The sequence below is a fragment of the Hippopotamus amphibius genome, chromosome 12 (genome assembly GCF_030028045.1).
Source record: "Hippopotamus amphibius kiboko isolate mHipAmp2 chromosome 12, mHipAmp2.hap2, whole genome shotgun sequence".
Classification (NCBI taxonomy): domain Eukaryota; kingdom Metazoa; phylum Chordata; class Mammalia; order Artiodactyla; family Hippopotamidae; genus Hippopotamus; species Hippopotamus amphibius.
This window is the reverse complement of record NC_080197.1, coordinates 78,033,785-78,163,429: the sequence shown is the minus strand read 5'-3', so window position 1 is coordinate 78,163,429 and position 129,645 is coordinate 78,033,785. Positions and strand designations below refer to the sequence as shown.

The 129,645-nt window shown below is 50.5% G+C and overlaps 1 protein-coding gene across 1 annotated transcript; it reads right to left on the bottom strand.

Moving 5' to 3' along the window:
• Window positions 1–22,523: 22,523 nt before the first annotated feature.
• CRACR2A (calcium release activated channel regulator 2A) lies at window positions 22,524–95,833 on the bottom strand. The gene is made up of 17 exons (XM_057703185.1): window positions 95,618–95,833; window positions 86,705–86,816; window positions 85,465–85,648; window positions 79,333–79,479; window positions 65,251–65,341; window positions 61,754–61,849; window positions 59,006–59,193; window positions 54,136–54,207; window positions 50,266–50,311; window positions 48,166–48,272; window positions 44,921–45,239; window positions 40,580–40,712; window positions 35,595–35,676; window positions 35,381–35,495; window positions 26,582–26,683; window positions 24,106–24,182; window positions 22,524–22,691 (listed from the first exon to the last, which is right to left on the bottom strand). Exons 1-17 carry the CDS (start codon window positions 95,831–95,833, stop codon window positions 22,607–22,609), a joined length of 2,172 nt encoding a protein of 723 aa, XP_057559168.1. The 3' UTR covers window positions 22,524–22,606.
• Window positions 95,834–129,645: the final 33,812 nt, after the last annotated feature.

Below are 129,645 nucleotides of genomic sequence, written 5' to 3'. Positions count from 1 at the left end.
CAGGAAAGGCTGGGAGGGTCTGGAGGAAGCAGGAGAGGGTGGCTGAGCTCATGGTCCTGGGCTGCTGGGCTGAGCCCCTGGTGGGCAGGGGCTGAGGGCAAGGCCAGTGGAGGGACGGGCTGGGGTGTGGTGGCAGACAGTCTCCTTCCTGCTCCCTCACCCCATTGCTGGCTGACTGGGCCGGTGTCTGGCTTGGCCTGCACCCTCCCCATCAACAGGAACACACACATCTTGGGTGGGGCACCCACGGAGCCCATGGGAAAGAACTTGGGTCCTGGAGGTGGCACCCTAGGTTCTATGGAAGCTCCCTTACCCAGGGTGGTTGATAAATCTCCTCAACGATTTCTGCCTCGCCACCTCTACCCCTCTAGACTCTGGTCCCATTGTGGAGAGGGCAGAGCCAGATGGGGGTCTGCCAGGTCAGCAGAGGCCTGAGATTCTCTGAAGGCCCAGAATGTTCCCTTCCTGGGAGGGAGCAGAGGGTGTGAGCTACTACAGGGGCCTCAGGGAAGTGCCTGAGGATCCCTGATGTCCTCGCAGTCTGGAGAGAGCCCGGGGCAGGCAGAGCTGGTCCTCCCGTGGGGGCGCCTGACCCCAGGTCATGCGCTGTGATTGCTCTTGCTATCTGGCTCCGAGGGGCAGCTGTGCCCTGGACCGGGCAGGGCCTCTGGAGTTACCTGTCCCCATTTCCCACCTTGGGCTCCAGGGCTCAGACGCAGCAGGACTGAGATCTCTGTGGTCAGGGTGATCACGTGATGGAAAGATGGGGCCTTGCCTGTGCACAGGGACCCAGGCCTAGCTGCCGTGAGGATTCAGTTGCCAAGGAGTGTGAGGGCTGCCTCTTTGGTGTAGGAAGGAGCAGGCCAGGCTGGCCCGGGTGGTGGGGATCTAGGCCCAGCTCTGCCTCCAGTGCTCTGTGGCCTCAGATCACTGCTGATGGAGGCAGCTGGGCCCAGTGAAAGTTCTCCACACTGTGTGCCCGGAGCCCTGGGGCTTGTGGGCGGTTCCAGGGTCGGTGGGCAGAGTTCTCATCCCCCACCCCAGATGCAAAGAAAGAACAATTTTTTCCTTGTCTGTTTTTACATTTTGTTGGGGATGGGCAAAGGGTTCCACTACTACAAATAAAGATAAAGAAATGAAGAGGAACCAAGACCAAACCAAGCACCTTTGAAAACAGCTCATGTAGGCAACCCTCAGTCCTCCTGGCACTGAAGCCCTGAGGTCAGCCATCCCTCGGGGCCTCTCTCTGCTCTTCTCTGCCCACCAGCCCTGGGCAGTTTCACTTAAAGGACTTTCTTTTGCCCCAAAGCTGCCTTTGGGTCTCGGATGGATGCCCACCTCCTGGCCCAGAACGATATCTCCCCTTGGTTGCATCTTTCTCTCCTGCCCTCATCAGCTCTGGAATATTCTCCCAGGACCTGTCATCACTCTGAAAGGGGACAGGCTCTGTGGGCAGATATGAAGCCCTGGTCTGAATTTTAAAAGGGGGCTCCTAGCTCTGTGGATGCCCCGCCTGGCAGTCAAAATGGGTTTCAGTCCCCATTGGCCCTGTGGCTTCGTGCTTTTGTGCAGTGTACAGACTGCACAACGGTACTCAGGGGCCTGTGGGGAGCTGTGCGGGGCCTGAGGAGCCCTTGTTTGTTTCCCTTCAGCTGGTGTAAGGCTGTCCAGTGTTTCAGTTCTGAGCCAATCATGCTTCCCTTTAGAGAACTTCTAGGCTTGGTCAAAGTGTAGTAACAGAATCTCTGTAGGATGGAAACATGAAGTGTTTGGTTTGGTTGTCCTTTAGCTCCCAAAATAGGCAGTCTGACCTGTGTTGTGTTCCCTGGGAGAGACATTCCAGGTGCTGGGAAGACAAGGGGGATGTTTAGAGGCGGTGGGTGCAGCTGACAGGGCCCACGACAGGGAGAATGCAGAAGAGGCCTTGGCTTGCCTGTGGGTAGGGGTCCTGGGAATGGCAGTGCCTGGGAACAGGACAACTGACTCCAGGGGCAGCGGCTCCTGCCCTTTTGTTGCCCTCTGGCATCTGTGCACATGCTGGCTTCCCCAAAGCTGTGGGAGTTGGGCACAGAGGCCCTCCCCACATTGGTAGCTGAGCCTCTGGGCCCCTGGGGGAGGAGGAGTGGGGTCCTGGCGGAGCTGGGCCGCATCTCGACACCTGCTCACCTGGAGTGGTCAGCTGCATCTCCCACTGGGGAGGCCTCTCTTTGTAACCAGAGACAAATAGAGTACAGACCATGGAATGCTTTTGTCCACATATTTTGGACAAGAAAAATAGAGAAACAATCGGGGACAACAGTGAGTGTGTTAAAAGAAGGAAGTGTGTTGAGGAAAGAGAAGATGGGGGGGTCCCCCAGAGGGCACTCTAGGGGAACCCCTTAGTGGAAGTCAGGGAGTCCCTGGACTCTGCCTATCCTTGGGCAGGAAGCCTATCCAGCTTTGGAGAATTCCATCCATGGTCCATGGGACCAAATCCTACATGGCCACCAAGAGCCAGCAAAGATGATGAGCTCCTGGGAGCTCCAGGCATTTGGGGGGTGCAGCCGTCCCTGACATCCCTGGGGCCCGGGAGGGGAGGTGCAGGCTGAGCAAAGGCCCAGCAGTCTTTCTGACCTCTCCAGCCACCAGACGAAAAGCAGGCAACCCCTCAGCCTCCCCTGGGCCCCTGGGTCTTCAGCGCCTGCGGCACCGGCTCCTGGGCTGCAGGAGTGAAGCCTGGGTGGGGCGGGCCTGGAGGAGCACCTCCACCGCGGCCCCTCCCTCCTGCCCGTGGGAGCACTGCCGTGGGGTTGTCATCTCCCCTGACTCAGTGGGAAATAAGCAACGTCTGCTCTGAACATGTTCTGGACAGATGGGGTCTCAGCTCAACAGCAGGCTGTTGCAGAGACCACTTCACTTGTGAAACCTGTTTCTCCCTGACTGCCGCTCCCTCCCTCCCTCCCTTCCCCCCTGCTTCCCTCCCTCCCTCCCTCTTTCTTTCTTTCTCTTTCTTTCTTTCTTTCTTTCTTTCTTTCTTTCTTTCTTTCTTTCTTTCTTTCTTTCTTTCTTTCTTTCTTTCTTTCTTTCTTTCTCTCTCTCTCTCTTTCTCTCTCTCTCTCTTTCTTTCTTTCCTTCTTTCTTTTTCTTTCTTTCTTTCTTTCTTCCTTCCCTCCCTTCTTCCTCCCTTCCTTCTTCTTTTCCGTTCCTTCCTTTCTTCTTTCTTTTTCTTTCTTTGCCTTCCTTCCTTCCTTCCTTCCTTCCTTCCTTCCTTCCTTCCTTCCTTTCTTCTTTCTTCTTTCTTTCTTTTTTGCCCCCTCCCGCCCTCCGTCCTTCCCCTCTTCCCTCCCTCCCTCCCCTCCACCTTTTCCTTCCCTCCCTTCTTCTCTCTCTCCCTCCCTGCCTCCCTCCCTTCCTTCCTCTCTTCCTTGACTGTACAGGACTCTGTGTCCCTCTCCTCCCTCCCTGGGGAACTTCTCCCTTCCATTCTTGCCCCACTTCTCCCCAGGCCTGCAGCCGCGGTGCCCCTTTTGTGGTCTTATTTGTGCTGGTTTGTACATGGGCCCCTCTGTGCTTGCTCTGAGGTCCATTGCAGGCTGGACTTCACCCCTGGACCACAAGCTCCAAGGGCAGGGACGTGACTCCATCTGCCCGAATTCCACTGGACAGAGTGGGGTTACAGGTGGGAGGTGACAAGGCAACAGTAGACCAGAGAATGTGCCCTAGAGTGACTCGAGGGCAGGCTCCTGTCCCTTCAATCTGTGACCCTTGGGGGATGCCCATCTCCCCTTTGCCTGGTCCTGTCTCTGTAGCTTTCCTTTCCTCTGGGTACCACACCTGGCACTGCACCAATAGGCCCAGTCTGGCTCCGGACCTCAGTACCGAATGAAATTAAGCCAGACCCCTCAGCCTATCCCTGCCTCCAGGCGGTCACCTGGTCAGGAGTCTGTCCCTCGCCTACTGGCCAGGTCAGATCCTTGGGTTTCCTCCCTGCCTTAACTCCTATCTTTAAGTCCCAGGCCCCATATAGGATGGGAGCTCTGTCTTGTTCTCACAAACCCCACTCTTGGCTGCGTGGAGGGCCCCCAGCCTGGTTTCTGGATCCCTGCTCCCTGCATGCCTGGTTTCTGAGCACAGCCCCATCCATGAGGCATCCTACCTCACCTTGGACCCTTGGGTGTATTGGCCCCAGACCCTTGGCCTGTGGTCCTGTGACTGCTGGGATGAGCCTGGCTTCCTGAGGATGGGAGATCACCTTGCACCTGTCTGATCACAGTGGATGTGCCCGGCTCCATGTCCAGCGCCTCCCAGGCTGCTCTGCCCCTGTCCTGTTGGAAACAGCCCATACACAGCTGAGACTCAGACACAGCCTATTCAGGGATCAGAAATTCAGCCAACAAACATGCGTTGGAAACGGCCTGGGTCCCAGGCTCTGAGCCAGGCGCTGGCGACGGAGCAGAGTCAGCGGCCCCGTCCCCGCCCTTTGGGCTCCGGGTGCACACTGCCCGCTGGTCAGTCTCTGGGTGGGCGGGGCCTGCTCTTGCCTAAAAACTGAGAAATGGGGTCCCTCAGCCATCCTCCCCAACCGCCCCACCTCTCCCCCGTCCCCCGTAGTCTTGGCCCCACAGCAGGTGACACAACCTGTGTCTGGGTAGTGGTGAGGCGGGCTGCCACCTGGGCTGCTCTAGACAGAGATCCTGCTGAATTTCCCTGCTCTCTGTGAACTGCCCACGGGGGCCCAGCCTGTCACTTTCAGAGAAGGAGGCCTGGGGTCCTTCTTGTATCCTAGTGATAGCTCATCTCTCACCGCAGAAGTGAAAATCGTCTTTACCAACCTCTAGGTTACACCCCACAACTTGGCCTCAAGGGCAGGCAGAGCACACAGGGCAGAGGAAACCCCTAGGGTGCTGGGTCAAGGACCAGGCCCCTTCAGTCCCCACCTCCAAAGGCACGTGTCCATCCCTGGATGACTTTGCCACGAGACGGAGGTTTGGAGCCAAAGACCCCCAGCACTGGTGCTCACTAACCTCGAGTCTGGGCCAGGCCCTCCACCTCCGCAAGACTCAAAGGAGGTGACGCAGATGAAATGAGAGAACGAGGAAACGCGTTTGGAAACTGAAAGTACAATGGAATTTCCAGTTATGGTTGTTATAGTAATAACATTTCTGCCCGCATCCCAGCCCTGTCATGGAGAAGCACGGCTGGGTGTGGGCACCTGGGGCCTCTGGAGTTCCGGGGGGAGCAGCAGACACTGCCAGCCGCCGCCAGCAGCTGGCCAGGCCCCGGAGCTGCAGGCTCAGGCCCGGGGTTCGGGAACAGCACTGTAGGCGACGCACATGTGGGGTTTTGCCAAAAGCCCTGGGCAGCAGTGGCCTGCTCTGTGGCTCTGCTCATTAGTTCATTAAAGACTTCACACATGGCTCGCCAAGGTCTTGATGTTCATCTCCCAGCCCTCCAGCAGGCAGCGACCGCCTGCCACCAAGACCCGTGTGGCCTTGCGTTAGAACTGAACGCTCTTCAATTGTTGAGACGCCGCAGCCCCACCTGGGCGCTCTGGGCAGTGCCGCCCCTTGCGGCTCTCTCTACCTGCATTTCTAAGAACCTCCTGGTAACCTTGAGACCCAGCTGGCCTAGGGCCTGGCTTGCATCCATGGAGATGAGCAGTGGGAGTGTGCAGCGTTCACTTCACCTTGGAATTCAACACACGCTGCTTTTCCCAGGAAAAGTCATATTTGGTTTGGGTCAATAATATATTCAGGGACGTCCCTGGTGGTGCAGTGGTTAGGAATCCACCTGCCAATGCAAGGGACGCTGGTTCAATCCCTGGTCCGGGAAGATCCCACATGCAACTAAGCCTGTGTGCCACAACTACTGAACCCACGTGCCGCAGCTACTGAAGCCTGCGCACCTAGAGCCTGTGCTCTGCAACAAGAGAAGCCACCGCAATGAGAAGCCCAAGCACCGCAACAAAGAGTAGCCCCTGCTCTCCACAACTAGAAAAAGCCCGCGTGCAGCAACGAAGACCCAACACAGCCAAAAATGAATAAACAAACAAACAGGAAAAATAATATATTCCGTTTCTATAACGGGGACATCTATTCTCTTTGGTGGCCAGAGTGAGAGACTCAGAAGTACGCCGTGGAGACCAGCAAGAGAGAGGAGGCAGGGACCAGTAAGACGAGCCAAACCCATCTTAACGGCAGTAGCAGCCATAGCAATGCTCCAGAGCTGCCTGGCTACACTGAGCAGGAAATAACAGGCCAACCCTCCACGGTCATAAACCGTCATTAGTGTGACAGAGGCACATGCCACTGGGGCGTAGGGGGTCAGGAGAACAGAACAAGAGGGCCCTTCTCTGTGCTCAGGGCCAGGAGTGGGCTTCCCAGGAGAGCACCTGTGCGGGAAGGAAGGCGTGGTCTAGGACTCCTGTGTGATCGGCAAACGTGGAAGAACTACCTGGTTGGAGAGGGAGACACACTCCCATCTATTACCTGGACACCGGCCGTGGCTTCCAGATCAGGTGTGGGTGCCAGGCCATCCTCGAGACAGCGGCTCCAGTTCTGGCCCCAGTTGGACCCAGGAGAGCTACGTGAGGAGTTTCTCCCAACTTCCTCCTTCCATAAACTTGTCTTGGTCTCTCCTGGGTAGCAGACATTAAGCCAGGCACTAGGAATAAAGCAGAGAACAAAGAAGATGCGAGGAGCAGACCCATAACGAGATGATGATTATGAGGGAGCAGAGATTCTGAGGAGATCAAGAGAAGCTTTCTGAAGATGTGAGTTTAAACAGAAACTTTGAAAAGCAGAAGAGGAAGGGAGGGTAAGAGAGAGAGAGGTAGGGGATACGTAGGTAGAAATGGCAGGAGCTAATGTCCTGCCCAAAGGAGTCCTGCCCAAAGGAGTCCAGTTTGAAAAGAAGAGCAGAGAGAAGGCAAAGCCTGGGGCTGGGGGAGTGGGGAGGATGGAGGCCTGGGGCTCAGCTGCGGTCCGAGGTCGAGAGCCTGTGGCTGTGTCCAGGAGACTTTTCCCTTGGTCAGTGGGGCTTTAATCAGGAAAGTGACAGGACAAGGTTTGCAGGCCACACATGCTCTCAAGCTAATGAGCTCAATTTGGCAGTCGCTTGCCCTTAACTTATAGACTTAAATTATTGCCTATTTCAGAAAATCAGCCACAGAAAAGGTACATGCAAAGTACACCTGGCAGAACCCCTGGGAGCCCAGGGTGGAGGATGGAGAGGATGCCTCCCTGGATGCTGTTATGGAAAATGGCAGGACTTGAGATGGCTGCCTCATAGGGCTGCCTGCTTCCCCACAGGGGAGCGCAAAGGGGCAATCTGTGCAGCTCTGAGATCGTTTGCATCTTCCTTTCTGGTATCGGGTCGTACTGTTCTTCCCACAGGGATGGCTTGGAGGATGTAATTGTCTGGGAGGCGGGAGTGTGTGTACAGTCTGTGCCAGGCTGATGTGTGTGCCTGGACGGTTCTGCTGCCTGCAAGCCCAGGCGGCTGTTTCCAGGGGACTGTGATGCTTGCCATCACTTTCTACTCACAGAGCGTATTCTCGAAGCATCTTTCAGAGGCTCTGTGGGTCCTGATGGCTTTCTGATATTATGACGATTGCTTTCTGGCCACGGTTGGTTAGTTCGGTTGGATGGAGCTTAAAGCCAAAGACACAGGCTTCTCAGGCTCCCACTCAGCTTCATGGTCGTGGATGACAACTTGAACTCCAGCCAGCGTTGGAGTAAACAGACCTGGGGCTGCAGCCTGGCTCATCCAGCCAATGGCTGAGACCTGCAGCGAGTTACTGGAATTGCCTGTTCCTGTGTGAAAACTTCCTCCGTTAAATGGCACCAGGATCACACCTCTGTCCCAGGCTGTCATGAGGGTTAGATGAGATAGCACACGATGGCCGGAACGCATCCCATGCATTGAGAAGGTAGCTCCCTGTTCTCAGAACGGAGGGTCCCAGACAAGAATATGCAGAGGCCCCTGGGAGGGAGAAGCCCCTCCAGGAAGAAGCCCCTCCAGGCAGAGCCTCTGCCCACAGTGGGTCAGAGTGCTTGCTTTCTGGGGCCAAGGAGACGAGACACGTGATCCACTGTTGCCTGGAAGTGATTTTGAAGGTGGCTTGAAGATGCCTGTATTAGAGATGGGGTGGGAGGTCAGAGCAGGGCCATGGCTTGCGACACTTCAGCCAGTTAAATGGGACTCAGGACTTGGGCCACCTGCCGTGTAGTGCAGAGTTGGGGTGGCACTCATACCTGCCCGTGGTGGTGGGAGGCTCCTGTGGTGTCATCAGGGAAGACCTGCAGTCCCCTGAGATGGGAGGAGCCTGAGGCATAGTGGAGTGTGCACTCTGGGCTGGAGGACCACATTCAAAGCCCGATTCTCCCATAACCTCCTGCCTGTGTGACCTGCAGCCTCTCCACCGGTTTCCTCAACCCGCACACGGGTACACTGTCACCTTCCTCAGAGGATGGTGGTGGGCTAAGTGGGACCCGTGCCCGGGACGAGGCAAGCCGGCCTGGGTTTGCTGTCGTGACTGTGGCTGCAGCTGCGGCTCTGACCTGGATCCAGGGGAGCACCTCTGGGGGGCACACACGGCCCCGCTGAGCCCCACCTTCTCCCTGTGTCTCTGGGCGGATGTGTGCCCAGATGTGGTACCCTGCTGTATTGTCAGCGGCTGTTTTTGTGCCTCCCTTGATGGTGATCACTTGGAGGGCAGGTTGTGTATCTCGCTTGTGTTTGCGTTCAGTGTCGAGCAGAGACCACGCGCATCAGAGGTGTTGGGCCGCTGACAACGTGTGGCCGTGATGTTCCTGCTCTCGGAATCTACCTGCCTCGTGGCCTTGAGGTTAGCACTATCCCTGCTAGGCCTCTGTGTTTGTCCTCACCTATGAAATGAAGGTGCTCGCCTAGAACCATCTCAGGCCTCCACTCGGATGAAGAAACTGTGATTCCCTGATTCTGTGACTCCATGGCTCTTCTTTTGTGACCCTGGGCTCAGAGCTTTGCAAGGAGATCCTGCCCCGGGCTTTGTAGTGGGGAGACGAGAACGGCTGCTGGGCTGTCTGGGAGGTCAGGCGTCAGGGTGAGAAAGAAAGGCTCAAGGAGGAAAGACGTGCCCACCGGGACTGCAGCACGACATCACCATGACTTTAGCAAGGCGCAGCGGAGAGGGTGGGGGTGGCCTGGCTCCAGGCTCCTCCAGGCACTCGGCTCCGTTATTAGTCTGTGACTCTGCTGAGCTGGGACTGTCTCTTGGAATATCATTTTAATAACTGAGAGGAAGTGGAATGAAGGCTGCCGTCTGGCCAGGGCTGGGTGACGCTCATCCGGGGGGTGTTAATTCAGCCTTGCTAATATTGCCTATTGATTATTTCTGACTAGATTCCCTTCAAGCATCCCTCCCACAGTGTTTCTAATGAGTGCGACTTTGGAGAGGTGGGCTTCTGCGGAAGGTGACGGGAGTGGAGGTGGGGAGTAGGGCTGGGCAGGCGTCTGGGATTAGGGGAGGCCTGGGAGAGATGACCAGTAGATGTGATCACGTCTAAACAGTACTCTGGCCCCGGACTTAAGGTCCTGGGCTGGATGAGCCCCAGCCGTGCTCTGGAGAGGGCCCTCACGCTTCCACAGAGAGAAAATGGTCCACAGAGGGTGTCACGGAAGAGACCCGTGAACTCCAAAGTGCCAGGTGCTTGTGGGTTTCTGTTCTTCTCCTCCGGTCCACAGACCATAGCTAGGTCTGATGACTGATGATCGTGGAGGCCACGATGACTTGGACAATTCCCAGTAATGGATAATACAAAATTTAATTTTATGTGGCTTGAGGTTTGCAGTGTATAATCCCTAAGCCCCCATTTCATTCTGAAAAATCCCCTTTCCTAAGACTCTCTGCATTTAGTTGGAAAAAATTCATTGTTTGAGAACTATTGACTTCAAGTGCGGGGCGGGGATGTCCTGGGGAGCCCGGATGCACAGGGATGGTGGGAAGGCCAAGGCTGACAGCATGGCGGCTCATGGACACACGTAGGCCACACGAGAGTTGGGGTTGGTTGGTTACAAGGTTTCCCTTCCTCCCCCTTCTTCACCACACCTGGCCTCTCTCACTGTCATGTTTCGGGACCAGGGGCTAACGTGTCTCCCAGCCTCCAGTATTGCCCTCATCCTTCCGCTCCACCCTCTTCAAGCACAACTCCAAACATGACCATCATGCCCCTGTTAAAACCCTCCAATGGCTCCTTGTCACCTGTGGGATGACATTTAAACGCCTCTGGTCCAGGAAAGTTCTCAAGTTTTGGCCCTTTCTGCTTACATCCCCGACCCCAGAATCTCCTCCCTCGCTCTGCTCCAGCCCACGAGCCTTGCACCAGCCTTGCTGGACCACAAACGGCTTCCTCTTCTGCTTCCCTTCCCATCTTTGCCTGAGGGCTTCCCCTCATCCTTCAGTTCTCAGACCCTCATTAAATCCCGTGTTAAAACACGGCCGCCTCTACCCATCCTCCCCCTGCAAATTTAGGGGCAACTTCGCCCTGCTCACCTCTCCCCTCTGCCAGCCTCTGCACAGACTCCCTCACTGTCCAGCCCTCCCTTTGCTAGCAGCTCCTTCTCTGGCTCTGAGCCCCTTGAGGGCGTATTGCTTGGCAGGATGGCACTTACTCATAGTGCCATGGAAAGTATTTCAAGCCATCATCAACTGAAAAAAAAAGCACAACCTAAAAGTTGAGAATTATGTTTTATTCGGCAGACTTACTGAGGACCGAAGCCCAGGAGACAGCATCTCAGATAGCTCAGAGGGACTGCTCTGAAGAATTAAGGAAAAAGTCACGATGTGTAAGAGTTTTTGCAAAAACAAAACAAAACACCCTCTCCCCTCCCCACCCACCAAAAAAAAATCAGTTACTGGAATATCAAAAGTTTACTGCTAATTAAACAAAACAAAACAAGACACAATCAGACATTTCAAGTTAATGAATTTAGCACTTTTCTATGTATGGGAAGATGCAAGAGTCTGGGCTCATTGAAATCATTCCTTTGATATGTATGTTACCTATCTAGGACCAGTATCCCGTTTTTCTCCATCCCGAGATCCCCTCAGTTGGGCTGATGGTTTTACGGCTGCAACATCCTTTGTTCACTGAGATGGCGGGTGACATTCCTGGTCCACACCGTCGTGCTAGGATGATTGGGAAGGGAGTCAGGGGTGAAATCGGAATGGGTGGCGTGTGGGGATTCACGCACTTGTCCACTCAGGGATGTGCTATAGACCCACAGACGTAAGATGATGGGGTGCAGCTCCTGAGCCCCAGTTCTCCCCGGGAGTGTAGGGATCACCTACACTGATGGCTGTCCAGGCCTGGTCACTAGAGGGTCTGCCGTCCTGGGGAGGTCTCAGAACCCTGCTAGGCCATCTGCTTCGCTCATGACCTGCTGTGTGGACAGAGGCAAACCTTTGAAATGCTCTTAAGGGATCCAGACAGAGGGAAGAGCATGGGTAGGGACACAGAGGCACGAGAGAGCAGGGCTAAGGACAAGTTCACACACAGGTGGGTTTTTCACTTTCTATTACTTACACCATTGTTATTATTGCTAATAATGGTAATATTAAACAATTTTTAAAAGGTCTTTTAACTTCTAATTACATAAGAATTTCTTCTTATGTAAGGGGGGGTCCAATAATACAAGGATTGGTATTATTTTTTTTCTTAGTATTTACCAACCAAGTGTGTTGAAAGAAATAATCCACCAATGTATTGCAGGTAAAATAGCAAAATTAAAGGAACACTTTCAACACTGAACAGATACCAAACAATACCCACCTCCAAAAGAAGGACAACAGTGTTATTTTTTAAATTATTATATAAACATTATTTTAAAAATAAGATAAATAAAACAATTAAAAGGAGAATAAACAAAAATAAATAGGAAAAATTAAGAAAACCTCCCCAGGTGATTCAATGGGCATCCAAGGCTGAGAACCTCAAGTTGGCACAGTAGGTGGACCATTCCTGGGAAAGCATCTCTCCAGATTCAACCACTGCAGTCCTGGCTGCCTGCCTGCAAGTGGAGGATATGCTGCAGGGCCCGCCTATCAAGCCTCAAATAAATGACATATAGGGATGAGAGGGAATATGGCTTAAATCACAGCAGGAGAGAACTGGGTTAGATCCACCAAAGTGGGCCGAGGCCCCAAATATCTAGGGCCAGACCGGGACCCCTGCTGAGACAGCAGCCTGTGAGGTGCTCACAGGTGGTTTATTGGGAGCTGTGGGGCTCTGGAGGGGGCAAACGGCCTTCCTACAGAACCGAATGTGTAGATTTGGGAAGGCTGGCCGTGACCGCCAGGGCAGCAGGCCGCAGACCTCCTCCTCAGTGACAGGAGGAGGCTTGGCGAGCCCTGCTCTGGGGTCAGCCTGGCGCTGCGTTAGCGCCCAACAGCCAATGCAGGAGACCACCCCACCCCCACCCCCCAACCCCGGCCAACCCTGGTCACTAGAGGGTCTGCCGTCCTGGGGAGGTCTCAGAACCCTGTTAGGCCATCTACTTCGCTCATGACCTGCTGTGCCTGTGGGTCACTCCCGGGGACAGCTGGGGCTCGGGTGCTGCCCCACGTGCACGTGGGGTGGTCTCCCGTATCTCCTATGAGTTGAGGAGGGAACCCAGATCCCAGGAGCGCCCAGCCACTGCTCAGGCTGCAGACTTCCCTGCCACTGAGAGAAGAGGAGGGATGGGGAGAGGGGGGAGATGGGCCTCATGAATGAAAACTGCTCTGGGAGGGGGCAGGAGGGGGGGAGGAGGAAGCAGAGAGGATGGGGTGGGCACAGAGGAAGGGAAACGCAGCCTCATCTGCTTGTTTGTGTTTCTTGTATTCAAGATGCTGACTTCTAGCATATTTTTAAATCCATCAGACATGAAAGGCTGATTTAAATAGATCTGCAGTGTGGGGCTGGTAATTTCACTTGCCACCATGGAGGAGCTGGCAGGATGCTGGCGAGGATCCAGCGCTTCTCCCCACACCAGGGGAGCTGCAGGAGCACCATCTCTGTGGTGCTTTCAGGCAGGTGCCTTCCCCGCTGACTGGGGGAGGGGGACAGGGCTGGGGGCAGGGAGCGGGGAGGCGTGGCGGGATACTGAACTAGACAGGCAGACTGGCCCAACATTCTCCTTGTCCAGAGAAGCCTCCTGGTTTAACCCATCCTCACCCCCACCCATCACACCTTATACTACATACCTTCACGTCAATCTCAGCTCAAAAGAATCCTAGACTCTTGGGGTTAGTGGGCCAAAGGTGGGGGTCTGACAATTCATGGTATCTAGTTTCTCACCTGCATTCCTTAAAGCAGAACCTCAACATCTGCTTGAATGCCTCTAGCGTCGGAGAGCTCACTACCTTGTGAGGCAGCATCCCTGGGAAAAACTTCCCTGGGATAACCGGCAACCCCCATGCTCTGCGTTGACTGGTTCCAATCTGGCCCTCTTGGCATGATGCCAGAGTCAGCCTCTCACCCCCAAACACAATCCTCTCCAATCCAATCCTCCACAGTCCTCCCCAGTCCAATCCTTCTGTGCCAGTTCCTAGTCTCCTACCATCAACTGACCCCATAAATCTCTGCAAAACCAAAATATGTCTCGGTGCTCAATTACACATTTCCTGCTGTAGGAACACATATTTTCCGATGCAACAAAATTCCAGGAATGACAAAAGACTTTGTCATTCACTTTTGCTGTCATCCCACACGCTAGGCCCCTGCTCTGGGGCCAGGCTATTCCTACTGTTGGCATTCGGGTTACGGAGGTCCCCTTATCTCTAGGAGCTTGCCTCCAGGGGGAGGCGCCAAACTCCTAAAGAGAAGGGTGTGCTTTGCAGGGCCAGCAAGGCCAGCAGGCAGGCTAGGGCGGGGCTGGCTTGGGGCCCTGCAGGGAGCGGAGCCTGGGGTGGGCCTCACAGCATTTCTAGGTATTTCCTCCCCTCAGCGCCCGGAAGCTCAAGGGCCGTCAGCAAGCTTGTCTTCCTCTCCTGCCCCCACATCTCCTGACACAGCCTGAGACAAACATCAGGTGTTTTAGAGCCTCCGTGGCTGGCATTGAAGAGAATCAACCCTTCACTCATTCATGGAACGTAACCGTTTGTGGAAGGGGTTGTTCAAAAAATGTAACGTGGGAAAATAGACATCGCATATGTTTACAATTTAACCATTTTAAAATGTACAATTCAGAGGCATGAAGTCCATTCACAACGGTGTGTGCAGCCATCACTCACCGCCCTCCACGGCCAGAACTTGTGTCTCATCGCCAAGTGTAAGCGTGTTTGTAAACCATGCTTGTAAAGATGGTTCGATTAGGAGTGTAGTAGCTAAAGTCTTAGATCCTCCCATCCACTTGTCTGGCGTGTTACATGCCAGGCCCTAGTCAATACAAAAGGGAATGAGACCCAGACCCTGCCAGGGGGAGCCTGGAGCCTGGATGCTGCCCCCTCTCCCTGCCCCGTCCACCTTCAACGCAGAGGGGGAAGATACAGAGTGTATTTAGACCAAGTCTCTAGCTTGGAGGAATGCAGGTTTTCCTTGTTCTATTAGCCCAGGGAAATGGAAAATGCTCTTACCTGAGACCCCAGCTTCTCCTAGTTACCAAGACGCGCGGGATTTTCTCTTCCCTGTTGTGTTTTGCTCTGGTCTCTTCATGAGAGAAAGATGTGATACCTAACGTTTGTCTAGAACTTCCTGGTTGACTAAGCCCTGTCCCCAGAGTTCTCATTCTACCTGCACACACCAGGTGAGCGTAGTCAGGCAAGGAGAACTCCTTTAAAACCTGGAAGCTGGGGCTCAGAGCATCAAGCAGGTCCAGGTTCTGTCCAAGGCCACAAACCTGTGTGCAGGTTCTCACTCTGCACAGGTCTTTAGGGGCTAGAGTAAGCCTTTGGTAGAGGCACTGCTGGTGAAGATGGCTGGTTCCTCACCGGGAAAGAAGAGGACCAGGCAGGGAAGCATCTTTTAATGCTCAGAGGCAAGGAGCCCTAGTCAGATCGAGCTGTTGAGCAGCCTGCGGGTCACGGATGGCTGCCAGCGGGAGCTGGAGTGGCTGCAGGGTGATGAGATGGAGGCTTTGATGGGCCTCATGCTGTCTGAAAGGCAATCGAACCACAGCAGCTGGAACGCTCCTCAGCATTTTGTTTTAAAGCCGGAAGAAGCTCCTCATTGGAAACCCAATGGGTCTACGAGGCCACGAGGGTCCCAGTGACCAGTGGAGTGACCCACCAAGTGGTGGGTCTTGCTCTCGAGACACGATGCTCTGCTCTCAACTGGATCTTTAGGTTAACACTGCTGGCCAGACCCTGTGCCCAACACGAGATGACAGAGATGAATGTGCGTGCCCTCAAGGGATCAGTCCGTGGACGCTGCGTGTTAATAAGCACCACACGCTGACTTTGCTGAATGGCCTGGCAGCCCGTGGACCAGCCCCTGACCCTCTGCCCTTGACCTAGTGCTACATGTGCTCACTGAACCCCACTTCCATGGTCACATGACCCAAACTCATTCCAAGGCCTCCGTAAGCACCACATGTTTTAATGCTTCTTTTTGAGTCAAAAAAGATTTCATTCTCTCTAGCCATGTTCTTTGGGCATTCTCGATTAGCAGTGCAGTGTTTTTAATGTGTAGTATTTATTTTATAGGTCAGACGGATCCAGTCTTAATTCATTATGGTAGCACAGGCCTCACTGGTCCTAGGAGTTCTCATTTTGGGGGGAGTGGAGTCTCCTGGTGCTATCACAAGAGCCTGCAAGTACCACTTCTGAATCAGAGCCAAAGTCCCAAAAAAGCCCAACCCTTTGAGGGGGTCAATCCTTGGACCTGACTCAGTCCTGCCCAAGGATGATAAACGGCTCAGCCTCACCCAGGCTCCTCAGTTTCCACAACCCGCTCAGGTCCTCTGCCAAGCACCATATGGCTTCCCAACCCCCATCATTTCTAGCAGAGTTCTTCCTAAATAGGGCACTTTGATTAAATTGGCTCCACTGGATTGTGTGAAGCATAGAGTTATGATGTTCTTTGTTACTGCTACTGCTGATCATCCCCGTGTCTATCAATAGAAACATTAATAGTTAGGAACTGGGGAGGTTTAGAAAGCTCTTGTATCCTGCCAACCATCACCATCCCCACACCAGTGACACACATCCCAGGATAAGGAGGGAGGGAATAACTAATGACCGTGGATTATGACTGAATTGGTTGGAATTTGTACAGCCACTTTCTGTTCCCCAGAATAATAGGAGGAGAGATAGCAGGACACCTAGGGCCAGTCAGCAACAGGACAGCTAAATCTTGGTTTTTATATGCTTATCTACTGTGATTTCATTATTTTGCAGTAATTAAACTGCTTTTTTTAAAAAAATTATTTATTTATTTACTTATTTATTTTATTGACTGTTTTGGGTCTTTTTTGCTGTGCGCAAGCTTTCTTTTAGTTGCAGTGAGTGGGGGCTACTCTTCGTTGTGGTGCGTGGGCTCCTCATTGCCGTGGCTTCTCTTGTTGCAGAGCATGGGCTCTAGGTGTGTGGGCTTCAGTAGTTGCAGCACATGGACTCAATAGTTGCGGCTCATGGGCTCTAAAGCACAGGCTCAATAGTTGCGGCACATGGGCTTAGTTGCTCTGTGGCATGTGGGATCTTCTGGGAGAAGGGCTCGAACCTGTGTCTCCTGCATTGGCAGGAGGATTCTTAACCACTGCACCACCTAGGAAGCCCTAAACTGCTTTTAAAATAAGTTTCTGATTTGCAACCTTCCCACATCTATCCCTTGCGAGTGAAGCATTGTGGAATGTCTGGATTCCTGGCAGGAGGGTCAGCATTGCCTGAGGACTTCTGGGCTCCCTTCACTTCCTCAAGGAACTGGACACCTCCTTGAGCAGCTCATCTCCAGCAGGGCAGCCAGAAACTCAAGGTGGAGGGGAGGGTTTCTCAAATCTAAACAACTTCTGAGTTTAAAGTCCCTCCTCCAATCTAGAAGACAAGAAAGACTTTGGAGAGGAGGTTTGGGGTGGGGCTAAGGAATGAAACCAGAGTCTTGGCTGTGCTGTGTGAAGTGGGAGAAAGAAAGCTGGGATGGTGAGCAGACATGGATTTGTGCACAGGGCAGATGGCTACCAATGTGAGGTCTTTGAAACTTCAAATCAGCTGTTTAAAATATGTTCAAAGACCTAAAGGAAACCATGTCTAGATAACTAAAATAAAGTATGAGAATAATGTTTCACCAAATAGAAAATATCAATAAAGAGATATAAATTATAAAAAGAAAAACAGAAATTGTGGAGTTGATAAGTACAATAATAAAATTCACTAGAAGTACAATGAAAAATTCACTAGAGGATCCCCACAACATATCTAAGCAGGCAGAAGAAAGAATTAGTAAGCCTGAAGATAAGGCAATTGAGATTATCCAGTCTGAGGAACACACACACACACACACACACAAATAAATTAAAAAAAAAAACAAAAGAAAAATGAACAGAGCTTCAGAAACCTGTGGGACACCATCAAGCATGCCAGCATATGCGTAATAGGGTCCTATAAGGAAGGGAGAGGGAGAAAGGGAAAAAAAGAATATTTAAAGAAATGATAACCCCAAACTCCCCAAATTCGATGAAAGCCATTACTTTATACATCCAAGAAGCCCAGTGAACTGCAAACAGGATAAACTCAAAGGGATCTATTGCTAGACAAATAAAAATCAAACCACTGAAAGACAAAGACAAAGAACTTTGAAAGCAGCAAGAAAGAAGCAACTCATCACATAAAAAGGATCCTCAATAAGATGAACAGCTGATTTCTCATCAGAAGCCATGTAGGCCAGAAACAGGGGGATGGTAAAGTCGAAGTACTGATGGGGGAAGAAACCCTGTTAATCAAAAGTTCTATATCTGGCAAAACTATCTTTCAAAACTAAAGAATAAATTAAGACATTTCCAGATAAACAAAATTGAGAGAGTTTGTCTCTAGCAGACCTGCCCTACAAAAAATACTACTGAAATAAAAGGACAATAAATAGGAACTTCAATCAACATGAAAAAATAAAGAGCACTGGTAAAAGTAACTATGTAAATACAGATGATATAGATGTATTTTTGTTTGTGACTCCCTTTTTCTGACTTAAAAGACAACTGCATAAAGCAATAAATATAAATCCATGCTGATGGGCATAAAATGTATAAAGATGTAATTTATAATAATAACAACATAAGGGAGGGGGAATGGAAACTATGCAGGAATGAATTTTTCCACTATTGGAATTGTCATTATTAATCCATAATGTTATAAACTGAGACATGAATGGTGACCCTCAAGGCAACCACCAGGAAAACAAATAAATTATATATAGTAAATAAAATTACAAGAGAATTACAGTTGTACAATAGAAAATAACTAACACAAAGAAGACAGTAGTGGAGGAATAGAGCAACAAAAAGGACATATGAAATGTAGAAAAGAGAAAGCAAAATGGCTGACACAAATCATACTTTACCCATCACATTAAATGTAAACAGATTAAACTTTCCTATTGAAAAGCAGAGATTGGAAGAAAAGATTTGAAAACATGATCCAACTACATGCTGTCTACAAGAGACCCACTTTAGATTCAAAAGCAGAAATAGGTTGAAGGTAAAAGGATAGAGAAGATATATCATGTGGAAAATGTATCAACCAAAAGAGCTGTACTAACATCAGACAAAATAGACTTTTAGACAAAAATCGTGACTAAAGACAAAGAAGCACATTTTATGATGATAAAGGGTCAGTTCATCAAGAAGAGATAACAATTATAAACACACAGGTGAGTGAAGTAAGTCAGAGAAAGACAAATATCATATGCTATCACTTATATGCAGAATCTAAAAAAATGGTACAAATGAACTTATTTACAAAACTGAAATAGAGTCACAGATGTAGAAACAAACTTAAGGAGGGGAAGGATAAACTGGGAGATTGGGATTGACATATACACACTCATATATAAAATAGATAACTACTAAGGACCTACTGTATAGCACAGGGAACGCTACTCAATACTCTGTAAAGACCTATATGGGAAAATAATCTAAAAAGAGTGGATATATGTATATGTATAACTGATTCACTTTGCTGTACAGCAGAGACTAAGACGACATTTTAAATCAACTATACTCCAATAAAAATTAAAAAAAAAAAACATACAGGAACTTAGAAATAGAGCAGCTCTGTCCTAAATATTTGACCCCCATGACCCATTATGGTGCTTAATAGTCTAGCACTAGGGATTTATTCCTTTGAGTTAAAGTTTTGTCTCCTTTAGAGTTCTTCGTTAAAGTATAAATATGGCTCTGAACACCACTGGCATTAACACCTTAGCTGAAATTGGTTTGAGACCCTTTGGAGCAGTGACCGCTAGTGACAGAGACAAAGGGTTGAGCCATTTATGATGGAGGATACAGGTGTGGCCGGGAGTGGACCTGGGGGAGAGGAGTGGGGAGGGGAGTCCAAGACTGGGTGGAGTTATGAATACTGGGAAAGAGTACAGGGCTGGGAGAGGCGGGAGAAAGCCAGGGTATCACAGAGGAACAGAAAAGACCCCAGAGGGGCTATTGGAGGAGATAAGCGTGGGACAAGGAGCAAAGTGACAGGGGTGCTGGTTTGATGATGGAGCTTGTGGTGGCCACTCACGGTGGAGGCAGCAGCCAACCTGGGAGAAGCCCAAGGAGTTGGATTAGGGGAGCGAGCGTGGGGCCGGGGATGCCAACAAGCACAGGGCACCCCTGGGTGAGCAACAGGAACGGGCTGAGTCTCGGAGAACCATGGCAGGGAGGGAGAGTGGTGGGATGTGGGCCCGAGTGGAAAACCAGGAAACCCGCAGGACAGAGACAGCAGGGCCAAGCGGCAACACAGGACACAAGCTCCGAAGCCGGAGGAATGGGCTGGGCAAGCAGGCATGCAAACGAGGTGGTGCCTGTGTGGTGCCCAGTTATGGGAGGACACTTAGTGTTAGCTGGTGCTAAATCCGAAACTAAAGCGAGGCAAGTGGTCTGGGCAGAAACCCAACCTTGACAATCACAATAGCGCCTACTTGTTAGCACCTATGTGTTCTAGGCACTTCACGTGCATCGCCTCCCATGATTCCCAAAGCATCCGTACGAGGTCCATATGGAAACCTTCCATCTACAGATGGATAGGAAACCTGCTTAAGTGACTTGCTCAGGGCCATTCCAGCAGCAAGTGGAATGGAGCTAGAGGCGTTTCTGACACTGTGCTAGGCTCTGGGCAGGGCTGGTGGCCGCTGTGGTTGTTTCAAAGGAATAGGGAGGGAAGGGGCAGCTGAGAGCCGGGGACACAGAACTTAGAGTTTCTCTGAGGTCCCCATCCACCACATTTTCTCAGGTGGGGTTGGAGAAGGAAGCCACGGAGGCCTGACGACCCTTCCCACCCCTCCCTCTGCCTGGATCTTTGAGGGTTTGTGGGGATTTACCCCCCCACACTGGAAGGCTGGCACAAGGGTCATCCCACCCTGCTCAAAACACTGAATGCACTTTTCCTAAATGGAAACATGCAGGTCTAAGCCAGGGATGGGGTCTGGGGATAAAGGCACCTGTGGGCTTGGGGGGCCCCAGGTACAGCCTGCTGGGCCCATGGGTCCCACTGACGTCTCTGTTTTTTGTCAGAAGCAAGAGAGCTGGTTCACTTTCTCCGTGCTCTCCCCTACCTTCTATCTGCCCTCCATACACACACACACACACACACACACACACACACACTTCTGGGTGACCCACCCCACTAGTGAGACCACCAGCAGTGCCCTCTCCTAGGGAAAGGAGCATCCTGTGAGTCCCTTCACACCTGGGCTGGGGACCAGTGTAAGTTAATGAACACAAGCCCTCTGAACAGAAAGCCTGAGGCACCAAACAGCCCACCCTTATTTTACTGATGCAGTGGGGGCCCAGGAGGGAGTGGGCCTGCCCAAGATCCCGGGTACCTCCTGGTGCTCAGTGCTGGCTTTTGTCCCCCACCTCTGTGGGCTCCCAGGTGTCTACAAAGACTAGACGAGGGAGAAAGTCTGCACGTGGAGGCTGGCACCTGCCTGTGGCCCATGGGCTCTGACCTTTTGGCCGGTTTGGGCAGGAGGCCACAGGAACACCCTTGGGACCTCTGGCCAGTGGCTTCCTCCCTGTCTGGCTGGCTGTGTGCAGGTGTCTGGAATCATCTCCTTGGAGGCCTGTGGACACTTTCTGCCCCCTCCCTTCCTGCATGCCCCACGGCATGTGGACACCACCCACTTTCCTACAGGCGAGCCCGGGTCTAGCCCTACAAGGGTCATCACAGTGACGTTTATGATCTTTTCATCCAAGCTCCCAGGCAGTGAGAGAGCCCTCACCAGCCCTGGACACCAGCCAGTGATGCTGGAGCATTGCCAGGGGCTGGGACCTCACCACCCAGTGGACGGTCCCACACACAGGCCCAGATCAGTGTCCTCCATCCAAGTGCCCCGTGCCGAGGCCGTCACAGGGGTGCCGAAGCCAGCAGTTACCCCTTGTTCACTGCTCAAACCCCAGCCAAATGTCAACATCACAGCCACCTTTTTAAAAAAATAGAGCCTTCTAGAAAAAAGTAAAATAAAATGAAATCAGTAACTACGGACCTGGTGCTGGGCCTCCCTGCCTGCCTGTCAATCTCCCCTATTAATCATCATGTACAGATTTTGAAGAGCTATTTTGAGAAACATGTAGAAAATGGCTTTTACAGAGCTGTAGATACTTATTTATACCCTCAGACGTGGTCGCTCTGTTTAGCCGCAGATGGCTTTGTTGCCCTGGCTTTCTTTTCATCTCCTAGTCAGAGTTAGGCAGTTTGTAAGCCCACTCCCTGACCCCAGGTGTGCCTTTACCACCCGCCCTGCACCTTGGCATCAGGGGTGTGGGTGAGCGGCGGGGAGCAAAGCCTGTGGTGTTATAAGGCATCGTTCCAGAGGACCCAAGGGGACAAATACAGGAGGTGTGGTGGCTGCCGAGAGAGGAGGAGCCCAGAAGCTTGGGAAGGAGCAGGACCCCTGTGGGGAGAGGGTGGGACGGGAGGCAGGTGCCCCAGCATGCTTTTCGCAACACCCGTGGGCACCTCAAGGTCCACGAAGCACATGCCAAGGGTATCCCACTGGCATCCTGAGAACAGGTTTCAAGGCCAGACCAACCGCCCTGGCATTGCCCAGTGCTGTGTCTTTGGCCTGCAGGAAGCCGCAAGTCTGCCCTGCTCAGTTGCCATGGCAACCTCAGTGCCGAGGCTTCTAAGGGCAGTGGGGGAGATGGGAGGTGGAAAAGGCACGTGGTGGCTTTTCTGGTAAAGCCCATCTGTTCTTTCCCCCAGGAAACCAAGCTGGGGGGTGGGGGGAAAGAAAGGAATCGGCTCCAGGGTCTAGACAGAGAAGGGAGAGACCCCAAGATGCTCCAAGAGCAGCTTTCCTGATGGGATGTGTTTTCCTTCCTTTGGGGTGGAGGGCATGTCACTGACAAGGACAAAGGTCCGGGCAGGCCTTGGTGGGGGCATCTGTGCAGGAGCCTGCGTGAAGGGGGCAGGGTAGGCTCTGTGGCCTCAGACCCGGGCGGGAGGCCCAGGAGGCCTGTATCAGCTGCAGCAGGCTTTCTTCTTGGCAGAGCGGTCAATCTGAACGGTGTCCTCCCTCACTGTGTCTTCTTGCTCCTTGAGGATCCTGGAAGAGGGGAAGGTAGAGTGTCAGCAGCAGGGGAGCTGCTAGGCACCTCCGGTTACAGTCCGTCTGGGTCATGAGGAGGGACCTCGCCTCCCCAGAGGGTCAGAGAGAGTCCTCCAAGTCTCCCCCGGGGTGAGCACAGGTGCATAACTGTCATTTGTAAAGCCAGGGTATAGTCAATACGGGCCCTTCACACCACCTCCTCCAGGAAGCCTCCCCTGATGCTCTGGGTGATGTAAGTGCCCCTGAGAGCACTTGGATCCTTTCTCTGCTATAACCCCTTCACTGCATGCAATGCCCTGCTTCTGTGCCCGGCTCCCTCAGCAGAGGGTTAGCCGCTGATGGCAGAGACTGTATCTTTTGTCTCTGTGTCTCTGCAGCCTATCCTAGTACCTGGCACACAGTAGAGGCTCAAAAATTATATTTATTGGTTATTAACTTTATGAAGGGGCTTCTCGTGTGACCGTAGCTCCAGACTGACTATAAGAGGTGAACAATTAAAAATAGCATTAAGTATCTTATCCCTGCTTTATACTTTCCAAGAACTCTCACCTGAAGTATCTCAGAAGTATCTCTTCTGATTTTCACAACAACCCTTGAGTGGGCAGGGAAGTATAGTGGATGTTCCTTTGTTGGCAGCAAAGCTCAGAGAGGCAGGGTGACTTGCTTTGGGAATCAGTGGCAGAGAAAACCCTAGAATTGTCCCCATAACTCCCTAGGTCTTCCACAACTCCACAACCTCTCCAGTGCATTGAAGTTGTTCTGGGCTCTTAGTTACTTAAATAAAAATATTTTTTGGAATCCCCATTTTTCTTAGATGAATGCTGAGCACGAAATTAGTACTAGTCAGTATTTGCTGGCTGGCTGGCTGGATGGATGGGTGGATGAATTGACAGAGGGATGGAGGGACGGGTGGATGCCTAGACAGATGAATGAGTGAATGCCCAAGGATTGAGAGTGGGGCCAGTGTGGTCCTGTTTCCTTACTCTCAGTGTAGGCAGAGGCTTATGGGACCAGTCCTTTGAGCACTGTCCTCTTGGGTGCCTCTGTGTTCCCCAGCACAGCCCCTCTCTTTGGCTCCCCCTCTCCCTCCCCTAGGAGCCCATAGTATAACCCAGCTGGCTGCCAACTAATCCCTGCTAAAATATTAGCCAACATTGGGAGGCCTCTGATCTGACCTTTCCCAGGAGCATTTGCATTTAAAAAGAGGATCCCTGGGGAAAAGGCAGCCTTTAAGACTCAGAAGAAGATTGCAGTTGGAGGTGACAGGCCAGGAGGATTTCTTTTTGTCATTGTACTTCAGAGGACTGTCCCTGATCCCTGGGGTCCCACACAAAGGCCTAGGCTTCCAGCCCCCCTACCCAGACGGCTCAGACGGACAGCGGGACCGGCCGGCCGAGTGGTGTCTCTTTACCTGGCCAGATGGAGCACGGACTCTTCGGTGTTGTGACCGGAATAGGCACTGCACTCGTAGAAGATGAGGTTGTGTTCCTGGGACCAGAGAACACAGGACACGAATGAGAATATGAGGGGGACGGGCTGGAGGGAGCTGTCGGGGGCGGGGGCGAACGCCCGCCCGCCCGTTTGCCGCTACCACCCCTCACTTCCTCGCGCCGCCTCCCCACTCTGTACCAGGTTGATCCCTGTCCCTCGGGCTCCCTGACTGATGAAGGTTCTGGAATCACCTCCCAGGTGAGCTGTAACAACTGTGAAACAACAGAACCTACGTTGCTGCCTCACTGCTTTACACTTTCCGGAACTGCTGTCTGGGGTGTACGGGCTACTTTTCTTCTCACATCAGCCTGTGATGCAGGCAAAGACACAGAGGCCGGGGTGGCCGACATCCTTCCCACTTTACAGGCAGGGAAATGAGGGTCAAGAGGGTACAAACGGCAGGTGGGCTTGTTCTGGTCCCAGCAGGGCTCCCAGCAGCCTGCTTTCCCCAGGACACGGGCGTGGGTAATTGATACACCAGTTGACTGCTACTGGCTGCCCACGCTGTCAGCACTGGCACCACAGGACAACTGTCCATCACCTCACTAGGCAGAAGGTGGACTGTGAGAGTGGGGGGGGCGGGTGGTGACCTTGGCCAAGGCCCATCTTATTCCACTTATCCCTCCCACTAACGCGTTTCCTGCCTCGTTAATGACAACCTTAGTGGCATCCGGCATGAGCCCTGGAGGCTGATGCCCTGTGGGGAGGGGCAGCTTAGTGCAGACACTTCTGTGGCTGCAGATCAGGAAGCCCCACCAACGCTGGCCCAGCTCCATCCTCTGCCCTCACCCTGTCCGGTCCCTGCACACCTCTGCCCAGCCCTGATGCCCCTATGATGGGGGTGGGGGGAGCACACAGGACCTAGAAGTGGGAGACATAATTTGCCTTCCAGCTTCAAGTCCTGACTCCACCACTGGGGCTGGGTGATAATTTGAATAAATCACTTAACTTGTAGGAGTCACAGGATTTTTTTTCACTTACAAGAAAGAAAGAAAGAAAAGGAAAGAAAGAAAGGAAAAGGAAAGAGAAAGAAAGAAGAAAGAAAGAAAGAAAGAAAGAAAGAAAGAAAGAAAGAAAGAAAGAGAAAGAAAGGAAGGAAGGAAGGAAGGAAGGAAGGAAGGAAGAAAGAAAAAGAAAGAAAGAAAGAAAGAAAGAAAGAAAGAAAGAAAGAAAAAAGGAAAGGAAGAAAGAAAAAGAAAGAAAGGAAGAAAGGAAGGAGAGAGAGAGGGAGGGAGGAAGGAAAGGAGAGAGAGAGAGAGAAAGGAAAGAAGGAAGGAAGAAAGAAAAGAAAATGGGATGACAAAATAAAAACGCAGGTCTGAAGTTCCTTAATCAAAATCCTTGGATCCAGATGTATTTTGGAATCCAGAATTTTTGAGTTTCAGAAAGATAATAGTTGTCTCTAATATATATTATATAATAGCCTCATGGGTCTGGGATGGCACCCTATAACCAAATATATTAACATTTCTTCAGTGAAATATTTGAATATTCATTCAAAGTGAGGTGAACAGAAGCCATAAATAGTCTCATATTGGTTCTAGTCAGGTTTTTTCTGCCAAATGAGTAAAACACCTTTGCGCTCAGAGCTCTTCGGACTGGGAGTTGTGGGTGTGGCCCGTGGACACGCAGCTGCCTGGTGACCGGGGACTTTCTTCCTCCTTTTCCCTTGAATCTCACCGCCTGTGCCTGCCTTCCCAGCCTCTGAGCCCTGAGTCCCTGTCTGGAGCAAGCACACTGAGAATTATGGAATCCTGGGGCTGGGAAGCCCTATCTCCCCAGATACATGGTCCCCCGGAAACCTCTCTGAGGCAGTAGACGCAGCCTAGGAGCCAGCACGGCTTGTGTGTTTGCCTGATTTCCATCAAGCTGTGTTGCTTCCCTGCTTGGGGAAGAGGGCTGATGCTTGTTTTAATGGTCGGCTTTGCAGTGCCTGCCCTGAGTTTGTCTGGAGTTTGCACCTTGGAGGCTCCATCTTGGTAGGAAGGATGGATGCTCTAATACAGCTGTCCATGGAAAAGCACACTGTCCCGCAGGTAGGGAGCATTTCATCCGCAAAAGTGACCAAGTGGGGAAACACGATGCGATTCAAGCATCACCTGCGGAACTGAAATAAGCAACCTTTCCTATCTGAAGATTCAATTCTGAGTTCTAAGGAAGAGAATGTGGGGAATTCCCCACACCCAAGTCAAGTCCATCTTGCAACCCTGGTTCTCTGCGTAAAGTTCCACGTGCACAGCAGCTGGACTGGCCCCGCAATGCCAGGACACCATCCGGCCCGTCTGCTTCCTTTCCACGAGGATCCCAAAGAAGCTTCCCTCCCTGGCTCTTGGGCATGTGCCCAACTGCCCTCGGGGTCCCTCCCCAGCCAGAGAGATGGGATGCTCACCCCTCACCTTGGCCAGCTGCTCTCCCAGGCCCCGTGGCACTTCCCGCTCTTTCTCGTTGTCAACTTTGTTGCCCAGCAGAAGAACGGGAATACAGTCTCCCACAGCTTCCTGCGGAACAGATAATCCCCGAGCTGAGAGAAGCATCCTTAAGGAGAACCAGGTAGGGCAGGTGGAAACACTGGCTGGAAAGACACAAACAGGCTTGCGAACCCCCCACTGCCACACAGGCCGGGTGATAACAGAGTCACCCCAAAGCACACAGGGGACCACTGTCTCCCAGAGCCGCAGTTTGCTGGGCTTCTGAGAGATGCCCAAGGCTGCCTCTGGGTGCCTCCTAGCCCTCTCAGTGCAGGGATCCCCCTCACCCTACACCTCGGGGCCTGGCTGGAACACGCCGACTCCCCTGTGTCCTGGCAGTGGGAGCAGGATGAAGGCACAGTTGACACTGATAAGACGTGTCCCTACGGAGCCCCTGAGGACATTCCCAAGTGACCAGACTTGGTCTGCGTGACCAGAATGAACAAGGAGCCACTCGATGGGCTTTGGAGCTGGTCCAGGGGCTGCACGGTCAGCAGTGACACCTCCGGGGGCCTCAACCTGGGCACGTAGCTCCCTGAGGGTTGGGTCCAGATCTGACTCACGGTCCTGGGTCCACAGTGCCTGATACATGACTGTCATGTGTCTCCCTGGAGGGCACCACGCGGGGATCCCCGTCCTGGGTGCCCTGGCTCTGAAGGAGCCCTGAACTGAGGGCCAGAGCAGCTGCGTTTCGTGGGCCAGACGAACAGGTTTATTCCAAGGCTCAACCCTATTTACTCCTCCACCAGCTGTGGTGTATCAGCCAGGGGCCTGCATCCCAGGGTCTCGGCATCCCAAGATCCCTGCATCCCAGCATCTTTTCACCCTAGGGTCCCCACACTCCAGGATCCCTGCATCCCAGCATCTTTGCACCCTAGGGTCCCCGCACTCCAGGATCCCTGCATCCCAGCATCTTTGCACCCCAGGGTCCCCGCACTCCAGGATCTTTGCACCCCAGCATCTTTGCACCCCAGGGTCCCTGCACCCCAGGGTCTTTGTACCCCAAGGGCCCAGGACACACAGCCTCCGAGTGAGTCAATATGCTAATGTTCACTTTTACACAGGTTGTTATGTTTGCTTTGTGAGATATTTAATTAGGGGCTTTTAATCATAATTTGGTAACAAACAGTTATTCACTGCAGCTCTGTGTTTCACTAAGTAGGGAGGGCCGTGGGATACAAGAAGCCTGCTGGTGATTACAGTTTTGCCAACAGTTCAGCTGCTTTATCCTAGACCGAGTCAAATAAATGTCCACGTCCATCTGACAGGCCACCTGTTTTGAGTTTAAGTGGCATCTCATTCGAAATGAAGCCTCCATGGCTCCTCAATCTACACATTCGTTTGTAGTGAAAAACACTCTCATGTATTAAATGAGAATGTTGGGACTTCCGCCTGCCAATGCAGGGGACACAGGTTCGATCCCTGGTCCGGGAAGATCCCACATGCCACGGAGCAACTAAGCCCATGTGCCACAACTACCGAGCCTGCGCTCTAGAGTCCTCAAGCCGCAAGTATTGAGTCCTTGAGCCACAACTACTGAAGCTTGGGTGCTAGAGCCCGTGCTCCACAACAAGAGAAGCCACTGCAACGAGAAGCCCACTCACCGCAACGAAGAGTAGCCCCAGCTCTCCACAACTAGAGAAAGAAGCCCACACAGCAACAAAGACCCAATGCAATCAAATAAATAAATTTATAAAAAAAAATAAGTGAGAATGTTAAAGCTCACAGAATCCAAAAGAACATCCAACAAAGTCAGCATTATAAGGACCCACCCTTTAGTATATGGGGCCGCCGTTCTCTAACCCTTGGCCCTGAACTCTTATTTCCAATGAACTCTCTGCTATTTAGTGTCTCATTAACCAGAACTCTCTAAAGGCAATATTTCCACACATTCGTGGTGAGATGGTAATGAACATTCAGAACGATGACTCAGAGGCCCGACAAGATGTTGCCGTGTCTTCTGACTGGTGAGAAGCAGACTGACTTACGCACATGGTGGTGGACGTGTTGGGTGGACAGTGCCACATTCCAATTATCTGCAAGGAAGACACCCACTGATGGCTACGTGCGTGGACCATGAGGCTCCCTCTTAACTAGACTGTGGGTACCAGGAGATCCCGTTCCCTACTTGTGCTGTGCCACAGAAACACTTGTGCGAAGAGTTTTTCACAGAAAAGGAAGAAAAGAGTAAGAAGCAGGAAAATGGGCCAAAACACTTTCTGTTTGGAGCACATGAGAGAGAAAGGGAGAGAGATATTTGTAGATTGATGTGTGAGGAATGACTAAGGCTGGTGGGATTTCTTGACATAGAAACGCTCTGAAAATAAGAGCATCAGATTTGAAATCCCAGAGTGGGATTCTAGCCCGGAATCTGGTGTTACTTGTTATGGACGATGGCTTGTTTCCTCCCTCGCAAAGGGGATGCTGGGTCCTGAGGGACCAAATGGGATGAGGTGGGAACAGTCAGCCCAGCATTTGGGCCCTGCACCATGAGCAGCACAGCTGCCTCTTGGAAAAGGAGAGGCCGTCTTCCTTCTTAAAGCGATTCCTGGCTAATAATAATAATAATAATAATAATAATAATAATAATAAAGAGCTTAGAAGGAACAGGAAAAAAAGTCCAGGCCCCAGCTGGAGCAGTGGTTTCTGCCCTTTGCAATGTTCTCCTCCTCTGCAAACTCTCTGGACCTCTCGTTTCCCTTCCAGGGGCCCTGGCCTGCACTGTTGTAGGAGAATTTGCCTATTTCCAAAGATGTGGCAAAAATAAGTGAGAGCAAACATAAGGCCAAGGTGTATGCTTCCCATGTGGGCAGCCAGGCGTCCTCACCTCATGGTCCTCTCTGACTTGAACCTCAACTTGAGCTTTCTGCCTACACTTTATATCATTCACCTACCTAACGAGCCTCAGACAAAGAGGCTCATAATTTCCCACCAGATGAAGCAACACTGCCTTTTAAAAGTCCAAAGGGCACCTCCTTTGGTGACTAAGTCTGAGGCTACCCAATGTCTGCTGACATTCTGATAGATGTTGATAAAGTTGCATGGGCACACCAGGTCGGAGGGAAGGAATGGCAGCTCCCGGACTGGGCACAGTCTCTGTGCCGGAGGCCCGGGCTCTGTCCGGCTCGGCCGTGTCTCTCTGTGGGACCCGCCCATCCCTCCTCTCTTTCCTCTCTATCCCCTGAGCTGTGAGGTGGGCTCCAGAGCTGGCTTCTGTCCTCCCACTGACACAGAAGCCTCTCTCCACCTTCCACCACTTCAGCTGCCTTTCTCTAAACTTGAACTTCTTGGAAGACAGACTTGTTGAAATTCAAAAGATTCTCCATCTCTGACTTTAACTTACAAGTGCTGTCAACTCGGAGCAAATGCTGGCTTTCAGCTCACGACATGCAGCTGTTGCATTTGGTTGGTTGCAGTGTGTGTATGTGCGTGTGTGCGTGCGTGTGTGTTAATATCTATTTGCTGGGAGGCAAGAAAAAGCACTTAGCCAGGCGAGTGCTGCTATTTCTCCGGAGGCAGAACTAAAAAATTTCTCGGCACATTAAAGCATGCAGTTATGCTCAGAAAAAAAGACTGCAAAATTATATCTTGGGGGTTTCCATATTTATCCGCCCCCCCTGGATGATGAGTCAAAACAAGATTTATTTGTGTAGTTGGTTCTAAACTGCCAGCACTCGAGCTCAACTTGGAACGTGGGAAAAAAAATCAAACTGCTATTTTTTGCCATGTGCTCTACACTGTCACCAACGACAAAGATCACAGAGTGAGAGCCAGCCAGCCGTCCAGGAAGGGAGAGGAAAGTTGCACAACTGTTCTGCTTTGAGACGGACGCCAGAAGGGCTGAAAAGAGATGAACGTCTATTTTTCAGAAGCAGATGTAACCTGGGCTGTGTGATGAGGGGGGAACAGCGTGCAGTGGCAAAGTGCCAGATTCCAGCTCTGGCTGTGCCATCTGACCAGCTGCGGGTCCTCTGACAAGTTATTTCTCTCTGCATCTCAGGATTTCTCATCTACAAAACAATGGCTATATGAGATTAATCTCCACTTTCTTTCCCCGGCTCAGAGACACTGGTCTTGCTGGTTAATGACTCGGGTCAGATTGCACTTCCTTGATGTACAGGCCTAACAGGACAGTGCTCTTGGAATGACAGAAAGATCCAAATGAGAAGTTAACACACCAGGACTGCAAACACTGGGGACCAATTGTCTGGATTTGGGAGAAAGACCAGCCCATCAAGCTTGTACCAGATACTACTTTCTCTACCTGATACAGGCCCCAACGTCTCCAGATGTCCAGGGTGCCTCGTGGTCTAAACATGGGGCCCTTAGAGCCTGACCAGTTTCTCCTCTTGATTGGACTGGTTAAACTAGTCCAGTCTCATGCAGCGGAGATTTGGTGGTCAGCAGGGTCGGGGGTGCTGATTTGGCAGGAAGGTCTAATGGCTTTCATTTCCTGTAAGTGCACAGGAAAGGTAAAATGGCAGGAGAATTGGCACAGAGTGTGTCTGGGCTCAGTCTGGGCCTCTTCTGCAGGAAGCCTGTGGGTCAGGGAAAGATGCCGAGGTGGGAGAGGCTTCGGGGGTGGGGCAGGACACCTCCACAAAGCAGAGAAGCCACCCTTTCTCTTGTGCCCAAGGTGTCCATTTCCCTCTGGGCTGGAAGGACCCTCCAGCGTCCTCTCATCCACATATACACCTGCTGCATCCTGGCCCCCCAGAAAGTCAAATGCCAGCCCCTGTAAACATGGGGGCCAGGAGGAACCTTCCAGAGCGTCTGGTCCACTTCTTCGTGGAGTGATTGGCCCGTGTTTCACAGCCAGGCTGTGGCTGAGCTAAGATGGTGAGAACATCCTTTTCAGGGAACTCCACGCCTCCCCAGCAGCTGTTCCCACCCCACGCAACCTCCTCCAGGAGCCAGTCTTTGCCGTGCATAATCCGTGGCAATTTCAGCCCTTTCCCTGGGTGTAGCTTTTCAGGTTGAGGGGGGTAGGGGCACTGGGAACAGCTGGCCACCGTTCACTTAATAATAAGGCTTCCGAACCCGAAGCCTGTTATTAAAGCTCCCCCTCCACCCTCCCTTCTCCGGGCAAGGGGGCTGGCAAAGCGCTGGAAACACTAAGGAAATTCAAGGTGCGCCACAAGCATCAGGTGCTGATTTTCAGTTCCCTTCCGATCCAATCAGGTGTCAAGGTTTCATCTATCACCTGACGTGATGAATGGCTGGTTGCCAAGGCAGAATGACAGCTTTTCAAGAATCTTCAGAACGACTGCATGGGTAACGCCACCATTCCACATCCTCAACACCCCCCCACCACACACACTCACACCTGACACAGCCTCTGAGAACCCCAGGACCGCTGTACGGGGTCCGTCAACACCGAGTCCGTCAGAGCGACTGGTGCGTGATGGACACCTGGGTCATGCTCCGCAAATTCTTGTTGAGGGAGCACAAACATCTTTGAAGAGGATTTAGAATCTTGCTTCTCAAAGTGTGGTCCCTGGACCAGCAGCATCAGCTTGTTAGAACTTGTTAGAGATGCAGGATCTCAGGCCCCAGCTCACACCTGCTGACTCAGGATCGGTATTTTAACCAGGTCTCGAGGAGATTCTTCATGAGTACTAGAGTTTCAGAAGCACTTGTTTAGGCTGGAAACCACAGTGGCTGAGAATCAAAACCACCTGAGGGACTCTTGCTTTTTTTTTGGGAATTTTGTTGTTGTTGTTGTTCTTTAGATTTCCAGGCCCTGAGTCATTCTCTTTGGGAGAGAAGGCCCTAGTGTCTGTTTTGTTTGAAAGCTTCACAAGTGATCCTGATGTTCATCCAAGTTTGGAATCCTCATTTAAAATTTACCTGTACCTTCTGCTACGATTTTAAAGCAGGAAAAACGCAAACGACGGGTTACACAGAGAAGCCCCGTCCGCATACGGATAATTCTGAGTTAACCACGGATGGATCTGCCATCTCCGTTTAGCTTCTGTCGGCGGGGGTGGGGGTGGGGGGGCTCTGGCAGGGTGCATGCTGATGATGCTTCTCCGCCCTACGTACCCCAGGCAGGAACAGGCCAGCCGCGCCGCGCTCGGCCCAGCCCTCTGCAGAATGACCAAACTCATGCCTCAAGCTGTGATGATGGGCCTCTGACGTCTCTTCACCTCCACCACCTCCTCCAAATTCAACCTGACATTCCACTTCCTGGTTACATCCCAGGTTCTCTGCAAAGCAGGGGTCTTAGAAACGATAGCCCCTGCTAACGGCAGAGACCATAGTTCTGTGAGTTTCTCTCCATCTATCCCTACTAATCCCAGACTATTTACATCGCCTCTTCCCAGCTCTAGTGTACAGTCGTCCCTCCCTATCTGCAAGGGTTTGGTTCCAGGACCTATGCAGTGACCCAAATCCATGGATGCTCAAGTCCCTTATATAAAATGGCGTGGTACAGTCAGCCCCGCCCCGAATCCACGGGTTCTGCATCCTTGGGTTCAGTGTGTGTGGAAACCCCACTGTGTGTTTATCAAAATTGAGAAACGGGGAGCAATTAAAAATATCTGTGGCTAGGGAAAGAACAGGTGACCTTGAAGAGGTCATGGCCTCAATTTCTTCATTTGAGATCGAGATGGCTGTATCATGCCAGTGATTTTCAAAGGGAAACCCTCTCGTCGAACAAAATTGTAGCTAAACCTCCAATGCACAAAACTGAAAGATGCAGAGGAGCTCCTAGGTGGAGGGTAATGGGGGCCCAGACCTGCTTCCCTGCCTGTCTCTGGCTGTGGGACAAGTCAGCCTGATTCCAGGGCTCCAAGGAAGAAAGTTTGAAAACCATGGGGTTAGGTAATCCCTAAAGGGTCTCCTGCTGCTTAACTTCTGCGAGGTGCTGTCAAAAATCACATCATAAATTACAACGTTTAAAGAGGATTCACTTCCGGATCACCCCACCATCTGCCTCCACTGTCATCTCTGTGTAGAGCCACTTATTACATTTCAAAATGTACATTTTCTCTATTGTAAGTGTTTTAGGCACAATAATTTCGAAAAACAATTTGTATCAAGCAAGTTTCTGAGAAACCCTCGAATCTGGCTTCCATCCTTGTTCCTCATTTTTCTTGGTAATGACAAGGATGTGGATTAACAGGAGAGAAAGGAGAAGCCCGTCCAGTCCAAACTTCAAGAGAAACAGATTTGGGTGCCAGGAAGCATAGATCTCAGGGCTGAAACATAACGAAATGAACAACCCCAGGACCCTGCCTGCACAGAGACACAGCATCCAAACGTGCCTCCAGCATCTGTCGAGCCCTGCGGGGCCCGTGCCAAGCACCGGTCACAACGACAAAGACGCCTCGTGGGGAGCAGGGGTCCTGGCCAGCAGCTGCGTCCTGGACAGCAGTGTGACAGCCTGATGAGTAGGTAAGGGGCCGGGCAAGGCCTACAAGCTCGGGGAGAGGGTTGAACATAAGCTCCACGGGGAGAGGAACATGGTCTCTTTTATCTGCTCCTGGAATTTCCAGACCCCAGAGCAATGCCTGGCAGTGTTTAGAACAAATAAACGAACAAAGCATGGGTCCTGTTGGTGGAAGGAGCTGGGACAACTTATTTGACTGTGTGTGAAAGAATCGGGCGGGGGGGGGGGCTGTAAAAAATAATGTGTCTTGGCACATCACCCTTGGCCTTGAGATGTATGCATTGGAGTGGCAGAGGAGGGCATGCAGGTGGTCAGGAAGTAAAAAGCACTTACAAAGCAGCATGTTGCAAGGATAACATCAAGAAAGCAGAATCTTGGGCTTCCCTGGGGGCACGATGGTTAAGAATTCACCTGCCAATGTAGGGGGTGCGGGTTCGATCCCTGGGCCAGGAAGATCCCACATGCCTCGGAGCAACTAAGCCCGTGCGCCACAACCACTGAGCCTGTGCTCTAGAGCCCGAGAGCCACACCTACTGAGCCTGAGTGCCACAACTACTGAAGCCTGCTCGCCTAGAGCCTGTGCTCCGCAACAAGAGAAGCCACCACGAGAAACCTGCTCAGTGCAACGAAAAGTAGCCGCTCCTCCGCCCACCAGCCACAACGAGAGAAAGCCCGATGGTAGCAATGAAGACCCAATGCAGCCAAAAATAAAATAAATGAATAAAAGTAATAAAATAAATCAAAAAAAAAAAAAAGAAAGAAAGAAAGCAGAGTCTTACAGAGAATCCAGAATTCAAGGAAGAGCCCCGTGTCTCGAGGGCCCAGCCCGAGGTGAATCTGGGGTGAGCCTGGGACCCACACATTGCAGATCAGCCTCCCCTCGTGTGAAGGGTTGTGACTGAGGCCCCTAAACCCTGAGGAGGGCTGGTCCTGGGTTGGGCACAGCGGGACCCCTGCAGCTAGAAGAATGCAGGGGTGGGGAGAGGCCGTGGTGCCTCAGTTTAAACAGCTCAGGGAAGCTGTCCATCCCTGACACTTGACACGCCCTCCCCCAATCCTATCCCACTTTTCACAATTGTAATGACACCATTATTGGCTTAATCTGTCTTTTTCCTGTGTCCCTCCTCCATCTCCTCTCCCATGAGGGCAGGGATCGCACCTCTCGTGTTCACCTTTGGGTCCCCAGTAACCAGCCTGGTGCTGGGCACTTGGGTGGACGGACGCGTGGATGCCTGAACCTGTTTGTTTCCTGAGAAGGGGGGGGTTCTGAGTCAGGGGTCCGGAGAGGGCAGAGGGCCCAGGAGGAGGGGTCTCCCGGGAGGCCACCAGCTCACCTCCACGCTGCTCAGCCACTGCCGCACGGCCAGGAAGGACTGTCTGTCTGTGAGGTCGTACATGACGGCAACGCCATCGGCCTTTCGGAAGAACTGCTGGGTGATGCAGCGATACCTGCTCGAAAGGCGGGGTCAGGTGAGCGGTCCCCTCAGCCGCCAGACCCCGCGCCAACGGGGAGAGGGGAGGCGGGGTTACCCGGGGGTGGCTTCTCACCTCTCCTGTCCTGCCGTGTCCCACATCTGCAGGGCCACCCGTGAGTCGTCCACACGCACAGTCTTCACGCGGTAATCGATGCCTGTGGGTGGAGCCGAGCATCACGTCCAAGTCCGGAAACTACGCCCCCACCTGGAATCCCTTCAGCCCGAGGAGGTGGCCCTCCTCCTGACAGGTGATATGGGCGGAGACGGAGCACTGGACGGGGAGGCCCGGGACCTGGGTTCTGGTCCCATCCTGCCACTGACCAGCTGCAGGACCTTGATCCAACCACTGAACCTCCCTGAACCACAGGCTCCTCACTGTAGGGTAATCCACACCTTCTTTAGGGATCACATGAGATCACCTATAGAAAAGCAATCTACCAACGCGAAGAATTATTCATGAATTTACTCCCTCATTGGGAAGAAGAGGAGACAGAAAGACCATCCTCAAATTCCTTTCTTCCTTCCTTCCTTCCTCCCTCCTTCCCTCCCTCCCTCCCTTTTCTTCTTTCTCCCTAAAATCCTTTCCAAAGTTCCCATGGTAAAATTCAAGTATCCCTGCGGAGACGCATCACACTTTCAGACTCCCATCAGTGGTGATGCAAAGGTAAGTGGAGGAGGAGGAGGAGGGGAGGGCTTGGCAGGTGGAGGAGGGGACAGAAGAGAAGAAAAAGGGTGGGGGAGGGAATCAGGGGCAACACGCCCCCTAGAGATGGAATCAGCGCTCCTAATCGTAGCCATCGAGCCACTTGCAATCATTCCTCTGAGGCTGTGACCCTACCTGGAGTCGTGGACCCCAGAGAGAGGGTGCAGGGCAGGGAGATGCACTGTGGACCCCACAGCAGCCCTTGGACAGAGGATTTAAATGCAGGTGCTTTGATAACAAACATTCCTCCCTCCTACATCCTGTAAGAATGTTCACAGATGCTCAACCAGGTTTAAAACATTTTTTCCCCCTTAAGGCATCAGATCTTGGAACAAGAAGCCATCCCCTCCCACCTTCAAAAAGGCCCAGCCTTCGGTGTCCTTACTCTGGAGGGCTTAGGGAGGGATAGCAACCGCGGCCTGGCCAGACAGAGACAGACAGACAGACAACAAAGAGGCAGTCAATGGAAAAGGGCATCGCTGCCACTGTCTCCGGGCAAAGGCGAGTGTGTGAGGAGCCAGGCAGGGGAGGAGAGATGGGAGGGTCATCTGCTCCTAGAATGTCAGAAGGACCGCAGAGGCCCTGGGTTCACAGAGGAGAATCAGAGAGAGCATTTGCGTGGCTGGGTAAGGAAAAGAGTAACGTGTCCCATTGGTAGAATGCTCGAATACCAAGTGTCCATGCGCCATCTGTCTCTCCTCACGGTACTCCCCCGTGACATCCACATGCCGGCTGCTATCTGTACACACACGCACACACGTACCCACACACGCACATGCACACACGTGCACACCCCCTCTCTCCCCAAACCACTGAAGGATGGAGAAGCAGGAGCCCAGCCTTGCCCAAGCTGCTCAGCAGCCTCAGTGAGTTGCAAATCCAATCCTGAGGCTCATCCCTCTTTGCACAGCAGTACCCTGGGCACGGGGCCCCCGACAGCTTCATTTCACCTACAAAGTCCGGAGCTAAGTGCTCCATCAAGACATATGAGAACCACCCCCAAGGGTGTTTTCTTCTTAGCTAAAGCGGAAGGCCTTCCCCCATCTCTGCTCTAGGAGGCTGCGGTGCTGCCTCCTGCCTGATAACAACTCAGGAGAAGGTCAACACCTTTGGGGCCTGATGTGAAGCCCCCCGAGGATGGAAAGGCAGGGGGTGGAGAGTGGCTGGGTCCCTGCCTGACCTCACTGGTAATGTCTCTGCTGGAGGACTGGGAGCTTGTCTTCCAGGGAGCACGGTGGACCAGGAGATTGGAGAGTCCCCACTGGTCCACAAGGTAACCCCCTCTGTCCTCCCTGCAGCCTCAGACCCTCAGGCCAGGAAGCAGATGAACAAGCCCAAGGGGTGCGTGGGATGTGGGAGGACACGGAGAGTCAGCGTCCAGCAGCAGAGCAGAGGCTGCACAGAGTGACGTGAGACCGGAGGGTGCGACCACTGCACCCATTCCAATGCTCCAGGAGCCCAGACCCCATGTTCCTGCCTCAGTCCTGCCTCTGACCAGCTGTGTGACCTTGATGACATGACTTCACCCCATTTGGGGGGCTTCACTTTCCCCATCTGTAAACTGAGGTGTGACAGGGATGCTGGAGGGAAGTTGGGTGTCTGTGATCTTTACATCTGGCTGTAGCATTCAGCAAACACTCAGAGGTGACACCCAACTTGCAACCTAAGTGGTTCCTGAGTGAGGACTGGACCTCTGGGGCCGCATCACTGTGGAGCGTGCTGTGTGGTGGGATGTGTGGGATGGACCCCAGGAAGGGCAGCGTTCACCTTTCTGGACAGGACAGGTCCAAGTGGCCATTCCGAGCAGGAGGGCTTGGGAGTGGGGAGTGCCAGTGAGTGGTCATGGAGGAAAGCTTGCAAGATTTCTCTATGGAGACGAGGAGAGGGATGGAAACTGACTGGTGACCAGGAGAGGACAGAGGACCTCCTGCCAAGGAAAGCTTTCAGAAGAAACATCTTGCCAGGGCAGGAAGAGCCCTGGACTCGGAGTCCTGAGTTCCAGAGCCGTAATGTCTGACAGCCACTCTTTTCACTGACAAAAAGAGCTCCAGTGTTCTACAAGAACCATCGTCTGATGTCTCCAGGACACCCGCAGGGCCCACACACCTGCTTTTGAAAGAATCATCGGGTACTAAGGTAGGGGAGGCAGGGCACCCCAAGTCACACTGTTGCGTCATGGAATCCAGATCATCCACAAGCCGAAGGTCAAGGACAAGTCATGTGTTCATGAGGGGCTGGGTGATCAGGAAGTCCCTTCGGTGCTGGAGGAGCACTTTAAGGCACGGCCGCATCCCTGTTGGTGCTGTGCCGAGGGTCTGGGGCTGCTGTGCTTGATAGGGGTTGGCCCGGGAGCCCAGGACTCAGTGTCTCGCCTGTGTCTTTAAAGGGAGCATCTTCCAGGAGGCTGGCGTGACATCAGCATCCTGACACGTGTGCGGGGAGGCTAATTCCAGCTGCTGCTCCTGCTCGTTTTGTGCAGCGCGATGAAGGGTGTTCCGGATTTGGAAACTTTGATATTTTTCCCCCTCCTAAATTGTAGGTGTTTCCATAATTGGCCTCCTGGGAAGTGCAAATTAGTCTGATTTTCTCTTTTTCAGAGCTTTCCATCTTGGGGGCATCCGTTGGAGGTGTAAGCAGACCCCAATTCTCGGATTTTACTAACAGGAGAGGCACCACGTGCACGGCTGGAGGGCCGCCCCGGGGCTGCAGCATCCTCCCCCTGCTCCCACAGCCTATGCCCGAGCTGTGACCTCAGGGGTGGTTCTGTGGCTACCCCACGGAACGCTCCAAGGAGGGCCAGTCCAGCTCCGCAGCTGCTATTTCCTGTGTCACCGCGCTCGGCACACAGAGGTCACTCCCAGCTGTCCCTCTCCAGCCCCACGAGGCCAGGCTCTTCTAGGCTGTCTTTGCATCAGAGTTCCAGTTCTTCACCTTGGGATGCTCCTAGTCTCTGGGTAGAACAGGGCAGAAAGGGGGCAGGAGGGGATTCCGGATTTGGAAACTGCAAAGGCTTACCAGTAAGAACAAGGCACCTGCTGCCTGTGGGAAGAGACCCATCCATAGGAGGAAAGGTGGAAGGGAGGGCCCATTTAGGTTATCCTAAGGGAAGAGATCAGAATCTGCCCAGGAAGGCTCTGGGGCAGGAAAGTTTGTCTCAGATTGTCTTGGAGGGCCAGCTTATGAGATTGCTGGTCAAAGGTGGTCTGGACAGAGCCCTGGGCTTGGAAGCAGTCTCCGGTGGCCCAATTCAAACCTCTCATTTTTTCAGAGGAAACACCTCCTCCAGAGTCACGTGGCTGGTCAGCGGCAGAGCTGAGATGAAGGTCTAGGACTGCTGATGCCGCTTAGTTGGACCGTAGCAGCCTCCTCTGCCTATGCCAACCTCTGCCAGCCTCCTGCAGCAGAAATTGGGCCCTCAGCATGCACAGCTCAATACTGTTAGGGAGACAGTGGGAAGGAACAGCAGGGGTGCGTGTGGGGGGTGGGTGGGGGCCAGTATCAGCACCAACCAGCTGGTGGGAATGAGGACCTGCCTCTGGACCTCTCTGGGCCTCAGTTTCCTGGTCTGTTCATTGGGCTGAGAGCAATGCTTGCCTTTCAGGGTTGTTGGGAAGACAGACTTCCGGAAATGATAAATATCAAACCCTATGGTACATATTCAGGTCATATCGATGTACTTTTAATATAGTTGACTTATCAGCGAGGCTAAGTGGCACATAGAAAGCCCTCGGCAGGTTCATTTTTTTTTTTTTTTTTTTTTGCTTGAGTGATTCACCTTGGTAGAAGCTAAAAGGTCAATATGTCCTTGGTTCTTACCACATACCCCAATGCAAGGAGCACCTCTGGGTGAGGCGGCAAAGGCTCCTATCTAAATACAAAATTACCTGAGATGATGGAGGCACGTGAGGCCCTGATCAGCTATTAACAGCTGAGCTTAACAGGCTTCTACAGTGGACTCTAGCTGTTATCCAGCGGGCCCAGGATGCAGGATGGGGAAATTTGATGGACAGAAGCCCCCAGAGCACTATCCTGCGTCCTGTCTGTCTACACGAGTGTGCACACACACACACACACACACACACACACAGAAACTGGGGGAGGGATGATTTAATACAGATGGGCTGAGAGGGGACAAAGGATCCGAAGTCCATCTTTGCCATCTTCAGGTACCCTCAGGCTGGGCATAGGAAACATTTGTGGTCCCGTCCCCGCGGAGCACCGGGCAGAGGGGGCCTCACCCACCAGCCCAGGCCTCGGGCCCTCCCACAGGGCTCCAAGTCCCTCCCTGGGCCCCCTTCTCACAACTACCCCTGCCCAGAGGTGGGCTGGGGTCCAGTGCAGGGCCGAGAGCTCACCCACGGTGGCCGCCGAGCCCGAGAAGAACCTGCCGTCGCAGAACCGGCCCAGGAAGGACGTCTTCCCCACAGAGGAATTGCCCACAAACACGATCTTGAAGAGCCGGTCTGGGGTGGGCACAGAGCCTTCCTCCTGTGCAAGGCAGACAGTCAGGTCAAACGCTGGGACGTGCGCCTGCCACCCCCACCCCTTGCCTGTTCCTGTGGTGTCCAGGGAGGGACCCGCAACCAGCAGCAGGGAGGCTGCTGGGGCCTCGGATGCAGGAAGCCTCGGGCTCAGGGCACCGAGGCTCCTTCCAGCATCAGCAGCGGGAAGAGAGACATTCATTCCACCAACATCGTTGCCCGTGTGCTGTCCTATAGGCCCTGTGCTGGGCCAGGTTTGTGATGGAGGGAAGGAGGCCAGCGTGTACAGAGAGTCACAGCACGACATTCCAAATACCCTGGGAGCATCGATGAGGAGTCAAGGGTCCCAGGGTGCGGGGACTCTGGGCTGGGGCTTAAGGAGGAGGCAGAGATGCTCTACTGGGGGTGAGGGGGTGGGAAGGACAAGGTAGGGTGTTTGCAGGGGGAGGGGAGATAGGAAAAGAAGGCTGATCTATATCTCGGGGGCAGAGGCAACCCAGCCTGGGGTCAGGCCTTTTCTTTCTTTCTTTTTTTTTAAAATAAATTTATTTATTTATTTTATTTTATTTTATTTTATTTTATTTTTGGCTGTTTTGGTCTTCGTTGCTGTGCATGGGCTTTCTCTAGTTGTGGTAAGTGGGGGCTACTCTTTGTCATGGTGCATGGGCTTCTCATTGCGGTGACTTCTTTTCTACAGCACAGGCTCTAGGCATGCGGGCTTCAGTAGTTGCGGCACGTGAGCTCAGTAGTTGTGGCTCATGGGCTCTAGAGCACAGGCTCAGTACTTGTGATGCATGGGTTGTTGCTCTGCAGCATGTGGGATCTTTCTGGACCAGGGATTGAACCTGTGTCCCCTGCACTGGCAGGCAGATTCTTAACCACTGTGCCAGCAGGGAAGCCCAGGCCTTTTATTTCTGCCCCATCCCTGCAAGCCTGGACCGGATGGAGGACATGCTTGCCTCTCTGCACGCTGTCCTTCTGTCCCATCTCAGCTTCCATCTAGGGTCCCCGTCTGCCCTGGAAATAAGGCAAGACAGTCTCCACTCAGTAGCTTGGGAAATACCGTGACGCCAGGCTATGGGCAGATCTTTCCAGAACACAGTCATGCTGCTCCTTTTCCACCCAGCAGCGGGAGAGACTGGGAGCCAGCCTGCCCATTACTCTAGGATGCTACAGCCCAGCGGGAAATGGACTTGCTCCAGGATGCTGGGTGAGTGAGAGTCAGAGTGAGGACCAGCACCGGGTCCTTTCCCCAAATGGTCATTAAGTCCAGAGAACTGCGCGCTCCCCGAATCCGACTCCTGTCTTCAGGCCCAGCCCAGCACTGCCTGGCCAAATGAGGAGGCTCTTTAGAATCTATTTAGAAGTGGATTTGGGGGAATTAGCTCCTCTCATTGAGTAAATACTATAATGGAGTAGCGGCAGATATTAGCAGTACTTGAGTTTCAGAGAAAAGCCATTAACAGCCTTTTGGGGAGAAATCAATTCCATGCTGTACTTAGGGAATTCAAGGTCAATTACAGGAATTTAAACTCAACCTAAAAAAGAAACCCACACTCAGAAATGCTGCCCTGGCCCCAGTTTCTTTATTCCTGCAATGCACAAGCATCACTCTCTGCTAGCCGTGGGCCTCCACTTGTCATTTGTTTGAGAGTCCAGCTCAGTGCTGCCAGAGGTGCACCCCAGGCCAGGGACGGTGGGAGGGGGTGGTCCTGGCCCTGTGCTGTCCCTACCCCAGCCCCCGGCAGACAGGATACCATCAACACAGTGATGGCTCAGTTTGGGGCAGGACCCACCTGACAGGAGCAAAGAACCTACTCTAGTTAATAACTGGGGAACAATCTTCCTGCCCGCTAACGAACAACAATGAGACAACCAGGTTGTGGGGAGGGGGCTGGAGAAATGGTCCCTCCCCTGGCAAACCAGGGGATCTGTTTTCATCCTCCTTCCCACCACTCTCTCTTTTTTTTTTTTTTAAGTTTTAAAGACTAAAAGTAATACCTACTAGTAGAGAGGAAATTAACAATTACTCATAATCAACCCCCCTGAACCCTGAAATGGTCACTATTCCTATTTTGATGTATTTCTCCCAGACTTTTTTTTTTTTTTTTTGGTTGAAAATGTAGTCGTTCACTATTTTTGAATCTTGTTTTTTAATTGTTCTTTTTTTAAAATTTATTTTTATTGGCGTATAGTTGATCTACAATGCTGTGCTACAGGCCTTTTTAAAATTTTATTTATTTATTGGCTGCATTGGGTCTTCATTGCTGTGTGGGCTTTCTCTAGTTTCAGTGAGTGGGGGAGACTCTTCTTTGTGGTGCACAGGTTTCCCATTGCAGTGGCTTCTCTTGTTGCAGAGCACGGGCCCTAGGCACGCGGGCTTCAGTAGCTGTGATGTGTGGGCTCAGTAGTTGTGGTTCACGAGCTTAGTTGCTCCGCGGCATATGTGATCTTCCTGGATCAGGGATTGAACCTGTGTCCCCTGACTTGGCAGGCAGATTCTTAACAACTGCACCACCAGGGAAGCCCAGGCCTTTTTTAAATATAGATGAATCAATATTTTTGAGAGAGATTAGAGATACTATATATAACTTATTAATATTATTATATATAAATTTAAATTTATATATAATTTTACATTTGTTCATCTATTATTAAATTATGGCTATTTTTCTGAGTCACTAAAGTTTTTCAAAAATGTGATTTTTAACAGCGCTATAACATTCTATTAAATTAATATCATCTAATTTATGCCCTTATTATACACACATTCTTGAGTTAAATTTTTGTCTGATTTTGGTTATTTCCTTAAGAAAGGTTGCTAGAAGTAGAAGTGCTGGTTCAAAGGTGGTGGCTCTTCAAGGTTCTTGATTCCTATTCTCAAACTACTTTTCCCAAAGCTGGTACCCACTGATGATTCAGCGGCCTTGCAGGGGACCCTCTGTTGAGGTTGCTGTGTCACTTCCAGCAGACACACTTCCTCTCTGCTGCAGTTTCTGTCCCAGCTAAACAGCAGCGCCTCCTGGTGCAACCACTGGGGATGCAGAGTGGTGGGTGAGAAGGCTGGGCTCCCATCACTGAGGGCCAGGTGGGCTACTTGCTCTGGGCTCTACTTCCTCACCTGCCTAAGGGGGGAACAGACCTCTGACACCCCTCATCTGACAACTGTGAGGATCGGATGCCACGGCAGACACGGACGCCCAGCCTCTTCTTTCACCCCGTCTCCCGTGGACCTCTTAATACTTCTTGCACGTCTGGGGGGCTATCAGGGGTATTTAAAGCCCCATTGGTGCCCACTGCCAGCGAGTGTAGTCTGTGCACTTTTGGGGATGTGGAAGGAGGTGCAGGAGGGAGGGCCCCACCCACCAAGAGGCCCCACCTGCCAAGTTCTGCCCCCTCCCTTGGCCCAGGGCTCTTCAGAGGAGTGGTTTGTAGGCATGAATCTTAATCCAGGCCCAAGAATGATAACCAAGGCCAAGAAGTCCCTGTGCGGAGGCCGGACAGAGCTGGACGGCACACGTGTGAACACATCACTTGGACCACTCAGCTCTGAAGGCCACCACGGGGTGCAGGAGCGGTTCTAGGGGGTCCAGTGGCAGGTGGGGGGGGGAGGGGAGGAGCCGATTCCGAGGCCTGGGTCACAAACAAGGTGAGGAGCATCCTCAGTGATCCAGGGGAGGATGGTCCACGCAGCCTCCTCCCAGGAACTCAGCAGGAGGGCTGGTGGGGAGCGCAGGGATGGGGGGGGCAAGGCGGGGTGGGGGGGTCACACTGACGGGAGGGGCAGGAGGCGAGCCGATGAGGAACTGAGAGAACAGCGATGGTGCTCAGACTTCCCCAGCAGGGACTGGCCTGCGGGGTGTGGTTACAGAATGCACCAGAAGAGGTACCACTTTTAAAGTATGTGATATGTGGTGCTAATTGCCCAGCAGAGGCTCTATCCTGCTCCATAAATACAGTATCTGAATCAGAAAAAGATGCATAGGGTGGGGAGTGGGGCCAATAACAGTGGTGGTCAGGAGAGGGTCCCCGGACCCCCAAGTCTCTGTCATGATGCTCGGCAGAGCAGAGGAGAGTGGTACCTGAGGGACACAAATTCGGTGCATCGCCAGGCCTGCCGCGTCTGACTTCCCGAGCTGCCTTGGGGCTCTTGGGCTCACATTCGAGAGACAAGGCACAGGGTGATCTACAAGTCAGTGTGGGACATGCCCTTACCTGAGACAGGGCTTCTTTTCCGACGGGCTGCCCTCGGGGAGATGCAGGCGTGAGTCCCAGAGGTCGGGCAGATCCGATTTGTCTCTCCACCCCAGGGTCGGAGGCCTCCCCCTCTTCCAGGCATTTGCTCAGAGGCTGCTCAAGGCCACCCCCCAGCAGCTGGGGCAGCGGGTCCTCTTCAATGGAGATGATTCTGCGGAGCCGCCGAGGGAGCGGACCCCCGGTCCCCGGCTCCTCTTCTGTAGGGGGATACCCACTCAGGCCCAGGGAGCTCCTCCTCCTCGGAAAGCCAAACACATCTTCTTCCTCCTCTGACTGACTGTTTTGGAGGAGAGCAAAGAGTGGGGAGAATATTGTAAAATGTATCTGAATGGAAGCTGGGGGGCTGCCTGACAGCTTCTGTGACAAACAGATAGTCGAGGAGCACATGCTTTGGGGGCAGAGAGGAGGCAGGAAAGGGAAAACCAGACTTAGTGTTGTTTAGCTCATTCATTTGATGTCCTTACAATGAAGGAGAGATGCAGGTGAAGATGATGATGAGGGTGAACGTGGTGAAGGTGGAGGTAGTGAAGGTGAAGGTGATGGTGATGCTGGCTCCCAGGTATCGAGCTAATGACAGGGAGCAACAGCTGGACACAGCCGTTGTCCCCGTGGAGAGCTCGGCTTAGCAGGGCTAGAGCAATCATGACACGCTCACTATCCTGTTCCAGGTCGTGAGAAGTGCCACGAAGAAGAAGTATAGGTGTGAAGAAAGCAGCATAACAGATGTGAAACAAAGCATCCTGGGTTAATAGTCAGTGGCCTTTGCCCTGGTCCGACGCCAGCCCTTACCAGCCGTGTGTGCCCAGGTAAGACGCCAACACTGCAGGCCTGTTTTCTCGCCTGTCTGCCCTGCCTGCCTCCCCAATCATCCAGTGCACAAACCAGACCCATTAGGGAAGCAGCCCTCGGCAATGCGGGCGAGGGGGACCGCTGCTCCGGGCAGGGCCCCGGCACGGCAGGTGTCCACTGGCTCAGGGTGGGAAGGAAGCCAGGCAGGGCCCTCCATCCGCTTCTCCTTCCTCTCTCTTTAGGGTCAGGAGCAAATGGGCTCGGAGGCCTGAGTGCACGTTTGCTTCCAGAGGCACCTGAGCATCCAGAACAAGAAGCAGCAGCAGGAGGGGGAGGGCGCAGGCACCGGACGCGGGGCCCGTGCCCGGGCTGTGTCCCCGAGGTTTGGGAGCAAAGGCCCCAGGGACCCTCCTGGGGGGCTCCCGCTCAGGCCTTTGTGAACAAGTCAAGCTAAGGACTGTTTTCCAGGGAGAGATTTGAGTCCAAAATTGAAACACACACACACACTTGAGAATTAGGAGAGGAGGTGGACCAGGATGCAGGTGGTGGTGAGGCAAAAGTGGGCGAAGGACAGAGAGTATGCAGAACAGGGAAGCCCCTTCACTGTGTACCCCCCACCCCTGGCTTCTAGCATTTCTGACCCCTAAGGACCAACACAGGAAAAAAGAGAAAAAAATGCCTGTATCACTGTTCTGAACTCTGGGTGATTCTTGAAAGATAAATTAAGGCATAGTACCTGCTCACAAAAGTGCTGACTTAGAGTCCCTTGATATAAAATAAAGGATCTGCAGCAATTAAAGGACCCTTGCACTTATTTATAAAATCAGTTTTTCACAGAAGCTGACTGTCATCTTTCCAACAAACTTCTCCTACATTCTAATGAGCCTACTAAGTGCTCACCCACTTCAGCACACAGTGTTTCCATCCGCTTTTGTTCTGACAAACATGAGTGCACAGGTGTGAGCACAGGTGAGCAAGCGTGTGTGTACACACACGCGTGCGCACACACACACACGCAGAGCACAGCTTTCAAAGGTCTTGCAACTTGAAAATAAGTGGCCCCTGAAACGACCCTAAAAATGAAGCGTTTCTTGGCAAAAGCTTCTTATTTGGGAAATTCTCAAGCACTATTACATTCTGGGATACCTTCAGCTTAGCATGACTCAGTTCCTTTTTGGTTTTGCCACCAAAGGCTATGTGCCAGCAGCAGAGAGCAGTCCCTCTGCCAAAGTCTCTGTGGGAATTCAGGGTTCACAATTCATCGATTATTTATCAATTATTGTCTGTTTCTTCCACTCAACTGTAGGCTCCATGAAAGCAGAGATGGGGTCTATTTTGTTTGCCCCTCTATCCCCAGTACACGGCACTGAGTCTTGCACGCAGCAGATGCTCAGTAATGGATATTAAGGGCAGGACTCGTGTCTAATTGATCTTTGGAGGCTTCGCAGAACTCTGAGAACGTGTGGTACAGAGTGGGCACTCGGACAATGCTTGTTGAAGGCACAGATTCAATCCAAAGAACCAACAGGCAAACTATCACTGCCAGAATCTGGCTCCCATGTTGTGTCTCCTGGTTCAGCTATTTAGAAAAGGAATTCATGATGATCAAGTTCAAGGTCTTGACCCATCAGCGGACTGACATTCCCGGATCACCTCTGTTTGGCATATCTGTCTATTTCATGCTTGCAGTCCTCAGGATCTCCCAGATGAGCAAGTTCACATACTTCCTCCCGAGTCTGATACTTGGGGATCTGGTGGCCTCTGCCTCTCCGTGGCCATCCATGGGATGGAGCACATGCCCCAGAGAAGACAGGGCATGGGGCTGGCTGGCCTCCTTCTAGGAGCAATAGGCCACCCCTCTGGGGACTCAAACGCAATCGTGTGCTATGCAACAGCAACCAAGCATGTTTTCCCTAAGTTAATTAAATATGAATTATTAAAAGGAGTCTGTCAAGTACAGTCCCCATTCTCATCCGTAAAGGAGTTCAGCAATTGGAGATTCTGTATTATACTCTAATCACCCTTCAGACTCACGCAGTCCTGTCCCAGGAAAACCAAGAGCATCCTTTCTGCTCAACAGACAGCAGAGCCCTGCCCGGCACCCCCTCCCTCCCTCCTGACCCCTCCACCTCCCACCCTCTCTGTCCCTCCCCTGATCTGCAGCCCCTCTTCAGCACCCCCCCTGCAGGAACCTTGGGTGGCCTCAGGAGACAATGGCCTGTCCTAGGGGCTTGCCCCGCACCTAGATGTCAGAACAGGAAGGCATGCATCCTCCAAGATGCAAGGGGAGTGAGCGTGGCTGCCCCCAGGCTTCCCGCCAGGGCCAGTGTACACTCAGCACGGGAGCAGAGCCTGCTCCCAACCTTGCAAGACTGACTAAGGGATGACGAATGAGCAGAGCGGGGATGCCTTACCTTTTGAGCACCCCTCTGCTGTCCATGTATTTGCCGATCACAGAGCCAGATCGCTGCTTCCAGCTTGCCTTGGAAGCAGCTGTGTTTGCCTTGGCTGCCTTGTCTTTCTGTAGAAACACAGAATGCCCTCAGGTCCACACCTGCTGATTTGTCCCAATGTTTGAGCAGAAAAGGGCTCAATTTCCCCACCTCATAGGTCAGGCTTGAAATAAAACTCTAAAGGAAGCAAGCCATGGCCTGGGCTGCCTGCTAACCTTCGCCCACTCTTTCCTTTCGTGCTGTCATCTCTCACCAGAATGCCTCCATCTCCTGTCTAATAAGCTAATCAAATGAACTAGTGCAGTACACAGTTTAGAGCCTGGGGTCTGCCAGGTTACCATTCCCAGGAGTAGTGATAATTTGCAAGAGGACAAATAAAAAGAGCTAAATGTGGGGTGCATAGGAAAAATATTTATGGGCAGAAAAGACTCTGTGCATCTTTAAATCACACACACTCTTCTGTGGGGCTTCAATCCTCCTTTATTTCCAAAGCCCCAGGTAGGAGGATCAATTAGCCCAGTGCCCTGTCCACAGCTATGAAGCTAGGACGGGGTATTTCAGATCTGTTGTGAAAGTGGGCTGGGCGTGGATAAAATGCTCACATGTCAGCGATGGAGAGCCTGGGTGGAGTGGGGGCTTTCTTCCCGCCTCACCAGGGCTCCCCAAGAGACATCTTCCAGATGAAGGGGCGTTAGATCACAGGAAGAATCTCTCGTTAATCAGCCAGCCCATGCTTCCTAGGGATCCTTAATGAGGGAAGGAGGGGTTGCAAGTGCTCCCAGGGCCCCTGAAGGTACGGCTGTGATTCCAAATTAATCTTTAATTATGATTCGGCATGAACATGATTTTATCCCTCTTTCTTCTATTCCCCATGAGAGTTCTTAATTCCATCCCCTTCTCAAAACAGAATGAAGTGAAGGGAAGTGAGGTCAAGGGATTAGGGCGACATTTGGTAGGAAGTTTTAAAATAAATGCAGTGTTACTTCTAAAACAATTATAACCATTACCACCATCAAACAAACATGTGTAGGCTTAAGCCTTGCTCTGATAGTACACACAGGTGGGCGGCAGAGAGGCACTGCTGCCAGCCAGTGATAGAAAAGAGATGGTGATGTACAGGTCCCTAAGGGATTTGCACTTATAAACCAGGTGGCGCCACGTACAGGGCAAACTAGCTGCCGTGTGCTCACTGCATTTAGGGCACTGGACAGGTGAGGGTCCAGTGCAAGACCTCTCTTTCCAAGAGTTTTTCGCAAATAAAAAAAAAAATCCCTGCAAAATGGTAAAAGGGATAGAGATTCCTTTTCCTCAAGTGATAACTGGGGTCATGGTCGGTGGAGGCTAATTTATCCGAGGACACACGTGAAATTCACGATGCGATAAGCCTGATGACCAGAATGCCACCTCAATCCATCCCGCCTGTCTTTTTCTTCCCTTCAGAGCATCCACAGCTACTGTCTAAAGGGGGGGGGGTCATTAGGGGAATGTGAAATCCTAGATTCGGTTTAATGCAGCCGGAAGTGAAAACCTTTAAATAAATACAGGATTTTTGTGCTACTTGGGAAAGTAGGTAATTGTGGCACTCAGGTTCAGAGAGGTATGGGTCGCCACAGGGTAAAAAACTGTACATCCCATCAACTATGTAAATGGTAAAATAAACATTTTTAATTCATTTACGACACTGTAAAAATGCAAAATTTTCATCAAGAGGCCAAAATGTTAATAAAGGAAAAAAATGAGCATTTTGGCATAACAGCCATCACGCCATTTCAACTGTGCCGCCTCATGGATGGAAGGATCATTTCTACGTCCAAGAAATGTGAGACCCTCCCAAGTATTCCAGTCTCATGATGCCAAGAGGAAAATGGGTCGCTTCATGGAAAATTAACACACTGTGACCCTGTAAGTCACCCTGCATTTTCACTGTTTTCAAAAAATCTAACGCCACCATCCTGCCCACACAAAGGAGTGACCCGATCCCAAGCCTCAGGACCTCCTTGGGCCAGTCCCAAGAAGTCCCGGGCCCTGTCCTCCCCAGGGGAGGGGGCACTGGCCAGTTACCTGAAAACATATGTCCTGTTCATCCCGAAGATGCTTGTTCCTTTCCCTGTGGATGGAAACGGGGAATCTATTCACACACGGGGCTTTCAGTCAACAGATCCCATAGCACTGGTTTGACAGTCAGATGGGTACAGAGGAGGGCCGGGCATAGAAGGCCTGGGAAGAGCATGGAGCTGCTTTCCTTAGGGACTGTGGTTAAGGGCAGAGGGTAGTGGTGTATAAGTCAGGTGAGAGGCAGAGGGACAGACAGAATGGTCTTGTGACACCCAGGGCCCCTCAGGACCCAGCACTGGGCTGTCTGATCAGTAAGGGAGCCGCCCCCAGAGCTGACCAGGTGTTCCAGCTGCATCTTGAACTTGCTGTTGCTCACCTTCTCTACACCTTTCATCTACGAGTGTGTGCATGGCTTCATGCCACACCTGTCCCCCTGAGCCCCACGGTGTGCTGGGCACAGCTCCAGCCATCAGGGGTACACCAAGGAACAGAAGAAAAAGTTCCCACCCCCGGGGCATTCGTATCTTAGTACAGGGATCATCGCTACTGAGCAAAATAACTGCAGGCAAGAAGTGAAATAAAGACGACCAGAGATGCAGGGTGGTCAGGGAAGACCTCACTGAGGAGGTGGCGTCTGAGCAGAGGCTTAAAGGATGGGGGGGTGCGGAGCCCAGTGGGGATGGGAAAGAGCATCCCAGCCAGAGGGAAAGGCAAGGGCAAGGCCTGGGGTTGGAGACACGTAGTGTGCATCCAGGGGAACGGAAAGGAGGGAGCGGATGCTCAGAGGAGTGAGGCCAGAGGAAAGGCGGGGCGCAGGCATCTGCCATCCCTGGCCTGCGGGCCATGGTCACAACTGTGATTTTATCGCAGTGAGCTATGAAGCCGTGGGGGCGGGGGGTGGCCCAGGAGTGTCCTGACCTGACTCAAGGTTTAAAAGAAGCCCTAGATATGCTGTGCCAGGAATAATTTGCTGGGGACAAGGCTGGGGCCCTGAGCCCTGGCCCATGTTTTAAGCAACATGGAGGTCATGGGTTCCACTTTGGGTGGAAGGACGGGAGAAAAGGCCTGGTGGACGGTTGAGATCGTGAGGCCAGGAAACGGAGACGGTGAGTGTAAATGGAAACAACTCTCTGGAAAGTTCTGTCGAAAGTGATGAAAGAAATGGAAAGTGACTGGATGGGCTGGTGGGGACGAGAGATGTGAGATAAGAAATAGTCTAGCACGTCTGTCTGTCTCTCCCAAAGAGAGAAGACTGACAACAGGGGAGAGGGAGAGGAGAGGCAAGACCGCGCTGGGGCTGCCTTTGCTAACGGCGAAGGCAAATGTGGGCCCGGGTGCACAGGGGGCGGGTCTCAGGACGGTGCCGGCTGCCTCCGTGAGGGTGGCGAGGAGGTGTTAGAGCTTCCATGGGGGACTGAGTGGACGTGGGGACGCGGCGTGAATGAAGAATGCACTCGCGGGTGTGGTGGGAACTTTATCTGCCAAAGCGTGAGGTGGAGGGGATGGCCGGGTGACCTCGGGGTGCTTTCCAGTTTCGTGATCTCTGACTTTCCAACTCTCCTGCCCAGGGGCCTGTGAACCATCGGCACTTCTGAAGGGGAAGAGAGCCCACAGTGGTGGTCTGGCCCTTGTCATTGCAATGCCGCTGTGCACTGGCGCCTACTGTGTGCAGGCCCTTGGCTAAGCGTGCTGCATGCACCCTGCGGGTGTAGACTGGAGGCAGCTGGAGTCACCACCTAGGTCCCCCTGTCCTGCAGGAAACACCAGGAACGCGCGGGGTTGTTTTGGACCCGTTACACATCTGATGCGCAGGCAGGCACACAGCTGGGGCCTCAGGACAAGCTGGTGGGGGTGGGGGGGTGGCGGGGATGGGGAGGGTATCTTATAAACCTTGAGCAAAGGGAGCTTCTCATGCCACAAGGATCCTCCCTCTGCAGGCAGTGACATCAGCATCACCGGGGGAGGACCTGGGGAGCCCTGGGGAGCCACGCCTTCATCTCCTGCCTCGAGGAGCATCTCCACGCAGAAGCTCCGGCGTGCAAGCAGATGCTCTGCTCCGTAAGTGTGTCCTCTCGCTACGTCACTGCCCTGCACTTGTCACCCAAGGAGCCTGTGACACAGGCATATCCAGCAGGTTTTGGCAGTTGCCCAAGGTCACACAGGTGATGAGGGGCAGGGCTGGGTCTGGAAGCAGATCCAGCTCCAAACCACATGTTCCTACCGAGAGCCCCGAAATTGCTTCCACGTGCCCCATTTGCCTTAGGAGGGCAGCCCCTCCCCACCGAGTGACACTCCAGCCATTGTCCTGAGCCACCCCCGCCCCCATTCCCGCTGTCCTCCCACCCCACCCACTCCCAGCTCTCTCTCTCCCGGGTTCCGGATTCCCGTTTCCCCCGGCTCTCTGTCTACCCGGAGATCTCACTGTGGAGGAAGAGTCTTCCGTGGGCCTCGCCCCCGCCACCCTGCCCCACATCTGGGACCACCCCCAAATCAGGCTCCACCCCTCATACGGGCTCCCCCGCCCCATCCAGTCTCTAACCATCCCCACATCCAGCCCCTCCCCTTGCCCCGCCCCCAGGCTCTCCCCCGGCATCCGGGCTCCCCCCACATCGGGTCTCTACGCCCCCGCCCCCCGCCTGCACACACACATCTGGGCCTTCCCCAGCTCCAGGCTGGGCCTCTGCACAGACGCCGTTCTCCATTAAAAAGACCCACAGGTGTGGGCAGAGTGCTGCCCCGTCATCCTCTCCTGCGCATTCACACTGAATCCGCCCTCGTATTTTTTCTAAGTACAATAGATAAAAGGAAAAAAAACCCAATCAAACGCATTCCTGAACATCTTGTTCTCTGCCTTCACTAAAGCCTTCCTGAGAATCCAGACCGTCTCTCACAGGGATTAGAACTTGGCCACTAAGAACCACGTCCATCTCCCCGGCCTTTTGTATCACATCTCGTGTGAAACAACTCTGAAATACGTTCAGTCTGAAGAAGTTTTCAATTTGGTGGCATCAAAGATGCCGGACACAGTGACTTAACCTTGCTTTCAAGTTAAAAAAAAAACCAACAAAACAAAGCAAACACTAAAAACCTTCATAAGGTACCTGATTCAAACCCACTTGCACTTTAAAATTCAGAACCCACATTTCATCACCATTCCCCAAGAAGTATTTGGCAGGCAGTGGGTACAGTAACTTAGAAACCTCAGAGGCAAAATTGAAAATTCCAGCGTTCCCCACACCCATTTGGGTTTGGTTGTTTTTTTTGGGGGTGGGGGGGGTGGGGAGCAGGGTTGGAGGATAATCCAAACCAAACCAATGAGCTTTGAATTTACAGTGAGCTTAACAGGCTGAGGAAACCCCGTAACTCCCTTCTTGCTGCTCTGTTTGTGAGTCATTTAGTCATTCAACAAACATGAACAGAATATGGCAGAATAAAGAGCATCAGCCAGATACGGATTCGGTTCTGGCTCCAGCAGCGAGTGTCTGCGTCACTTTGGTAAATTACATCATTTCTCTGATATCAGCTTCCTCATCAGTTAAGTCCTGTATTAACAACTCTCCTACTTCCCACGTTTTATGGAAGATAAAGGAGGTACTACATCTGACATGGACTAGATGCTCCATAAATTCAGTTCTCCTCCTACCTGAGCAAATACATGCCATGTACCAAGCAGAAGGAGGCAGCGCCCACCCACAGAGGTACAAACTGGAGAGGGGGGTGGGCGCCTGTGTAAATGGACCAAACCTGGTGGACAGGTGTGCTCAACTGTCCGACGTTATGTTGGGGGCCAGGGCAATGAGGGTGCTCCCACATCAGCAGGCAGGGAAGATTCTGGGGATGCCCCTCCCCACCCGAGGCTTTGGGACGTGGACGCACCTCAGGAAATCCAGCTGTTTCAGGAGCCCGGACTTCTCCCTCTGCAGACTTTCTGTGACGCGGTACACTTCCCTGCGGGGGAGGCAATACAGAAGTGATGAGTGGCACTCGAGTGGGGGGGTGCCGCTACCAGGGTACAAGGCAGTGATGAAGTCAGACCCCGCAGGCGGTACCTCGGCTCAACTTCCACTGGAGAGTATGGCCTCTGCAGAACTTATAGCCAGGTCTCAGACACCCTATTTGGACGGTGAAATGATCCCTGTTTTACAGACACAGATAGCCAAATAGGTCTGATACCTTTCCCTGGACAACCTAGGACTGAGCCAGGGTCCTAATCCAGACCCCTGACTCCCTGTCCCAAGGATACAGCTTGTTGATGACTGCACTGCTTTCTCAGGCTCCTAATGGTCCTGTCCCCTGCCCCCCCGCCCCCAGAAGTCAGGGAATCAGAATCAGTACTCTTCTCCAGCCCAATCTCGGAGAGTGAGAGCAGAGCTGGTGCTCCCTCTCCCCTCTCTTCTCGGATGCTGGTTTAGTTCATTTGCAGGAGCTATTGAAGACCCATTTTTCCTTCCCCACCTTCCCCCAACAGTCTCCAATCTGTTCCCGGAGATCTGGAATTTCCAGCGTTGTGCATTCATTTCTTTGATTAAAATTTCTTACCTCTAGCTACAAAGCAGAGATTTAATGTATCAATCATAATCTGTCATTTACGTCACAGTGTGAATGTGTCAATTGTAGGAGTTTTGAGGAAGGGGAGAGAGAAGCTGAGACATACATGGGGTGGCTGGAGGGCAACTCTGGCTGTGAGGCAGGGGGCTGTGTGTGCTTTTTACATCTGTGCCTGGCTTTTTTACAACACAGTGCCTGGCTTGGTGCAGTCAACAAATAGCAGTGGGAAGAAAGAAAGGAGAGCAGGCAAAAGGAGAGGTGGGAGGGAAGATGGCAGAGATGGAGGGAGGAAGAGAGACAGAGGGGGGTGGGGACTGGCAGGAATCTGGCACCACTCAGAGAAGAAAGAAAAAAAAAAATAAAGCAGAATGGGTGACACTGGAAAATAAACCTTGCTTAACGGCACAATTCTGCTTGCATCGTTCCCTCTGCGCTCTGCACCAGAGTTCAGAGGTTTTAAATCTCCCCCAAGCTTACTGCAAAGGGTCCCATATTTCCAAGCCACAGTCTAGTTTTAGTGCAGCGCGCGTCGTACACACAGCACACGCGTCACTGCCATGGGCTGTCGGGGCTGCCTGGGCTGTGCACAGGCTGAGCGAGGCAAGGACAGTCCTCCGGCCACCCCGTCCATGTCACCGCTGAGCTTGCCGGGGCCGCAGGACTCGCCTGCCAGGCTCACAGTCGCCTGATTCCTTAAGTGGTATCTGCGGGGTTTTCCACTTTATAGAATAATTGTAAAGTCAATTCGTGACAGTAACAGACTGTCTCAAATGCTAAGTTCACCTCAGACAATCCTAGTTAAGCGACAGAACTTCTCTGGCTCCTGCAGAGCTGCAAACTCCCAACATTTTATTACCAATTATATTTAATTTCAACTTGAGGGAAAACAATGTCTTTTCTGTTATTCAGACTGGGTTCCTAAACCCCAGTCTGGGGCTCTGCTCTGATTGGCACCACGTGAGCACAGCTGCCTGTTCACTGCCTGGTGCCCTAGAGCCAAGGTTGCCTGCGCCCAGCTTTGGGGCTCTCCCACCCCCACCCCAGGTCCTGCTTCTTCCTGGGGGCAGCCGGGAGCAGATGGCTTTCCCTGCTGAGGACAGTCACTCACTGGAGACCTAAGGGCTGGGTTCTCACAGTGTTTGACGAGGGGCCAATTCCTGTGCAACAAAGCGGACTTCATTCCAGGCCTCCTCTGGCCCTGCTTACCCAGCAGTTGGGGACCTTGGCACCATACAAACACACACACACACACACACACACGTACATGGTGTGTATCAGTGCAAACCTACGTCTGTTTGTCTAGTAGACGCACGTCTATCTAAACACACACACATATATATTCAGATGGATTTTTCGTCTTAACAAAAAGAAAGCATTCCTGCAAAAAGCCACACTTGGATATTTGATGAAATGACCTTGAATGTCCTTCTAACCGAGACATTTCTACAAGTTTCTGTCCGGCTGACAGGTGAAGTGAAAGGAACAGAACTTGCCATTTCGTGGTGGTGACTGGTGAGAGGTTTATGGCTCTGGGAGGGCAGGGCTGTCGGCTGTGTTTTTATGAGAAAGAAAAATATGGCGCTTTCTCCAAAGGACCCGTCAAGTGAAAAACGCAGGCAAATGTAGAACGGTGTGCTGCCGCTTTGTAAGTGAAGTGTGTGAGAGTGTGTGTGCGTGTGTGTGTGTGCACGTGTATGGAACACTCTGGAAGGATCCACAAGAAGCCATGACTGGTGGCTGCCGGGTGACAGGAGGCTGGGAGTTGGGGGTGGGGGGCAAACCTCTTTCTGCCAAACTTTGTGTCTTGTCATAAACCACCAACCCCCCAAATACAAGTTAAGTAACAGAAGAGACAGAGGTGCTGCCTTCCAGCTGACCTTCATCTTTATACTATCTCCCCGGTTTGATTTTTCCTTCTTTACCTGATTTTAAAATCTAAGTCTCCTTCCATGGGCATCTTTGGAGAACAGGAAAATTCATTTTGCCCATTCAGAACTTTAGCTGACACTTGACGGGGTCTGTTCATCTAGAGGCCCCCTCTCCCCTCTCCCAGCCGCTCTCGAGCAGCCCCGGTGGCCACACATCATCGGGGAAGCGCAGGATAACAGGAGGACGAGGCTCTGCCCTTGTTTTCTGGCCCTAACTAGCTGTGTGGCTGCGGGTCGCTGACGACCCCTCTCTGAGCTTCAGTTCTTCGTTTGTGAAACGAAGAGGTGGGTTCCAGCACGAAGGTCCTATCAGTACTGCTGGTCTGAGATCCTGCTCTACGGAGGACAAGCTAAGCCTCTCCCTGCCCTTCTCTCCTGGCCTCCCTGGAGGAGACACGCTCTCCTGGGCTCCAGCAGGCTCTCTGATGCAGGCGCTGCTGCAAGCTTCTTATTAAAAACAAGGCGTGAAGGTCCTGGACTCATTTATCTCTCCCTGCTAACCCTCCTTCCCTCTTTTTCAATTCCTAACCTCCAGAGATTGTGTCTCTGGCTTGCTTAATTAAGATAAGACTTCAGAAAGATTTTAATCCTCTGCTGTGATTTGCTGCCCAGCCCTGGTGCTCATTTCCATTTGCCGTTCTCCTGCCTGTGCCTTCAGATGTTTGTTGCTTTTAGGACTTGATTGAATTTTAAGAGCCTGACTCCTTAATTCTGTTTATAAAGTTAAGCACCTGGTTGACTTGTTTTCAATGGGGAGGAACTGATTTTGCTTGTTTACAAGGAAATATATTGTCCCTTCAACCAGCATCTAAGCCTTGGAACGGGGTGGGGGCTGGGGTGGGGTGGTTTTGCTTTAAGTCAGCTGCTTGGGAAGACATGTATTTTTCAACTGGAGATGTCTTCCTAGGGTAAAACTACAAACGCATTTCCTCCCTCTCACCCTAGATTGTTCCCAAACAGTACCGGACACCACACATGAGCCCGACAGCAGAACGATTTGACTTAGGCTGATAGACCAACGTTTTGCCAGCGTCAGACAGGGTCAAGGCTTTTGAACAAAGAGAGTTAACACATGGGAAACATCAAGCATTGGTAAGGCTGCCCTTTATCTTGAAATCAGGTTTGACACACTACCTTGCACAGGACCAGGCACACAGGTTTTGCAGAATGAATACATGAGGGCTTGAACAAACAAGTGAGTGAAGAGTGGCCACTCCTAATCCTGGGTACAGATTTCCCATCTGACTCACTAGTCACTCGTGAGTCTAGGATGCGTGTACGAGAGCAACATGTATCTGGCGCTTAGCATTTTGGGACAGGTACTTAACACCTCTGAACCTCGGTTTCCTCATCTGTGAATTAGAGTTGATAACGATTGTACTTGGCACATCAGGATGCTGAGAAGGTCAAATGAGATCATGTCAGATTTTCAACATAAATGAGGTACGCTGAGTGCCTAAGACAGTGTGGAAAGCACTGAGTAGCTTTCAACAAACGGTGTCGTGAGTAAGCCAACGAATGCACCGATGCATGGATGAGCAGATAAGCAAGTGAGATTCCTCTCCTGGGCCTCGGAGAGCACCTGTTCTCAAAGCCTGGCACTCCTGAGACCGATTCCTCGGGGACTCCCTGGCTCAGGTGCAGACCCAGCCCGGCACTGTTCCCGGGGGCGCCTCTGTCCAGCAAGCTGAACCCAGTGATTGGACACTGAAAGTAGTTTGTCAGCAAACCAGGCCCCGAGAGACGTGGGGCTGCCTGCACAGGGCCCATACAGAGGAAGGCTGAACAAGGAAGGAAAAAGAAGAAGGAAAAAGATGGGCAGAGCTGGGGTGAAGCTCTGGCAGAGCTGTGACAGACCAGGGCATGCCACACACCCCATCGAAACATGCTGACCTTGGACGTCTTCCTGGCCCACCTTGGCCTCCCAGTTCTCTGAACCACGACAGTCAGTGTGTGGGCTTTCCACCCACTCAGGATTTCCTCCCAGACTGCTTTCTATGTGTTGGTTGGATAACATCTTTATAATTACATAATACATTTTCTGTGAACGAGGTTATACATTTCTTGTCAATCCCAGGTAATGCTTGGCACAGAGCTGATCTGCTTCATCGTCTCAGACTCCTAGGAGAAGGTTAGAAGAGGTCCTGGGGACCGTGAGCCCCATCCCCACGTTATGAGCAAGGAGAAGGGTCTGGGGGGCGGGGCTGACACGCTCACAGCCGGGGACGGGTCTGGAGGGCAGTGACGGGGTGCACAGGGGTGACACTCACATCTCCTTCTCCTGGTGGAGTTTGCGGGCCTCTTGCTGGAGGCTTTCCAGCTGGCGCTGGGTGTCCTGCAGCTCCCGGGACGTCCGCTCCAGCTCCTGGGCCAGCTCCTGGTTGGTGAGTTTCAGCTTGGTGTTTTCAGCCTTGGTTTCGTGCTTGTCGTTGTGCAGGGCCGTGCACTGGCCTTCCAGCTGGAAAGGAAGGGGGGAGGCATCGTGCAGAGGGGAATGATGAGCCACCCACCACGTCAGGCCGCCCTTTCCGGCTCTGCCTTGCTTCCTCCGCTTGGTGGACAGGAACACTTACCACTGCCCTCAAGCCTCAGTCAGCTTTGTCCTGCCCCTTAAGTCACACATACACGCTTCCAGAGGCAGGAAGAAACTTCCAGAGCACACCCATCTCTTCCCTGTCTCCAGGGGGCTACTGAACAGTCCAGGGAGGGAGCTGCACCATCCAGAGAGACCACTCGCAAAGGAGATGCCACATCATCTGTCTCTCATCCCAGGAATGACCATCACCGTCTCATCATTGGTCTCATCAGTGGTCTTAAGATCTCGCCTAAACCCCTCTTGTCCTTTACACCAATTCCTCTCCCTTGGTCCTCGATGGGCGTGGAGTGCCTTTCTTCACCAAACCACCCTTCCCAGTCATCAATACTGTCCATCAATCTGTTTATTCCCTTTTCTTCTCTCAGCTAAACAAGTCCCATTCCTCTCATCTAGAGAAGCTTGGTATGGTAGCCAAGAACCCTGGACATTCTTAGGAAATAGCTAAAAGAGGTCAAACCAAACAGATACCTTTTCCTGTGTCCCTAGAGCAACTAAAAGCCCTGTGTTTTCTAGAAGTTTCTTGGCTGGTGATTAGGCTGTGCAGAGCTTCTAACCCTCTCACAGAGAAAGACTCAAACCAAGGCAAATAGATCAGAATAAATTCAGTGTAATGAATGTGGCAAAGGAGAGGGAAGCAGCAGCAAGGAACCGTGTGCGATTCTCCAGAGGCCCCCGAGGAATCAGGCAAGCGCGCAGTAATTACGCCGCGTGGCGATCGTTCATTGGAGAGATAAATCTAATTGGTAAGAACTTAATGTATAATAGTGAGGAGGAGAGAGAGGAGGGGAAGCCAGGTATGACTGTGCAGGGGGGCGGGGAGGCAGCTGGCAGTGAGCGCATCTCGCTGCAGGAGAGAAACCACAATCTACGGGTCGGGCACTCACAGGAGTGGAACCGTCTCCAGCCTTAGCCTGGGGGTGTCTTCAAGCCTATTTTAACGTGCTGCTAAAAATATCCCTCTCTATTCAAATGGGAGCAATGTGTCTGGGTCTGTCCAGGGCTGGATGACTTCCAGCACCAGACAAAACAAAACAAGAGGCCAAGTGGCGTCTGGGCCTCTCTCCTACGAGCCCCTTGCTTTGGAGAGGAGGCTGCAAGTATGAAGTTTTTCTAGGGAATCCATCTCCCTGGGATCCTGAGCCAGGCATTTCCAGCCACAGCGGATGGATGGACACTGGGATGCTACCCAGCCTGTCTCTGGGGACTCAGGTGCGTCAGGGGTGCATCTGGCATCTGCATCCATCCTGCAGGCTGATGGGAGCAGTCCCAAAGGAGGCTGATGCAGCTTGTGCGGGCACATGGGAAGATAAGGGATGGACAAATTGACCTTTGAAGAGCCTCTGCCAACTGGAGGCATCCCTGGCCCTCCTGGATGGAAAACAGTGAAACAGAGCAGGACCCTGTAGTCCTTGCCCCCATGCCCTTAGCCTGCCTTTTGTCTGTGGAAAAACTTTAGTCCAAGAATAAGTTTAATCAGAGAAGTGAAAAAATGCAGAAACAAAAGAAAACAAAAGAGACCAAATGATAATAGTTTAGTCAGTAAGCAAAGTCAAGGACCTTTAGTTCCTCCTCAAGGGCTGTAGATAATATTCTGAGCCATGTCCTGTGAGCTGTCTTATAGATACTGAAACCCCCACTAGGTGGGAGAAGTTAACTATATGATGACCAGACAGTAGCCATGACATAAGCTGCCACAATTCTGAGAGTTGGCCTTAAAGAAATGGAAACAAACGGACCCTGGAACTGAAGACTAACTACCTAAAACAATCAAGAGGCCGCCGGTCAGACCACCTCATGATTAATTTCAAGATGACTGTCAGAGCTGCCTGTGCTGTTTCTGCATGTAGCCCCTCCCTCAGCCTATAAAAGCTCTTGCCCACTGGTTGTATGAGGGGGGACTCGGCCTTTGGACAGGCGTCTGCCCTCCACTCCCCCCGCCTCAACCCCCCGCCTCCCCCGGGTTGCTGACATCCAAAATAAAGCAAACTTTCCTTTCCACAAACCTGGCCTCTTTATTGGCTTTTGAGCAGAGAGCAGCTGGATCCCACTTTCAGTTACAATATCACAGTCTGTGGCCTCCCTCCAAGTATCAGCATCCCCCTCTTCTCTCACACAGGATGCAGAAGACAAAGTAACATTTCAGCATTCTGGTGGCTCCTGGACATAATTATACCAGGATGTCTGCGGTTACCTCGAGGGAGAATTCTTGGCAATTTTTCCAAGTTAAACATCAGGCATTGGAGAGTACAGGCTTTATCTGGAATCACCTATGATTTCAAACGTTCTCTTTTGTGCAGCTGAATGGTTCTTCTCAGATTAGAAAAAGGAAAAGTCCTTAAGTGAAAGGCAGGGAAAGCGGGCAAGAGCAGAGCAGAGGATGGGGTGAAGAGCGGGTGCTCTGAGGACACGGACGAGAGCATACCCGCTTCTGCTTCTGGACGAGCTGCTCCAGCTCCTGCTCCTTGGACAACAGCTTCTGTTCCAGCTCCTGACTGCGGGCCTGGAACCTCTCCGTGTCCTGCCAGGCCAGGAAGAGGGACACGTGAGGCCCAAATGTACCGGGATGGAGATCTTTTTCCCCTACCTTGAACCTGCTCAGTGGCAAGATCTGTCCATCCTTTGGACTTTGGAGTCTTCCCACAACATCCCAGGGCTTTGGTGCCCCTCCTGCCCTGGTGGATGGAGCATGTACACGATGCCAGCTCTCACCATGTATGACCATGTCGGATAACCGCCCCCCACGAGACAGGCAGCGTCGGTTAGTGGGCGGCTGGGTGGCTACCGAACGGGGAACAGAACAGGGGCTGAGCTGGAATCTTGGACTTTTGGCTCCTCGTCTGTACATCGGAGGATGGTATGTCCTTCCAGCTTGGATAGTCTGTCCTTGTGGGCACAGTCATTCGGTCCTTTAAACTGCCCTCCCCTGAAAACACTTCTTCCTCCTTTGGGTGAGTCTAGGCCATCACTGTATCCCCACCATGACGGAGGTCTCCCAAGCCTCAGGGGGTCTCTGCCCTGCGCTCCACAGCCTCTCCTTCCTGACCTAGGACCGGCCTTCCCCACTCAGGGATGGGGAGGTCCCAGGGATGCAGGTGGGAAGGGACCCGGTCGTGGGACAAAGAGGAAAGTGTGTGTTTGGCAGGATGCCTGACACTCTCACCAGAGCCCGATCTGGTGTAAGGGCCCTGAGCGGGTGGCGGGAGACTCGGGGTCCAGCCCCGGTCTTGCCCAGCTGCCTTGCCTCGTTCTTCTACGTCACTGTTTTTTTTAGAAACAAAAATACCTGTGCCACCTGCAGCTCTCCGCCTGCACAAGGCAGAGCCACAGTGCAGGACAGGCAAGAAGAGAAGAAAGCATCACAGCCTCCGTATAACTCACCACAGGAGCCCCGTGGGCTTCCATGACAGGGGGCCACCCCACCCCACCCCCTAAGGAGGACAGAGGTGGGATGCAGCCCTAAAGGGGCAGTCCTATCTGAGAGCAGCAGAGTCGGGAGGACATACCAACTCTCTGGGCCTTTGGACACCACCAACCCCCCGTCAGAGCCCAGGGTTCTTTCCTGGCTCTTCATCTGGGGATGCCACTTGGTTCCTCCGCCCATTTTGGACAGGTCAGCAGGGCTCGGGGAGAGCCTGTGCCTGTCCTCATGTCAACCACAGGTGACGGCTGAGGCAGGATGTGACCAGGCAGCTCCTGCTCCCGACATTTGCTGCAGGAAACATGCGCCATCCCACTTGGGTGGGGGTGGGGCGAGCAGCTCCAGGACCCCCAGCTGATGCTCACATCCCCACAAAGGCCAGACAGAGGGTCTCACTGCCCCCTGCCCAGTACAGAGCACTGAAGAGTCACAGCCAGTGAGATGGAGAGATCCAAGCCCTGGCCAGGGGGTCCAGCCTCTCAAACTGTCATGAACTGTGGACCCCCATCCTCATGCCGTGGCCGGGCCAAGCCTGCACGTCCAAATGCTTAACAGACGTGTTCACAGCTCCCACGCCTATGTAAACAGCGTACATTTCAGCACTGAGCCTGAAAGGCATTTGGGGTTCAGAGGCCTCGAGAAGGGATAAGCCAGAGCAGAGGGGAGAGGGGAGGGGTGCAGTAGCTGGGTCAGACCCCCCAACTGGTGCAGATTTGCCCTGGAATTTTCCCCTCCGACCTCTTCCCACTCCTAATCCCCAGGTCTTGACCTACCTTTTGCTTCTGGAAGCAGCTTCTTTCCTTAGCTACAACCTTGACTTGTAGTCACGGTTGGGGTGGAGAGGGCCGAACACCCCCTCCCCCCGGAGTTCAGCCCCCCCTGTGCAGAAAACCACTGTGGTAAAAGGAGTGGGTCTCCTACTGCAGGCGGCGGGGTGCGGGGAAGGCTGACATTCTCAGAAAACTCCTGCAGGGTCTGCTACGTGAGGAGCTGTGAGTGCTGTCTTCCGAGTCCTCCTTCACTGTGCTGGAGGCCTGGGGGAGGGGGCGCGGAGGGGTAGCCAGGACGCACTAGAGCTCTAAAACAGAAGTGAGGGATCTTGAATACTGCCCAGCCTCCAGTGGGCTCTGGGTGGAGAACACAACCGGCTTTTTCTGGAAAGCATTGACGCCCTCTCAGTTGGAAGGGCATCTGTGATAAGAAATGGGACTCTGGGCTGCACACTCGGTGGCAGCATAACGTGAAACACTAGTTTAAACGGACCTGCCTTAAGGATCAGGGAAGGGACGTGACAGCAGCTCAGTTTCGGTGCTGGGAAGCAGCGGGTGACGGGGTCTCTGTGTTCAAAATTCGTCCATTGAAACTTAACCCCAAGGTGATGGCCCCAAGGAGGTGGGCCCTTTGGGAGGCAATTCGGTCACGAGAGCAGAGCCCACCCACGTGGGATTAGTGCCCTTGTCCGAGACCCCAGAGAGCCTGCTTGCCCATGTGAGGACACAGAGAAGTGAATAGCCTGCAGCCCAGAAGCGGGCTCTCACTAGGACCTGCCCACACTGGCACCCTGATCCTGAACTTCCAGCCTCCAGACCTGTGAGAAATGAACGTTTGTTGTTTATAAGTCATCCAGGTCCTGATATTTTTGTAATAGCCCAAACTAAGACAGGAGACCACCATTCAAGATCCAAGACTTTTCTGCTAAGAATCCACCAAGTGCATAATCCAAAATGGATAATAGGGAGTTTCCTGTAGCTCAGTTTGATGGATATGTTCCCCTAAAGGACCTTGCTTGGCCTGGAACTGGAGGGGATTTCACCAGTCCTGAGCTCCCAACACAAACAGCAGGGCTTGGCAGGAGGCTGAGTGTCAGACTAGGAGCAGGGATGTGAGATTTACGTTTTCCCCCATAGAATTCGAGAAGAGTGGAACTTGAGCTGTCTTGGGAGTTAAAATTTCTAGGTGTCCAAGGGGAAAGGGTGGGAAGCATTATCTCTAATGAGGGTACCCTTAGGGGAGCTGCTGGGCAGGGAGTGAAACAGGCTGTCGCGCTCAGGCAGGCTTGCCGTGTAGGTCTCGGGACAGCCAATATCAAGTCTAGTCTTGAGGCTGCTTTAACTGGTAAATCCCCTTCATCCTTCTGTGCATTTATTCCTTGTTCATTTGTTGATTCAACAAATACTTGTTGAACGCCTGCTTACTCTGCTCCAAGCATGGCAGAGGTGCTGAGGGAACATCAGTCCGTTAAAGATAAAGATCCCGGCTCTTTGGGGCTCACGTCTTTGTAGGAGGAAACAGACCACAATCGATAAAAATAAACCAGTAAATTATATGCCGTATTTGAAGGTGACAACGGCCTTGAAAAAAATAAACAAAGCAGAGAAACAGGAAATCAATAGTGCCGTGGGGCACTGCAATCTTAGATCAGGGGCTGAGGGGTAGGGTGGTCAGAGCAGGTGATATTTCAGCCTGGCTCACAGAGCCAAGCCCCGGGAACGGACTCTCACCTTCAGGAGAAACTGCTCCTTCTCACTTTTGATTTGCTGTTCCATCTCCTCGTAGAGGTGCTGGATTTCTTCATCATAGGCAGCAATTTTCCTGCATAGGTGACAAAAGGAGCCTGGTGAGAAGCCCTTGAACCCCCAGTGGAGCTCTGGGTGGTGGAGTGACTGCATAGGTCAGGTCAGCCAAGGCTGCATGGTCAGGTCCTCAGGATCAGCTGACCACGGAGGCCCAGCGGGACCCTCTGCTCCTCCTGTCTCCCGGCCGCCCATCCCAGATGATCCACAAGCTCCCGGGGAAGCATCCCCGGCTCCGTCTTCCTGTCCTTGGTTTTATGCCAACGCCAACCCGTCCAGCCTCTGTGACACTCACCATCCCATTGCTCACGGGGCCCTATGCTCGTTGACAGCATAAAGGTGTGTGGTGTGGGCTGCTTTTCTGCTTGGTGTGTTGGTTTATCTTTCCCACTTTGGATGCTTTCTTTCCACCTGGCTCCATCAGCACTGTCTGAACCGTGCTCTCCTGGAAATTGTGTGCTGAACTTTGCTCGACCCTCATTTCTCACAGGATCTCAAAAGGCTCCACGGTGATGGCCACCCCCCCCACCATGACACCCCTACAAAGGGAGGGGGCACTTCTGTCCCAGGGCTCACCCATCTCAGCACAGGGCCATGGGAAGGGCGAGGCTGGTTAAATGCTGATGGCAAAAGTGACCTGTCTGCATCCCGGCTCTCAACATCCCCTCCTACTCCAAAGAGCCCCACAGGACAGGAAGCAAGTAGATGGGTGCTCTGCTCCTACACAAAGACAGATGTGGCTCTGGGGACAAGGTTTGTGGGTCACCTGGGGGTGGTTCCTCCTACCTTGCCAGTAATAATTGAGCACTTGAGTAATCCTCCTTCAAGTGCGCCCCCAAGTTCAAACAGGAAGGACCAGGTATTAGCATTTGAACCAAGACTGGAGGTGATCACACGTGACATTCCCAGGGGTTGCATCTTTACAACCTTTTCTCTGACCGGGCATGGAAGGTCCTCTGTGCCCCTCTCTCCCTGCCCTCTTTCCTGTTAAGGAGACTCCAGGCTCCAGGGAGCAGCTGATGTCATAGCTCTCCAGGTCTGTCTTGAACCTACAATATACACACCTACTGCCAATTTTGGCACTTGCCATTCTGAACTCGAATGCTGGCACCCCCTGTCCTTTATTCAATGAAGGAGGCTTTTATAATGGAGGAAACAGCCCTGGTTCTTGGTTCTAGAGATACCAGAGAGGTTTTGGAAGAAAATATCAAGGATGGGAAGGCACTCATCCCCCTGAGCCTTCTGTCATTCGAACCTGCACCTCTCTGTATCCCTAAGTCCCCCTGGACTCCAATCCAGCACCAGACCCCCCCCCCCCTCCGCCCGCCGACCACCGCTGTCCGAGGCTGCACCACAGCCCACAGGCTGCCCCTTCCTCATTTGCTGCCTGTTGGGGGAACCTGGTACCACATGCACAGGCTGCCATCTTGATAGGCATCCTTCCCGTTCTCTAGAAACCACACAACTGACCCAGACGAGGGCACTGGTGTGGGTCTGCACGGTCAAGGTCACTCACCTGTCTGAGTTCCCTTTTTTGGTTGTACCTCCAAGACCACAAACCTGACTTTGAGTGAGTATGGTATTGGCCCAGTGTGTGTTCAGCAATAGGGCACAGCTCTCCCAGACTCCTCCGAGCTGAGGCTCTGTGTTCACCGCTGGGCTTCCCATGCCGGCAGTAACAAATGTCTTCTTGGCGAAGAGTGAGAACTCTCTTCTTGGTAAATGACAATTGTTTGGATTGTTACTTTGGTTCTTAGCTACCCCTTAACAATTACAAGAAAATCTTGGCGAGAAATGGGGAGCCGAGGCACCTGCTGTGGCATAGGGACACCTCGGGGACAGAAATGACACAGTGCAAAGGAAATTTCAGGAAGAAAGACGGTCTTCCAGTGGTGCCTGGAATCATCTTCCTGAGCTGGAAGAAATTCAGATGCTACATGGCAAATGGTATCCAGGAAAACTTTAGAGACAGTGATTCCAACTGTATAAGTACCGCAGAACTAATAAAGCGAGATGAGAAAAAACTTAAAAATGGATTTGGTGCTGCTAAAGCAATACTAATTACAAGCATTCATATAAGCTCTGTACCATTTGGCCCTAATAACCATGCAGGGCATTAATTCTACACTATCATTAAATGTGTTATATTAACTTGAAGTTTTATTGGATTAAATTAATAAACTCTATGCTTTTCGTGCTCACATGTCAGTTTGTTAGTCGTGAAGTAAGCAATTTTGCAAATTGCTAAAAAAAATGGAGGAAAGAGAGATGCAGCCTCTGAATGGCACCTACTCCCAAGCCCTCATCACAAAGGATGCACTCACCACAAGGAAGCCCTGGAATGCAGGCGGGCATCAGCGATCCTGGGCCCACACAGGCTCAGACATGCAGCCCATGATCTGCAAACACTTTTGAACAAAACCGGCCTCCTGGGAGGCTGCCGAGGTCTGAATGACTACAGAGGATGAGCCCTGACCTGGGGCCGGACACAGAAATGCTGGGAATGAGAACATTAAGGTGCTGTGCACACCACTCCCATCACTAAACCAGCTCAAGGGGCAGAAGACAGGGGTTCTGATCCCAGAGCCAGCTCATTTCCTCCATATGACCTTGGGTGAATGCTCTGACTTCCTCTGATCCCAGGATAGCACCTGCATCCCACCCCCACCCTGGTTCCATCCAGCATTATCTCGATGACCAAACAAGAGAGCAGGTGTGCAAGGTATTTGGAACTGCGAAGTCCTAAACGGATGTAAGGGATTATTTATTATTGTAATTATTATCATGGGCCGTGGGGGGCAAGGGCCGGTGCTCCCCAAGGGGAGGAGCGTCTTCCTTTCAAGGATAAAAGTGCTGCCGGGTTTGGAAAGGGTCAGAAGCAGTCAGGAAGAGGAAGAATAGAAAGCTTAGTCAATAAAACCTCCTGTTGGAGCGATCCATTAGAGACGTAGGCTGTGTGTGAGCAGGGGCTACAGAGAAATTCTTTTTCTGGGAGAAATAATGGCGAGAGATGCTCTCAAAAGACCTGGGCATATGGCGTGTGGCGTCCCAGCTGCCCCAGCCTCACCATGTCCTGCCACCAGAGGAGAGAGGCAACTGATGATGTTTGCTTAGGATATATCCTTTGGTTGCCACAATTTCTAAAACCACTCAGATTGCCCAACGCACACAAGCACCGACTCTGAAGTCTCCTCCATGAGGATTTCCCCATCTGTTCCAGCTCACTGACCCCGTTTTCTGACCTCGGAGGGCACCATATGTCTTTATTTGAACATTTCAAAGTGCTGAACAACTCTTTCCTTTGGGTTTATGCTGTCTCCACTAGGTTATGGACACTCAGACGTTGATGTCACTCACAGGGCCTGTGCTCAAAATGTTTATGCTGAAAAGCTTTAAGAAATAAATGTAAGACTTTGGATACCAGACTCAGAAGTCCATGGGTGGACCATGTGGCAGGGAATACCAGATTCCAAGGGAATTGAAGGATTTGGGTTGGAAGTTTTGTCTGATCCAACCACCTATTTTCCAGTGTTAGAATCCTCGCCATGGTGTCTCCACCAAGTATCTACCCAAAGTGGGTTAGAACACCTCCCGTAAGAGGGAATGCTGGCTCTCTAAGCAGCTCTTTCATCTCCAGAATGTTCTGGCTCATAGAAATGTGTCCTTCTATGTCCTATCCCACCTCTGTGTGATAACCTTTCATGTATTTTAAAACAGCATTCAGACTTCAAGGAGTAGCCTTGGATTGAGGCCAAGCCTCTCCACTTCCTCTGACCATGTCTCACACGGAATTTTTTCTTTCAGTGAGTCCCTTTACCATCCCCTTTACTCTTCTCTGAATGGGCTCTGATTGAGCTGTCTCAAGCCATGGAGCCCCACACTGAATGCCCAGTGTATGAGGTCTGATTGGTGCAGATTAGATCTCTCTTGATCTAGTTGCTGCCAATCTATTCACGCAGCCTGAGAGCACATTCATTTTTCTTGGCAGTCACATCATAGTTGATGAATGCTGAACCCATGTTGTCAACTAAAACCTCTAAACCTCATGGCGGTGTGATTGTTTTTGTTTTGAAGATGGTGCTACTGAATCATCTCTCTCCCACCTTGTGTTTTTGCCATTGGTCTTTCGGATTTTGGCAAGATCTCAAATGTGATTCTGTTAGATTTTATGTTTGTTAGATTCAGGCCATCTTTCTCAACTGTCACTATTTTAATGGATCCCAACTGGTGGCTCAGTATATACCCAATGACTTTCCAAGTTTTGTAGATATTTTAAATTTTCAATCACAATGTAAGCTAAATAACCTATAATGTTGGTTTTGATATTTATCTGAGAGTTACTCTGAAGAGCATTTTAAAAAAATATATAAACTATTGGTTTCTAGTTTTATTATTTTTATTATTTTGTTTTTATTTTTATAGTAAGAGAATATATTGGTAAGGGATTTACTTTTTTAAATCTATTAGCCATTCCTTTGTATTATAACACTGAACATAAGGTCTATAACGAGAATTCATTCTACTGCAAGTGCACACAACTCTACATTCATCTCTTAAATCAAGCTTGCTGCTTGAAGGTTTCAAATATGTATATCTGATATGCTTTTTACTTGACTGATGTGTCAAATTTGAGATTAATTTGTTGAAGCTTCTGTAACTCTTCTAAAGACTTGTTTTTAATTAAATTTTCTTTGTTTTTTGAAGTTTCTGCTCTTTGTATTTTGCTATATTGTTTGGCGCCTACAGGTTTATATCTGTTTTATCTTCTTCATGGATGGACCTTTTTTTACTACTATAAAATATTCTTCCTTATCTCCCTTAATTCATGCCATTGGTAAAAAAAAATGTTGAACATGACAAGAACAGTCTGTAATAAAGCTCTCTACGTTATTAATTAATAACATGTGTGCATAAATATGCAGCCTATCTTCTATTAGCCATTCTCAAAACACTCTCCTCCTCCTCCAGGGCAGTATATAATGATTTCATTCTATGATATTTGTGCCTAGTTATTTTAAACAATACGGGGAGGAGGAGACAGAGAAGAGATAGATAAGAGAAGGGAGAGAAAGACACATGAGTTCTCAGGGGGACAGAGGGATATGTGTGAAGGAGCCAGGGAGAGTGAGTAAGAGTGATGAGCACTGATATTTATCCTCTCCTTTCTAAATCACTATGACGGCCGGGTAGCCCCTGTTGTGTGGCCCAGGGTAGTCTAGGTCATAACCCCCTGCTGACAGCTGTGGTTGGCTCAGAGTTCATCAGACCCAGAGCGGGAAGGCCTCAGTTCAAATCTTGCTTCTGACATTTATAAACTTTCTGGCCTTGGACAAGTCACATTACCTCAATGAGCCTGAGGTTTTTTGTATCTGGAAAATCAGATGGTAATACCTGCATTAGAAAGAAGTCGTGTGTAAAAAAAAAAGGTACAAATGAGCTTATCTAGAAAACAGAAATAGAGTTACAGATGTAGAAAACAAACTTATGGTTACCAGGGGGTAAGAGAGGGGGAGGGATAAATTGGGAGATTGGGATTGACATATACACACCACATATATAAAATAGATAACTAATAAGGACCTGCTGTATAGCTCAGGGAACTCTTCTCAATACTCTGTAATGGCCTACATAGGGAAAGAATCTACAAAAAGTGTAGATATATGTATATGCATAACTGATTCACTTTGCTGTACAGCAGAAACTAACCCAACATTTTAAATCAACTATACTCCAATAAAAGTTTAAAAAAAAGAAAGAAAGAAGTCACGTGGACTAAGTAAGACAATGCATGTGGACATGTCTAGCAGACCCATTATGTCACCGCCAGCATTAAAGAGTATTGATTAAATACTCCATAAAGCAACATTCTGGGTAACATCATTTAGACTTATGGAATGGTCTCTGCACACCAGGAATGTAGCATTTACGATCTCCATGTCCACATGTAAGTGATGTGGAGGAAAAGAGCAGGCAGTAGAGGCAGACCTCACCCCACAGTGCGTTCCTGAGCTCCAGCTGACATAATTCTGTGACTGCAGAGTCTTGGCTGAGTTCAGTGGAGGAAGCTGTCTGCTCCGGCGGTGGGGCAGGTGTAGAGTTCTCAGGGGGAAAGTTAAGAAAGGCTGAGTCCAGAAAAGGGAGATTTTCAACAGTGGGGGGAAGGAGGACAATTATATACTGAGGATGCTGCACGGGCAGTGATGGATCTGAAAAGGACGGACCTACTGCAAGCAAGGGTGAAAGGCCTAGGTCCAACCTCGAGGATGCAGTGCCACCCAGGGCATCTGACTGTGGTGGATGCCCCCTCTTGGAAGGATGACTCTGTGTGTGTGTGTGTGTGTGTGTGTGTGTGTGCGCGCGCGCGCGCGCGCGTGCGTGCGTGCGTGTGTGTGTGTGTGTGTGTGGTGTGCAGCTGCATGGTATCAGGGGTACTGGAGATCTAAGGATGGGACATGTGGGAAGCCAAAAGAGCTGGGAATAGTGATGCTTATGTCAATACAAGGCTGAGGTTCAGAGAGGCCTTCAGAGAGGATTTGCAGGGAGCAAGAACTTTCCCTGCCAGCCTCCCACACGCACCGCGGAAATTAATTGACCTTCACAAAGTACACTGCACACGGAGAGTCAAGGTACCAGCCTAGAGTAGAGCATTAATACTCAGTACCACCAGGGTTACAGCTAACGGCGCACAGACCAAGGCCTTCCTGCTATAGAATACTAATTGGTCAAGATATTTTTTCTTCCTGCTCCGTCTCTCCTTTGCCTTCACTTAGGAACAAAGGGTCTCAGAAAGTCATCTGGTTCCACTTCTAGGTTCTAGGCAGGGTGTGCTGAAATCATTCCAGGAATAAAAGGAACATCTTCCCTCTCTAAATGAAAGGAGGGTCTTGACCTTGGACAGAATAAATGACATTCTGCTACATTTTAGATAAATTTCAGAAGCTCGAACTCAAAGCAGAGCTTCAGAAATGGCCACTGGCCTTGGAGAGCAGTTGTTCTGATTTCATGTATTTCCATGTGGACGGGCAGTGGTCTGACCCACAGGACTCTGGTTTGCAAAGCCTGGTGAAAGGCAGATGCAGAGGGAAAGAGTCCCCCTCCCATCACAGGCAAGCGTCCTGTATCCCACGTGAAGGGAATGAGGGTCGGGGCAGTAAGGTGGCCAGTCTGTGGTCATGCAGGTCCCCCAGGCCAGAGTGGGGAGAGAACCCAGGCCTCAACTCCCGTCCCTTGTCCATCTCCAATACCACACTGTCCCCCCAGCATCTTGTTTTAAGATAAACATCATGTGATATCACTTAAATGTGGAATCTAAAAAAAATGGTACAAATGAACTTATTTACAAAACAGAAATAGAATCACAGATGTAGAAAATAAACTTATGGTTATGGGGGGAGGGGGGAATAAACTGGGAGATTGAAATTGACATATAGACACTACTATATATAAAATAGATAACCAACAAGGACCTATTGTATAGCACAGGGAGCTCTAGTCAGTATTCTGTAATAACCTGCATGGGAAAAGAACCTAAAAAAGTAGATATATGTATATGTATAACTGAATCACTTTGCTGTACAGCAGAAACTAACACAACACTGTAAATCAACTATACTCCAATAAAAATTTTAAAAAAAGAAAAAGAAGGAAAGAAAAGAAAAAAAAATCCTGACAACTCCAAACCTCTGCATTTAGAATTGTCAGCATCCGAATCCCATCTGGCATCTGTCAATTGTGGAGGGAGCACGTGCTAGGGCAAGGAATGGGGCCAAATGTCTGCAGGCTGCCTCTTCTCCCGAGTCTTCCCCATCCCTACCCCTCACTCTCTAATCACAGAGTGAAGACCCTGCGCCAGAAACGTCTCAACGAGTCTGCTATTTGCCAGAAAAGAAAATGGAAATGCTTTCAGCCTCCACCAGCTTTGTGGTTGGAATGAGAACGGTCATGAGGGAGGCAGACTCACCACTGCCCCCTGCCGCCTTCTCCATGCAACTGTGGTCTCCGACTGCAAAGGGAGGCCCTCACTAGAAAAACCCACTTAGGGTTCCCTTTGTTTCCCTGAAATCAGGCTTTCTCAGTCTCTCTAATGCCTCTCTGTCTCTGCCTGTCTGTCTGTCTGTCTGTCTCTCTCTCTCTCTCTCTCACACACACACACACACACACACACACACACACACACACACGATTAGGGTAGAGCTGAGTGAAGGGCAAAGAGAAGAGTTCTTAGAAAATTCTGCAAAGGTTGTAAAATTGCCAAATGGATTTTCAAGATGGATGGTTTCTCCCTAATTAGATTCTGCTGCCTTGTATTAACCAACTTTGCAGCTTTATTCCATCCTGTAAAGCAAAACCTTTTTCATTAGTCAGGTTTACAAATCATGCCCGTGGCACACACAGAGCCTGCATCGTCCTCACCTTCCCTCTGCTCTCGGGGCAGAGTGAACAACGTGCTTCTGCCTCCCCATAATAATATACCAATAAAACACGTGCGTGACTAAACCAAGGCCTCATGGCCTAGAGCCCTCCCCCAAAACTTCCCTCCACGCCTAGAACAGGAGTAGAATTATGGACTGGAGGGGCACCCAGGTGTGCCTTTTGCAGGCTGGTACCTTCTGGAAGAACAGGCTAGAGCAACATTTCTCAGTGAGGTCTGGGGTCTGCCTGCATCAGAACCCCTGGGGAAACGTGTGCTAAGATGCACATTGCTGGGCCCCTGACTCCTAAGACACACTGATTGAGACTGCTTGGAGGAGGCATCTGGGAATTTACTTTTTTTTTTTAAGCTCTTTATTGGAATATAATTGCTTTACACTGTTGTGCCAGTTTTTGCTGTACAACAAAGTGAATCAGCTGTATTTATACGTATATCCCCATATCCCCTCCCTCCCGTGACTCCCTCCCACCTTCCCTATCCCAGCCCACTAAGTCATCACCGATCATCAAGCTGATCTCCCTGTGTTATGCAGCAGCTTTCCACTAGCTATCTGTTTTACATTTGGTAGTGTATATATATCAGTGCTACTCTCTCACTTCATCCCATCTTCCCCTTCACGCCCCCCCCACCTCCGTGTCCTCAGGTCCGTTCTCTACATCTGCATCTTTATTCTTGCCCTGTCGCAAGGTTCATCAGAATTTACTTTTTAATCAAGATTCCCTGGTCACCCTGAAACAAGCTAACATTCAAGAACCAGGCAGCTAAGACTCATCACAAGTGGTACGTAAGAGCCACCTGCCATACATACAATGCTTTCATTGCTGCCTTACCTGGAGGCAAGGCCAAGGAAATGACCACCCCCCTCATCACGGAACACCGGTTCTTAGGTTTGTGTCAGGGACTGGGTATCACAGCTGGGCTGCCTGTCAGGTTGTGAGACACACTTCCTCCTGGTCTGGACACCCTCTCAGAGCTGAGGGAAATGGGTCTAGACAGAAAGCAGCAGGATAGTGGCCCGGTGGGAGTTGCAAGTGAGGTCCCCCCAGCAAAGACGCTCTCAAGAAACTGCCCGAAGCCTGAATCAGTTGGACAAGGAAAGACTGTGCAGATGAGGGACTGATGCCAATGGGGGTGTGGGAAGCATGGCTAAGCTTGTCAAGGCCAAGGGTGGTCCACCGAGGATGCAGAACAGGCTGCTGAGCTGCAGAGGACTGAGCCAGGGCTGCCTTTGATCTCAAAAGCTCTCTTCTTCAGAGAGCTCAAAGCACTCCCCAGACACAGACTAACCCATCCTTACCCCCATCCCCGGGGTTAGAGCTTGGTAAGGAACTCGACCAGGGCAACGCCTCCAGCAGATTCCAACTCTGGTGCAAAGTCAGAATCCCTCAGTGTATCTTATACCGTCAGACTTGGAGCCCCCACCCCAGACCAAGGCAACGAGGTCCTCCTGGAGTGCGGCCCCAGCATCCCCTACTGGTGAAAGGTCCAGATCTCCTGCTGTGCTCAGACAGCATCATTCTACACCTGGAGAGCTCAACTTTTTTTTTTTTTTTTTATCCCCAGATCAACATAATTGGGCAGGGTGCTTTCTATGACAAAGGAATTCGTAAATCCAATGGCCAGAAGTTCTTCCTCATGTCAAACCACGTCTCCCGTGGTCACATGTAAGGTTCGCCAAGCCTCTGCATGGCGCACACAGAGAAAAGTGGCTTGGTTGCACTCTGACCCCTCCTTCTCGGAGGGAGATGGAGGTGCAGAGGGAAAGCACCCCACTCTGGAGGTGCAGCAGAGGAGCTGGGTGTTAGCCCGAGGGCCCTGCATTCTACCTGCCCCCCCCCCCCACATCGCCCCACCAGGTCACGCTGCTTCCCAGTGGACATGCACCAGAGTCAAACACTGAACCCAGAGTCCAACTGAAATCTGAGTTTTTCTCAACCTCTGCCCCAAAGGACAAGAGGGTGGGAGGTTGATGGCCCCCAGACTTGCCTCTTCCCCCTGCTCCCGATATGCAGGGTCAGAAAATAAAATCCCCTGCAGGGAGGAAAAGCCCGGGTTGTTTCAGACACTGCCCCAGAGCCTGGGCCTCCAGACATCAGCTTCAGGATGTCAAAGCCAAGCATTGCACCCACTGCATCCTCCTCCCTCCCAGAGCCTGGAGGTGACCCTGGAGGATGCTGTGGAGGGGTCTTTCTTACTCACTGCAGCCAAACTGTAACCCCGAGGGGCACGGCCACCCTGGGGAACTGTGGACAGGACTCCCCCCAGGTCAGTTGCACGTCTCTGGGCCCCATGGGAGAGAGCAACGAGGTGTGTGGTTCGGAAAAGGGCGAGGAAGCCAAGGCCGCTGCTGCCAATGGCAACGTTGTCTAGTATTTCAATGGCACAGGGATTTTCTGGTTAGCTTTGTGGCAGAATTTTTACAGCTGTGCCTCATCGTGTGATCATAAAGCCCTCAAAGACGGGGACTCTGTGTTCCACTTGCTCAGCTCAGCTTGGCACAGAGTAAGTGCCCATTACATGCCAGCTACTAGTCACACGGGACCGTGCCCTGGTACCCTGCCCTGGGCAGTGCACAGCAGTCGAGCGTCATCACCCTCTCTGGGACAAGCGCTCATTCCCCAGGTGGAGTGAGTGTTAGCCCCTGGACTGAACAGCCAGCATGTGGGGAAGCCTGGGAGATGCTCTGACAGTGGTCAGGGTTCCCCTGGCTCCAGCCCAAATTAAACCATTCCCCACACCTTCCTCTCTCTCCGTTCACCAACCAGAGTGTGCCCCTCCCGCAAACAAGCCCTAACCCCCAAACTCGCCTCTTAGATGTCCCAGAATCACTTAGCCTCACTCTGAGCCATTTGTAAAGCCTCCTGTCTAACTATTCTGTACCCTTTTGGGGTTTCAGTTTCTTGTTTGACTTCTGAGCTCAGAAGGACCTCCAGGGATCACCTGGTCCAGGTAGAACCCGGAAGCAGGATGTGAACAACATTTTTTCTTTCTTTTACTGAAGGGAAGAGAATACAAGAGACTTTAAAAGAAAATCACAGAGCCCATCACATGTAATGAGGTAAGCACATTGTACGAAACTTATCACAATCCCATTCTCTAATGTTGCCAGTAAGGGTGCTCAGAGAGGTAAAGAACGTGGCCTGAGGTCACACAGCTAGTTGGTGGCAGTGCCTGGGCAGGAACTTGGGTTGCTCCTGTCTCCTGTTTCAGTGCTCTGCTCACTACAGTTCTCTAGGAAAGGGAATGCCAGAGAGCTCAGTGACCCCCAAGCCTACCGAGCCCCCTGGCCAGGAGTGGACCCCATCAGCTGACCTGGGGAAGGGGTAGCTGGCAGGGATATCGACACAGAGGGCTGGAACTCCTGGCTAAGCTAGTTGTGCCCACGCAGCCGAGACTGACCTTGACTTTCAGCTCAAGAACTTTTATACCATCATTAAATTGGGACAAAAGATGAATGGAGGCCACTTAGAGATGGATGTAAGGCCTAAGAGGCTCTGCAGTAAGTCTCTCCCTGCAGGGGTGCAGGCCAGCAGAGGGGCCCCCTGCAGGTAAGATTCAGGGCCCTAAGCTGGGTCACTGTGGCCATTCAGGCCCTGGCCTCCTTAGGGAACAAGAGAGCCGTCCCCCTGGGGGTGCCACCTGACTTTCACTGGGACTCCTCAGGGTGATCAATGCAGGAGTCGGGGGCGGGGATGAGGGGCAGAAAATAATCCAGCCCCCTCATTTTATAGGTGGGAAAACCGAGGCTCGAGAGGCCAAGAGATCAGAGCAAGGTCACAGAGCTAGCTGGCTGGAGACCACACAGGACCGAGACCCAGAGCTCCAGATTCCCTGGCCCAGCTTCTCACATCCACACAACAGGCACCTGGACATCTTGTTAAGATGCAGATTCAGCCGGGCAGGGGCAAGGCCTGAGACTCTGCTTTCCCGAGAAGCTTCCAGGTGATTTTGACGCTGCTGGTCCATAGACTAGACTTTGAGAACAAAGCTCTACATCGAGTTGTCTGGAAGGATGAAGGGATCCTTACACTTCACCTCAACCTCTCCACTTCAGCCAGGCAAATGCTCCAAGACTACTTACTTAAAATAGTAGTAAATGCTGTTATTTTAACATTCATTGAATACTTACTAAGTGCCAACGCTGTTCCCAAATGCTGACATGTAATCCTCGCAGGTCTGTGAGACGGATATTATTACCATCCCTACCTTACACATAAGGAAGCTGCAACTCAGAGAAGTTAAGTAACTTGCCCTAAGTCACACAGCCAGTAAGTAGCAGAACCAAAATGCAAATTTGGCTCTGTCTCACAGCTTATTCAGCTAACAGCCTATAGTGTATACCCCAACCCCTCTCTCTCTCGGCCTTGAGAGCCTCACCCTAGAATGTTCATAACACTCCTGTAGCCTGACCACGTTCCCTCCAGCACCTCTTGGCCATGATTTCTCATAATCCTGGGTCCTAAAGGTCCTTTTCCAGACCTGTGTATACCCAGTGGGCCTCAGCAAGTTATTTTAAAGCTGATGGTGGGAGGCATGAAATGAAAGCGAGCTCAGGGTGGTGTCTGGACAGCAGGGCCACACGCATGGTGATCTCTCTCTCAATTAGGGGCGTGCTTTCTCCAAGGCCATGTCTGGGGACTCTGCAGTACTGACCCCAGGAGGCTTTGCTGGGAAGCATCTACACGGAGGGGCATTTGGTCTGTGCTAGAATCGTCAAGGATGCCAACAGGCCATGAGCAGATCCCCAGGCGGCACAAGAGGCCCGGGGAGGACTCCGTCAGGGTGCTTCCAAGCTCAACTCACAGCCAGCCTGCATTTTGGCTGAGTCTTCAGAATAATAACCTGTCCTTAGTTACCCAGTGGGGCACAAACGCGAGCTCCTTGCTGTAATGCTCGTTGATGAGTGTGGACAAGCACAGTGCCCAGTGCCACACTTGTCCCCACAGGCCGATGGACACCCGCCCGGCTGGTCTGCACCTGCCGTGCCCGGGGCCTGACCGACTTGGGGTCAGCTCCCAAGCAGCCTCTTCGGGTTGGTGCTTACCTTGCCTGGTGCTGTGTCCTCCAGGCACAGGAGGAGTCCTAGAAATCACTCATTATCTGGAGAGACCCCGGGGCCAAGAGGGCAGAGGGAGAGACGTGAGGCCAGGATAGAGCGAGCAGGAGGGCCGGGGGCTGGTCCTGGCATGGGGTGGGGGTGGGGGGTAGGCCTTACTGCCCGGAGGCAGGTAGAGTGGTTTCCAATGGGTCTCGGGCACCAGACTCTCTCACTCTGAATCCCGGCTCTACCGCTTACAGCTGTGTGTTCTGGGGCGTGTCACTTACCCTTTCAGCGCCTCAACTTCCCCATCGGTAACGTGTGTCTAATGGTAAATACCAAATGGGTCGGGTAGACAAGGTATTTCTGAGAGTGTGTAGCACAGGGTGAGGGCCTCATAAATGTGAGTGAAGGCTTAGCAACGGACCTAGGGTGGCAGCCGCAGGCCCGGCCCCGCTCTGGCGGACGGTCGTAAGGCAGCATCACCAAATGTAAGACAGAAGAGGTATCTGTACAGAGGATAGCTGAGACTGGTACCCACTTTTTCAGGGCGCACTCCAGCTCGTTCTTCTCCTCGTGGGCTTCTAGGAGCTGTGAGAAGATTCTGGTCAGGAAATCCTCAAAGTTGGACAGTAAGTGAGGCTCATCCTTCTTCAGCTGCAGCCAGAGTTGCTTGACGTCACTTTCACTGCGAGAGAAAAAGGGGCATTAACACGGGAGTGTGGACACAAGGCTTCGCGGAACACACAGAGGCCCCGGGTGTGACACCGGCAGCCGGAACAGCGGCATCGTCACCGTCGGTCCAGTGACAGTGGTGGCTGGCATTATATTGAGTGCTGGCTGCACGCCGGCTGTTTCATGCACATTTGCTCATTTGGTCCTCCAGTGAGGCAGGGGCTGCGAACAGATGAGGGGACGGATGGAGAGGGGTGAGGTGAGTGGTCTCAGATCACTCAGCTGGGAAGTCACAGAGCCAGGAGCCAGGCTTGGGCCTGTCTGCTCCTGTGCTGGCCTCCTAACGGCCACACTCAGCTGCTTTGCTCTCCGTCTCCCGCGAAGGGCTGAGCACAGACAGACGCGGGCCGGGAGCATCTCCGAACGCGAGGAGGAAGCGGGAGGACAGGAGCCCAGTGCGTGTGAGGACAGATGCTGTGGAGCTGAAGGACAGGGCCCGTCGCCCCAGGAAGGACGGGCCACACAGCTGAGAGGGAAGGACCTGCCTTCTGATGGATGGCAGAAAGCAATTGCCACTGCAGGGAGCGGAAGGGAAGACGCCATGCCCCACGGGGCCTGGAGGCAGCGGACATGACTGACATGCGAGAACAAGCGAAGGAGCAAGCCTGACAGATGTGTGTGCGCACACGGAGAGACAGGTGGAGAGTCAGGAGGACGGAGGCCAGCAGAGAGACACCAACACAGAGTGACGTGCCCGGAACCGCCCCCCTCCCCTGGACAGGCACACTGGGCTCCTGTGTGGGTGCTCGGCAGCGGAGACACACAGGGTCACGGTGATCAGGGAGGGGAGGGACGGGAGGCAGCACACACCACGGACCCTGCTCTCCCTCTGGAGAAACTCAGCAATCTACAGCCAGTGATCCAACGGACAGCCAGAGAGTGCTCCGATTTGCACTCCATTAAACTCTAAAACCACTATGATGTGAAGGTAGCCACAACCAGAGGCCCTCAGGATAAAGAACAAAATCCCTGTGCTTGTGTGACAAGCACTACGTCTGAGAAATCTGACTCAAAGGTGATATGTGATGGTGTCATGTTAGCAATGTGCCTGGGGCACAGCCATTACTCTCTGCACCCAGCAGAGAAGAGGCCCACCAAGATGGGCCCACCGACTCTACCTCTGGTCAGTTATCTGATCATCTGCCCAATCATCCCTCTTTCCCTCCCTTGCTCCATTCCATCCAAACATCCACCAACTCATCTAGACCATCCATCCATCCATCCATCCATCCATCCTCTCATCCATCCATCCATCCATCCATCCATCCATCCACCCACCCACCCACCCAACAAGTTGCTATTATTTGTTGAAAACCTAGCACTGATCTGGATGACATGAGAGAGCTGGGAAATGAGAGAAGGGGAGGTAAGGAGCCTCCCCATTTCCCAGAATAATTCCCATTCCGACACCCCCTGCCCCAAACATGCTGTGGCTGTCTGCTCTATTGTGCTGTAGATACAATGGGGATTGCACAAAGGGTTCAGAGATAAACGGCCTCGGGAGAAACCACGATGACCCCCATCACCGTGGCAGGTTGTGACCGAGGCTATCTATTCCCATCCCCCAGGTTCCTGTTGGAGCTTAGCAGAGAGACATTTGCGCAAGAGCCTCCAGTGACATTTGCAGACCTACCTGATGCTCTTCCAAAGCTCTTTGAACCACCTAGTCAGGGCCACATCACCTCCCCTGAAATTTCTTTCTTTTTTTTTTAAGAACTTTTATTGAGATACAGTTAACAGACAATAAACAGCATGTATTTAGAGTGTACAATTTGGTATCCCAATCTCCCAATTCATTCCCCCCCAACCCTCCCCGCTTTCCCCACTTGGTGTCCATATGTTTGTTCTCTACATCTGTGTCTCTATTTCTGCCTTGCATTTCCTCTTTCCTAGTTGTTAGCATTTGCCTTATGTATTGAGGCGCTCCTATATTGGGGGCATATATATTTATAATTTTTATCTCCTATTCTTGGATGTATCCCTTGATCTTTATGTAATGTCCTTTCTTGTCTCTTGTAACATTTTTCATTTTAAAGTCTATTTTATCTGATATGAGTATTGCTACTCCAGCTTTCTTTTGATTTTCATTTGCATGGAATATCTTTTTCCATTGCTTTCAGTCTGTATGTGTCCCTAGGTCTAAAGTGGGTCTCTTGTGGACAGCATATATATGGGTCTTGTTTTTGTATCCATTCAGCCAGTCTATGTCTTCTGGCTGGTGCATTTAGTCCATTTACATTCAAGGTAATTATCGATATGTATGTTCCTATTACCATTTTCTTAATTGTTTTGTTGTTGTTTTTGTAGGTCCTTTTCTTCTCTTATGTTTCCCACTTAGAGAAGTTCCTTTAGCATTTGTTGTAGGGCTGGTTTGATGGTGCTGAATTCTCTTAGCTATTGCTTGTCTGTAAAGCTTTTGATTTCTCTGCTGAATCTGAATGAGATCCTTGCTGGGTAGAGTATTCTTGGTTGTAGGTTCTTCCCTTTCATCACTTTAAATATATCATGCCACTCCCTTCTGGCTTGCGGAGTTTCTGCCGAGAAATCAGCTATTAACCTTATGGGAGTTCCCTTGCATGTTATTTGTCATTTTTCTCTTGTTGCTTTTAATAACTTTTCTCTGTCTTTAATTTTTGTCAGTTTGACTACTGTATATCTTGGCGTGTTTCTCCTTGGGTTTATCCTGCCTGGGACTCTCTGCGCTTCCTGAACTTGGGTAGCTATTTCCTTTTCCATGATAGGGAAGTTTTCAACTATAATCTCTTCCAATATTGTCTCGGGTCCTCTCTCTCTCTCTCTCGTCTCCTTCTGGGACCCCTATAATGCGAATGTTGGTGCATTTAACATTGTCCCAGAGGTCTCTTTGGCTGTCTTCAGTTCTTTTCACTCTTTTTTCTTTATTCTTTTCCGCATCAGTGATGATCACCATTCTGTCTTCCAGGTCACTTATTTGCCCTTCTGCCTCAGTTATTCTGCTATTGGTTCCTTCTAGTGTATTTTTCATTTCAGTTATTGTGTTGCATATCTCTGTTTGCTTGCTCTTTAATTCTTCTAGGTCTTGGGTAAACTTTTCGATCTTTGCATCCAGTCTTTTTTCAAAGTCCTGGATCATCTTCACCATCATTATTCTGAATTCTTTTTCTGGAAGAGTGCCTATCTCCTCTTCATTTAGTTGTTTTTCTGGGGTTTTATCCTGTCCCTTCATCTGGTACAAAGTCCTCTGCTTTTTCATTTTCTCTCTCTTTCTGTGGCTGTGGTTTTCAGTTCCACAAGACAAAATACTGCTGATACTGCTTGATACTGCTGTCTGCCCTCTTGTGGAGGAAGCTATCTAGGAGGCTCATGGGTGCTTCCTGATGGGAGGGACTGATGGTGGGTAGGGCTGGGTGGGTGGAGCTCAGTAAGACTTTAATCTGCTTGCCTGCCAATGGATGGGGCTGTGTTCCCACCTTGTTGGTTGTTTTGCCTGAGGCTACCTAGCACTGGAGCTCGCAGGCTCTTTGGTGGGGCTAATGGCAGACTCTGAGAGGGCTCCCACCAATGAGCACTTCCCAGAACCCCTGCCGCCAGTGCCCCTGTCCCCTCAGTGAGCCACAGCTGCCCCCCACCTCTGCAGGCAACCCTCCAACACCAGCGGGTAGGTCTGGTTCAGTGTCCTATGGGGTCACTGCTCCTTCCCCCTGGTCCTGGTGAGCACACTTTTTTGTGTGCCCTCCAAGAGTGGAGTCTCTGTTTCCCCCAGTTCTATGGAGGTCCTGCCATCAAATCCCGCTGGCTTTTAAAGTCTTATTCTCTAGGGATTCCCCCTCCCATTGTTGGACTCCCAGGTTGGGAATCCTAATGTGAGGCTCAGAACCCTCACTTTAGTGAGTGAACTTCTGCAGCATAACTGTTCTCCAGTTTGTGAGTCACCCACCCAGCATTTATGGGATTTGATTTTAACACAACTGCACCCCTCCTACCGTCTCAATGCAGCTTCTCCTTCGTCTCTCGATGTGGGATATCTTTTTTTGGTGAGTTTCAGTGTCTTTCTGTCGATGATTGTCCAGCAGTTAGTTGTAACTCTGGTGCTCTTGCAAGAGGGAGTGAGCGTACTTCCTCCTACTCCGCCATCTTGATCCTATCTCTCCTCCCCTGAAATTTCTGAAGAAGGGATAAGTCTCTCAACTCTGGATGAAAAGTAAGCCAAAGTGGATCAGCTGCTAAATCACTCAGCCAGTCGAAGCACCGAGAAAATCTGGGAGTCCTGGTGTTCCATCTACCAAACCAGGCTAAGGCCACTCTCTTGGAAGGATTTTAGGGGTGCAGGGCGAGAAGGGTGGTCAGTCCATCCATCTCCCTGCTTCCAGAACAACACACAAACCACCTTGGTCAGTGAGATCTTTAAAGACCTCTGAAGTTTTCCAGCCTCCTCTATTTCCTCATCTGGGCTCCTGCGGTCCGGACCGTTCCCCTCACACTGCAGCAGAAGCCCACTTCCTTCATGTTTAACTTCAAGGAGGATGGCAAGGGCCGGGCACCATCTTCTGTGCGTCGGTTTTTTCAAGCTATCTTGGAACCTTCCCCGGAGCCTTCTCTTCTCCAGGAGCTCTCATGTTGGCTCGGCCCTGCATGGGCCTTTGACAGAGGTCCTCAGAGAAACCTCTGGTGAGCTCGGATTTGAGAGCCCTACCAGGAGGGTGGTGGCCCAGAAGAGACAGGTGGGTGGAGAGGTGCCTCTCTTTCGTGACAGTCCCTTGGCTCGCCCACACTGCCGTTCCCTGCCCCCTCCTCCAGGACGAGGCTTCACGGCGTCGCAGGCATGGTCACTGGGCTCTGGCCTCTCGTCCTTGGAGAAGCCAAGTCTGGTGGCCCCTCTGGCCCACCCAGCTTTCATCAGCCCGTCTCAACTCTGCCACAACCTAAAAGATGCTCAGAGCTACACATACATCCTCAGCTGGTGTGTTATGTGAAGGCCCCTCTCCCTCCCTTCCCCTCTCCCTCCCTTCCCCTCTCCCTCCCTTCCCCTCTCCCTCCCTTCCCCTCTGTCATTCTCCTCCACAGTCTTCCTCTTCCCAGTCTCTAGACCCATCAGCTCCAGCCATCGGGCCATTCCTGCCCCACCTGAAACACACATCTAACCCAAGAACTAGACACACCAACACGAAAAGGCAAAAGGCAATGGGAAAGAAGCAGAAGTTATTCCATGTTTTTCAGGCCACTGTCTAGTTTCTTGCTACAACATCATTTCACTTCATTTCATTTATGTCATTTCATTTCATTTCATTGTCAATGTCTGGGTTTACATCTGTCCCTTTATTACAAAACGCTTTTTGCAAAAAAGGGGGAAAATAGGGGTATTCTGTTTGGTTTGAAGTTGCAGCAGCCTAAAATTTTCATCTGAATTATTGATCACCCAAGTGATGAGCTAGTAAAAGCGAGTTCACCTCACACCTTGGCTACCAGAACAGGTTCGGTTTGGCTCGGGGATCCTACATGCAGACGCTTCCATGTAAGGTGCCTTTGGCAGGAGCATAGCATGGGGGACACACTGCAGCTCCAGGGATCCAGCGGGGGAGAAGATACAGGTGGGCTGATGGTGACAGGGGGCCTTAGGTGGGACTCCCTAAAACCCTCGAGGCCTGGTACAGCCCTCTGATGGGAGGGCAGCCCTCAGGGAGCCAGGCCAAGCCAAGGACTGTGCTGCTATGGACAGCAGTTGGGTGAGGAAAGAGTGGGAGATCTGGGATAGGAGTGTTTCCCCATGAAAATAATGTAAAAAGCAGAGGCAGAGCCCTAGACCCTGACACACAGACAGGTCATGGCCAAGGGCAGGCTGCATGGAGCCAGTGGCGTAGCTGGAAGCAGGGGCCCAGGGCTTGGCTGAGGGCTTAGTAAGCGTTACAGTTGAACAGGACAGATGGAGCGGTCTGTCCCCCAAATCACAGTCACCACTTACTCTTCCAAAACCTTTTGGGCTCCAAGTCTGTCCATCAGCAACTGGAACTGGGCTTCCTCATCTTCGTCCATGTCACCCAGATCCTCGTCCCCTCTGGTCTGATACACCTTCTCTTCCTGGAAATGGGCCAGCTGCTCATCTGCATCTTCCTGACTTGGCTTATTCTGGCTGAAGAAGAAGTGGCCTGGGGGATGCAAGGGCACAAGGATCTGGATTAGACAACACTCACCCATGAAGACTTTCGCTTTCTCAGTTGCCAGGAATCATTTGGGGTTCAGCCGAGAGAAGAAAAGGAGACCAGACTCCCTGTAGCAAAGATCCTTGGATGCCATGCTCTGGATTTTGTCTTTCCTACTTGGATGAGATCCTGCCAGAGATGCTAGAACCTGGGAAAGGCACAGTGCATGGCAAGCACTACAGCAGCCTTGTGGTTCTCAGTCTTTTGAAGGCTGGCTTAGAATCATCTCTTCATTGATTCCTTCTCTAAACAAGACCTCTCTCCCGTCACACTCCAGGAGCCTGTGCTCCGTGTTATCACCTAGTTATCCTGCCCTCAGCATCACTGTGCTTCACATTTATAATTCAGTTATAAATTCCTGAAGGTCAGGAAAGGCATCCAATACATCTAAGCAGATACATGGCACCTTGAGGGAGGCAGATGTATGGTGATTTATCTGACTTGTATTTGTTCTAAGCAATATCTGATCAGTATCGGATCTGATGGTGTATCTGGTTTTTCTTTTTTTTTCTCGCTCGTGGATCTCAGTTCTTTTTCCTCCTGGTCACCTTGAGAATCACTGCTCTGTTCAAACCCTTTACAAACTCCTCTGAAAGCTGGTGCCTTTCCACCTGGCAGACTCAGCCAGACTCAGGTTGAAACAAGCCATACAAGGCTCCCACTCCGTTGCCCACTGGTATCTCAGCAGAAACGGACAGGCTGGAAATCCCTGGAGCTCCCCCTCTTAAACTGAGCCTTCCGCCAGAGCCTCTCTGCTTGCCCCTTGCCATTTTCCAGTAGGAGGGGACCTGGCAGGGATGGCATGGTGGGCACTGAGGGGGCAGTGGTGTGAGCAGCAGAGGTGGACACACAAAAAGAGACCAAATGACCCACAGCCTGGAAACTGCAGGAGGCAGGAAAGCTTGTGCTGCACAGACCCTCAGAGCCGGCAGGGCAGGGCTCCCCCTTATATGGCTTTAAGCTGACCAATACCCTGGGGCCCCAGCATCCACCAGAACTTACTAAATCCAGTGGTGAACTCCTCTGGGGTCAGAAAGCCATTGCCGTCAGCATCCAGGGCATCGAACACATCCTCCAGGTCCTCCAGGCTGAGGGGCAGCTCCTTATGGAGCCTCTGAAAGCAATCCAGGCCAGATGGTTAACACCACTCATCACGGAGGCCTGCCCGGGGCGGCGGCGTCTTCCACCCCCGCCGACAACAGCCAGAAACCAGCTTCCTAAGCATCATCATCCTTCTCCTCCTCTGAACATTAGGACATCCACCAGCTCTTGGGTGCCTACTCACGTGCTAGGCACCTTGCTGGGTGATTTATAGGTAAATACGTATACATTTATTACTATGTTTATATTTAATTTACTATGTTTATATATAATGGTGTATATATATATATTTGCATTTAATTCTCATGACAGTTCTTTGAAGTGGATATTATTGTCCCCATTTTATAGAGCAAGTGTGAAGTTAAATGAGCTGTCCATGCCAGTAAGGGCCACGGCCAGGATCAAATCCAGGTCTCACTCCAAAGCTGGAGCTCTTCGCAGCTGTAAAGGGCCAGAACTGTATGGGACTGAATTCTGTTTAGGATGATACCTGCACAACCACGACGCAGTCAAGGTCAATGAGATAATGTAAAGAATACGGCACAGTGCCTGGCACCGAGGAAGCATTCAGTAAAAAGTATTAGGGAGGTAGAGGAAGAAATGGGGGAGGGGCAGGGCCACTGACCCACCAGGGCCACTCAGAGAGTGAATGGCTAAGCCAGGTTTCACACTGGCCTCACCTGCTCTGCCCAAGCCCCTCCCTCTGTCCCCCTGTTGCCATGCAGGTGTGGGTCACACCCTCAGAAGCCTTCCCTGATGGAGGCCACACATGTCCCAGGGCCCGCAGTTTCTATGGATGTACACTTTGGTCCTTTAGCTCTGAAGGGAAGCTGGACTAGCTCCTGGGTGACCGCACCCATCACACAAGCCTGTCTCCCACTCCTGCTCCCTGCTGGCTCTCAACTACTTCCTGAAAAGACGTAAACCACCACTGGCTTAAGGTATGGATAAGAGTATTTGTGTTGGACTTCCCTGGTGGGGCAGTGGTTAAGACTTCACCTTCCAATGCAGGGGATGTGAGGGTTTGATCCCTGGTCAGGGAGCTAAGATTCCACATGCCTCGCAGCCAAAAAACCAAAACATAAAACAGAAGCAGTACTGTAACGAATTCAATAGAGACTTTAAAAATGGTCCACTCCAAAAAAAAAAAAAAAAAAAAGACTATTTGCGTTGCAAAGCGGAACTGGCCAAGATGGGGTGTGAGCTCACTGGACGTGAGTCCTGGATTGCCCTGGACCACACGGGGAGAAAAGGGTAGACACTGATGGATGAGTTATATGTGCTGAGCTGTGGATGTGCGGTGGCCCCAGGCCAAGGCTAATTTGCATTCTTGAAGCAAGTACCCTCTTCTACCCTAATAATCAGAACCTCCCAATGAAGACTTCCCAAGGGAGTTCATTATAGCCCAGCTGACCCTCCCCTGTCCTCCTCGTTCCCCGAGGGACGACTGTGCAAAACTGCCACTGGGAAAGTGACTGACAGCTGAAGACAAGGAACACTGAGTGCAGGAAGGAAGGTACATGCCCATCTGAACAGTCAAAAAGAGCTGGCAGGTGTGAAAGCCCATAATGTAACTTGTGAGACACTCAGCTCGATCCTCTGGCAGCCTTTTAGCTGGTAAACCACGCAGGTTAATCTGGCAGGTATGTGCATTAAGAGAGATGCTGCTGCTTTACAACGTGGGGAGACGGGATGATGTGGAAGCCATTTAGACTCACTGAATTAAATATGAATGAGTCTTTTGAAAAGGCAGGCGAGTGAGAGTGTGTGCAGAGATTCCAGAAGTGCATCTGCTGAGCAAACAGCAGGATCTCTGGCTTATCAACAACCCATAAACCAGCTGTCTCAATGCCAAAGGCAGAGAATGCGGGCCGAGGATGGAGCCAGTTTTGCAAGCAGGAAGTTCATTAGCTCCATTTGAAGCTAAAGGCATCACACTGGAGGTAGGGTGAAAACCCAAGATTCCAGTCCTTTCCTTGGGATAATCCTGCCCCACCCTCAGCCTGAATGTGATCTCTACAACGTGGTCTCTCACACTGTGCTGGACCCAAAATGGGCTGGAAGGAATTACAGAGTCAGAGGGACCCTCAACCTGCCTCTTGCCCAAACCACCCACACATGGGTACCCTTGCTCTCGTTCGCATCACCCAGGAAAAGCTAGGTCACACCCCACCTCAGGCGCCACCCCTGAATCCAACAACACTTCTGAGCACAAGTCCTTCCCATGATCTAATCCCATTCCTTCTTGTCTCCGTCTCAAACCGCTTCCTCTTCCTGCGGTCACTGAAGCTGGGGAGGGCAAGATCACATCCTCCGAGTCATCCTCCCTCTTCACATGCTGGCAAATTAGTCCTGAGGGCTTCTCCAGCCTCCCCTGCAAACTGCACACGCCTGATGCCTTAACCTCTCTTTATTGGCCTTACTTAAAAAATCTTTTTGTCTTAATACCCATAATTACCTCTTATTTATCTTTCTTCTCCGGGCCTGCAGAGCCATGTAAAACTAACTTATTCTCCTCTTGTCCCCTGGGTACCTGGCGCTGTCTACATTTTTAACTAAAGGAGCCAAGCGTGGGGTTGGGGAGGGTGGGTGGAGAGGGATGCGATGATTCATTCCAAGGCGCTGAGAACCTGTGAAGCTCTGAGATTTGCCTAAAGTCACAGAGGAGGCCAGGCTGGGATAAAGCAGCGGTTTCCCTTTCAGGGCTTCTGCTGGCGGTTCTCCACGCGTCCACTCCTTAATTCCCTTCTCTCATTACTATCCCACCCCTGCCACCAAAAGTCTGCCCAGGCAGCACCACCTGTACTGGGCTTCCAGAATCCTGCCTCACGGGGGGATCCTGTCTCCCACTCCCACCTGGAAGGGCAGGCAGGGAAGGGAGGGAGACGGGGAGGAGGCAGGCTCTCCCCCCTCACTGTGCCCGCGGCCCAACCAGCTCTTCACAATTCCACGCTCTCTCCAACCCTGGCCTCCCTCCACTGCCTTCCGGTTCACTGTAAATTCCTGCTTCCTCTGAACTCTGAATCCCTGCCACCCTTCCTCGGGAAGCCTCTGCAGCCCCCAGCCTAGGCCAGTGACCCAGAACCACCCCCCCACCCCCAACTAAACACATTTCTCTCATTTACAAGTCTCACCTCAGTTTGTACTTCACATACTGACAGGTGCGATTAGCAGGTGAATGTCTGCTCCTTCAGGGACCTGGAAGCTCTGGGAAGAGGGACCTCGTCCATTTTCGTTCACTCTCGTGCCCCTAGGATCTGGCCCGATGCTGACAGCCAGGGAATATTTAGATACTTGTTGAATGAGTGAATAAATAAATGCGTGGCTACGGGTGGTGGCAGGTGGTCCTGAACTCCTATCCACAGAGCAGTGGTCTAGACCCCACCCACTCCAGAGCCCGAGCAGCTCCCCCGGGGATGCTCGGCAAGCGCTTATAGATGGGAAACAGTCCTGCAGCAGCTGTGCTGAGGGCACAGGCTCCAAGAGCCAGGGGAAGAAGCTGTCTCCCGCTGCACCCCAGCCGGACCCTCTATCCTCCAGGTCACCAGCCCTCAACACGACTCGTGTAGCTTAAAGCCAAGGGTCGTACAGCTTCAAACACATCTAAGGGAAATGCTCATTAAAAGGAAAACCAGAAGATCCACCTTTACAGCCAGATTAAACTCTCCCTCTTTCCAGGCTCCCAAAGCCTCCTGTTCAGACCATTGTCCTAGCACCCATCACTCTCTTCTCTGTGGTAGAGCCCAGATGCACCATACATCTTCAGGATGGGATTGTGAGGTCCAGAGATGAGATCTACCTTCCTGGTGCCTTGATGTGCTTGGTTCAAGCTGATGGCTAGGTGTAGACGGGTGTCTCAACCTCTGCACTATTGACATCTTGGGATGGAGAATTCCTTGTTGGAGAGGGCAGTGGGGGAGGAGATGTCCTATGCTTTATGGGATATTTAGCAGCATCCTGGGGCATCACTTAGTAGATGCCGGTAGCACCTCCTTCTCCATCATTCCAATGAAGAACATCCCTAGATATTGCCAAATGTCTGCTAAAAAGCAAAACCACCCTCACTCACACAGCCTGGACACAAATCAGAGCAGCACAGACTGAAGATGAATGGAAGGTACCCTTTCCAGCAGAAATGTCCCTTTTGATCTTCTGAAGCAGACAAATGACTCGCATTTGATCTCCAGTACAACAGTGCAGTTGCTGTGGAAGCAGTATGGGGGTTCCTCAAAATATTACAAATAGAATCACCATACGATCCAGCAATCCCACTTCCAGATATGTACCCCAAAGAACTAGCTGAAAGCAGAGATCTGGAGAGTATTTGTACATCTCTGTTCACAGCAGCGTGATTCACATCCAAGGGTATGAAGCAACCCAAGTGCCCATCGATGGCCAAATGGATAAGCAAAATATGGTAAATAGACACAGTGGAATGTTATCCAGTACTAAAAAGAGAGGAAATTCTGACACATACTACCACGTGGAATTTCGAAGACATTTTGTGAGGTGAAATAAGGCAGTCACAAAAGGACAGATACTGTATGATCCACTTATATGAGGTCCCCAGCAGAGCCATACCCCCGGAGACAGAAAGTAGGATGGTGGTCCTAGGGGCTGTGGGAGGGGGATGGAGAGCTTGTGTTTAATGGGGCCAGAGTTTCTATTTTGCAAAATAAGGAGAGTTCTGGAGCTGGCTGGTGGTGATGGTTACACAACAGTGTGAATGTATTGAAAAGCGCTGAAATATTCATTTAAAAATGGTTCAGATGGGGAATTTTGTTATATGTATTTTACCACAATTTAAAAAATCAGAGAGTGGAGGACACTAGGAATTGAGTTAAAACTCAGGGTATAAGTGTTGTGTCCCCCGCCCCCGGCACAACACACGCACACATGCACACACACGCACACAAATCTCTCTTATGGAGAGACTTCCAGGTCCCAGCTCGGGGCTAAGTGCTCTGAATGCACATGAGCACCTGATTCTCTTCTAATGCTGGGAGGTTCAGAGATGAGGCGCTACCGCTTAGAGAGGTTAAGAGTCTTACACAAATTCACATTGCCTGTAAGTGGCAGATTCAGGATTAAAACTCAGGTCAATGTACCACAAAATTCTTTAAGACTCTTCTTGTTAACCTAAATCAGCAGTCAACTAGCATCTTCCTGTAAGGGCCAGATGGTGCATATTTGAGGCTTTGCAGGCCTTTGTCACAGCTTCTCAAGTCCGCGTTGTAGCTTGGAAGCCGCCGTGGACAGGACGCCAAGGAAAGAGCCCGGCTGTGTTCCGATCACACGGCGCTCGCAGAAGCAGCGAGCGAGCCAGGTTTGCCTGGTTGGCCAACTCCTGGATGGTTCTTTACAGTTCGGCTAATCCAGGAATTCCAGGCAGTGTTGGGAGGTGGGTACTTGGCACTGGCAATAACCATTACACTCCTCTGAGAAAGTAGGGAAACGGGGTTTATGAGGCTGCTGGTGTCTTCAGAGATCTCCTGCCTCTCCTGTCTCCATCTCCCTCTCCCAGCTGGAGGGGTCCCTTCATGCCCTCTCCAGCCTGGCCTTCCCGTGTCTCTCTGACTCTTACTCGGGACCCTCTGGCCCACGACTCTGCTTCTCTAGGGGACCCCTCCCTGCAAAGCAATCTTCACCCCAGTTCTGCCTGGAGTGATCTCCAAGGGACACACAGAGGGGTTCCTTGTGGAGGAGGGAGTGAGGTCTGGGGGGGGCCACAGGTGGAGCTGAAGACCCTCAAACTTCTGCCTAAACTCGCGTACACAGGTCAAGGTCATCCATCTGCCATCTGGTAGCAGGATGTCTGCCTGCGCAGCCCAAGCTCAAGGCAGCTTGCATCCCGGCCTCAGGGCAGCCCAGCTGCTCCGGGGACCTGCTGCCTTCCATCCGTGGTCCTGCTCTGTCAGGGCATCTGTTTGCCCACTGCTGCGGCTCAGATCACCTCTCAGATGCCTGGATCTCGCCCCTCTCAATGGCTGGGAGCCCCTCTCACCCCCTGCAGGTGGATTTTCTTCCATTATTCAGGAGAAAGAAGAACGGGAGCACCAGAGAAGCAGCCTGCCCCCTCACTCCTTCCTCAAAAGATAGCAACTCTGTGCAGGGGGGGTTTTTCCCAGCTCCCCTCCCCCGCTGCCCTCTCCTGCCCAGGTTCCTCCCATTCTGCTCTGCCCCCCCCGCAACCTGGCTACTCTCCACCTTAACGGGCCTTTCCTGGCAGCGGGATCTGGGTGTGCGTGGATGCTGTGAGCTCTTGTCCTCCAGATCCTGACAGAGGCCGTGCTGGGAGCTGAAGGTGAGAAAGGAGGTGTGACTAGGTCCAAGGCGCCGGCCACTGGCCACAGCCGTACGTGTGGCGGTGACACCAGCAGGCAGATGTCCTCAGGTCCTGCCAGGACAACCAAGGGCGCGTGGGCCTCACAGGGAACCGAGGGTGGACGACAAGAGGACGACTTTCTTCCCAAATCTGCTTCCACCCCATCCTCCCCCAGACATGACCGTGAAAGCGGCAGACAGGCGGCCCTTTGATGATGCGTTTTGTTCTCTCCTATACCATTCTCTCAGCTTGAAGAGCCAAACTTTTCAAATGCTTCATTGTCCACAGGCACGCAGAAAGTTCAGGAAACTGCAGCCAGTAGAGATGAATGCCATGGACGGAGCAGATCTGCCGGTGGGATGCCCCGCCCTCCTCGTCCCACCTGGACCAGGCGTGAGGCTGGAGGGAGCACGGCTGATGTGGTGTCTCTGGGTTCTGATGCTTCTGACTTCGTTCCAAGCGCAACGCAAATGATTCCTTGAACAATTGATACTTTACAGTTTAAATTCACCACACCTTTCCCAGGCTTCATTAAAGACTGGGCTTCAGTGCAGGTTAACGGGGGTGTATTTAGCGAGAATGCTGAGCTGCACTGTGCGTGTGGCCCACGGCTGACACTCAATAAATGAGAATTCCCTTTTCTCTCTTTCTAGAAGGAGAATCACAAATGAAACTTGCCATTAAAACCACCCCTTCCAACCACCACGGCCACAGGCCTGCAAATGACAACCATGAAGTCCCAGGCTGGGGTTATCAAAGATTTCCTCTGAACACACCAAGGCCAGCCTTCCAGGTGAGCTGAGGCTTTGGGGATGAGTTTCAGTGGCAGAAATTCATCAGGTGTCTGTTACTAAAAGCTAGAGAGGCCCTGGGCTAGCTTGCGGGCTAAGGTACCACTGTCTGCAGGTCTTTTCCCTCCATTCCTGCAGCAACCACTGGACAGGGAAGAGGCTGGAGAAGCCAGAACATTCCACCCAGCAGGGCCAGGGAGAGAAAGGCCTGTGGTCCTCCTTCCAGGTCACGAGGCCTCCAGGCCGCGAGGCTCACACAGCGAGTGGAGGTGGGACAGATCCTAAGGAGGGTCTGAATTGCACTGCGCAACATCAGCGTACTCTGAAAAGCCAGCCTTAAAAACGAAAACCTACCCATCGCGGGTCTTCTGCCCCTTAGCGCAGCTGTGTGTCCCTCTCCAAAATGCCCTTGACAGATGAGTGATGGGAGCAGGGCTGGGCGGGGAGTGGGGAGTGATGCTGTCAGAGCTCCAGTGCAGCCCACGCTTCCTTTACTCTCAGGGTGAAATCAGGACTGCAAGAGAGACTAAGGGAAGACACTGGGAGGCACCAGACCAGGGGTGGGCAAACCGTGCCCGCACCCTGTAAATCAGACCCAGCACCTGTTTTTGTAAGACTGGTGAGCTAAGAATGGCTTTTACATATATAATGGTTGAAAACAATATCAAAAGAAGAATCATATTTGGTGACACATGAAAGTGACATACAATGTGCATTTCAGTGTTGGTAAATAAAGTTGTTTGGGAACAGGCCACACTCTGCTGTTTCCACACTGCTGTAACCGAGCAGGACCTTACGGGGCTGTCCTGGGGCAGACCCCTCCCCAGCATTCTCTGCTGTAGCTCCTCTCTGAAGTCCCTAGATAAGAATATCTGATGCACATTTCCGGAGTTGTTTTATAGATGCTAAAACCACCACCAAGAGAAGACATTAACTACTTGGTGACCATGAGCACGTAGACCCCAGGCCTCTAGGAGCCTAAGGATTGATCACGTGAACCCCTGTGACACCACCCTGGTACCATCATCAACCAGAGAATTGTGCATGAGCTGATCACGTACCCTGGGACACCCCTCCCTCACCTGGCCTTTAAAAATAATTTGCTAAAACCCATTGAGGAGTTTGGATGTTTTGAGCACTAGCTGGCCCGGATTCCTTGCTTGGTGCCTGCAGTAAAACGCTGGCCTTTCCTTTCCCACAACTCAGGGTTAATAGGTCACATTTACCGCTGGTGCACAAGCAGATCCAAGTTTGGTTCAGTAACACTGCGACAGAGCTGAGAGTCATAGTACCTCGTGGCGGGGTGGGGGGGTGTGGTGGAGGGGTGGCTTGGGCACAGCTTGGAGCTGTGCTGTAAAGCAACAAGTCAGTGCCTTTCCACCTTTGTCCCTGAAGGTTCTTCTTCGTGTCTCACTTAAGTTTCTTATATTGCTGTGCACCATTTTCCACAATCCTGGGGAGTTACTGACCCAGAGAAAATAGCTCCCGAGTCTGACACCAAGTAAAGGCCAGAAAAAAACAAACCCAGGAGATCTGGCTCCAAGGAGAGTTTGGACCAATGCCTCCTTCCAGGACAGAGTTGACAGCATCTTTTCTGTTAAAGACGTCACCTCTCATGGGAAAGGCCCAACCCAAGAGAGGGAGACCCAGGCCCTCTGGCACTCCAGGTGGGCAGGTGCAACCCGGGGCCCCTCTTACCTGCATATCCCTCCTGGCGATGAAGCCCTTGCCCTCGGCATCGCAGGTCTGGAAGAACTCCTGGGCCTTCCTCAGCATGGCCACCTGTGCCGGTGCCAGCTCCTGGGTCCCCTCACATGGCAGGTCATCCAGGGAGCCCAGGCAGGCCCCGCTCCCCTGGCGCCCCCAGCCAGGGCCCCAGGGTCTGGAGACCACTCTCCTGTCGGGGGTGGCCATCCGGATCTGTCAATTTCTTCGAGTCCTTTCAGAACCTGAAGGTGGAAGATGAGAGAGAGGAGTGGGTGTGGTGGGGGTGGAGGGAGGCTGGAAAAGGATGAGAGGGGATGGAGGGAAGCAGAGGACACCTCACCAGTGTGCCTGCTTCTCTCTTCATTAGCAAGAGCTCAGAACAAGGGGAAATGTGCCGCGATCCTTAATAGATCAGCCGGCCCATCCAGGAGAGCAGAGAGGGAGGTGGAAAGAAAACAGACATTTCCAGGTTGAAAGCAGGTGGCCAGAGAATTTCTCCTGATTTAAATCAACAACAAGGACACAGACCCTGATAGATCAGCTACCATTTCTGGACTGTTTACTTGGAGGCAGGCACCGCACCTCGGTCTCTACATACATTTTCCCATTTCCCCGCCCTCTGATGGTGGGGTTTCAGTCATGGTGACCGGTAATGGAAGAAGGTATTTGAGGTTGGGTTCCTCCTCTACAGCCCTCAAAATAGACTGCATAGCAATCGACTACTACTGACCAGCTGTGTGAGCTTAAGTGAGCCCCGAAGCCACTCTGGGCCTGGGATTAGTAAACCTGATCTCTCTGTTCTAGGTCTGACTCTCTCTGGCTCCCAGCTTCCCTGGCCTATGTCACAGGTGATGCATGGCACAAAAGAGGCAGTCTCATAGTTCTAAAGAAGCCGGCTATGAGCACTAGAAGACAGGTACCATCTCTTATTTGATTTTAACGCCAGGTATCAGCCCAAAGATGGTATAAAGTAAGTGCTCACTCCGTTGAATGAAGGAAGACCAATCTTTCACAAATTCTTTGCAGGGAGGCCTGAAAACATTTGTATTTCAGCTAGGAAGCTCTCTATATGGGATTTTCATCTCATAAAGAATAAGTCCAGACTTCTGTTTCCAGAAAAGATGGAATAACAGGGGCTGGATTTACCCTCCTAGTTGAAATAACCAAAAATCCAGATTACTTATACATATGTATATTACATATAAATGGTTTTCTGGACACTGGATATCAGGCAACAAAAGATAGTGATCCTTCAGCAAGGCCAGGACTAGGGTGAGTGGAGGGAGGCTCCTGAAGTATCAGATTAAAGAGGTGTTGCCTTTCAGGTCCTAACCCTGTACTCCCACAACTCTGACAGTGTCTTCTTAAGGTTCCACTCTCAAAGCTGTGTATTCTGAGAGTGACTACTTTTTAAATTTTGCACCATAGGACCCATACTTGCCTCCCTCCAGTCCAAGCCCTGTTCCTGAGAGGTGGGAAACAAACAAAATAAGCCCCATTTTGCCAAAAGAGTTTTCAGTTCATGGCACAGGAAGGGGAAACCCAGGTGGACCCTGGCAGACCCCCTAAATTGAGAAAACTAAACTATATGCTGCCTAAAGGAAATGTATTTTAACATAAAGACATAAATAGGTTAAAAGTAAAAGCCTGAAAAAATATATACTATGTTAACACTAGTCAAGGGAAAGCTGTATATTAATATCAGGCAAAGTAGATTCTACAGAGCAAAGATATTAATGGAGATAAAGAAAGTCAATGCATAATGATAAACAGGGCAATTCACCAATAGGATAAAACAATCTAAACACATATGCACCTAATAACAGGTGCAAAAAGCAAATGCATAAAGCAAAAACTGATAGAACTTCAAGGAGACCTAGACAGATCCACCAAAACATTCAAATTTCAATATCCCTCTATCAATAATTAATAAAACAAGAAGACAGAAATCAGTAAAGATATAGAAAACTTGAACAAAACTGTCAACTGTTTTGACCTAATTGACATTTATAGAACAATCCACCCAACAAAACCTGAACACACTTTCAAGTGCACATGGAACATTTACCAAGACAGTCCATACTCTGGTCCACAAAACAAGTTGCAATAAATTTAGAAGGATTCAGTCATACAAAGTATGTACTCTGACCACAATGGAATTATGTTAGAACCAATAACAGAAAGACCTCTGGAAAATCTCCAAATATGTGGAAACTACATAACATGCTTCTAAAAACCCATGGCTTAAAGGAGAAAAGAAAAGGGAATTGAAGAAGTATTTTGAACTAAATGAAAATAAAAGCCCAATATATCAAATTTTGTAGGATATTGCTAAAGCAGTGCTCAGGAAAAAATTTGTAGCACTAAGCACATAGAAAAGAGAAAGGTCTCAAGCCACTGGCCTCATCTTCTATCTCTAGAAACTAGAAAAAGAAGAGCAAATTGAACCCAAAGTTAGGAGAAGAAATAATAACATTCAGAGCAGAAATCAATGAAATAGAAAACAATAGAGAAAAACAGTGGAGAATCAACAAAACTAAAAGCTAGTCGTTAAGAAGATCAATAAATAGAGAAGACATATTACAGTATCAGGAATTTGAGGCGACACCTTTACAAATTCTGCAGGCATTAAAAGGATAAAAAGGTAATATTATAAACAACTTTATGCCAGTACATTTGACAATTTAGGCGAGACAGACAAATTCCTTGAAATATCACACTAAATATCAAAGCTCACTCAAGAAGAAATAGATAACACGAATAACACTGTATCTATTTTAAAAATTGAACTGACAGCTAAAAATCTTCCTGTAAGAAAACTCTAGGCCCAGGTGGTTACATTGATGAATTCAACCAAATATTGAAAGAAAAACTAATACCAGCTCTAGTCAAACTCTTCCAGAAAATTGAAGAATATAAAATACTCTTTAACATATTCCATGAGGCCAGGATCACCCTGATACCCAAACTAGACAAAAGCATTACAAGGAAAGAAAAACACAGGTCAAAATCCTTCATGAACATAGATGCAGGAATTATTTAGGAAATTTTAGCTGATCAAATCCAATACCATATATAAAAAGAATGATACATCCTGACCAAGTGGGGTTTTATCCCAAGAATACAAGAATGGTTTAACATTTGAAAAGCAATACCATAATTCACCATATTAACAAATTTTATTTTTTTTAATTTTTTTTACATTTTTTAAACTCTTTATTGGAATATAATTGCTTTACACTCTTGTGCCAGTTTTTGAGGTACATCAAAGTGAATCACCTGTATTTATACATATATACCCATATCCTCTCCTTCTCCAGACTTCCTCCCACCCTCCCTATCTTCGCCCTCTAAGTCATCACGCATCTTCAAATTTATCTCCCTATGTTATGCAGCAACTTCCGGCTAGCTAGCTATCTGACATTTGGTAGTGTATATATGTCAATGCTACTCTCTCACGTTGTCCCAGCTTCTCCTTCCCCCACTCCCAACCCCATGTCCTCAAGTCCATTCTCTACATCTGCATCTTTATTCTTTAAAAGACACACCTTATGATCTTCTCAACAGATATAGAAAAAGCATTTGATAAAATCCAACATCAACTTCTGGCAAAAACGCTCAGGAAACTAGAAATATGAAGGAGTTTACCAACCTGAAAAAGTGCATCTACAAAAAAAATGGGGGGGGGGGACAGCCAATATCATATTTGGTGTAAAACCAAATACTTTTGCCCTATGATCAAGAAAAATATAAGAATGTCGGCTCTTAGTACTTCTAACCAACATTGTGTTGGAGATTCTAGCCAGTTTGAGGAGGGAAGAAAAGAAATAAAAAGCATCCAGTTTGGAAAGGAAGAAGTAAAATTGTCTTTATTCCCAGACAACATGATTGTCTATATAGAAAATCTGATGAAGTTCACAAAAAGCTGCTAGAACTAACATGAGACTTTGACAAGGTTAAAGGATACACACTCTCTATAGGAAAATCTATTCTATTTCTGTATGTCAGCAACAAAAAGTTGAAATTGAAATAAGAATAAAAAATATGAAATACTTAGGGATATATCTGAGAAAAAATGTGTAATAGTCATACACTGAGAGCTACAAAACACTGATGAGAGAAATTAAGGAAGATCAAAATAAACAGGGAGAGATGTGTGTTCACGGATTGGAGCACTCAGTCTTGTTAAGATGCCATTTCTCCCTAAATTCATCTATAGATTCATCTCAATCCCAATCAAAATCCCAGCAGGTTTGGTAGAAACTGACAAGCTGATCTAAAATTCACATGAAAATGCAAAGGACTTAGAAATAGCCAAAACAACTTTGAAAAGGAAAAACAAGATTGGAAGAAGAACACTACCCCATCTCAAGACATTACGAGTCCACAGTAATCAAGACAGTGTGGTATTGGCATAAAGACAGAAAAACAGATGAATGAAACAATAGGGAACAGAGGATCCAGAAATAGACCAGCATATAGAACTGATTTTTGACAAAGTTGCAAAGGCAATCCAGCAGAGGAAGGGTAATCCTTTCAGCAAATGGTGCTGGGATAATTGGATATCCATTTGCAAAAAGGAATTTCAGTTCATACCTTATACCACAGACAAAAATTTACTCAAAATGGATCATAGACCTAAAGGGAAAATCTAAAAATATGAACTTCAAGAAAAAAACATCTTTGTTTGGCTTAGTCTAATATTTCTTAGATACAAAAGCAACAGCATAATTCATTTTTTAAAAAACCTGGTAAATTGGACTTTATCAAAATTTAAAATTTCTCCTCTTTGAAAGACACCATTTAAGCTACAGAGAAAAAAAACATGTGCAAATCATATATCTGTTTAAGGATTTTGATCCAGAATATATAACGAACTCTCAAAACTCATTAATGAGAAAATAAACAACCCGATTGTTTTTAAATGGACAAACATTTGAACAGGGGCTTCACCAAATAAGACATATGGATATCAACTATGTGAAAATGTTCAACATTCTTAGTCGTAAGGGAGACGAAATTTAAAACCAAAATGAAATGCCACTACACACTTGTTAGAGAAAGTCTGAAATGAAAAAGATTAACCAAGTCCTGACAAGGATGGGGGGGTGATCCAATGGAACACTCATGTGGTGCTGGCGGGAATGTACACAAACGTACGGCCCCTTCAGAAAACACCTTGTGGTTTCCTAAAAACATCCAACAAACTTCTACCATCTGATCCAGCCATGCCAGTCCTCAGTATTTACCTAAAAGAATAAAAGCATATGTCCATACAAAGACTTGTCCATGAAGGTTCACAGAAACTTTATTTGTAGTAGCCAAAAACAGCCCACACTTTCATCAGCCCGTGAACGGATAAGACTGTGGTATAAACACGCAAGGGATGCTACTCAGCTCTGAAAGGAAGTGGCTATTTATCCAAGTAACAAACTGTATGAATCTCAAAGTAATCATGAGAGTGAAAGATGCTGGACAAAAACAGTGCATCCTATTTGATTCCATTTATAGAAAATTATAAAAAATGAAGAGTGACAAGAAAGAGCTAAGGAAAGGTGGGGGAGGGTGAAAAGGAGGCATGACAAGTGAGCAAGAGGAAACTTTTGGGGGTGTGGGTGTGTTTGAAATCTTAATTGTGGGGATGGTTTCATGGAGATATACACATACAGACACACACACACATACATGTGTGTACAAATATATATCAAAACATCAAATTATACATTTTAAATGTGTGGTTTATTGTACGTCAATAGTTCAATAGATCTATTTAAAAAAAAAAAAAGAATAGGTCAGGATTTCCTAGGTGGTGCAGTGGGTAAGAATCCGCCTGCCAATGCAGGGGACACGGGTTCAATCCCTGCCCCAGGAAGATACCACATGCCGCGGAGCCACTAAGCCCATGTGCTACAACAATTGAGCCTGAGCTCTAGAGCCTGTGAGCCACAACTACTGAGCCCATGTGCCACAACTACTGAAGCCCACATGCCTAGAGCCTGTGCTCTACAACAAGAGAAGCCACCACAATGAGAAGCTTGCGCACCACAATGAAGAGTTGACCCCTCTCGCTGCAACTAGAGAAAGTCCGTGTGCAGCAATGAAGACCCAACACAGCCAATAAAATAAATAAATAAAATAAATAAATTAAAGAAAAAAAAAAGAATAGGGCAACCAGACCCTTCTCATATTCCCCGGGGCTTGCAAACCTAGCTCTGCCTACTGTGTTTATTCCTGGGATTCTGGTTCTTCTTTTTATTTTTTATTTTTTTAAGCTGTTTATTGGAATATAATTGCTTTACACTGTTGTGCCAGTGATTCTTCCTTTTACCTTCAACTCTGGAAAGCTGGAAATGGCTGAAAATTAAGTCATTTCCCTGTGAAAACCCTCAGTCCTTTAGTGTAGGGAGCTAAATGAACTTGGAAAGTAAGGGAGCAAGGCAGAGCCCCTCCTACAGACGGTTGCCCTCTATGAGTTCGACTTCTTTCTCCTCTGGCTTGACCTGTGATCTTCCCACAGCATCTGTGGGGTTTCCCAGGGGAATGGAAGAGAAAACAACAGAAGTGCTTCTGCTTTCCTTTCAAAATAAAATGGAAGCCCTGTGATGGCCTTGGTCGGACACAGCTTTCCGTCTCCAAGAGTTTTTAGGCCACGAGACAGTACACCCATAAGAGGGAAAATGGTGGGATACCTGCCAAATGCAAAGGGCAAAGGCCGTCACCACCACAAAGGGAAAAAAGAGAGTCCACTTTTATCTGTCCGCCTCTATCAGAGCCGGCAGACCGCCATTCCCCCTCCAGAATAGTTCCGCAAAAGCCTTCATACACAGATGGAAATTATTCAGCCCTCAAATATTTCCAGGAACGTTTCCCAGACTTCCAAAGTCATTCACAGCTTAGTAACTGCTGCAATCAGAACGTTCATGGACCAGGCCTACCTCCCTTCTGAAGGCGCTAAGCTCCCTTCCCCTACTCTGGGCTCCGTGGAGCTGGAGAATGGCTGGTATCCTGCTCTACACCACACCCGAGGCAGATTTGAAAGTCACCCTGATCTCCCCAACATCTCTCCTGCAGCAGACAGCTAGGAAATCAAGAGCCCCAAAGCATCTTCAGGATCCATTCAAATCCCATTAATCACCCAGGCTCCAGTGGAGAAATATTCTGTATGCGGCTGTACCCCACGTGTCCACCACGAACTCCACGTGGGCCGAGGTGGGTGCAAGACGGTTGCTGAGCAAAGGGTTTGACAGGCAGCTGCACCAGGAAAGGATATGAGATGATTACAGGGACTGGTTCTTACCGGGCCCCTGGGAGGGAGGGAGTTAAGGAAGAATCAAGGCCTCAGACGGGAGGTGTGTTAGTGTTCCAGGGCTGCTGCAACAGAGGACCAAAAACTGGGTGGCGTAAACAACAGAAACTTCTTCCCTTACAGTTCTGAGGCTAGAAGTCCAAAATCCAGAGTGGGCGATGCTCCCTGTAGCACCCTGGGTAGGACCTTCCTTGCCTCTTCCCAGCCTCTGGAGGTGGAGGCCACCCTGGAGTCCTTGGCTTTTGACTGCATGTCTCCTCTGAGCTCTGCCTCATCACCACACAGCCTCTCCCCTCCCGTGTCTGCTCCCATCCCCTTCCCATCTTATCGCCGGTCGTAGTGATTAAAGGTCCACCCTAACAACCTCATTTCAACTGGACTAATTACATTCACAATCACCCTACTTCCAAATCAGGTCACAATACAAGGTCCTGGGGGTTAAGGCTTCAACATATCTTTTAGGGACACAATTCAGCTTCTAACATGTGGTGTGTTAGAAGACCCTGAGACAGGGATTTGGGTGAAAATGTTAAGGGAAACACTGACTGAAACCACCCGCCCTGGCTAAGCACCACAGTAACCATCTGCATGAGTTATTTTATGACAGGAGGTCCTGGTAAGGAACACGGAACAAACAAGCCACCACCAACCGGAAGAATTTAGGAAAGGTCAAAGGAGACTCCAGTCCACATGTCCTACTAACTTCCCAGCATCCTCACTGGAATCCATCTTGGCTGAGAGATGTAAGCACCACCACGAAGGACCCTGAGTCAGAGTGATTGGCCAGAGACAACCCAGAGACTAACCCCATCACCATAAAACCCAAGACTGTGAGCCACACGGCAGAGCAGTCCTCCTGGGTTCCCTTACCCTCCTGCTCTCCACCTGGGTGCTCCCTTGCCGGTAAAATCTCTTGCTTTGTCAGCACATGTGTCTCCTTGGACAATTCATTTCCGAGTGTCAGACAAGAGCCCCTTCTCAGGCCGTGGAAGAGGTGCCCCTTCCGGCAACAAACGTGGCTTGTTTTGTTGGGAAACACTGTCCGGGAAGTGGGAAGGGAAGCAGCCCGTGAGAGGCGCCGTCTCCAGCCAACCATGAGGGAACAGCCGAGGGCTGCTGGGGCTCAGGGCCTCCCAGGAACTTGGGGTAGATCACAGGTCTCCGTGACCCAAACCCGGGGGAAAGGAACGGGCTGCTTGTATGTCAACCCCTCTCAGTCATGGTGGAGGCCACCCCAAGAGTGTGAATCCCCAGGAAGCTCCCAGGCAAAGGGGCAGCTGGAAGTGGCCAGAGGATTGGAAATGGTCTGCAGCAACCCACTCTGTTGTGGGCAGGGCACCAACAGCACCTGGAACATAGGACTCGGGGGAAGGGGAGGCTCTGGGTCACCCACATGCCAACCAGACAGACCCTGACCCTCAGTTTCCCCATCTGTAAAGTGGAGGTGACAGTACCTACTTCCTGGGAGGATCAGGCAACGTAAAAACACATAAAACGCTTGGAAATGACACCTGGCACACAGTAAGCGGTTGGTAAGTGTGAGCTCTTACAATAATTTCTAGGCCATTTTCAGTATTATTCTTTTTTAGTTCGAAATTCTGATAGTGAGATGACTCCTTGGGAGGTGATAAAATAATGAAAGACATATAAACTCATAATGATGCTAATTATACTTCGTAGTTTAAAAAGAACTTTCACTTCCATCATCCAATTTCCATAGTGATCCTGTGGAGCTGTCAGGACTGGCTGTCTTTTTCCTCTTTTATTAATAAGCATCTCAGGCTCCAAGAGGTTGCACGACCCATCCAGGGTCATCAAGCAGAGCTGGGACTCAAACTTACCACCCCTGAGAGTAAGAGAGAAGACCAGAGGTGTACTGGGGCTGTGTTTATTTTCTAGGATGCTAGGAAAGGCAGTTTTCAATTTGTTCTCCCTCCTGTAAGAACAGTCTGCTCCAACTCTCCGCATTGTACATGCCTTCAGGGCCCAGCTCCAAGTCAGCCTCCTCTGAGACGTCTTCCCTGACCACCTGGTCTGGACCGTCTTGGCCTCTGTCCCTCTGACTACTTACTCTTTCATGCTTTATCAATTAGAACACACTGCTTGGTCCAGCTGGCTAGATTTTCAAGTGCATATATCTTATTTCTTCTGTGAAAGCAGAAGCCCTATCAATAAATCTTAGTAAGTGTGAAATTGACATTTGATCATTTAAATGAACAAATTCCCAGCCTGGTACTTTGCATAGAACAGGTGCTCAATAAGTGTGTGCTGGCTTCCTAACTGGCCCTAGAGAGTGAGGGCTAAGAAGGGTAAGTATTGGTGGTACTAGGGAAAGATATCTATCTGATCTTCATGCCTGGTTCCTGCTAAAACCCTCAGAATTTCCTGAGTGAAAGAAGGGTCATTGTTATCTGTAATGACCCCCTTTCAACCACACCTGAGTTCCAGCTAAGGTGTGACTCTGGGTGAGTTTCAGGATGGGGGCTTGGTGCCCAGAGGAGCCAACCGTGTGATTAGAAGTGTCAACTGAAAAAATGCACAGCCTAAAAGTTGAGAATTCTGTTTTGTTTGAGGATACTCCTGAGGACTCTAGCATGTGAAGGCAGCCTCTCGGGTTGCTCTGTTCCAAAGAGGCAAGGGAGAAGCCAGGAAACATAGAAGTTTTGGCTAAAAAATAAAACCTGTAGTCAAAGATCAAAAGATTACTGCTAATCACAAAAAAAAGACATCTTGAGTTAATGATTTTAAGGCTTTTCTATGTATGGGAAGATGCAAGTCTCTGGGCTCATTGAAATCATTCCTTTGATGTGCATCTTAACTATGTAGGGCCAGTATCCTGTCTCTCTCCATCTTGAATCCCCTCAGGGTGCACCGTCGTGGGCAGCTGCCGTGGCTGATGGCTTGATGGTCACAACATTGTTGTTTACTTAAACGGCAGGTGACATTATTTGCCCACAGTGGATTGGAACTTTCAGCGTTACCCCCAACCTCCAGGAAGGAGAGAGAGGCTGGAGCTTGAGTTAGTCACACGTGGCCAACGACTTAATCAATTCTGTCTACGTAAGAAGCCCCAAAGGATGGGGTTGGTGAACCCGTGGAGGATCTGGGGGGTCCTGCACGCATGCCACACCCTGCCTTCCCTTGCCCTGGGCATCATATTCCTTCCGGCTGGTCCCCAGTTGTATCCTTTACAACACACGGTAATAGGAAGTAAGGCACCTTTCTGTGTTCTGTGTGCTAGTCTAGAGCGTTTTTGAACCTGAGGAGGGGGTTGTGGGAAACTCAGAATTTACAGCTGGTCAGTCGGACATGTGGGGGTACATAATGAGGCCCCCTCAAGGTGGCTGCCCTCTTGCTCTCTGTACATCCCTGCTCGACCAGTCCCCGCTGCACCCACAACTACTCATGTAACGGACCTTCCCTCTTAATCACAGGGCCTAATCAATAACTGGCTGGCACTTGCCCCCAGCCCCAGCCAGCGACTATTCTCATCTTTAGATCAGAACGTCTCCACTATGACAGTTGATCAAGGGGGCGGTGAGCGGTCAGTCCCTCTGCTGGTTTTCCTGGTAACCGATGAGCCAAACTAGGTCAGTTCCCTCTGTAACTGGTAACCTCCCGCTTCCCCTGGGAGTGAACACGGCTCTCAGGCCCTGCCCGCAGTCTGCTGTGCCTGGCCGGGTGCCGCTCCAGGACCTTTCGCTTCAGACATGTAAGATCCCCTATTCAATAAACCGCTGATGTCTTTGTCGCTGTCTCTGGGCTCTTTCTTCTGCCTTGAGGCTGGGCGCGTACAGGGCTTGCAGGTCTGTGGGGTGGAGCCCCACAGGGTGACAGCCTGGGACATGCAGCTGGCATCCGAATGGAGACAGTCTTGTGGGGACTGAGCCCTTACCTGTGGGGTATGTTAGTGTCAGAATTAAACTGAATCCTAGGACACACATTTGGTGTCAGAAATGGTGTTAGAATAAAAGACACTGCAATATTTAACAACCAGTCCTCCAGGGTGGGTGGGGAAGAGCCTCGATTTGCAGCTTCTGCCTGTTTCTGTGGTGTCAATAGTCCCACCGCGGTCAGTGTCAAGCTACGGACTGACAGCTCTCATCACGAAAGAAACGTGAGCCTCATGTTTCTGCCCAGGGTCTCCCCAGAGGGTGATCTCTGAATCCCCAGCACTGTCTGCACAGGTGAAGATGCTTCTTTAGACTGTATCCCACACCCTAGACTTATAGGGTGGGGCCCATTTTAAATCCATCGTAGTATCTGGGAAAATGTGCTTTTCCCAAGCTTCAGGGTCTCACGGGTAGCCTGCCTGACATTCATGGCTGGGCCCCCTCCACACACCACAGCCCCGGGCAGACCTGCTGGTGGGACCAGGACAGTGAGACAGAGGAACAAAGGTGCTGCTTCTTCACCACCCGCTGCTCAAGAGTAAAGCACTTAGCAGAGGAGCCGGGCCAGTCTGGAAAGGAGACTATCCCTGCTCTGTATCAGATTACTCTGTACTTCTTCAACACACAGTATGGGGAACTTGGGACAGGTCCCACCCCTTTTCCAATAGGCCCCTTACCATGGTGGGTAAGAACACCAGGTCCAAGTCCAGAGCCCCCAAACCCCTGGCTGTGTGGCCACAGTTTACTCAACCTCTCTGAGCCCCACTCTCCTCACCTGTACAATGAAGGCAAGGGTATGACCTTACGCGTGTTAGCTACTATTATTATTATTATTATCATTATAAGTCAAACTGGCTTCCTCCACCCCTGATACAATTCTAACAAGACAAACTCATAAACAAAAAAGCAACACAACAGCAACAACAAAAAGGCACGACATGAAGAGATACAATATAGCATAGACGGTCCAGCGGATGGGACCTCGTGGTGTGATGTTACCCGCCCCAGGCCACCGGGAAGGTCAAATGCCCCACCAGCCCATTTAAAGGCTCAGGTGTACGGAAGCACCTTTGAGAGGGCAACTCACCACTCTGCCTGCCGTGGCTTATGCCACTGCGATGTCCTGCCTCCTTTTTCCTTGAATTAGGTCCAATTTCCTTGTCTGGCCTCAAGGGAGACAGGGAACAGCTGCCTCTACTGCTATAAAATAACTCTTCCAAGTCTGGACAACTAATATTCAATGGCCCCATTCACACTTCTCTTGCTCTATTATAAGATACATTAAAGGCCTTGATAATGGTTTGGGGTCTCGGTGACATGGTTGCTGTTCACCCTAATTCCTCTCATAATTGGTGGTTGTAAACCACTTTGAAGATAAAAGGCGTTTTATAAGAGCTAACTCCTATTATGATTAGCTTTCCAATACTTCCTTGCTGATGCACACATCAAAGCCAAACACAGGCTCGGCATGAGATCTGGTGGTTAATTAGATGTATTTCAGGGCGGCTGGTATATATTAAAGACACTGCTGCAAAATTTATCAACATTAAAAAAGTGCCTGCTTTTTCCCAACAGAACAAGCTCTTTCCAAAGGCTGTCAGTGCTGATGCCTGCCAGACGGGCGAAGACCAAGAGCTAATATATCCTCTGGGCCTGGAAGAGAATGATTCAATAATGACACCTGGCTTTGCATAATGTCTCTATTGTTGTCAGCATGGTTCTGGGCCCCTTGTCTCATTTTATTTTGTTTTCATGGTCATTCTGTGATATGGGCAAGGAAAGTTAACATGATCCCCATTTGGCAGATGAGGAAGCTGCAAAGTGGTTTTAGAGGCAGAGACATCAGTGTGGTACAGCTGGACACAGTTATGGATGCAGTTACCAAGTCAACACTATGGATGCCCCACCTGCATCCCCTCTAATATTTGTGCGCTACCCACCCACTCCGCCGCCTCCGCCTTTGCTGTAGCTCCTTGCACCTGAGACTCTTAGAAGGCCCATCCTTGATCTTTCTGGTCACCTCTCAACAGTGCTTAGCCAATGCCTACCTAGTGCAGAAGCTGGGAAGCCCATTCCCTGGTCTCCAGCGGGGATGACTCTGAGTTGGGATCCGCACATTTGTGGGGCCAGGCTGAGGCTGGAACTCCACCCCACATCACACTCTGGCTCCTCCCCTCTCCTGTCCTGCATCTCACTTCCTTACTAGGTCTTCCCAGAGCACTTCCTTAATAAACCACGTGCCTGGGCAGCCTTCTCTTGGGGTCTCATTCCGGGGAACCCAACCTAAGACAGCACTCTCAACTCAGCACGAATGAGAACGTTTTGTGTGTTTTCTATTAAACACATGTCCCATTTCCCCTTAGTTCCAAACCTTCCCTGCCAAGTTGCCAAAGCAGATGCAACGTTACCATCAAAGGGAAAACAGGGGCTTTGAGAGTAAAGAGCTAAGAGCTGGGGGCATCGGGGTGGACACAGAACTCATTATTTCTCACCTGTCCCATGGGAGGAGGGTCAGAGGGAACACAGAATAGGAAGGTGAACGGTGATGCTGTACACAGATGCAGACATATCCTCAGCATTGCTGTGGGGGAGGGTGAAGAGCAGAGGAAGGAGGGCAGAGAGATGGCCATGCTCCACGGGGAATCGACTCCTACGAGAAACCAGTGCCTGGAGCAGCTCCTTATGGGGAGGGGCCAGCAAAGGCTCCAGGCTCTTCTGCCCACATGTAAGTGCAGGGCCGAAAGTTCTAGGAAAAGTGACAAGCTTTCTTTTCCAGAGGCCTCCCTTAAACAAACTTAAGCGATATCCACTTGTTTCACCACCTTCCCCAATAGGGCGGACTCTGTCATCTGGTATTTAAGCAACTGTGTCCTCATGTCCCTGATGAACACAGGTGCAAAAATTCTCAGCAAAATACTAGCAAACCAAATTCAACAGCACCATTGAATGGATCACACACTGTGATCCAGTGGGATTCATGCCTGGCTTATAAGGATGGTTCAACATATACAAATCAATCAATGTGATAGACCACATCAATAGAATGAAAGATACAAATCATATGATCATCTCAAGAGATGCAGAAAAAGCACTTAAAGAAATTCAACATCCATTCATGATAAAAACTCTCAACAAATGGGGTATGGAAGGAACATACCTCAATGTAAGGAAGGCCACATATGACAAGCCCACAGTTAGCAGCATACTCAATGATTAGAGATTGAAAGCATTTCCTCTAAGATCGAGAACAAAACAAGGGTGACCACTCTCACCACTCCTACTCAACATAGTACTAGAAGTCCTAGCCAGAACAATCAGGCAAGAAAAAGAAATAAGGGACTTCCATGGTGGTGCAGTGGTTAAGAATCCACCTGCCAATAGAGGGGACACGAGTTCGATCCCTGGTCCAGGAAGATCCCACAGGCAGCAAAGGAACTAAGCCCATGCGCCACAATTACTGAGCCTGTGTGCTGCAACTATTGAAGCCCATGTGCCTAGAGCCGGTGCTTAGCAACAAAAGAAGCCACCGCAATGAGAAGCCCGAACACTGCAACGAAGAGTAGCCCCCCGCTCACCACAACTAGAGAAAAAGCCTGCATGCAGCAGTGAAGACCCAACTCAGCCAAAAAGAAAAAAAAAAAAAAGGAAATAAAAGGCAGGCAAATCAGAAAGAAAGAAGTAAACCTGTCTGTGTGCTGATGGCATAATTTTATATATAGAAAATCCTAAAGGTTTCACCAAAAACCCGTTAGATCTAATCAATAAATTCAGCAAAGTTGTAGGATTCAAAATCAACATACAAAAATCAGTGGTTGTTGTATAACAAAGGGAGTCCAGCTCGAGGATGGAAGATGCCTTAGAGGACTGGGATGGGGAGGGTGGGGGGGACTCAAGGGAGGGTGGGGGGGGGAGTCAAGGGAGGGAGGGAATACGGGGATATGTGTATAAAAACAGATGATTGAACTTGGTGTACTCCCCAAAAAATAATAAATACATAAATAAAATTTTAAAAAAATTTAAAAAAAATCAGTGGCATTTCTATATACTAACAGTGAATTATCTGAAAAAGAAATAAACAATCTCAATTACAATAGCATCAAAAACAATAAACTACTTAGGAATAAATTCAACCAAGGAGATGAAACATCTGTACACTGAAAACTATAAAATAATGATGAAAGATATTAAGAAGACACAAATAAATGGAAAGATATCTCATGTTCATGGATCAAAAGAGGAGGAGTAGCAGTGGGCAGTCTGCTTAGCCACCCAAGTCTGGAGACTGTGTCCAGCCCAGTGGGGGCAGATCCTCGTGCGTGAGAAGGGGGTGGCCTCAGTGCTAACTGGACACGCCCTCCGGAAGCCCCAGCTCTCAACAGCGCTCCAGAAGCTCTCTGCATCCAACCCACAAGTGCTGTCTGCATCACTGGAGCTCACCCTTGAAGACAGAGACGCAGAATTGTGACCAGAATCTCTGCCCTACCTAAGTAAGACGTGCAGAGCACTTGTCAGAAGAGCCTACGGGCCCCAGGAGGAGAGGCAGCTGAGGATGCTGGGGGAGGACTAGGCTTCGGGACAGGGAAAGGATGGGGCTCCTGGCCTGGGGCAACTTGGGGATGCTAAGACCGTGAACCTGGAGAGGGACTTGGCAGAATGCCTTGGCCACGTGGTAAGTTGCGGGGTCTGCCCACACACTTGGAATGATTGGGAGGAAGCACTGGTGATTGTGAAGGGGGCTAGGATGACCCGTCACACCCCGGCCAAAGCTCCAGGCACAGCCGGATCTGCAGACCAGATGCGTACTCCCAAAGACTGTGGCCTCTGCTCAGCTCATAAGATGCACAACTCATCCAAAGCAAAGGCTTCCTATTCTATACAGAGCTTGGGCGCTCATTCGTTCATTCAGTGACTATTTCCTATGTGCAGGCACCGTTATAGGTGCCAAAAAGACAGCAACAGGCAAGTCCAGCAAGCTCTGGACCTAGTGGAGCGTATATTCCACTTCAGAGAGGCAAACAGTAAATCTATAAACCCAGTCAGTGTTTTCAGATGGTGGAAAGTGCTGGAGGAAGATAAGCCTCTCCCTAGGGCAACTCTCTACACCCCTCACTGGCACTGCTGCCAGCTCTGCTCCCCCAAGGATGCCGGGAGCAAGCAGAGTGGGGAGGCTCCTCCCTCTAGTGGTTTCCCAGGCAGAACCATCAGCAAAGCCTGGGCACCAGGAGGACACGGAGGAGTGTCGCCCTGTCTGCCCCCAGCTGCTGACACCTGGGAAACTTGGGTCACACGTATTGAGAAAAAAAGCCATTTAGGCTACACATAAGATGTTAATAGTGTTAGTTCTAGATGCTAATCTTAAGAGATGATTTACTTTGATTTTCTTCTGAATTTTCTTTTTTTTTTCATTGAAGTATAGTTGAATTACAATGTTGTATTAGTTTCAGGTATACAGCAAATTGATTCCGTTATGTATACATATATATATATATATATACACTCACACACATTCTTTTTCATATTCTTTTCCATTATGGTTTAGCACAGGATATTGAATATAGTTCCCTGTGCTATACAACAGGACCTTGTTGATTATCTATTTTATTTTATATTTAAAATTTTTATTGGAGTATAGTTGCTTTACAATGTTAGTTTCTACTATACAGCAAAGCGAATCAGCTATACATATACATATATCCCCTCTTTTTTGGATTTCCTTCCCATTTAGGTCACCACAGAGAACTGAGTAAAGTTCTCTGTGCTATATAGTAGGTTCTCATTTGTTATCTGTTTTAAACATAGTAGTGTATGTATGCCAATCCCAATCTCCCAATTCATCCCACTCTCCCTTCCCCCCTTGGTATCCATAAGTTTATTCTCTACGTCTGTGTCTATTTTTGCTTTGCAAATAAGGTTATCTATACCATTTTTCTAGATTCCATATGAGTGATATTGTACTATATTTGTTTTTCTCTTTCTGGCTTACTTTACTCTGTATGACAGTTTCTAGGTTAAATATAGTAGTTTATATCTACTAATCCCAAACTCCTAATTTATCTCTCCCTGTCCCTTTCCCCTTTGGTAATCATAAGTTTGTTTTCTATGTCTGTGAGTCTGTTTCTGTTTCTTGTGGATAAGTTCATTTCGGTCATATGTTAGATTCCACATACAAGTGATATCATATGGTATTTGTCTTTCTCTGTCTGACTTACTTCACTTAATATGATAACCTCTAGGTCCATCCATGTTGCTGCAAATGGCATTATTTCATTCTTTCTTTATGGCTGAGTAGTAGTGCATTGTATATATGTGCCACATCTTTATCCTTTCACCTGTCGATGGACATTGAGGTTGCTTCCATGTCTTGGCTATTCTGAATAGTGCTGCAATGAACATTGGGGTGCATGTATCTTTTCAAATTATAGTTTTCTCTGAATATATGCCCAGGAGTGGGATTGCAGGATCATATGGCAACACGGTTTTCAGTTTTTTGAGGAACCTCCATACTGTTTTCTACAGTGGCTTCACCAATTTACATTCCCACCAACAGTATAGGAAGGTTCCCTTTTCTCCACATCCTCTCCAGGAGTTGCTATTTGTAGACTTTTTGATCATGGTCATTCTAACTGCTGTGAGGTGGTACCTCAATGAATTTTCTAATATTCGTATTATTACAGTGTGTGATTTTTGCAATAAAGGAGAAAACAGTTTTCTTAAAAAAAAAAAAAAAGAAAGAAAAGAAAGAGGATTAGCCTAGCTTAATCAAATGAATAAGAAATCTAGATCTCTGGGTGATGCCTAACATCTTACCAGGGCCCTTTATGGTTTACAGAGCAACGTCACAACAAATATCTCCTCTGACCCTCTCAAGACTTTCTCAAGGTTGCACAGAAAATAAACTTCAGTACAGGAAACCACCTGACCCTCGGGGCCCTAGCTTGAAGGGCAATGTGTTTTCCGTTATTCCAGCTGCCGGTCTGTAGCTGACCGCGCATCTCTGTGCAGCTGAAGCCCCCCAAAGGCCGCTGAGCACCTCAGGTCCTGCCCCTCGCCCCCCACCACCTGTGCCTCTCCAGCAGCAACCCAACTGATCGGCTCATCTGTGCACTTCATAAACTGCAGTCTTTCTCAAGCCCCTACCAGGTTCTAGGCGTTGTATTGAACTGGGTCTCAGGATGCAGTGCAGAGCAGAAAAGGTTTCCTGTGCAGGAGAGAGGTTTTACCAAATTAGTGAATATATAGTACAAATCATGGTCATTGCCGTGAAATAAAAGGCAAGGGTATTGGGACTTCCCTCGCAGTCCAGTGGTGAAGACGTCACCTTCCCATGCAGGGGTTGCGCGTTCGATCCCTGGTTAGGGAGCTAAGATCCCACATGCCTCTCGGCCAAAAACACAAAACATAAAACAAAAGCAATATTGTGACAACTTCAATAAAGACTTTTAAAAGCGGTTCACATCAAGAAAATCTTTTTAAAAAAAGTAAAGGCTGTTACGCAAATGACTAGCCTCCGAGGGCACTGTGGGGACCGGGGCACTAGCCCTTCCCCCCTACAGAGCAGTACCTTGTCACTGAGCCCCAAGGTAAGCCAGGCAGACAACCTAGTCGGAGGCTAAGGTCACAAGACCCCAGGTCTCAAAGGATGTGCATTCTGGATGGAGGGGCAGCGCACAAAGCTAGGTGAAAACTTAACTCCGGGCAGCATGAGGGACCTCCCTGGCCGTCCAGTGGCTGAGACGTCAAGCTTCCGCTGCAGGGGGTGCGGGTTCGATCCCTGGTGGGGAACTAAGGTCCCCCATGCCGCGTGGTGTGGCCAAAAAGTAAAAAGAAAAGTGTGCGTGTTGGGGGGCGGGCGGGGGCCAGCACGAGCATTCACAGAGATGAAACAGCCCTTGGAACCCTTTCTGGGGCAAAGCAGAGGTTACCAACCAGATCACCGGAGATGTCCCAAGTCAGTTCACGATTGTCACTGGGAGAAGCCACAGGAAGACGGGGAAGGCAAGGCCATACAGAAAGCATGTAGCTAACACTGCAAGATCTGAGAGAGGGCCCTCATCACCACAGGACACTAGAAGTGGAACAGGACGGGAGGGCGCTGACACGGAAGAACGGCTTCGGGGGAGGAGGGGACATTTGAAGTGGGGCTCGGAGAGTGGATGGGATCTGGGTGCTGCTCAAGGTTATCCCGTTCAGCGAGACCACGAGGATGCCGGGAAACCCCACAGCACAGCCTGGGAGCCCTTTCTCCTCCAGACACTGGTGGCTGGCTTCCAGACCCATCATGTCAGAGGGTTTCTAAGTGTCTCTCCTGCTCTGTTCTAAAGGGCCAGGTGTGCTGCTGGCCGCCCCAGGCTGAACATAAAGATGTCATCCCAGGATGAGCTGGCAAATGCTGAGAACACCTGGCTAATTAGGTCACCTGCACAGTGGGTTCTACTGCGATATATCCATGAGCGAAGTGCCAACCTGCCAGGTGCCGGGACCCACGGGGACGGACAGCTTAAGCTGTGCTAGTTGCCATTTGACATTACAGGCACTGCTGCGGTGATCCGGGGTACAGTGAGCGCCCGGTCACACCATTGACTCAACCCTAACAAGGTGATAACCAGACAACAACGACAGCAAGCTTTCACACGCTGCTTTAGAGTCAACAAAGATGTTTGTCCTCTAAGCTTATGAGCTAACATCACATCTGTAACACAGACATGACTACATGGTGTCCAAAGCTCGTGCTGTCTTATTTGTCATAAGAACATGCCAGCAGTTACGGCTTCTGGACAATGGCTGGTGGAGGGCCAGATACGGGGTGTCGGACATCTCCCATGGACCTCTCCATGGGATGCGGAGTCCCCCGCGGGGACACCTTCATCTCCAAAGCAGTGTGACCAGTGAGCAGAGGAAGAGAACCTTCACTGGAGGCTCGGAGAAGCTGGGTCATCTGGCATCTCATTCTGCACTCTCTCTCTGTTAAGAGCATCAGACTTTGGCTTTAGGAAGCCCTGGGTTCATGCCCCAGGCCTGTCACTTACTACTGTGTGACCTTCAACAAGCTCCTAACTTCTCTGAGCCACTTTCCTCTGCTAAGCATGGATAATATGAGCATCTCTCTCATAAAGTTGTCGTGAAGATAATAAGATACAGTGCTTAGCCCGGGGCCTGGCCTGTGCTTAGTGCTCATTAAGTACTAGTTATATTATTACTATTATTATTATTATTATTATTATTATTACAGAGAGGAGAGCTCAGTGTCATTTAGTCACCTGAACCCACAGACTAGGGCAGCACCCTGGGGCGCAGGCATGTCCATCTCTCTGGATGAAATCAGCAGGTGGGGGATGGGCTGAGAGACCTGGGAGGGGCCACCCTTTCCAAGCCAGCAGCATCCTCCCGCGGGCAGCAGGACCTGCAGTGAAGCACTGCCCTCTGTTTTCACAGCTGGTGCGGATGGCGGACTCTCATGCCTGAGGCCCAGAACCACACTGTCTGACACAGTCGCCACAAGCCACACCAGGCCGTCCAGCACTGGAAACGTGGCTAATCCAAAACAAGATATGCTGTTGGAATAACCTAGTTCTCAAAACAAGGAATGTGCAATGTCTAATTAATAAAGTTTTAGGCTGACTGCATGCTGAGATGATAACCTTGGGGTATATTAGGTTAAAAAAAATGTTAATACAGTTAATTTCGCCGGCTTCCTTTCCTTCTTTTCTGCGGTGGCAGCTAGAATAGTGGAAAGCTCCTGTGCTCACACATTCTTCAGCCGCACCGTCCTGATCAGGAACACGAGCTCCATGAAGCCGAGGCTTTGTCACTCTGGCTCACGCTGAGTCCCCAGCCCCCCGGGACAGGCCCTGAACGCATATCCTCCCTCACACACAGGGTGGCGTGAGGATTGGAGCAGAGCTTTCAGAGCTGGAGGTCACACTTGAGGAGGGGGGGCCATTTGGAAGTTGTACACAATAGTAAACCGAGTCTGGGGAAAATATAAAAATTTATCCCCAAACAGCAAGAGTCAAACCAAGGGCATCCCAAATCTATGTTCTCTCTACTAAATCCCTTTACCTCCCACAGCAATGCAGAGTTGAGAGAGAAAACTAGATTTGGGATTTTCTTAAAAAGCACATTCCCCTCCATCACCGCTAAAGTCCTGGCTTTGGGCCTCCTTGGGCCTCAGGCTCCTGAGTTCCGCTTCTGCACCATGTAAAGCAGCAGAGCCCACCAAGTTCAGGTTTGATCCTGGCGTACAGAGAGAGCCTGAGCCTTAAATATTTCCACGCTCTCTTCTCCATGCTTTGGCCCCCAAAGAACCTCTCTGGCTGAGATGTCCTCCCCTTACCCACATCTATAATGTGTTCGCTTAAGGTTCCCTTTGATTTTCCTTGGTTTTAGATGCTTTTCATCAGAAGCCAAAACCTTGCAGACTTTCTCCTTGATCTTGTCACGAAATTCCCTCAGAGGTATTTAATTCTAGAAATAGCTTCCACTCTGCCACATATCCTTTAAAGAAAAAAGACATCGACATAACAAGCCTCCTGCCATATTCAAATACAAATCTCAGAAAGCACATGGGCTTGTCTTCCTTATAGCTGCTCTCACTGTTTGGTTGCCATTTTTGCCGACATTTTATTCCCTAAAAGGAAGGTGCCGAATACACCTCCAGCCTCCCGTGTTCTCCACATGTGCCTTGAAGGCTCCTGATGTTCCGTGAACATTGTCTGCTGCCTTTATTCCCATGAAAGCTTCTCATGTGCTCCGCTCTGCTGTCCACTGTGGGCCCCTCCTCACGGGGCACCACCCCCACCCCAACCCCCACCCCCACCCAAAACCACGCTTTTTGGAAAAGAGTCTGTCATTTCCACTTCCAACCCCAGCTCAAGAACCTCTTGAATTTTAATCTGAGGAAGGGTATTTTTTAAAAAGAGAGACCGTATTTTAGAGCCAAAACTGATTTCTCAGAGAAGAAAAATCTCACGCCACCCTCCTCCCGGGTGAAACATCAACACTATTTTTGACCAGAAAGAATAAAGATTGGCCAGAATCAACTGTATCATTCTAACACAAGAAAAGGGCCTCCATCAAACAGCAGGGGTAGAGTTGCTTTCCACTTCACCCGACATGGGATGTAGACTGCACTTAATCACCCACCCGTGTCCCAGCCACGGGCTGAATCATTCTGGATTTTTATCCCCTGCCCCAGCCACCCAGCAGAGCGCTTGACCGGCCTTGACCGGCCAGCAGTGGCTGGTGCTTGAGAAACACACGTGAGTTTTAAACAACCGGTAAGCTCCAAGATAGCACATCTGCCTCCTCAAAATAATGATGCATCAGAGGCCAGACGAGTTCACCCAGCGGTTCTCGTGGGCTAACATTAACAGAGGCCCCTAGTGCAAGATACTGGGTTAAGGAACAGAGATAGAAAGTGAGTGACCCGTCACCCAGGTCCCCAGAGAGCTCACCATTGCATAGAGACAGAGGCATGTGACAATCTAAGATGTAAGGTAGAACGGGGAAAGGTAATATGTGTGTGCTTTTGAGTGTGTGTGTGAGTGTGTACTGAAAAAAAAAGCTGGGAAGGAAATATACTGCAATGTTACCCGTGATTATCTCTGTTTATCGGGTTTATGGGTGATTTGTTTCTCTTCTTTACTGTTTGCTACATTCTCAGATCTTTCTTCTTAGGTTAAACATTTATTGCTTACACTATAAAATATGTTTTTCAATAAAAATTCAACATGTGGTAAAGGACAATGATTTGGGTGAGAATTTACGACATTGCGGAGGGTGGGGTATGTACGTGGGCCCTGCAGGATAGGGAAAATTGGGCAGGGAGGACACGGGGGGAGGAGTTTCCAGGCAAAGGGGGCAGCATGAAATGGCCCCCCCAGGCTGTAGCAGGGGGAGGCTGATTTGGGGTAACGGGAGCAAGAGGACAGCGTGCCCGGGCGCTCACATCACAGGAAGTAGGGCTGGGGGCCTGGGAGGCCAGGCCCAGTGGCCTCAGCTGCTTGTTCTGTGTTCCTATGGCCCTTGGTGTTTGCTGCTAATACATCACTCATCACTCGGCGTTACATCGGGTTCTGTTCGAGTCTACCCCCTACTACATATTTTGCTCCTGGAGGCCAGCGATCCTGGCTCACTCATTCTATAACCATAGCACTAGCACAACACCAGCACAGAACAGGAGTCCACAGAAGCTTGTCTCATGAATTGAATTGTAAGGGGGTTTTCCTTTATTTTGTCGGTGACAAGGACTCATCATGGGTTCCAGAACCTTATGTGCTTAAGGCAGCTAATACATGTCCGGCGCTACACTGGGTGCAAAGCACATTGTCCTAATTGTCCTAATCCCACCTACAACCCTCGTTTATACACGAGGCTCAGAGAGGGCAAGTCACATGCCTGAAGTCATACAGCCAGGGGTCAGAGAACCAGGACAGTTTGAAGGCAATATGGAGGATGGAGTCAAACAGAAACCTCACAGCAATGAGGAGACTAGAGCAGCGAGGGGCTGTGGGGACCTAGGCTGGCCCAGCAGCTCAGAGAGGGGAGAAGAGGGGAGGGAAATGCCTGGAGGGCAGCCTGGAGGCGGCGCCGAAGGCTGCTTCCCAAGCATGCTTGTTTTTTCTGATGTCAACTCAGGGCAAACAGCTCCACAGCGACTCTGGAAGAGCTCTCACCTCTCAGAAGTAGGGCCTGTGGAAAGAGACCCTCGCCAGCCCGGGCTGTGGACACCCCCGCCACTCCCCGAGCCAGCGCAGGGCTTTACAACTTCTTGGACCTGGACATTGTCCTGAAAACATAGGTCAAACTGATCACAGAGGATATCAACTGCTCCGGCCAAGATGGAAACAGAATTGGGAGCCAGATGTGGCGTCTGGTCCATCTCCATCACTGACTAACGAGGTCATCTTTACCGCCTTCCTCCTCCTCCCTGGGGCTCAATTTCCTCATCTGTAAATGGGGTGGGACCATTACAAGATGCCCTTTAAGACCCTCAGACTAGGTTCACTTCTGTAGGTTTTCAGGGACCGCCACCCCTCCCTAGTGTCTATGCCCATTGTAACGAGTGACAACGTGTAGCATCAGTTAAACCCTCTCTCTCCTGCTGGAGCTGAGCTCCCCAATGGCAGCCTGGCCTGTTCCCCTTTCCTGAGTGCTGAGCAAGAGGCCACACCCCTGTCTGTCCATTGAATGGGCCGGTGGCTGGTCTTGGGGCCACCCCTTCTCTGGGTTGTCCCCATGTGTGGGAAGGCAGCCAGCCCTAGACGTCCCATCATGGCAGGGCTCACTCTCTGGGGTCCAGTTTCTCCCCACAGTTCAGGGGGCCAGTCAGATGTATCCACCCCCTCACCTACCCCAGGAAATTCCCTTTGGTTTTCTTGCAAATAGGATGATATCTGAGGTGGAGGTTTTAAAGTTATGTGTATGCCTGTGTTCAGAATACTCTGCTGCTTGATTGGAAACATCTTCACTGGTGTCCTGCCTTACGGTCAGAATGAGATGAAGTCTCTGGAGGGGGCGGCTCAGTGCCTGGGGAGGCTTAGGGGGGCAGTAGTCCTCCATCCTTGGTCTCAGCCTCCTGGCTCACTTGAAGAGGCCCTTCGCTTTCACAACCCATAATGGGCAGGGAAGGGTGTGGGGCTTCCTGGAGGCAGAAGGATGCCCAGAATGACCTCTACCAGGGCATCCTATCCAGGGGACCCCAACATGGCTCCTCGAGGTCAGCAGCTGCTCTCTGACCTGCACCCAGCATTCTGCAGTGTCGCCCTCAACGTTGAAACAGAAGCCACTGACCTCACAGTGTCAAAGGGGGGTGCCCATGAAGTGACCTGCTTTCCTTACAGACATTCATTTCCAGAAAATGAAACAAAGGCGTTCCTGTGCCCTTCCTTCATCTCTGGGATGCTGGATGACGTTAAATCCCCAACCCAGCTGACGGGTGAAGACTAAGAGCAACTGTGGGTCAGCTGCTCCCCTGTTTCCCCTTCTCTCTGCATCCCATTCGGGCCCCCTCGCCCACCCCCAGCTCAGGGCACTGCAGGCCCTAGATGGCTCCCGCCAGGCAGCATTTAATTGCTTCTCCACCCCTTAGGCAATCATCCTCAGGGTGACCTCTCTGCTCCCACACTACTGGTCACTCCTGAGTTTGCTGTTCAAAACAAGGCCTGGGAAACGCACACACGAGATCCAGTCACATGATCAGTGAGTTCAAGTACAAACACTCTCACCCATCAGCTCCCACTGCGCTGGCCAGAAAAGTCAGGGAGGACTCTGGTTTCCCGGGCTCCGTAAAAAATGTTTCCCTTGCTTGCATGGGCAGAAAGTAGGGTTTGGGTCTGTGCTTCAACGCAGTGCCCGCAAGATGCCTCCAAAAGATAACTGGCTGGTGATTAACTACGTACAGTAGCATCGTGCATACTTCGAGGCTGGCTGCTCTCATTCCAATGCAGTGGGTCAAGGATGGTCCCTCAGGGGCTCATCAGAAGTGATGGAATTTTATTTAGGGGTCTGCAGAAGGGATCAGCTTCTAGATGTCAGCAGACCGACCCACTGATGCTGGCGAAGTCACCCAGACCCCCCAGCCTAGGAGACAAATGCTTCGCTCAGACTCATGGAGCCACCAAGGAAAGGTGGGTTCTGAGCCCGCTCTGCCTTGTCTGGGGAGAATCAGAGAGCAGAAGGGACCCAGTGCTGAGACGTGCAACCCCAGGCCAGGCAGGGGACCTCCAGACTTCACCACATCTCTCCCTCCTCAGCATCTCAGGGGTGCCCATGCTTGTGGAATGAACTTCAAGCTCGCTTCCCGGGTTCGTGGGCCTTTTGTGCTCTAAGGATGTATGGCAAATGCAATTCCCCAAAATACGGCCGGACAGGGGGCAAGGAACGTCACTGTCCACTCCCAGGGTGCTGGTGGGGGGCTGGAGGGGCTCGGCTCTGTACAGAAGTTCCCACTCCTCTTAGAAGCCACATGCTAGTCTAGCCATCCTGCTGCCCATTCTACCTCAGCCACATCTTCTCGCTTTCATTTATTTTGCTTCCATTTCAGAAAAACTCCTATATTCCAAACATCTCACCAAATTTTATCCACCCCATAGGTAGAGCATTAGTTTCCTAGGGCTGCCAAAACAAAATTATCAAAAACTAGGTGTCTTAAAACAACAGAGAGGTATTCTCTCACAGTTCTTGAGGCCAGAGTCCTAAATCAAGGTGTCCACAGGGCGGTGCTCCCTCTGACGGCTCCAGGGGAGGGCCCTTTCCTTACTTTTTCTGGCTCCTGGAGCCTCCCAGCATCCCCTGGCTTGTGGCCCCATCATTAGAGGCTCTGCCTCTGTCTTCACACGGCCTCCTGCTCTCTGGGTCTCTCTTCCGTATGTGTCTTATAAGAATACCCGTCAGTGAATTTAGGGCCCACCTGGATAACCTGGATGGTCTCAACTGGAGATCTGTAGCTGAATGACATCTGCAAAAACTTGTTTTCTGATAGGCTTACATTCATAGATTCTGGTAGTTGGGACAACCAAAACCTCTCAGTACATTAGAATCATCTGGGAACATTTTTAGACTCCAGATGCCTGGGCCTCACTCCAGAGATTCAGTTTCACATGGTCCTGAGGGAGGTCAAGGTGTGTGTGTGGGGAGGAGGGGGAACAAGGTTTTGTTGTTTAGAGCTCCCCAGCTTCTGAAGTCCGACCTGGGGAAAACCACTGCTTCAAGTCTTGAGGACTCACAGCCTCTCATCCAAGCAGACATCATGGGTGACACCAACTTTCACTGATAGGATGATTTTCGATTTACTCACAAATCACACTGCCTGTCGCCTATTGTTTCTCCAATGTTGCACAAAGAAGATCAGAGACTTCAGAGATCATTCCATCCAGTAGTGCCCCACCCTCTCCAATCAACACCCCATTTGTATAAGTATTTGGAAACGCCCTCTTCACCAGTGGAAATGAAACTCCTAGATAAATCCACTGACCTACGTGCATCACTGACCTCTAATTGCAATATAAAGGAGGAAGGGAACGCCATTTCTAACAAAATAGTAACTTTTTCAATAAGGAACACAGAACAAGGCAGACAACGCTTACACCAGCTCCTGAGGGGTAAGGTTAGACTAAACAACCCACATAGAGAGCACAAGGAAATAAAAGAGCAGAGGACTACAGAATAAAACATCTTAGGATGAGAAATAAACGTGTTTACCTGTCTGCATCTGATAACAGGAAGGAAATAACCTCACTGCCAAATTAAACTGCGAGTGTGGAAACAGAAAACAAGGAAGTGTATTATTCCAGTGAATGAGCTAAGCCTTATATACAAGTATAATGTAATATACTTTGTCATGCTGAGACATGGAACAAAGTATCATGGAAAACAAGTCTCTAATCTGGAAACTCCACCCACAGATTGGGGGGTGGGCGTGGGCACACATTCAGACTTCAGCATTAAAAAAAGCCTTGGAAACAATAGCCTTTTCTTTAAGGCAGTAGGGAGAGGAAGGTGGATTGGAAAAAGCTGTTTGGTAGATCTCTAAAGAGAACATCAAAGTCAGAGGGAAACACCCAGGCAACCCCAAAGAAAATCATGTAATATGTAGATTTTGAGAGAGGTTTCTTATCATTGAACTGCATATATATATGTGTATACACACACACACACATATATATACACACATATATTAGAATATAAACTATTTCAAAAACAGCTTCTATAAAGAAGTTCACTGAGGTGGCGACATCTCAAGTGTCTCTGCCAATTTACTAATATGCTGTCCTATGTCTGTGTCTGTTAGGTGAAGTCTTGAATCTCCTATTACAAAGGTTTCCTTGCCTTTGCAGTAACTCCACGCTGCACTGAAACCCTTTCCAGGTAAATGTATGTTTGGAAATGCTCTAAACTAGACAGAATGCGTGGATTGGGGAAATTATCCCAATCACCTCAAGACTCTGTCTTTATTCCATGTAGGCTTCTCGTCCCAAAACAACCAGCTCGTAAATCACTGGGCTTTGGGTGTAACTTCTTTCAAAATGTTTCTGCACTACTATGTCAAAAGGTATGACTGATTTCTCTTTGTACTAGGTTGAGTTTGGCTGGACAGGTGACAGTTCTTCACTGATGGGGTTGATTTGCACATGGAACCATGAAAAGCATCCCTAAGCCTCACCCAGTAAAGGTCAAGGGCATCTCTTAGTCACATGGCAGCTCAAAGCCACCCCACAGATTTCCAAAATGTCCTCTGGGGCTGCAACCCTCAAATCACTGGTCCTTGGACCAGCAAGCAGCAGCACCTGGAGTCTGTCGGAAATGCAGGATCTTCAGCTTTGGACTGGACCTACTGAATTGGAATGTTCCTTTTACAAGGAGACCCCCAGGCGACTGATCCGCGCATGGAACATGGCGAGGCACTACTCCAGGGGGCGGCACCCACCGACCCCCTTAGGAATCCCCACCAAGTCCAACCTCATTCATTTCTCCAACGAGGAAACAGACCCGTGAGGGCAGGTCAACTGTACGTTGTGCTCTTCTTCTTTTTTTTTTTTTTCTAATTGCAGTATAGTTGATTTACAATATTGTGTTAGCTTCAGCTGTATAGCAAAGGGATTCAGTTATATGTACATACCTACGTTCTTTTTTATTTGATTCTTTCCACGATAGTTTATTACAAGATATTGAACATAGTTCCCTGTGCTCTACAGTAAATCTTTGTTATTTATCTCCTCTCCTTGTCACTAAGTTACTTGAGGACAAGAAGAACACGAGATTCTTCTCTTGAATGTCCACTTAGCTGCCAGTACAGAGAACCCACTTAGCTGTGGTCCTAGAAACGCCTGTCGTCTGTATTCCCTCAGGACTCTGAATTCTTTTTAACCAAAAAAGTTCCCTTTGCTCATCCACAGAAGCACAGGCCACATCCCGCCCCCTAGCCCTCACAGTCACTGGGGCGCGTTCACCACCTTTGTCTTGTCAGTTTCACCACCAGCTCCAACTGCACCGAGGACCACAGAGTTTGAAGAGGCACTGGCTCCCTTCCTCTCCCCCTGCCTGTAGGCCTGTGGTTAGTGTCATATTCGGAGAAAGAATAAATAGAAGGAACCCTGCCCCCCCACCACCACCATTGTTCTAAGATAACCACAGGAAGACAGATGCTGCAAACTTGAGGGAGATGAGAGATAAACAGTAACAATAAAAAACCAAGAAAGGCGTGTCCTGGTGACCAAGCCCCAGCCTGCAGATCCTTCTGCTAGGGTGTGATTTCATAGGTGCAATAGGGCGCCTATGTACTGTGGCCTCCTAGCCCCATCCCCGCCCCTAGACTGGCCGACGGAAAGAGAGTAAGTGCCCCACGAGGAGGCAGCCCAGCTCAGCTGCTCAACAAATGACCAGGAATGAGAAACGCTGAGCTGGGGGACAGCGGAGGGGAAAGGAAGCTTCCTTCTGGCCGCCTCCCAACCCTGGCTGAGCCCATCTCAAGGAGCCCAGGGCCTCCAGAGAACAGGACCGTCAGCCTCCCCCTGGGCTGCGGGCAGAAGGGTGGCTCAACACCTTAACTCATAGCTTCCGCTTCCGGGCCCCTCTTCCTTCCTCATCAGGCAATGGTGGACCCAAGACAGGAAACCACCCACCTCCCTGCTCCACCGTGAATCTGCATCTTTTGTCAAGAAATTCGGGACCCAGCCCGACACATCCATGTACCAAGTGGCACTGCACCTTTTGGTCCACGTGTCCTCACTCGGCCCCTTGGACCAAGATGTGGCTCATTCATCTCATCTCTCTCCCCCTGGCACAGGGCCTGGCATGCAGAAGGCACTCCATAGATGTTTGGGTATAAAAGACGCTCAGGGGCACTAAGCCAGTTCCTGTCTACACAATGTGACAGACCACAAAGAACAAGACATCACCTCTGTTAGGAGAACAAAATCGCATCCTCTTTATGTACCTTCTTTGGGGCATGTCACCATCTCCGCTGTTTTCAGGGACGTTCTCTTTGTGGTGACCATCCTCACCATGCCACCACTGACAACAATCAAAGGTGAGAGGTATAACCGTAAACGACACCTTTTTTCTTAGGACTTTGGAGGCATCATAATATATTGATTGGCTAAAACAACAGGTTCTAGAGCCAGAAAGTCTCAGGTTCAGCTCCTGGGTCTGCCGTGTACAAGTTATGAATCTTGGCTGAACAACTTCACTCCATTACTGTTTTCTCACCTATAAAACAGGAGTAGGAATACCATGTCCTCGTGGGGGTCTGGTGAGATGATATATGTCATTGAACAGTACTCTTGACTGTCTTGTTCATTTTTACTGCTGGTCTCAGAGCAGCTAAGGCTCTCCAAGCAGAGGGAAAGCAACCAGAAAGCAGAGTTCCTTCCCTCCTACTCTGAGATGAGAAAAAGGCAGAGGTCCAGCAAGGCAGGGATGCACTCAAGTGTTCAGACGATAGCACACAGAGACTGACCTGTCAGGTGCAAATGAAGCAGAATCACAACCACATGGATGTCTGCCCTTCCCTTTCTTCTGGAAAAAGACAGCCTCCCTGGCTTTCATTTTCCACTTTGAAGAGACGAGGATGAGAGCCATTTCCCTTCCTTCTTAATCTACCATGAGAAAAGCAGCACCCTCATGGTGCTCAGCGGGAGTCAACACTCAGCCTTAGTAGAAGGGGGTGGGGAAAAGGTCGGATGCAGGCAGGCTGGTGCCCACTAAGGACCCTTAGAGACAGCTGCCACTTGATCCAACTGGCTATCAACATACAGTCATTAGAATCCAGTATTTCCAGCCCTTTTGATCATTCAAAGGTATTTCTGAATTTTAAAATGTCATTCAGGTACAGGACGAAATTCAGTTTTACTCACTGCAGTGTTACTTATAATAAATACCAGACATCTATCAACAGCCTGTGTCCAACAGCAGGGATTGGTCAAATAAATAATGGTGCATCCATACAATGGAACACTCACAACCCTACAAAATCAATGGGATGCAGCAAAAGCAGTTCTTAGAGGGAAGTTCACAGCAATTCATATAATGGCATACAACACCTTGTGAAAAAGAAGGAGAAAGCTCTTGGTTCACTGATAGGGAAAGATCGCCAAGATCAAAGAAGCTAAAAAAGTGAGGTAAAAAAGCGTGTATAGTATGTATACTAAAATTATGTAAGAAAGAATGGGATGGAGGCAGAATGTATATTTGTACTGCTTCATCTTTGCAGTAAGGAGCTCTAGAAGGATGTATAAGAAATGAATAAAAGTGGCTACTGAGGAGGGGACAGGGCAGGAGGCTGGACTAAGAGGGTCGCTAGATATCTTTCTATAATGATTTGATGTTTGAACTATGTGAATATAGCACTTATTCCAAAAATAATATAAAGATATTGTGAACACCAGCCACTGTGAACAACATGCATCTACAGGCTACATATGGCCTGTCAGCCTCAGCTTTACAACCTCTGCACTAAGTGGTCCCGAACGGGGGTCAGAAGTTGGCAGCAAGGGTTCCAAGTTGTATTGGGTTTGTAGACCAGCAGGTTGTTCAAATCTGGCATCTGGAACACCCTCTGAGTTGCCTGGCAATAAGCTGGTTGGGCCCAGTAGCTCCTGTTCTCCCAGGAGAAGGGGGTGCAACTCTCCACCCCCTTCTGAGCTTGGATTTCTCCACCTTCCTTCCAAGTTAAGGCTGCCTGGAACCCACATGGTCTGTTTGCTTCCCTCTGTTGAGGCCTCTCCCGCACATGTCCTATTAAAAAAGGGGGAATGACAGGGGTGTGGAGTCCCTGCACTGGGCACAGCGTCATGTGTGTTCCTCTGGGCCCAGCCACCTTCCCCAGAGGATGCCCAGAGAACAGAGGACACGGCCCTGCTGATTCATCTCTTGGTTCCTTCCACCCACAGCAAGGGACACAGTAAATGTTCACCCCTAGCCCCGTGTATGTCCTAGTCTTTTCATGGAAATGAACTTAGTGTTCCAGGTTGAAATATGATCTCCAAGAAAAGGCACAGTGACGTCCTAAACCCCAGGAGCTTAGAAGGTACCCCAATACAACCAGTATCCTCAGAAGAACATAGTCACATGAAGACAGAGACACACAGGGACAAACCATGTGACAACGCAGGTAGGGCTTGGATTACACGGCTGCAGGACGAGCAACACTAAAGATTGTCTATCAGTGGAGGCCAGGAAGGATTCCCCTGCAGGCTGGAGAGGGAGCAGGGCCCTACCGACAGCTTGACCTTGAACTTCCATCCTCCAGAACCATGAGACAACACATTTCTGCTGTTTTAAATCACGCAGTGTGTGGTACTCATTGGGGCAGCCCTAAGGAATGAGTACACTCAGGCCCGCTCAAGTGGCAGACGCATCTGACATTCTCCCATCTCAGTAGGTGCTCAGGAGATGCTGATGGCAACTCTGCCCAATGAATGAAAATTCTAGGGCCTTAACTGATCACGTTTTATCGCATAGGTCTGCAGCAAACAATCAAACGGTACACAGTTATTGAGTACTGACCTCGTAAAGAATGTAGGAGAAGTAAAATGTTCTATGACTGCCCTCAAGGAGTCGACAATCTGAGGGTTTAAGACAGACACATAAAACATAACAACATACTTCATAGTGGCCAAATAAGCGTGACTTCACCCACCTTCCCCCACCCCCCCCCACCCGCCACCCCCCCAAGTGGATGCAACAGAAGTCACCCATCACTAAATCCCTCTGTGCTGCCACCGGGACTCAGTGTTCTGCTGTATTTCATTTTGGCTGAGAACTGGGGAAACTAGAGTGTCAGGCTATCAGACAAGTTCTAGAAGCTGCCACTCCTGCGGCTGGCCTGGAACTCAGACTTCTTGCCCACTGCGGGTACCCACTGCTATCCGTGATGCTCATCTGCCTTCCTTGTTCGAAGGCTCTCGAGTTAGTTTCTCACCCACTTTCTTTTTCTGTTCAGAGCGGCAGGCCCTGGAGGGACAGTGACGCTTCTCCGCAGTCCTCCACAAACCCAACATGCAGAAAACTCAAGGGCCACGTGGTCTGGGAGTCCACTTTGGTAAGCTGACCAACAGTGTTTAAGAGGGGCCACGGAAGACGAGAGAGACTGTTTCCTGCACCATCACTCAGAACCTCTGCAGGTGGCTGCTCCCAGCACACCTGCCTCGAGGACCCGCCGACGCTCACCACAAGAAGCCCTGTCTCCAGCGGCACGCCCGGGGTGGGGGAGGCAGCTCACCTTGACTGGATTCTGCTGCGGTTTCCTCTGGACCCCGGTCTCTGGGGCCCGGCAGCCCGGGGCTCCACCTGTAGTTCTCTCCGTGAGAAGGGCCGTGGCCGCCCTGAGTGCCAGGTGGAGACCCAGGCTGGGCTCACAAGTTGGGCGGCACGTTGCTGCTGCCCCGCCCTTGACAAGCAGCCCAGTGGCCCAAGCATGGCCCCAGGCCAGTCTCCTGAAGGGCAGCTGTGGTCAGGGCGGAACCTGCAGGCGGAACAGACACAGGGAAGGTGTCCTCACTTTGGCTTCAAGGAAATCACAGATCTCAAGGTAGAGAACACCCTGAAAGTCACTTAATATTCCTCCTGGGGCTTCTGGAATCAACTGCCAGCTGGGGTCTGGGTCAGGTTTTGAAGCAGACCTGCCTAATATCACCCATTTTTTTCCTTTCCAGTAAGATTCCAATTTTGTTCATCACTCAGAGTAAGCAATTTTGTTCATCACTTGTGCTCAGCTCAGGACCCCATCCAGTCAAAGCCAGCGCAGAGCCTTGCCAGAGGGTGGTGAGGAGTGGGCTTCTGACCCACTTCTGGTCATTGAGACAGGACAGGGGCTTCGTGGG

Excerpts from the sequence above, each read along its gene's own strand:
- CRACR2A (XM_057703185.1), bottom strand. The coding sequence starts at position 95,833 with ATGGCCACCCCCGACAGGAGAGTGGTCTCCAGACCCTGGGGCCCTGGC. Across the intron at positions 79,480-85,464 it reads GCCCAAAAGGTTTTGGAAGA|TGAAAGTGACGTCAAGCAAC; the intron begins GTAAGTGGTGAC and ends TTTCTCTCGCAG. Across the intron at positions 45,240-48,165 it reads AGCAGAGGGGTGCTCAAAAG|TCAGTCAGAGGAGGAAGAAG; the intron begins GTAAGGCATCCC and ends CCTCCAAAACAG.